At 39.1% G+C, this 128,830-nt stretch overlaps 2 protein-coding genes across 3 annotated transcripts; one reads left to right on the top strand and one right to left on the bottom strand.

Moving 5' to 3' along the window:
- Positions 1-7,280: 7,280 nt before the first annotated feature.
- Positions 7,281-17,070, bottom strand: LOC140728760 (galanin peptides-like). 2 transcript variants are annotated; one of them, XM_073047712.1, is made up of 6 exons: positions 16,924-17,070; positions 16,731-16,811; positions 14,968-15,022; positions 11,037-11,123; positions 10,019-10,096; positions 7,281-7,564 (listed from the first exon to the last, which is right to left on the bottom strand). In XM_073047712.1, exons 1-6 carry the CDS (start codon positions 16,927-16,929, stop codon positions 7,506-7,508), a joined length of 366 nt encoding a protein of 121 aa, XP_072903813.1. In that variant the 5' UTR covers positions 16,930-17,070; the 3' UTR covers positions 7,281-7,505. The 2 variants fall into 2 exon arrangements, with proteins under 2 accessions (XP_072903813.1, XP_072903812.1); XM_073047711.1 differs by having other exon boundaries at positions 14,968-15,025; positions 16,924-17,069.
- Positions 17,071-28,705: 11,635 nt separating this feature from the next.
- On the top strand, positions 28,706-68,823 carry LOC140729847 (sperm-specific sodium:proton exchanger-like). Its single transcript, XM_073050057.1, has 7 exons — positions 28,706-28,728; positions 52,944-53,060; positions 55,628-55,789; positions 58,350-58,449; positions 60,824-60,967; positions 62,473-62,644; positions 68,722-68,823. Exons 2-7 carry the CDS (start codon positions 53,012-53,014, stop codon positions 68,821-68,823), a joined length of 729 nt encoding a protein of 242 aa, XP_072906158.1. The 5' UTR covers positions 28,706-28,728; positions 52,944-53,011.
- Positions 68,824-128,830: the final 60,007 nt, after the last annotated feature.

Genomic DNA, 128,830 nt, shown 5'->3' with positions numbered 1-128,830 from the left:
TTGTCATCAGATTTCAGAACGGGCACTACCTCATTATTTTTCTCTCTTGTTTTGCACTATTTATTTAATTTTTATATACATATTGTAATTTATAGTTATTTTTATGATGAATTAAAATGTACTAATGCCACAAAACAACAAATTCCAGGACATATGCCAGCGATGATGAACATGATAGTGATTAAAAATGACATTTGCTTCCTCTCTACAATTGCTCTGTATTGAGGGATGTTCAAAATATCTCCTGTCATAAATACATTAAAAATATTTAACTTTTTAACTGGATTATGGGTACTCAATCTGCTATTTTCTTGTTCCAAAAAACCCCACAGCAATACAACACTCATACAGATTTTGGATTTTTATAAGTTCTTATTCCAGAGGTTACACTGGACAACAAAGATTTTGCTTCTTGAATACCTTTAAGTGTATCCTATGAATTCTGGGCTACTGATCATGAAAATCGCCATGAAATTTCCCTAACATGCACCGTTTTAAATAAATTTATGTTTATTATTTCAATTCATAATTCCAGTCAATTAAAATCTTGCCTACAATGTAAGCTGGAAAGTTTCCTATCTTGTCCAGGCATGCCTGGGCATGCTTAGGCAGTGTGGCTGCTGCATGGCAGGGCAGGTTTTAGTAATAATTATTGGGTTCAGGACTGTAAGGATGGAATTTGCTATGACCAGGCACAAAAACTTCTATGAAGGATTTTGATATTTAAGACAGATGTTTCCCAGAATGACTGATGCCAAGATTAAGGAAAGCATTTTTGTTGGTCCACAAATCAAACAGGTCATCAATAACAGGCAATTTGAAGAATTTCTAGTGGGTCTGGAGAAAATCACATGGAAGACATTCAAGGAAGTTGTTGAAATTTTTCTCGGCATCTACAGCACACCAAACTACATGCAGCTGGTTGAAAGCATGCTTCAAGTATATAAAACCATGAAATGCAACATGTCACTGAAGATTCATTTTCTGCATTCCCATTTAGACTTCTTCCCTGCAAATCTTGGTGTTGTTAGTGACGAGCATGGTGAAAGGTTTCACCAGGACATTGCGGTCCTGGAGAAAAGATACCAGGGCAACTGGAATCCATCAACGCTGGCAAATTATTGTTGGACACTTAAGAGAGAAGCTTCAGACACTGAGTACAAATGAAAATATTTAACAAAATATTTTTAACCTAGTTGAACTATTTCAAAGCATCAGCACCATTATGCAATTAAACACATTATATTCAATAAAAGATAATTTGTTGTTTCTCCAAATTCCCGTGATACAAGTATTCTGAAATTATATTTGTGTTCATCTTCAAGCAGTCTATCATAAACAAAAAAATTCTGTGGAAGCAACACTTTTGAAAAAAATTTGTTGTCCAGTGTTATTAGTGATCAGTCGCTGAAGACAGTTCTGGATATTGTTGGGGACAAAGGGATTTCAGGAAAAATGGAATGAAGCTGAATAGTGGAATTGCGGTAGATACTGAATTGTATAGAAAACTCCAGGTGCCATGAGAAAGGATCTAGTGCTTTCCTGGCATATATAACAAATAAACTCTTCTTGGGATTGCAGCCGGGTACAGGTATTGATTTAAACTACGTTTCGATGACAAACTCTGCCATCTTCATTAGAGATGATGCCTGGGCATGTGTAGTCCAGTGGTAGTTATACCCCTGTCATACGTCCCTCCTGATTGATTAGTCCTCATCCAATCAGGTTTCCGTTGTCCCAACTTGTTTATAATTGAATTCCAGTTCTTACTTAAAATAAGACCTTCGTCTTTGTTAAAATTCTTATCCTCTGGTTTTATTTCAATGGCTTCCTTCACCAGGTGGTCCCAAAGGCCATGGGCACGGCACTGTAGTTTTGTTCCGTCGAAGTCAATCCTATGGCCATTGTGGATGCAATGTTCTGCAACCGCAGATTTCTCAGGGTAACCCACAGTGGTAAACTTCCCCACAGTGCGTCCCATCTGTCCGATAAATGTTGCTCCGCATTCACAGGGAATCTTGTAAATGCCAGGTCATCTTTGACCCACATAGCTGGGCTTTGAGCTTCCTCATGAGTTTGTGGATGGTATTAATCCAGTGTTTGTTCCGGATCCTGGCGATCCTTTGGGAAATTGTGTAAGTACAGGGAATTCAGGGGGTAGCGATGGGTTCCTCCTCGTTGTCAGGTTTCCTGGTTTTTCCGTCGGCCCTTTAAGGGCCTGATTGATTTCCTTCACCTTGTAGTCATTCTGTAGGAACGTTGTGCATAATCGTCTTATTTCCTCGTGGAGACTCAGCCATTCCGTAGGCGTAATCGTCTTATTTCCTCGCAGGGACTCTCCAGGTCCAAAGTAGTTTTCGCACTGTTAATTAAAGTAGAAAGAACCGCTCTACATTAGGAGGCACGATGGTGGCTGTTATTGTTGAGGTACAAGTCCGTGTGAACGGGTTTCCGAACGACGCCATTACTGAGGCGACAGTCCGGTTTCCGCCGCGTTAGAAAGTCCAGGAACAGGAGGCAACTATTCTTTTCCATCTTCATCGTAAACTGACTGAATGGTTGCCTCCCATTCTTGGCGTTCTAATATGATGGAAACCGGATGGCAGCCTCTGCCATGGCATCTATCAGAAACCCACTCATATGGACAACAGTAACAGCCACCACCGCGCCTCCCAAAGTAGAGTAGATATTTCTACTTTGATTAACAGTGTGAAAACTACTTCAGACCTGGAGAGTCTCCACGAGGAAATAAGATGATAACGCATGGCGTTCATACAGAATGGTTACAAGGTGAAGGAAATCAGGAAACCTAACAAGGAGGAGGAACCCGTTGCTACCGCCTGTCTTCCCTATATTTCCATGGTTTCTGGAAGGATCGCCAGGATCCTGAAGAAATACTGAATTAAAAGCATCCGCAAACCTATAAGGAAGCTCAAATCAGAGTTTATGCGGGTCCTGGCACCCAGGACGGCTGGCGTTTGCAGGATTCCCTGTGGATGTGGAACAGCATATATCAGCTAGGCAGGACGCACGGTGGAAGTCGGTATCAAGGAGCACAGGGGCTGTATCTGTTTGGGTTACCCAGAGAAATTGGCAGTAGCAGAACAATGCATTAGCAATGGCTATAGGATTGACTTCGACGGAACAAAACTACCGCCTGGTGAAAGAAGCATTGAAATAAAACGAGAGAAGAAGAATTTTAACAAAGTCAAGGTCTTGCCCTAAGTAAGAACTGGAATTCAATTGTAAACAATTGTATTGAGGTGACTAGAACTGAGCACAGTACTCCAAGTGGGGTCAGACCAGGGTCCTATATAGCTGCAACATTACCTCTCTGCTCTTAAACTCAATCCCATGATTGATGAAGGCCAATGCACCGTATGCCCTATTAACCACAGAGTCAACCTACGCAGCAGCTTTGAGTGTCCTATGGACTCGGACCCTAAGATCCCTCTGATCCTCCACACTGCCAAGATCCTTACCATTAAATCTATATTCTGCCATTGAGATGAGGAATTTCTTTAGCCAGAGGGTGGTGAATCTGGAATTTAGATTCTTGATAACCCAGGGCATGAAAAGTTACAGGGAGAAGGCAGGAGATTGGGGTTGAGAGGGAAATGGATCAGCCATGATGAAATGGCAGATTAGACTCCTGGGCCAAATGACCTAATTCTGCTCCTATTTGTCTTATGGAAATTACGACAAAGTTGTAATGTACTCAATTTTGGCGTGGACATGAATCAAGAATTCATGATGAATATACATAATGCGATAAATTAATTTGTCTGAATTTATGCTCATTTTCTGCATTTCAGTATTGACCTTGTGTGTCTGATCATTCTGCCCGGTAATTCTGGGCTCAGACAAAAAGTTCAGTTATTTTCAATGACTAGATACACCCCACATTCTCATTCAAACGAAACTGGAGAAGAAATCAGTGTGTTCATAAGGACCTGCATTGGGTGCGATTTTAAAGCTTCCACTGTGTTCCCACTCTCCGGAAGCGACGGTTTAATTGACATCTTGGCCTGCCGCTGCAGCACGAACCACCAAAGATAAAAATGTTCAAAGCTCCTCGTCAACTGTTCCTAGTCGAAGTAATTGAAATAATTTCATTTTTACTAACATTGTTGTTCGCTGGATGCTGTTTGCATTCATTTTACCTGTTCCTTGGTTTTCCCGTGCCCGACTAGCTGCCACCACTGTCCTGCCAATCCTCCAGCCGCACGTTCCAAACGCTTGAGCCATCCTGAACCGAAATTATATCGAAGGCAACATTGGCTGGGTCTTATAAGGGAATTATTCTGTGAAGAGTCCTCGATCAGAAACCAACCAAACCTTCGACCACTGACTTCCTCCAGTCACACTACACAGTAGGGTCAACGTGCAGTGGCCATGCATGTCATTGAGTTGTGGGAGAAGAACGTCGCACCCGGAGCCACAGGGAGACACACATAAAATTCATACACGGCACCTGGGGTCAGGCTCGAACCCCAACAGGAGGTACTGTGATGCAACTAATCAATTGTGTCACTTGCCTGCATTTCAGATTTTATTTCATAAATGATAGATAGGTAGCTTATAAACAGGTAAAATAAAGAGAAAGCATAGGCAGGTAAAGAATGAATTAGAATTCATCAGAGTGAGGAGTATTGGGAGAAGAAATCATGGGACATATAAGAGCACAGTATCAAGGAAGAGGCGGTGAGTGGAAATATGCAGATTTGGTATAGATGAAACAGGAAGATGGAAAATGAGAGAATGGAAGAGGAATAAACTGAATGGAAGAGGGAATCAGTGATGGGAGAAAACTTTAAAAACTTGGTGGGGCTTCAAAGAACAGCAATTCAAAAAGTGTTATATAGAAGGGGGGAGAGTAATATCTGGAAGCAAAGTCAGAAAGATATAAACACAAATATTTTGTGAAGCTCCACTAAAGCTATGCCATAATATCCAAAATATACAATGTATCTGCATTAATAATATTTAGTATCAAATTGTATTGCTTTGTTTTTATTCCAACATATCTATCAAAATGATTTTTAAAATGAAGTGTTGTGCCACACAAAGCATTCCAAGAAGGCTTTCAAGTGCTTGACCATGGCTTCAGTGCTCCAGTTCCAATGCCCCAGAATTATAAACTGTTTTGTAACAAGTAATTAGCTAAACAATCAGCTGAAGTAACTATTGATTGTTCATTTGCCTCTCATTTATTGTACTGATTGACACAATGAAAATATCAATGGCAGAAAATAGATATGATTCATTGCCTCTTTTTGAGAGTCTGTGACTCTTTTATATTTCTTGAATTAGCACGTTGCATAACTTTCCACTTGTTTCCCATACTACTGAATAGAAGATATGTGTTTAGGTTGATTCACCAGCTTCTAACATACCAGTTACTGTTAAATCAACAAGGTTGTCTGGCTAACTGCAGAATCTGTCATATGATGGCTCTAAATAAACTGATTATATATGATTTAATAGCATTTATGACAGCAGCCTTACATACACGTTTATTTATCTTGATTTATTAAAACCATAATATATGGGAGCAGAATTAGGCCATTTGGCCCATCTAGTCTACTCCACCATTTCATCATGGCTGATTCAATTTTCCTCTCAGTGCCAATCTCCTGCCTTTACCCCATATCCCTTCATGCCCTGACCAATCAAGAATCTCTCAACCTCTACCTTAAATATACATAAAGACTTGGCCTCACACAGCTGCCGGTGGCAACGAATTTCTAGCTAAAGAAATTCCTCCTCTTCTCTGTTCTCTATTCTGAGGCTGTGTCCTCTGGTCTTAGACTCTCCCACCATAGGATACATCCTCTCCACACTCACTCTATCAAGGCCATTCACCATTTGATAGGTTTCAATTACAGTAGTTAAATTGAGTTAAGTTAAATTGGTTAAATTTCCTGGTGTACTTGTTCTTATTTTATTACAAATGTTAGCAATCTTAAAATGTTGACTCCTACTAAATTGCAGCCTAAAACTAGCTATTTCCAATCTACAAAACTTACTCACATTCCACTCAAAATAAGATAAGATTGCTTATGAAACTAAGGCTTTATACCCTGGATCAGTTCAAAAACATGGATTATTGATAGTCCAGCTTTGTCAATGAAGACATGTTGCCCCATTTTGTGATTTTTCTGTCTGAATTCTCTGAGCATAGTAATTTGGGATGGAATTTTCTTTATGGATATTAAGTTAGGACACCAAAATCTATCATTAATGACAACTTTAATTTCAGGAGGCATTATTAGAAGCCCATAAGCCTTCCTGGTATATCACATAGCCTATTAAGATCAAAGAGCTTGAAATATCTAGGCGTTTTAGTATAAGATTTGTGGCTGCCTGCAAGAAGATGAATCTCAAGGTTGTATATAGTAGACATACTTTAATAATAAATGTACTTTGAACTTAGACTAATATTTAACTTATTCTTAACATTCAGTGGCCACTTCGTTAGGTACAGGAGGTGAACCCAGTGTAGTCTTCTGCTGCTGTAGCCCATCAACTTCAATGTTCGACGTGTTGCATGTTCAGAGATGCTTTTTTGCATACCAGTGTTGTAATATGTGACCAGCCTTGTCATTCTCCTCAGGATCTCTCATTAACAAGGCATTTTAGCCCACAGGACAGCTGCCCACTTTATGTTTTTTGTGTTTTTAGCAGAGATATATTGCCATTCAGATTATGAAGCTTGCATTTTATATATATATATATATATATATATATATAGTGTATAATATATTATATATTCTATGTTATTCCTGAACAAACTGACAGAATCAATGTGATTTGATTGCTACAATTTTAATACTATTCTAATCACTTTGATGTTTATGGCTCTGTAACTTCTGTTAAAAATTATATACCTACTGTAATGTAAAATATGCATTAGTATTATTTAGTTTAGTAGGGTATTAGGAAGAGAAATATGAAAAAATGGCTAGTTGCTAATTCTTGCAACACACTCAAAAATGCTAGAGGAACTGAGCAGGCTAGGCAACATCTATGGCACGAAGTGCTGAGTGTACTTTTTTTCCCATAGATGCTGCCTGGCCTGCTGAGTTCCTCCAGCATTTTGTGTGTGTTGCTCTGGATTTCCAGCATCTGCAGATTTTCTCTTGTTTGTGAGTTGCTAATTTTTCTTAGGGCTGGAATGCATTCTTGAATCAATGTCATCGGTTACTGTTACTTCAGTACCATTGTAGCACAGTAATATTTGTGTCATGTGGAAAAAAAAATCCCAAGCTATTCAGAAGTTGCTGTTGCTAATTTTATTTGTCTACACATTTCCCCAGTGAGGAAACAAAGAATTGCACAAAAAAGTATTGGTATTGAGATCAAAGCAACAAAAGTAATACAAATTAATATTTCCAAACATCTAATTACAGTTTATCTTAAATTGTCATGAATAACATTCGATTTATTCAAGTTGCAGTTGATAATCCCACGTTGTCACTTTCCAGAAAATCGGCCCTAATAGATTATGACTGGCCGAGTTCAGATGAAAACAGTGATGGCAATTCGTCAAGTACACCCATTTCTGAAACAAATAATATGTTCATAGGTCAAGCTCACACAATGGACTAATGTTTGGAAGCTGTGTTTATTGCAGTTACTCCCAAGCAACATACATTGACTTCAGTTCTTTACACCAATTTTTCCTGCTTTTTTAAACTCATCTGAGTTGTTCATCATAGAACAATGGAACATTTTAAAATTCTAGTGCCCAGTGTAATTACAAGTTCAATTACGGGATTTGTGGTAATTTAATTTTTCAGAGTAATGTTCCCTTTACATGTTGCAATATTAAAAATCATCCAAATCAGATATTACTTTCTTCTGACTGAAATAAACAAATTATTCTCTCCTCTCTTGAACTGAGATTTTTATTAAACTGACACAAAATGCTGGTGGAACACAGCAGGCCAGGCAGCATCTATAAGGAGAAGCACTGTTGACGTTTCCGAAAAGTCAACAGTGCTTCTCCTTATAGATGCTGCCTGGCCTGCTGTGTTCCACCAGCATTTTGTGTGTGTTGTTGTTTGAATTTCCAGAATCTGCTGATTTCCTCGTGTTTGCTCTTTATTAAACTGTTCATCTTTAACTAAAGCAGCTGGTTTGAATGTAACTAATCAACTGTGCAGAAGAATCCAATAACAACAGACCAGGCCAATATTTTTCTCTTGCCACCGAATCAAATTCAGCCTCTTGTTTTAACTCAGTTGATATCCTAAATCAGTCCTCTAGGTTTTTAAAAAAAACAAACACAAACAAGTACTTTTATCAGTTTTTTTTTCAATTTTGGAGCCGATTGGTCTCAGCAAAACAAATTGTCATCCGTTGGCAGACAGGTAATAATGCTTGATAGTACATTTTCCATTTTTCAGTGGGATTGAGAGGTGATTGGGTAATTAATTGGTTTCAGTTTTTCCTTTTGGAATAGAACATACTTGGACAATTTCCCACATTTTTCATTAGATGATAGTATAACAGTAGTGGAATAGCTTCATTATCCATGTGGCTAGTTCTGGAAAATGTCTTCAGTACTAGCGCTCAGAATCCGTATGATATCGTGACCTTCTATATATCTAGTGTTGCTTTTTGGTAATTTCTTGACATTACAGACATGAACTGAATTGGCTGAATAGTGCTTCTCAGATGGAAATATCAGGAGGGAAGCAAGATGGATCATCCATTCAGCACCTCTGGCTCAACATACAATCAGTGGCCACTTTATTAGGTACACTGGTTCACCTGCTTGATATGGAATCATATGCTAGCTAATCAGCCAATCACATGGCAGCAACTAAATATGTATAAGCATGCAGACATCATCAAGAGGTTCAGTTGTTGCTCAGACGAAACATCAGGATGATGAAGAAATGTGATCTAAATGACTTTTACCACTTTTACCGTGGTATGATGTTGTTGTCAGACAGGGTAGTTTGAGTATTTTAGGAACTGCTAATCTGCTGGGATTTTCATGCATAACAATCTCTAGTAAAGAAAACATCCAGAGAGCAGCAGTTCCATGGACAAAACCCATTAATGAGAGATCACAGGAGAATGGCCAGACTGGTTTAAGTTGATAGGAAGGTGACAGTAACTCAAATAACTATGCATTCCAACAGTGGTGTGCAGAAGAGCATTTCTGAATGCACAGCATGTTGAACTTTAAAGTGAATAGCTACAGCAGCAGACACCACACTGGGTTCCACTATCATAATTAATAAAGTGGCTACTGAGTATAGTTAAAAATGCTTTAGCAATCGTACATTGGGCCCTTCCATTTTTTGAGACGAGAATGCTTTTAAATAATATGTGCTATTCAGTTTCTAGCAGTTTGCATTAATTCATGAAATAAGAAAGAAATATGAACCTCTGTCTTTTGACATAAATAATTATGATAAGCTTCTGATCTGAGACCTGGCTCACTTGCTTATACATCTATAATCAATGAGATTCGCAGTTATCAATTACAGTTAGTTCTACTTAAGATCCACGTGTTTATCTGCAATTTCTCCCCAGAACTTATCCATTCAAACTCTGTATTCACCAACGGTGAAGTAAATCTTCATTTTAACTGATCTCTAATTCATTACCTAATAACTTAACTTGCTTGAACAGTTCATGGAATTGTAAATCATGTTCACCATCATTTGATTCAGATATTTTCTGCAACATGTTTATGTTCACTTTTGCTGAATTGCTCTTTTATGTGATTAAATATAATTACGTAAATAATTTGCCAGGTGAAAATAACAAATCTAGTAAGTATCTAAGAGTTAACTAGGAATTTCTTTTTATTCTATACAGTAATTATATATCACCCAAAGGGTCAACTGGTTTGATCTTTTGTGGCACTATCTCTGAATAAGGTGGTGACAATTCACCAAACAGTTTCTTCAGTCAATGAAATTATGACATATTGTTTCCCCTACCTTTGTTCTATATATTTCTAAATTAACTATACTTCCAATATAAAATATCTTACCTTTTAGGTGCAAGTACATAAGAAATTCAATGGCTAGATGAACAGCAGTTTCATCAGTGACAGTTTGTAGTAAGTTACCTGGAAAACGTTTGTGAAGATTTGTTTAGTCTATAAATATTCTTTCATAATTTTTCAGCAAAATGAGAAATAGAACATAAAATAATTAAAAACATGAGTGCCCTGAGTAAGGGCACGTCCCTGATACTCATCCACTTTTGTCTACAATCCCCATAATCTCTTGATATTTCTTATCTTCTGAAAGGCTACCAATCTCACCTTGAATACATTCAACCACAGAGTATTCAAAACTCTTGTTAGAAAATTCAAAAGATTGACTACCTTTGTGGAGAATCAAGGAAATGTTTTACCCCTGTTCCAACAACTAATAAAGAAACAACTGCTCAGAATTTACTCTGTTAATCTCTCCCAGAATTTATGTCACAGAAAGTACCTCATGCTTCTCAGTGAGTGAGCACAGGTCAATTTTATTCATTCCCCCATAAAAGGACAATTCCCTTTTCTCAGGATCCAATCTTTTAAACATAAGGTGTACTGATTCCAAGGTTAACATTAAATATGGAGCTGAAATTGCAAACTGTATTCCAGATATGAAGCATATTTTATCAGAACAAATGGTCCTAGATTAGAATAATTAATCAGCTGCAATGTAGATAACCCCAATATATCCAGCTTTAAAACAACAACATTGGCATATCATTGTTGATTATCAATTTAATACGCAATCATCAATTATGCGTTTGGCACTTTAACACTTTAAATGCAGTCCTTTCCACTGATGCAAAAAATATTTGTTTGCTAGGGGTCATATTCAAAAACTAATATTGTAATAGATTAACTTCAGTTTAATAAAAATGTTAGAAATTGCTGAAATATTGAAAACATTGCTTGTATTTCAGACAATTTACCTGCTACCATTTATTCCATTACCTCCACCAGGTATAATGGAATATGAACATGTTAAGATCAGTAAGATCAATTAAGAAATCTAATTTTGTACCAGGTTTAATGCTGTCTTCGAATTGCAGGTCACGTTTGCCAAAAGGGTCGAGCTTTTTATTTAAGTGTTGATAAGCATCCATGGCCTCTGTGAGCAAAAAAATTTACCATGTGAAACAGAAAAAAATATTCTTCAAATTGTCCCTGTACAACAACAAAATATCAATAAAGTCTAAATTTTCATAGCTATTGAATTTTCTAAAATTATGGTGCTTATTTTCTAAAATGTAAGCAAGCCACATTAAACCAGATAATTACTCATGAAGACATTTTACCATACAGCTTCCTACTCTCTTTCATTGAAGGTGTTACCTAAAAATACTTGTGTATTTTTAAGTAATGCTCAGGATTTTATGTATGTGGAAGTGAATTTTATCCAAAATGTGATTGAATATTTGGTATGTGCAAAGTGTACTTCCAGATATTCAGTCCAGAAGAAGGGAAATGTATGGAGGCCATCAAACATATCTGTGAAATCACTCAATATATAGCACAGCCTTTCATTTGTTGAAACAGACTTAATCTGTAGCTGAGCTCTCTTCAAATGTTGGTTCAAGGTCCCAGACCTGCCTGCTAACTGCAGTTAATAGCAAGTCTAACTAAATCACCAATCTTCCTCAAAGTAAACAGTTATTTTCCTTCTTATATTAGTAATCACCCAGCCCCTTCATACCAAAATCCCCATAATCTCATAGATCTCTCCCTGACTCTTCTCAGCCCCACCCAGTCCTCTCTTGAAACTGTAACACCTATTTCTATAAAACTTGACTCCAATCCCCTGGCCACACACAACCCCTTAATCCTCTGCCAGCACCCTGCTCTTCCCCAAACTCTAGTTTCAATAGTTTGTGAAAGCTTCCAGGTTTCTAAAACTTTGTGTAGTGCTTTTGGACTGATGTGAGCATTATTTCTTTTTTGATGTTCACATCAGACCAAAAAATAATTGTTCGCAACACAGATCTATTTTAAATAGATTAAACAGCTTCTCTTTCCATAGATTTTGCTTGACCAACTAAGTGTGTCTAGCATTTCCTGTTTTTATATCTAACCTGGAGCCAGATTTGCAGATTAAGTAGGATGTTAAAAAAGTCATTCACAAATATGATTAGGATAAGGAAAAATTGGTTTCATAAAAGAGAAAGTAATGTTTGACAAATCTGGTTAAGATTTTGAGATGTAATTAGCATGTTTAAGGTGAACTTGTGGATAGAATAGCTCCAGATTAACTGACAAGGTACAACAAAATGGAAAACAAATAAAATTGCAGATGCTGGAACCTGAAGCAAAAGCCAAAATGCTGGAAGAATTCAGCCAGATATGCAGCATCTGTGGAAGGGGAAAATCAGTCAATGCATAGCATCAGCAACCCATCCATAGGTGAAAGCGAAAGGTTTACAGTTTCCAAAACAGAGTTGAGGGTGAAGGTGAGGGTGGCAAGAGCGAGGTACAAGATAAAAACCTAGGGAAGGTTAAGGCAGATCAAATTATGAGGAATATGACGACTAACCATTAGCAAGATAGAAAGAAATAAGGCAAGAATGTGGTAGAAAGATGATAATGGGAATAGATGAGGAAGCAGTCTCATCGAACTCTTAGAAGTTGGAACAATCAGTGTTCATTCCAGAGGGTTGCAAAGTGCCTTGACACAAGAAGTTGATGTTGAGTTGGAATAGGACTGGGATTGAGAATTAAAGTGGCATGTAACAGCAAGCTCACGATGCTGCTTGTCTGGCTGAGCTCTTCCAGGTTTCCTATTTCTGCAAGAGGTAGCACAATAGGTTGCTACATTAGGGTTCACAGGGTCAGGGATGAAGGACAGAAAACAATGCATGAACAAATAAGTAGGTTTCAGTTTGGCAGATCATAAATACGAGATTTTGTAGATGCCAGAGCAGCACAAACAAAATGTTGAAGGAACTCAGCGAGGTCAGACAGCATTTATGGAAATTAATAAATAGTTGACATTTTGAGCCGAGACCTTTCATCAGGAAGTGTAAAGAAGTTAGAATAAGGTGGGGGGAGGAGTGAAATGTGAAGCCAGTTATGTGTGTGGGGGGGGGGGGGGGGGAGAGGACTGAAGTAAGAAGCTAGAAGATGATTGGTGGAAAAGGTAAAGAGTTTGAGTGGAAGGAATCTGACAGGAGAGGAGAGTGGACTGGGGGGGTGTGAGGGGAGGAAATAGGTAAGGAGAAGAGAAAAGGAGCACAGAGTGGGAAATTGAAGAAAAAGGGAAGGGGGAGAGGGTAAATACCAGAAATTGGAGACAACAATGTTCATGCCAGGAGGTTGGAGGCTACCCAGATGGAATATGAGATGTTACTCCAACCTGCAAGTGGCTTCATCACAGCAGCAGAGGAGCCCATGGGCCAATATGTTGAATAAGAATAGAGTTTGGAATTAAAATGGTTGGCCACCGAGAAATCCTGCCTTTTGCGAATGGAGTGAAGGTGCTGAGCAAAGCGGTCCCACAATCTGCATTAGGTCTCATCAATATAGAGGAGGGGGCATCAGGAGCACTAACACAGCAGACGACCACAACAGATTTACAGGTGAAATGTTGCCTCACCTGGAAGGGTCCCAAATAGAGGTGAGGGAGGATATGAATGGGCAGTTGTAGCACTTTTTATGCTTGCAGAGGTCAGTGCCAGGAGGGAAATTGCTGGAGAGGGACAAATATACAAGGGAATCACAGAGGGAGCAACCTTTGTGGAAAACAGAGTGGGTGGAGAGGTAAAGATGTGTTTGGTGGTAGGTTTCAGTTGAAGACAGTTTCAGGCTGGCCGAATGTTTCAAAGTGAATTGATCCGAGATTCTTATTGATTTAGTTGAGGGGTTTCAAGGTAGGTGTGAATGTAAGGTGCAAGGAGAAAACAAGAAAAACACGAGAAATGTGAGATTTTGGTTTTGTAGGAAGAATAGATAGAGTATTTCTTAAATAACGGGAAATAGTAGATATTGGTGTGCTGGTTTAGAAAGTAAGTATGGAGGGACACCAAGCTATCAAGAAGCCAAGTGGAGTCTTTATTTTCACTATAAGGCGATTGGCACAAAAATAAGGAAACAAACTTCATTTGAAGTTTTGGTCTCTGTGCCCAAGGACAGACATTCTTGTTCTGGAAAGAGGTTCACAGTAAATATGGTGCAGAAGGAAACTACATCCACCCAAGTGATTAAGGTATTAGAACTCTTTGCCTGAAAGAGTGGAAGAATTACTAAACTTCAACACATATGAATGTACTTGGATACGTACTTGAAAAAGGTTGATCCCCATATAATATAGCATAAGTTATAAACAGCTGAAGACTGAGGTTTATGAAACCTGATTGGCAGCAGCTTTCCAGGCACAAAACACTCATCAGTGTCCGTTACCATTTGCTTCAACCCACTAAGCTACTTCCTTGACTCCCTTTCTGACCAGCTTGTTAATGTGTGACCATGTCAGAAGACTTGCTAATATCCATGCAGATTACTTGAAGTAAACTGCTGTCATCGACCTGCCTTAGTTGGCTTCTCCAGAAATTCATATAGGTAGAACTGTAGTTTGCAAGAATTAGCTGAAGGCAAAATTACCAAGATATTTCATTGACAGAGTACATTACTACCCGGGAGAGAGTACAACAACTGACATTTTTTTAATATATTAAGTGCAATCGTGAACAATAGCCAGATCAGAAATGCTGATCAAGTCAACTGGTTCCCAAAGAGAACTTTGATAGGCCAATCAGATGATTCACTGCCGCTCAGCGATAGAACATTAAAAAAATCATACGTACAATTAAGAAACATTAAAAAATAGTAGAAATACTGGAGTCGTGATGATCATGATGAAGTCTGCAGGAGAGAGACATTTATACACATGCTGTCCTCAGGGAGATATTTCTCAATTAAGTAGTAATTGATGAGTGTTTGTACTATTTGCATAGCATACTCACGTGGTCCTAGTAGGTATCCTGCACTGTTTAATGTCCAACCCCTTCTTTCTTTTGCCTGCTGAAGAAATATTTAGATATTATCTTCACAGTGGTTTTCAGTGCACCTAAATAATAAATACCAAATATACTGCTATTTACAAAATTAAGCATCAGCCGTGGAAAACAAGAAAGCTAATCATGCTTTAAAAACTGAAGGCAAAGTCCAGTACAGAATCAAACTTGCTGCAAAGGAAGAATACAAGGCTGAATTCTTGGGATCAGCCAGCATTCTCAGCTCAACATCTAACCTTGCCTGCAGATAATTAGGCCAATTGCTGAGAACCAACAGAGCTAACTCACTGCCTCCAGAAAAGACAGCAAGGAGAACCCATTAGTGCAAAGTTCTTGGCCCCAGAAATCACTAACAAGCTTTGTAATGTTTCTGATATTTGCAGGATAAATATCCCATCTAAAGCAAATGATATAATTGTTTTTCTCAAAAATGTTAGCTCTTTTCTCTTTCCACAGAATCTGCTTGACCTACTGAGTGTCTTCAGAATTTCATGCTGATTTATGCAGTTACTTCAGACAAATCCCGATTTGCGTCCATTCTTTTGATCAGACGATTAGAAATAAATAGACATAATGGTTTGATGATGTTGCTGTCATTTTAATGAAAATAAAGAAGATTCTTGACTTTTCTTGCCAAATGAATACAGTAAGAGAAGGATTTGAAAACAGAAGCAAATATTTTATGATTAACTTTTACTACTACATTATGGTAGAAGGAGCAAGAATGCTTCCCCAGATGCTGAAATGTGCTTTGAGCATCCTTGTTCATGCCTGTTCCAGTATTTTACCAGAAACAACCACATTGCCAGCGAGCCATCTTTTAATGTTTGAATGTGGTTCACACCTACCTGGACCTCTGTTCCAGGTTACTGGCCTGCTGGCAATTTCAAATTTCACCTTTTTGGGTGGCTATTGCATAGGTTTTACCTTTATTCCACCAACAGTTAAAATTGGTGGTGAGAGAGGTTGGGGCGGGGGGGGGGGGGGGGGGGGGGGGTAGTCCTTAAGAAGGGTCTTGGTTGAAACACCAACTATTTATTCCTCTCCATACCTGCCTGACCCACTGAAGTCCTCCAGCATTTTATATGTGTTACTCTGGATTTCCGGCATCCACAGAATCTCTTGTGTTAACAATTAAAATTGTCAGGTTTTCGTGATGGGTGCATTGGAATGCTTGCCAATCCCCCTCCCTCAATCCCAGTTTCAATGAAGATACTCACATCACCTATGTAAAGCGATGTACCAAAAAATGTTGGTGTAAGAAGCATATTGTTTTGTACACCATATTTATAGTGATAATAGTGAAATTCAGGAATAATTGTGGAGTCAAATTAGGAAAAAGATCATTGATATTTTAATTCTGAATTTCAATTCACCCTTAACAAACCAACCAATTTTCCAATAAATGTTTAGTTCCGTTTCTCACAGAAAGGTGAAATTTGAGTTAGCCTTTCTTCCCCGAGATCTTGAACAGTCTGTTTCATTTCATCACAGCAGATCCAAAGCTTCTACTCCAACATTATAATTTTTCAAACAATTGCTCCTTGGAGTTCATTAGTCATAGGTTTCTTGTTTTCCTTCTCCCATAACCTTACATATTATGGGGAGACTCTTTTAAATAGTTAGCTTTGCGTTGATTCACATAAACCCTGGCGAAATGCACTGAAATTGGCGAGCACTGAAAATAGGAACTAGAAATGTAAAGAACTCACAGAGAGATCAAGCCCAAATGAATAAGAGACGGCGACGCACAGAACGAGGGATGCGCACAGAAAGCTGGCGGAGCTCGGCATCTGAAAGCGGAGAGTGGATTAAAACATCAAGATTCCTCAGTAAAGATTCGAGAGAGATAACAGAAACCGAACTAAACTGAAAATGATTATTTTTTGACTGTTGTGATCTTACCTTCATTTGGTCGTCGTATGTTTCCTTCCGAACTCAGTGATTTGAATCCTTTCAGTGATTGAACCCCGAGAGTTACCAAACTTGGTTGGCTTTCGATTGGAATAGTAACTCCCTAAACACTGAAGTTCTCAGAAAGATTGGAGTTAGCGGCGTACTTTATACGGGAAGCAAAAAGCATCATCAAGCCCTCGTCCGCGTCACGAGTTGTATTTACTCTGTATGTCACCCCATTAGAACCAAAATTACACCTATTAAATTAAGTATACTTTTAGGTAATTTTCTGTAGATAGGCACGAATCACATAATTACATTTGATGAGCACACTGTCTCGAAGGCTGATTGCACAAAGCACAAATTGCCGACCCTGCATTGACAACGAACTACGGGTCAAATCAAACAGAAGAACATGTATTTAGATATTTTTTGATTTCCCGAAGTTTTTATGTTTTTCGTGCCTGACAGGATTACTTTCTAAATTATAAGTTAATAAATTGCGAACACATACCTATGTCAGGATTAGGTATCAAAATATATCTTTACTTCCCACCCCCGGACTAATAAATCAGTAAACCCCTGTCGACTTCATGCAAAAAGAACAATTTAAAACCAGATGGATTTTTGTTGCAAATCATTTTCAAAGAGAAAACGCTAGCCGCTAGATTAAATGGGTTACAGTGTGCTGATCCACATACGGTTTTTTGAATTCAGAATATTTTCACTTGATGGCAGGCACTTTAAAAACAACGTATCGAGTCCAAAATTACACATTATGAACTTAATAATATCTGTTTGACAGAAAGACGTCAGGTGAACAAAAATTCCTTCAGCTAAATTCTCGGAAGACCCAGGTTATTGTTACCAGTCCTTTCCTTTTTCATATTCTGCTTAGGTAGTCCACAACCCAAAGGCATAACAATTGAATTTTCCAATTTTAGGTAACCATCCCCTCTGGTGGATTGTTTGCCCCTTTTATATTACCCTTCCTTTTACTAAAATGCAAGGGATGCAAAAAATTTGGAGGGATCCCAGTTACACTTACATCCACAGAGATGAAGTGTTTGAGAGGCTGGTGTTGGAACATATCAGCTCCTGCCTGACAGGCAACTTGGGTTTGCTCCAGTTTGCCTACTGGACGAACAGATCCATAGCAGATGCCAGCTCGTTGGCTCTTCACTCAATCCTGAAACATCTGGACAGCAAAGATGCATACATCAGGATGCTCTTCATGGACTATAGCTCAGCATTTAACATCATCAGCCCCTCAAAACTAATCAATACTTTCCAAACCCCTGGCCTCAATGTCTCCTTGTGTAATTGGAGCCTGGATTTTTCCTCAGTCAGACCCCAGTCAGTTTGGATAGGCAACAACATCTCCACAATCTCCATCAGTGCAGGTGCACCACAAAGCTGTATGCTTAGCCTCCTGCTCTACTTGTTTTTCACTTATGACTGTGTGGCTAAGCACAGCTCCAGTACCATATTCAAGTTTGCTGATGACACTACTATTGTGGGCTGAATCAAACGTGGCAATGAATCAACATATAGGAGGGAGAATGAAAATTTGTCTGAGTGGTGTCATAACAGTAATCTCTCAGTCATTTCCAGCAAGCCCAAGGAACTGATTGCAGATTTCAGGAGAGAGAAACTAGACCTCGTTGAACTAGGTCTCATTGGAGGATCACAGGTGGAGAAGGTTAGCAACTTTAAATTCCTGAATGTTACTATGTATTTCAGAGGACCTGCCTGGACCCAGCACATACTATAAGTGCATTTGTGAAGAAAGCATGGAGGCGCCTCTACTTCCTTAGGAGTCTGTGGAGAGTAGCCATGACAGCTCAGACATTGACAAACTTGTACAGATGTGTAGTGGAGAGTGTATTGAAGGCTGCATCATGGCCTGGTATGGAAACACTGATGCTGGTGAATGGAAAATCCTACAAAGGGTAATAGATTCAGCCCAGTACATCACGGGTAAAGCCCTCCCAACCATTGAGTACATCTACATGAAATGCTGCTGTAGGAAAGCAGCATCCATCATCAGAGATCGCCACCACCCAGGTCCTGCTCTTTTCTTACTGCTGCCACCAGGCAAAGGCACAAGAGCCTCAGGTTTCTCACCACCAGGTTCAATAATAGTTACTACCACTCAGCCCTCAGGCTCTTGAACCAAAGAGGATAACTACACTCACTTACCCATCCATTGAGATGTTCTACAACCAATAATCTTACTTTAAGGACTTTTTATCTTGTTATCTCATGTTCTTGTTATTTATTGCTATTTATTTATACTTGCATTTCCACAGCTTGTTGTCTTCTGCACCCTGGTTGATTTGCCATTGATCCTGTTATAGTCATTATTCTGTAGATTTGTTGAGTATGCCCACAGGAAAATGAATCTTAGGGTTGTATATAGTGACATATTTGTACTTTGATAATAAAAATTTACTTTGAACTTTGAATCCTCCTACTTTGCCCCCTTTCCCTCATACCTCTTCCCCAGCTTTCAATTACCCATCTTCATTCCGCACTCCTACTTGGTTCTACCACACACGATTCATCCACAGGTTTCTCACCTCCATCCCCTCAACCTTTCCAGTTCTGGTTCCAACTGCCTTTCACCTCTACTCTAATGGTTCCCATCGTCACTAGCTTACTTATCCGAGTCCAACATGGTAGCCCTTTGTGTTTCTGGTTAGCTCCCTTGAGCAACTGGTTCTAAATTTAACACTCCTGTCCATTCATCTTGCTCCATCTGCCTCTCAAATTTTTCCCTCTGTTTGTCTGTCTCTATGATTCATTTGTTACTATAATGCCAACTCCTTCCTCTACCTGGCACAACCTGCCTCAGTCTATCAACCACTTTGGACTCACTTTTTTTACCACTCCTTTTCCTCTCTTTATATTGGCCATTATACCTCGGTTCTGGCATAGGGTTTTCATCTGAAATGTCAATAATTCCTTTTTTCTCACTGATGCTGCTCGACCCACTGAGTTCCTCCAGCAGATCGTTTGTTGATAATGAATTCAGCTTCATACAGAAATTTAAGCAAGTATGTCCATTTTTGTCCATACAAAACTCACAAGATTTCATCATGTATTCTGAGAAAGACTTACTTGCCTTTGTTCTGCCACTTGTCTATCATCTGTCTTCCCAATTGCTTGTTTACTTCGCATTTAATGAACCATCACACACAAAATTCTTCAGAAATAGTTTCACACCATTAAATAAACACTGACATATTCTTTTTACCAAATAACCCTGTATTTTTCCCATCTTTTTTCATCTGTCACCTTTTTGCTTACTAACTTGTTGGCATCCTTTACTTTCCCATCTAAATTTGTTACCTTGATACATGTTTTATGGCATGTATTTCATGTCATAATTTAAACTGAATGGTTGAGAATCTGGTGCCAATCTCTGACGCGTCTCTAGAAATCTGTAATTGTTATAACCTACTCTGCTAACTGCTTTTAGAACAGTCTACTTCCCACTTCTCCCTATCATCTTGCTAATTTTTATATATAACTATTCTCGTTTTCTTTATAAAATCACATTAGAATTTGCATAAACACAAGGAAGTCTGTAGATGTTGGAAATCTAAAGCAACACACCCAAACTGCTGGAGGAACGCAGCAGGTCGGGCAGCATCTGTGGAAAAGAGTAAACAGTTGATGTTTTGGGCCGAGACCCTTTCCATTTTTGCTGCCTGACCTGCTGAGTTCCTCCAGCAATTTGTGGGTGTTACTTAGAATTTGCATATATCATGTTTTCAGTAGTGTTCTTAAGATCATATGCATTCTCTCTGCATGAACCAATTGGTTCCTTGCATCGTCCTTGGATAATGACAATTACATGAAACCTGTGAGATGTGGTCCTTGAAGCCATGCCAATGACAACAGTTTGCCTCTATTTACCTTATCTGAACCAAGGAAATTTTTATAATTAAAAAAAAAATCCTTTAACCCTACTCCACCCCAATTTTCTAGGCTATTCTGGCAAATTAAATTCTGAAATCATTCTCATAATTCTTTTTGCACCTTTTCTATAGTTTTCAGATTCATGAGTACAGTAACCAGAATTAGAGGCCTTGCTTTTGTATTCAATGCCTCCATTTACAAACCCTAGGATGATATACAAGGGGTGATTGATAAGTTTGTGGCCTAAGGTAGAAAGAGTCAATTTTAGAAAACCTAGCACATTTATTTTTCAACATAGTCCCCTCGTACATGTCCATACTTAGTCCAGCAGTTGTGGAGCATATGGATCCCTTCTTTGTGGAAGTGGTCCACAGCAGGGGTGATTGATAAGTTCATGGCCTAAGGTAGCAGGAGATGAGATATACAGTTCTCGTTACGTGCACATGCAGTTCAACTCTTTGAGTGATTATGCAGAAAGTTTGAAGTTAATAACTCATCTCCTTCTACCTTAGGCCATGAACTTATCAATCACCCCATGCTGTGGACCACTTCTGGAGATCCAAGACACTGATTTCTACAAAGAAGGGATCCGTATGCTCCATGAGCCCTGGACTAAGTGTGTAAATGCAGGTAAAATAAATGTGCTGGGTTTTCTAAAATTGACTCCTTCTACCTTAAGTCACAAACTTATCAATCACCCCTCGTAAGACTATAAGAGATATGAGAAGAATTAGGCCATTTGGCCCATCGAGTCTGCTCCAACATTTCATCAAGACTGATTCATTTTCCCTTTGAACCCATTCTTTTGCTTTCTCCCCATAACCATTCATGCCCTGATTAATCAAGAACCTATGATCCTCTGCCTTAAATATACCCACTGACCCAGCCTCCACAGCTGCTTGTGGTAATGAATTCTACAGATTCATCACCAACTCAACCTGCAAGATAACCTTTACGGAATCCTGTACGAGGCCACCAAAGTCCTTTTACACCTTGGATTTTCAAAAAATAGTCTACACTTTTGTTCCTTCTACCAAAGTGTATGAGGTATCAACACTGTATTACATCAGCCATGCCTTTTGTCCATTCACTTAACCTAAGTCCTTCTTCAGCCTCCCTGCTTTCTCAACACCACCTGCCCTGCCACCTATCATCGTATTGTCTGCAAAGTTGGCCACAAAGCCATTAATTCTGTCATCAAAATCATTGACTTATAACATAAAAAGAATTGGTCTTAACATCGACCCCTGCGGAACACCACTAGTCACCGGCAGCCAACCAGAAAAGGCTTTTATTCCCACTGTTTGCCTCCTGCCAATTAGCCTATTATCTATCCATGCAAGTATCTTTCCTGTAATACCACGGGCTCTTATCTTGTTAAGTAGCCTCATGTGTGGCACCTTGTCAAAGGCCTTCTGAAAATCCAAGTACACAACATCCACTGATTCTCCTTTGTTTATTCTGCTTGTTATTTTTTCAAAGAATCCAACAGATTTGTCAGGCAAGATTTTCTCTTAAGGAAACAATGCTGACTTTGGCCTATTTTATAATGTGCCTCCAAGTAGCCTGAGACCTCATCCTTAATAATCGACTCCAACATCTTCCCAGCCACTGAGATCAGGCTAACTGGCCTATAATTTCCATTCTTCTGCAATCCTCCCTTCTTGAAGAGTGCAGTTTCAACCACTTTGACAACATATCTCGTCATCTTTAAAGAATTATCTAGATATGCATCTTGAATTCTTTGTTGCTGCATCCCCTTTAGAACTTTATCTACAGTCTTTTTGCTGCCAAATATATCAATTCATATTGGTCTGCATTAAAATTCTCTATCACTTGACTTCCTATTCCACTTACTGTATGTATAAAAGTTCTCTTGAAATCCATTTTATCCTCTTTACTACTTAATGCACCAAAGTATTAAATCTATTGACCTGAATTGATTTCTACTCTGTGTTGTCCTTCAGCAATTCTTCAATTATGCTAATATGTAAAACCAACCACGTGACTAAGTCCTAATTTAATGTAACAGGTTTCCATATATTACTTTATCATGTCCTTTGAAATTCACAAATAGTATATTCACTGGTCCTCCTGTCTTTACTTTGCAAATTGCATCATGATAAAGCTATTAGACATGTCAAATGAGATTTTTACTTCATAAAGCCATGTTGACTCTACCTAATCCAATTGAAGCAGATCTTCAGTTGTCCCAGAATCAATGCTTGCCTGTCCCTGTTCCAGTGTGGCGTCTGGAGCAGTCTTCTATTAGGAGCCAGGCTCCTAGTACTTTGGCATGGCAAAGTACAGCATGAGGGCTGTCTGAAAGCAGCTCACAGCTACGTTCACAGAAATCCAAGTAAATATCTCACATCTTTGGCATTGACATTGCATCATTATCAATATCAATTTTTTCTTTACATTTATAAAGCCCAAAAGCAAACCTACAAGTTCATTAAAATAACTAAAGCTAGCTTTAATAAATAATAAAATCATAACCACTTGACTCGACCTTGCAAACTAATGTGTTCCACTGATAACCACTTAACTCACTCCTGTGAACAACTGTGTCCCATTGATTTCAATTGGGAGTAGTGAAATCTGTGGAAGAGTCCACTGGAGCACTGTGGAGACTAGCAACAGTTCAGGGGTAGAACAAAAACTACCATCGTCGATTTAAATGGATATCAGTGCTGGAAACGGGAACTTCCTTAGGAATATATGGCATATATCTAAAATTGGTAAGTTGGTTTATTATATACTGAGTCCAGTAAAAATAACTTGTCTTGCATACCATCCTTACAGATCAATTTGTCTTGATGCTGGCATTGAGGTAGTACAACATAAAACAATAACAGCTTGAGAATGAATTGTTACACTGCAAAGAAAGCTCAGTGGTAGACGGTAAGGTGTAAAGCCACAACTAGACAGATTGAGGTCAAATGTCCATCTTAGCATAAAATAGAAACATTCAATAGTCTGGACAACAGAGGGACAGAAGTTGCCCTTGACCCTGGTGATACGTGCTTACATTCTTTTGTATCTTCTGTCCAAAGGTAGGGAGGAGAAGAGAGAATTTCCAGAGTGGGTGGGATATTTTTCTGTTTTACTGTGGCAGTGAGAAATGTCGACAGAGTTCATGAGGGGAGAGTGGTTTCCATGATGTGTTGAGTTCTGTCCACAACTTTCTGCAGTTTCTTGTGGTGTTGGGCAGAGCAGTAGCAGTAGCAGAGCAGTAGCCATACCAAGCCATACCAAGGATGCTCCCTCTGGTGTATCGATAAAAAGTGGTGAGGGTCAAAGGGAATATGCCAAATGTTTTTTAGCCTCCTAAGGAAGTAGAAATACTGCTAAGATTTCCTGGCCATGACATCAATATGGTTGGACTAGGACAGGCTATTGGCAATGTCCACTTAGAGAAACTTGAAACTTACAACCTTCTCAGCTTCAGCACTTGTGCACCACCCCTCTTCTTGAAGTCAATGACCAGCTTTTTATTTATTTTGCTGACACTGAGGGGAAAGCTGTTGTCACTATACCATGTTACAGGCTCTCTGTCTCCTTCCTGTACTCCAGCTCATCAATATTAAGATTTGGATGGAGTCAGAGTAGAGTTGAGTCATGGAGAGTTGTGGGCTGAGGACTCAGTCTTGTGGGGTACCAGGGTTGAGAATAATTGTGGCAGAGGTCTTGCTGCCTATTCTTACTGATTGCAATATTTTGGTCAGGAAGTCAAGGATCCAGTTTCAAGTGGAAGTGTTAAATTTCAGGTTCAGAAGTTTGGAGATGAATTTGCTTGGAACTATAGTATTGAAGGCAGAGCTGTGGTCAACAGACAATAGTGTAACATAGATGCCCTTATTGTCCACATGCTCCAGAGATGAGTGTAGGGTGAGGAAAATGGTGGTAGACAGACTGCAGTGGGTCAAAATTGCCAGTAGGCCAGAGTAAGTGCATGCCATGACTTAAAGCTTTTCATGATGGTGAATGTCACAGCTATGAGGCTAAATCATTAAGACCTGGTTTATCTTAGGTACTGGGATGATCGTGGTCTTTTTAAAACAGGTGGAAACATCAGACTGAAGCAGGTAGAGGTTAAAAAAGTCTGCAGTTACCATGTCTAACATTAGCTCAGGTGTAGGGGCATATGATCTAGCTTATTATAACAGGCTGATTCAGACCCCTTCACAAACTTCATTCAAACAAAGGCAAAATAAATGAATTCCAAAAGTGATTTGAGAATGGGCTTTCTTGACATCAAGGCATCTTTTAACCAATTATGACATTAAGGAGCACTAGTAAACTAAGGTCAATGGGTATCAAGTGAAAACACCCTAGTATTTGGAGTTGTTCTTTAAACAAAGGAAGATAGTTGCGGTCACTGGAGATCAATCAACTCATCCCTATTTCTGGTCAATGAAATCTCAAAGGATGTTGATGGGAGAGCTGGCAATGGAAATAGCATTGAGCACAACAGGTAGTTGTTCAGAGTTTATTATTGGACATTTTCTGACATTTCTGTGACATGATTGTTAATGGCCATTTAACATCCTAAGTTCATTCATCTTCACGAATCATATTCCTTCATTCTGATTGAAGTAGAGATAATTGCTGGTAAATGCATAGATTTCAATTTTCAACTCTTTGCAATAAGAAGCAATCCATGCCTGTTTGCAGAAATAAAATTAAGCGTTGACTGACAACTGACAAGTAACATTAATGCCACAAATGCCAGTTATTGTCCAACAAGAAACAATAACCAAGCGCCCATGGCATTTAATGCTAATACCAGAGAACATAGGACATAGAATAATACAGCACAGTACAGGTCCTTTGGCCCACAATGTTGTGCCGACCCTTAAACCCTGCCTCCCATATAACCCTCCACCTTAAATTCCTCCATATACCTGTCTGTTAAATTTCATTAGTGTATCTATCTCCACCGTTGACTCAGGCAGTGCATTCCACACACCAACCACTCTCTGAATATAAAACCTTCCTCTAATATCCCCCTTGAACTTCGCTCCCCTTACCTTAAAGTCATGTCCTCTTGTATTGAGCAGTGGTGCCCTGGGGAAGAGGCGCTGGCTGTCCACTCTATCTATTCCTCTTAATATCTTGTACATGTCTATCATGTCTCCTCTCATCCTCCTTCACTCCAGAGAGTAAAGGCCTAGCTCTCTTAATCTCTGATCATAATCCATACTCTCTAAACCAAGCAGCATCCTGGTAAATCTCCTCTGTACCCTTTCCAATGCTTCCACATCCTTCCTATAGTGAGGTGACCAGAACTGGACACAGTATTCCAAGTGTGGCCTAACCAGAGTTTTATAGAGCTGCATCATTACCCTGCGACTCTTAAACTCTATCCCTTGACTTATGAAAGCTGACACTCCATAAGCCTTCTTAACTACCCTATCTACCTGTGAGGCAACTTTCAGGGATCTGTGAACATGTACCCGCAGATCCCTCTGCTCCTCCACAGTTCCAAGTATTCTGTCATTTACTTTGTACTCTGCCTTGGAGTTTGTCCTTCTAAAGTGTACCACCTCGCACTTCTCCAGGTTGAACTCCATCTGCCACTTCTCAGCCCACTTCTGCATCCTATCAATGTCTCTCTGCAATCTTTGACAATCCTCAACACTATCCACAACACCACCAACATTTGCGTCATCTGCAAACTTGCCAACCCACCCTTCTACCCCCACATCCAGGTCGTTAATAAAAATCACGAAAAGTACCATTGCTAGGGCCGGCTGGTGGCACAGTGACATCAGTGCCGGACTCCGGAGCAAAGGTTCCCAAGTTCGAACCCAGTCAGGCTGCTCCCGGACACACTTTCCATCTGTGCTGGGTTGAGTGTCGAGCGCGCAACTCGGCCTCGTAAAAAAAAAACACTGCGCTGTGAGAAGGACGTGGGGAACCACTCACAGAATCTTTCCTCCAAGACAACCACTTGAAGAAATAAGTGGTCGTCGAGGCTCTGGCAGAGTATGGCACACACAAAAAAAAAAACATTGCTAGGTCTTTTATCAAACTCCTAGAAGTTTGCATTGAGCAGCTCAAATAAACCAGCCAATAAATCCTTTCCTACAAGAGCAGAGCATGACCATCCTCAGCTTCTGATATCTAGGGCTTTCTCCAATCTAGCTAGCACAAGTTAGGATCATGATGGGTACATTCCAATAACAACAAAAGATTTAAGCCTATTTAGGACAAAGAAGCCACTTGAATTATATCCCAGACATTCCTCTCCCACCATCAGCACACCATGGCTGCAGCGTACAATCTACAAAATGCAGAGTTGTTACTTCCTTCAGGTACTTTGACATTACTTTCCAAAAATTATCCCTATAACCTATAACAGAGACAACTTGAAACAACACCACTTGCAGGTTTATCTCTGAGCCATCCATGCAACATATTTTGGCCTCTAAACCTTTGAACTTTTGTCCAATAGAATTAATGAGGATACAAGGGATGGGTAAAAAATGCTGGCATTGCCAGTGATGTCCATATGCTGGGAAAATATCCAGTATTTTGTTAGCTATTTAACTGGTCTACAGCACTTCTTTACTCCATCTGCTCTTACTTATGATGGGACTTTCCCAGATTTAGTGAATTTTGAAAGAACCTTTGCTCTTGTATCCACAGTCTCTGCTACCATTTATTTGTTTCCGAAATACTCCTACTTTTGTTTCCTTTAGATTTGACCGCATCAATGCATTCACAGGTTGTCTTCCTTAATCAGCTCTACATCATTTGAGATCTTGCATAAATGCTGCTTGTGTCAAATTCTCCAAAAAAAAAATCCCACTGATGGTGTAGCAATTAAGCTTAGGAATGGCCAAAATGCCAGAATTTTAGGAATGCACATTTCTGGGCAGTTATAGAGCTCCTGGTTAATTAACATAACAATTTAAATATACCATCTGACTTCAAATCCTACAATGCTTTCTCACATTCCTATCCCTGTAATTTCCTCCAGTTCTATAACCTTCTCTAAAGTCTGCACTTCTTAAACTTCAGCCTCTTGAGCTTAGTTGCTACTTCATCATTGGGCCTTGATTTTAGTGTCAAGAGTGTATTAACTGGAATCTCCTGCATAAATCTAATCAGGGCTCTACCCTCTTCCTTCTTTAAACACATTCCCTAAAAGTTACTTTGACCAGGATTTCAGTCATCTTGTCCTTGTCTTCTTATGCAATTTCTTTGTCAATTTTTCTCGCAAGCAACTTGGGATATAGTTGCAATGTTAAAAGTAAAGAAACGAAATCGGTAGTATTTCAATGAGGTGCAGAATAACAAAACTCCAAAAGAGAGTACCCACACAGAAACAAGACAGGTTCCTGGAAAATTGATGGTGTAAAGCAGAACGATGGATTCGTTTCAACATAGTAGTGGTATGACCTTATTCATGATGCAATATTTTTGAAGGAGCTGCTTTTCCCCTTCAGGGTTGAAAAGGGTGCAGAAGGAAGAACGAACAGATAAAATAACATAGCGGGCTTTTCAAGGAAGAAACTGACCCGGCAAAGCTGCATGAAGATACGACTACAGTACCAAGGGCTTTGGGAATCACGTGCCCCCATTCGCGGACCAAGCGAGCGCGTTCTCTACTGAGATTTAAACGTACTGCGTGGCTGTTTGTTGATCAACTGCCGGTTAGGCCACCGTTTCAAGAGCGGGAGTCGTGAACACGTTGCTCAGTTTAACGCTCGTCGTGGCGTACTCTGACTGTAGATATTGATCAAGTGAATATAGCCGACTTGGTCGTTGAGGCATCTGAAAGGAATAAAAGGATGACGCATGTGGGGAAATTCAGAATCATCTCTCAAGATCTGCCGCACGTCATTCTCTTCATCTTTGGAACTTTTCTATTGGGAGGTAAAATCGCTTTGATAATGTAAGGACTGTAAATAGGGTGGACAAAGTGGATAAGAGATAAACTCGTGTGTACAGTTCGAGCTGCCTTGGTAAACAAGGCATGCCCTTGCTACGGTTTCATTCAGAGGTATACTGCAATATACCGGGGTGATTGATAAGTTCATGGCCTAAGGTAGAAGGAGATGAGTTATTAACTTCAAACTTTCTGCATAATCACTCAAAGTGTTGACCTGCATGTGCATGTAACGAGAGCTGTATAACCCATCTCCTTCTACCTTAGGCCACGAACTTATCAATCACCCCCCCCCCCCCTTTTCCATTGGAAGCCTAGTTAGGCTCAGACGGGAGGCGGTGGTCAGGAGTGGAACAATTGAATATGTACAACCTGTGCGAGAGGTTGTACATAGAGGTTACCTCTAAGTAAATTGGCAGTGATAAGGCATTAGACGGGTAGAACTGGATGTTAATTTACGCTTGATACCCGATACAGTGTCAAATTATGCTGCTGAAAGATAGCATATTGATAAAGACAAAGGATAATGAAAAAACTCTAGTATAAAAATAGCAGAAGTAGAAAGCCTATGTTGGAGATATTTCAATAGTTCCGAATGAACCAGATAAGTACTAGTCATCATGACAGTTGAAGAAGTGCCTGACTGTTAAAGGCTGTTTGAGAGCAAGAAGATTGAAGCAGGGTAGTGTAAAATGGCTATAATCAAAGTTATTGCAAATTATGTTTTTGGTTAGTTTGCTATTTAGAGCTGAAACTTCAAAGGTGTCATGGAAAATTTGTGAAGTGTTTAAAATTGCTTTTTGCTTGCTTTATAATTCAAAGGAATGGAATTTGTCAGTGGAGATTGTTGCAGAATTTTTTGTATCACTGATTAAGCCTCATTTAGAGTGTTGTTCATAATTGGCACCAACTTTTAGCAAATTTTTGAAAAGGTAAAGGAGCTTGTCATGAATATTAAATGGGAACAAAAGACTTCAGCTGTGAGAAGTAGTTGTAAGAGTTAAAATTACACAGCTTGGAACTCTAGAAGATTAAGTTATCTAATGGAAGTTTTAAAGATGGCTGGTTTTGACTGAGGGAAAAACTCTTTCTTTTGGCAAGTGGGCTAATAACAAAGGCCATAAATTCTCAGCTCATTGGAACTGGAACCAGATGAGTACAAGTAGTTCTTGGGCTTTGTTCTTGAGAACTGTCTGTAAAATTGTTCTTTTTCCTCAAAAGTCAGACATGAACATTTGTCTTCCATGTTTAGTTATAATGGAACAGAATGAGAATGTCCTACATCCAGTGGCTGGTTTCAATGACCTCAAACAGTGGATTTTATACTGTTTGATAAAGCATTCTACAAGTGTCAAGATTGGCCATCATTTTCCAAAGCAAATTTATCAAGTGTCATCCCACTATGAACTGGCAACCTTGTTTTCTTAAAAGAGGAGGTTACATGTAAACATTTAAAGAATGGTTGTAAAAACACAAAATGCTGGCAGAACTCAGCAGGCCAGACAGCATCTATGGGAGGAGGTAGTGACGACGTTTGGGGCCGAAACCCTTCATCAGGAGTGAAGTAACATGGGATGGTCAAGGGGGGATAAGAAGTGGGGGGAGGCCCCCTTGACCATCCCATGTTACTTCACTCCTGATGAAGGGTTTCGGCCCCAAACGTCGTCACTACCTCCTCCCATAGATGCTGTCTGGCCTGCTGAGTTCTGCCAGCATTTTGTATTTTTATTTATTTCCAGCATCTGCAGATTCACTCGTGTTGCCTAAAGATGGTTGTCTTTTTAATTAATTAGCTCATATCTCTATTGCACAACTCCTTAAAAAAAATGTATTTTTGTGAATTACTTTCCTGTCTTGAAGAAGTGTTTAGAAGAAAAATTATGGGAGAATTTAGTTAGGCCTTCTGTAATCCAGACAGTCCCTGTACTATGAAGAAATACTTTAATTAATATTTGCTGGAAATCTGTAAAGATGATGGCAGCTGATTGAAAATAATTTCATAGAGTGCTGTGTCTGTGTAAGAATATGAAGTTTATAGGGTAATTGGCAGAAGCTTAAAGGTTTAAGCAAAGACTGTTTTTAAAAAAAAGTCACCAAACTTCCATTTGTGGGATAATGCACAACCTATGTCAGAAATAATAATTAGAAAAATTGACTTGAGGCAAGCATCTTGGAGAAAAGAAGAATTTGGAATTTGTCATCATAGGAAAACTAGAACAGTACAAAGGAAGAGGAATGAGATGTTGATAGGGTTCCAAGTTGGAAGAAACTTGTATAAAGATGGTGATGGTACTGGTTATGCTGAATGGTTTATTCCAATATTCTACGTTTATAATTTACAATATTTGTATGAGGGCCAAAAAGGATAATTATTTCTTTTTTGTGGGGGGGGGGCAGAATCTAGTGGGAAAGGAGCAGGTTGAAGATGCGATGGATGTCCCTGACATTTTTTGACAAGATGTAATGGGAGGATTAAAGAAGTACAGACAAAGGGATGGGATTTTTGGCGATGGTCTTGGAAGAAATGAAGGGCATTGAGAAATGAGGTAGACAACTGGAATGTGGCAAAGGATATTGATAGTCTTAATTATATTTGCTACCATACTGTTAAGTGCATGTTTTCAGAATTAGAGGGCAAGGAAGTAGTTAATAAATAAGTAGGCCATTGCCTTTCTATTTCTTGATGCTATAGCTGTCTGCATTTTTGATGGTACAATAAGTGGAATGCAGGTGGCTTCAATATTTATCTTCCTTTATAAAATTAAGTATTTCTTTCTTGAAACTTGGAAAATCTCAATGAGCTTAATATCTTTTCTGAAGTTTTTCTAAAGCATTAGTGTATAATCAAACAATGTAATTTCTCTTAAGGATACCTCTTTATTCTTTTAAAATTTGTTATTTTGCTTTTTCAGAAGTTGGCCTTTTCAGTGGTTTTTCTCAAACAAATGGTGGAAAAGTACTTGCTTAGGATTAGATGCACCTAAACTGTTCAGTACAAAATTAGCCCACTATAATAGCTCTGGCTAAAAAAAAAATCCATGTCAAGGATTTCAGATGAGGCACATTGAACAAATTTAAAGGCACAAAAGGCAATTCAATGTGCTGAAATAATTCTAGTATTAGGATTTCATTTCAGTCACTTAATTCTGGATTTTCCTCCACTAATCCTTGGCTATTGCCCTCTCCCAACACCACTCAACTGCTTTGGCCTCTTGCTGCAGAATTTTCTTTCTAAATTGGAATTGGTTTATTGTTGTCACATGTACTGAGATGTAGTGAAAAGCTAGTCTATATAGATCAAATGATTACAGCACCAGTAGAAACTTACTACCTTACAGAGTGAGATAGAACAAGGTAAAATATCAATGCAGAATAAAGTGTAACATCTACAGAGAAGGTTCAGTGCAAATTCATAACAAGGTAGAAGATAAGGCCAAGTCTCCATCTTATAGTACTAAGGAACCATTAATATTCTTATATCAGTGAGGTAGAAGCTGTCCTTGAGCCTGGTGATGGGTGTCTTTAAGCTTTTATATCTTCTCCTCAATAGAAGAGGGGAAAGAGAGAATGTCTGGGGGTGGGGATGGGATTTTTTATTCTCCTGGCTGCTTTACTGAGGCAGCAAGAAGTATATATTGTCAGTAGAGGTTGGTTTCCATGATGTGTTGAGCTGCCTCCCAATTAACTCCATGCAGTTTCTTGCAATCATGTGCAGAGCAGTTGCCATGCCGAGCTGTTATGCACCCAGAGAGAATGTTTTCTATGTGCATAGATAACAATTGGTGAGGGTTGATGGGAAAATGCCAAATTTGTTTAGTGTTCTGAAGTGGTAGAGGCATTGATGAGCTTTCCTGATCATAATATCTATGTGGTTGACCAGAACAGATTATTAGTGATGTTTACTCCTAGGAAAATGAAGCTCTCATCACACCTACCCTCACACACTTTTGATGTAGAGAGCAGCATGTACACAGCCCCTCTTCCTGAAGTCAATGACCAGCCCTTTTATTTTGTTGGCACTGAGGGAAAGATTGTTGTCGTGACACCATGTTACTAAGCTCTGTATCTCGTTTTCTGTATTTCCATTTCCCAATTTCAGACTGCAATTGTGAAAGCTTTTGTTACGTAGGAGTTGTTGCATGAGTGCCTGAATCCAACATTTAATATAAATTTTATAATTTCAAACATTATATTGAATATTATGCATTAAGTTGTTTTTGTGGCCTTTACATTTTTTCATTTTCTAAAATTTTGGTAATCATATGCAGTATGTTTGCTTTTTGTCTCATGTTTTTGTGAGAAACAATGATATATTTGTTTTATTTTTATTATGGATTAATACATTGGTATACTTTATTTTAGCATTGTCTCTTGAATGGAGCTAATCAAAATATTCTTAGGCAAAATGAAATGATTGCAATATTTATAATATATGAATTGTTTTATAGTTGTACTGTTTACTTTTTAACTTGTATAGTATATGCATCTTATTATTAATTTATTTGTTGTGTGTGTGTGATACTGTGTTGTGCAACTTGGCCTGGAGGAATGTTGTTTCTTTTGGCCATGTCCATGTGTACGGTTGGAAGACAATAAACTGAACTTAAACTTGAAATCCTTTGAAGTTGTGTTGATTTTTGTATCAATGTAAAGTATTTCCATGTAGCTTATAAATATTTGATATGGTCTGTTTTTCAGCTGTGATCAGAATTCTACTAAAGGGAGTAAAAATTCCGTACACTGTAATTGTCTGCATAATCGGTATTGGTTTGGGAACATTAAGTACCAAGTATACATTGGTATGAATCTTATTCTTATTTAAATGTATTATCTATTTTTTAATCTTAAAAATTATTAAAGGTAATGTGGTTGTTTGAGTATCACTCAGTTGTATTTTGACATTTTGCTAATCTAAGATTCTGGAACTTTGGCATCTTGTATATCCCATCACTGAATGAAATCTGAGAATCAGAAACCAATCTCCTTACAGAATCAGCGACATGGTAGTATACTTCAACATGGCCTTTTGTCTGAACAAAATGTGTAAAGATTCTTGACAAGGACACTGATAACATCTGCAGGTTATCAAACATGAATAAGAATTACAATACAGTTAACATTAGATGTTTTGACAATTGCTGTTTTTTTTAAGTAGCATTAATTTAAACACCAAGCTGCTTTTTAAACGGTGGAGTAATGTAGTAGTCTGGGGAATTTTTGGATTACAATTTATGCATTTATTAGTTGAGTACTCCTGTAAGCATTGGGATTATGATACAGCAAGTTGTATGTCTGAGAACAGATTGAGATACAAGAGACTGTAGATAGAACCTGAAGCAAAAAAATGGATAAGTCCTGTTGAAGGGTCTCAATCCAAAACATTGACAGCCTATTTTCCTCCGGCAGTTTTTTTGTTTGAGAACAAAATCTTTTTGACAATACATCTGCTTAAACTATCTCAGTGCAGCAGAGTATGACATTCATCTTAAACAGAAGCTATAAACCATAGTAGCCTTGTATCTGACAATTGGAACAACAGGAACATTACAACAGCAATTGAATTGAATGGATGCTTCCTACAAAATGCAAACTGATACTAATATAGCGAAATGCAATTTGAGAAGAACATTTTTCTTATTAAAATTGATCATTGTCACTTAATAGCAGTCTCCAGATGTGATTGGAGAGTTCAATTATTTTAATGATGCATTGAAAGCAAGGTATTCATGTTATCTGTACCAGAAGGTTGTGTTAGGATGGGAGAACTAGGAGCTGATGTGCAACATATATTAGAGGAAGAAGTTGTTGTGGGTTTGCAGAGGGAAGGGTATTGTGAAACCAGAGAAAAAGTTGATATGCAAGCATAATACTTTTTGAACTTAACACTTACAGATGAGGAGAGGTAGTAAATATTACCAGCAATGGATAAAAATTATTAGAGGATTTGGGTATTGGTTAAGATAGAACTGTGTTTTGAAGGTGTGCTGTATAGTCATAATGCAGTTCAAAAAGTTGTTCAAATACTGTAAATAATGTGAATGATTTGTGTTTAGGTAGAAAGGAGAGGGATAAGATTTGAGAATTGAGTGATGTAATTACGTTAATAGAGATAAAGGAAAATAGTAAATTTAAACTACTTTGTTTCATCATATACTATAAAATTATTCAGTTGATTATTAACAGTGTAGTAAATCAGAAAATCGTGGTAGATTTCCATAAGGTCTGAATGAATTTCCAATTTAAGAAGGGGGTAAGGATTATCAGGGAATTGTTGTATAGAAAAAAAATATTGGTGATTTTAAAGGATAAATTAGATAAGTAGACAGTCTTCAAAACATGACCTAAAATATTATAATTTTGGCATAGAATGAGTATATGAGTTTGTGTATGTCATGCAATTCCATTTAATATATATTGTTATAGAAATATAATTCTTCAATCTGTATTTTAATAGGTCCAAATGTACAGTGAAACCATTGCAAAAATTGATCCATTGCTGCTTATTCATACATTTATGCCAGTTTTGATATTCAGCACTGCATTTGAAATTGAATCTCACGTATTTTTGAAGTCACTTTGCCAGGTCTGTTTTTAAACTTTCTTTTATTTTCTCACACCCTAGGTATAAATGTTGTCGTTCCTCTTTAATTTGTTGAAATTAAAACTGCATAGAAATTACGAGTATATATGTATTTATAGATATTGCAGATTTGAAATTGAGTATTGATCTATATTTGAATAGATTTTTTTTTAACTTTCTATTAATTTGTTTGGAATATTAAAATACTATTGGCTTTAAACAACTGGATAACCTTACTTTGGGATACTTAACATGTGATCATCAGCTCTACTCTAATATCCATTTCACAGTGCTGGGAATAAATTGGAAGGATCCAAGTGACGCTGTTGTGAAGGAGAACTCAAACTGTTTTTTAAAAAAAAAGGATTAGAATTCGATAACATTGGTGGCAGTTGTGGGATTCAAATTCAAGCAATTAAACTTAAACTTAAATAAAAACTAATATAGGAAATAATGACCATGGCAGGAGTTAATTATAACCATGACCAAGCTCTCAAAGTACTTCAATGATCTCTCTGGGATTTATATTATCATATCATATTGGCCTCAGGATTTGGCCTTGGAAACCCCATATGTTCTAATTCAGTGTTAAGGATATAGTCACTGAACCAAGGATGGCCCCAGTGAAGCGAAACAGCCGTACTATACAGAGCCCACCATCTTGGCTCCAAAGGAATATAAATAACAAAAAACGTTCTTGTGTTTTAAGTGTTCAGGGAATGATCATGGAATTTGTGCCTGGAGTTTAATTGTGCTTTCACTGTTTTACAATGTAAATTGGTGGCCTATAGATCAATATTTTATTTTTGTTCAGAGATGAAGCATGGTAACTGGTCTTTCTGGCCCAATGAGCCTGTGCTGCCCAGTTACCTCCATGTGATCAATTAACCTACTAACCTGCATACCCTTGGAATGTGGGATGAAACCAGAGCACCTGGAGGAAACCCATACAATCATGGGGAGAAAGTACAAACTCCTTACAGACAGCAGCAAAGCTGAACCTGGGTTGCTGGTGCTGTAAGAGTGTTACATTAACCTCTATGCTACCATGCTAATATGCAGGGCACCATGTAACACATTCTTTGCTAAAACTGCCTGGATTGCTATGCCTGACCTGCAGGGATGCTGGCACAAAATATTTAAAGAATGTTCAATAAATCTTAGCTACTCTTCCTTTTAAGAGTATGACAAGTATCCTTGAATTGCATATCAAGGAGGCTGTCATAGAGCTATATCACTTGCCATAACCACAACTAGGATCTTAAATTAAGATGTCAATTATACTTTCTGGAGTTGTCAAGGTCACCATGGCAATTAAATGTTTTGCAGTGTTCTTCATTCTGACTACAGCAGATATTAGCAGAACCTCCCAATTGTTGTAGACTGTGGTAGTCTTGATATTGCAGATTTTTTAATGTAAATGATTTAGATGTGAAGTACAAGGCATGATTAACAAGTTTGCTGCTGATACTAAATTGGGGGATCCTATCGATAGTGAAGCAGGCTACAAAGAATTGCAAAGAGATCTTGTTCAGTTAGGGACACGGGCTGAGTAATGGCAAATGGATTTCAACTTGGATAAGTGTAAGGTAGTGCATGTGGGCAATCAACCCAAAGTAGTAAATATCAAGTGTTGTAAGTGTTGTAGAATAGAGGAACCCGGGAGTACAAGTTCAGATTATTGCAAGTAGACAGAGTGGTAAAGAAAGTATTTGGCTTTCATCAGTCAAGATATCAGGTTAGGAATAGGGGCACAAAGTTGTCTCCTGTACCGAATAAAGTGGCCCTGAGTGCATACCCATGGTTTTCTGCTGCTGTAGCCCATTCACTTAAAGGTTTGATGTATTGTGTGTTCTGAGATGCTCTTCTGCACACCACTGTTGCAACACATGGTTATTTAAGTTAATGTCACCTTCCCGTTAGCTTGAACCAGCCTGGCCTTTCTCTTCTGACCTCTTTCACTAACAAGGTGTTTTCGCCCACAAATCTACCATACATTGGATGTAGTTTTGTTTTTTGCACCATTCTCTGTAAACCCTAAGGACTGTTGTGTGTGTTGCTGCCATATGATTGACTGACTAGAGCAGGTGTAACTGGGATTAATGAGTAGGTGTACTGGTGTACCTAATAAAGTGGCCACTGAGTGTAAGTTGTTGATAAGGCTGCATTTGGAATATTGTGTACAGCTTTGATCATCCTGCCATAGGAAAAAAAGCTAAGCTGGAGAGGGTGCAGAAAAGATTTATAAATATACTGCCTGGACCAGAGAGCCTGTAGTTTAGGGAGAGATTGGCCACACTAGATCTTTATTCCCTAGAGTGTAGGAGAATGAGGGGTGATCCTACAAAAGTTTATAAAATCATTAAGGTTATGGATAAGGTGATAGTCATAGTCTAAAACTAGATGGCACAGATACAAGATGAGAAGCGGAGAGATTTAGGAAATGTGAGAGCTCACCTCTTTACACATTAGGTAGTGAGTACCCGAAATGAGCTGTTAGAGAGGTGGGGTGGGTACAATTGCAACATGTAATGGGTATTTGGATAGTTAAATGGAGGGGAAGGGCTTGGAGGGTAATGGGTAACTAGAACTAGCAGGAAGGATGCTGTGGTCAGCATTAACTGGTTGGGCAGAAGGCCTGTTCAATGATGAATAATTATAAAGCAAGGAATCTTGCATCACTTTCTAATCGAGTGAACAAGGGTGAGAAAGCACAGGGTTAAGCTGGGTTCATGGTTACATGATAGATTTATGCTACCTTCTGTGCTCTCAGTTGGTTTTGTCACTACTTGTTTTCCAGAGATTCATTCCTGAGCAGTTCCTTTACATGTCATCACATTAGATATATGGTTGATTTCTTGACACTACTTGTAGTTCACTCATTCTGTGCAAGTCCTCTTCTGGCTACCATTCATAAGTACAGTCATGGTTCTATTCATCTGAGTCATTCCTTAGACCTTGCCTTACAATTATCATTAAAATATTTAGTAAGCTTTTTTTTAGACTTTTGACTGTTAGATTGTTAAAGCACTAAAGGTCCTTTTTGCCAAATGTATAATTGAAATGTCCACTTTACTTTCACAGTCTGAATGATCAGGCTCTCAGATTATGCTTCATAGCTTAGCACTTGCCAGAGTTTGGTTGTCTACATCATAACCTGCTTAACAATTATTACTTAATATTGATATCACAATGCATAATCAATAAATTTTGTTTGCAGATCCTTCTGCCAGTCATCTTTTTGTCAGTGCTAAATACCTGCTTCATGTCGGGATAGTGCGTATTGATATTTTGGTCAACAGGCAAATGGCAGACTGGATCTTGTGGTGAATGTGATTCTGGTCTGCTGTATTAAGGATCAGTTAATGCTTGTGAAAAGTAACGGTTGTTATTTGAAATATATTTTAGATTGAATTTTTTTGGAGAGCTCTGCAAAACTGTTATTTCCAGTCACATAGTCTTGATAACTTTTGTTATAAAATATCTAATTTCTAAATCATTTGGAATGAAGAGCCAATTTTTATCTTGTATACCTCTACAAATACTTTTACAGATGGGATATTGACTCAAGACTGCATATTGCTTAGATTCCCACGTGACCTAATTTAATGAAGTGCAACATTAATTGATGCCTTTTAAGTCCTAGGATAATTCCATTGAATAGGATCCGAACTCCTTGCATGGCCAATAAACTTGGTGCTCCCAACATCCCATTTGTTTATTCATTTTGAATAACTTTTATTTCTTTGCAAAAGCTCTTAAATTCTCATTATTTAAGGAAATAATAAAGTTTATTTGTCCCCAGTGCAGAAGTTGATAACTTTGCATATCATATTCAGCTCTGCTATATGTTTTATAATTGTAGTATTCTGTTTCTGCAACATTAGTTATTGTGTCTATTATGTGCCTATTATTTTTGCCCCTGGGTATATGACAATTAAAATTGATGAAAATGTTCATTGAGTGCCATTGATTCCTAGATCAATGCAATTTGATTGGCATTCCACTCACTGAAGTATTCACTTCTTGCAATACTGGTGTCCTCTAACTCAAGCTTGTATTATCTACATACAGCTGAAGAAGCTGTTCGATTACATAGACAAGAAATTTGCTAATTAAGAATTATAGAGTAGTGTTAATGAAGTATTATATTTAGACTGTGATTGTAATAGTGTAAATAAATTAAGAAGTTAAGAATTTGAAATGTATTTATATCAGTTATCTTGCTAAGTTCCTGGTTTATCAGGGAAGGAGATGTTCTCCATTATCTGATTCAGTAAAGAGGATGGTTAATTGGAGTAAGAATCAATGGAGGAATTTTAGGGCTTGGTGATCTTCATTATCTAAACTGTCAATCGAGAAATTAACCAGGATTCCCTTCATTTATTTGGGACACTATGCAGCTTAATTGTGACAGGAGACTGTTGCCAAACAGTTTCTACCTACTGTCAGTCGCGTGCACTTATGTGTGGATTTTAGATACTACACCATGCTTAGATTGAACAGATTTTAAATAGCATCAGATGTGTGTGTTTGTGTTTAAAATAAATAAACAAATAAATAAATAAATAAATCAGTGGTTTTTGCCACTGATAACTGGTGAGAAATAAGCAGCAAGACAATTCAGAACTGTTTTGCTGACTGTTTTTCAAGCATTCAAGCTTGGAGATGCCAGGAATAACCATGAATGATTTCACTACTTCAAGTTATAAAAACCACATGGAATTTGAAGATAATGGCAATCATCCTGAATGTTTAAATAAAATAAAGATTTGGAGAATGCAATTGTCAACAGCATTGTATGGAGACAATCCATTATCTACACTAGGTGGCTGCACAGATTTTGTTCATTTACAATCAATCAAAAGAGCATGTCAGTGTACACTGGATGAATTCCTCCATCGACAACAATTAGGAACTAATACACAGATTTATAGGACTGTCATAGTATTGATAATGTTCCAATTTGTTCTGTATTTCATTTAAATACGTAATTTGTTACTAAGTTAAATGGTAATTTGTCTTTTTTAATACCTTTTTAAATTTCCATGAAACTTTAGTTAATTGAGACAGGTGCTTAAATGGGCCAAAATGTACTGGTACCGGAATAAATTGGATTTCACTGTATTTAATTTAAAATAAAGAGTTGCAATATTTTGAGATCGAAAATGTGTTTAAAAATAGTCTCTAATGTTTAATCTCCTACTGGCTGAATTTCTGACAGGTGGTGCTTTTGGCTGGTCCTGGTTTGGTCCTGGGCGCTGCAATGATTGCTGTTTTGGCTGTCAAGGTTTACTCATTCAACTGGGATTGGTATGTTGGCTTGATGTTTGGGTCAATTCTTGCCTGCACTGACCCAGTTACAGCTGTCGCTCTGCTTAGAAACCTAGGTATGGTTAAGAATTTCATTAGTTTTGAATCTGTTTGAGATAAGAACTACTTACTACTTCTTTATTTTTAGTTTCTGGTAAAATTGCTGGAATACAGTCTGCTGCTGAATTTTATTATCCCATTGCAACAATGATTAGCTGCAAAATGCAGGGTATTTAAAAATGAAGATTACACTTGCATGAGAGGGCTTTTCCAAAGGGGAGTAGTGATTACAGACTCGTACAGTATGAAAGAAAGTGATTGCTTTGTAGCTATGGGAACCCTTTAAATGGGATATCAAGGTTATACCAGTTTCCTGTTTTTCCATTGTCCTTTACTCATCTATAAAATTACATTGTTATGGCAGGAGATTTGGTTTTGCAGTTTAAATCAGGGGAGTGGCAAGTGATGTTTTGAACAACAATGCCAACATCTTCTCAGATGTGTTGAATGTTCAGAATGGACTGACAAGCCACTGGAAGCAATGCAAAAGAACTTTCTATTCACAGGATGGTATGAAACTGGCAATGCAATTAAGCTTTGTGGGTAGAGATGATAGAAATAGATGATAGTTGGAGTGAATCTGCAGAGGTGTGCACATAATAAAAGGTCATTAAATTACCGTCTGCCATTTGGCCCTCCGTGTCCACTCTGGTTAATGGCGTCCATCCATATTAATCCCATCGTCCAGTACTTGTATGCCTAGGTGATTCAAGTGCTCATTAGACACTTTTAAAATGCTGTTATTGCCTCTGCTTTCATTATTCTCTGGCAGTGCTGTGTAGATTCTAACCTCTTGGGGTGAAAAAGGTCCCCTCTGTTCCCCAGAGATCTTTTATCCCTTGCCCTAAATCTAGTTCATCTATCTTTATTCACCTCTGTTAAAGCAAAAAGATTCCTGCACTTTTCCCTGTCTAATTTTGCATTCTTCAATCATATCTCCTCTTAACTTCTGCTCCAGGAATAACAGATTTAGCCCCTTCAGTCTCTCCTCATTAGTGAACTGTCCCATCAAGGCAACATCCTGATGAATGTCCTCAGCACCCTCTCCATCATCAACACATTTTTCCTATAGTGTGATGACCAGAATGCACGCAGAATGCTAGCTGAAGTCTGACCAATGTTGTCTAAAGTTGGAACAAACCTCCATGCTCTATTCAATGTCCTACTAATGAAGGCCAGTATCTCGTATGCCGATCACATTATCTACCTATGTTGTCACCATCCAGGATCTTTGAACTTGCACAGTAAGTTCCTTAGTGTTCCTAGAATGTAACCATTCATATTTATGATCTAGTCTCACTGGTACTCCCAAAAATCATCATTTCATATTTATCAGAATAAAATTTGTCTGCAATTTCTCAATAAATTTCACTAACACACAAATGTCACCCTATATCCCAAGATGCACTGTTAATGATTCCACCAATTTAGTAGTTATCCATGGCCTTACTGATTGTTTCCTACATCCACATCTAAATCAGCAAGGGTCCCAGCACCAATTCTTGAGGAACGCAAGTAGTCACAGGCCATCTGCAATCAATAAGGATCAGCAGCAACACCTTCTCCACTGTCATTCTCAATACTGATGTGCCACAAGGTTGCGTCCTCACCCTACTTTACTCCCTGTATACTTTTATTATCCACACCCTGGATATTCTTCTTCTGTCTTCAAATGGGCAGAAGATACAAAAACTTGATACTATGTACACCAGGCTCAAGAATAGCTTCTACCCCAATGTTAATGAATGGTTCTTAGCATGATAAGATAAACTATTGCCTTCACAATCTACCTTGTATTGACCTTGTGCTTTATTGTCTACATGCACTGCACTTTTTCTGTACCTGTTGCACTTTATCCTGTATTCTATTATTGTTTAAAGTTAATTTATTATCCAAGTACATGTATGTCATCATATACTGCCCTGAGATTCAGTTTCTTGCGAGCAATCAGAGTAATTACAAGAAACACAATAGAATAAATGAAACACCATGCTCAACGGGGTGGACAACAACCAATGTGCAAGCCAAAAACGGCAAAATGTTAAAATGCAAGGAGGAAAAATATCGAGAACATGAGATGAAGAGTCATCGAAAGTGAGTCCAGTTCAGTGGGAACAGTTGATTGATGGGGTGTGTGAAGTTATCCTCCCCTCTGGTTCAAGAACCTGATGGGTAGGGATAATAACTGCTCCTGAAACTGGTGGTGTGGGTCCTGAGGCTTCTACAGTAAGAAAAGAGTATGGCCTGGATGATGGGGGTACTCGATAATGCATGCTGCTTTCCTGCAACAGCACTCTGTGTAGATGTGCTTAATGATGAGGAATTAAGGTGGTTCAAAAGTATGAAACTTAAAGGGAATTATAGTCTGCAGATTGCAGTGAGAGTAATGCAGAAGTATATTTAGAATGTTTGTAAGTAGCCTGCAACATGTCGCCATGATTCACCAGCGCCATCTTGGATGACTCAATATTGTTTTATTACCTCAAATGCATGGTGTAATGATTTGATCTGTATGAACAGTATGCAAGACACTGTTTTCACTGTGCCTCTGTACAGGTGACAGTCGTAAACCAATTCCACTTGCCAGGACAGCTCTTTACCATCCTCCTTTGTCCCCTATTGTGAAATCACCTTTGAATCCAATTTTCCCTGGATCCCATGTACCCTAATATTTTGCTGGAAGTCTTAGTAAACTAGAGTACTCTCATCAATTTCCATTAAAAATTTAATTGCAGGGGGATAGTTGATGTTTTGATTTGAGACCCTGCATCAAGACTGAGAGTGTAGAAGTGAGATTTCTAACATAAAGAGGTGAGGGGGGAGGGGCGAAGCAGGAGCTGAAAGGCAATGGGTGGATGGTTGCTATCAATGTTGATAGCATCAGAAAGGATATGGCAAGTGTGGATTGGGACAGGTTGTATTCTAACAAAAAGAGTGCTTGGATAGTGGGAGGCCTTTAAAAATGACATTTTGAGAGTACAGAGTTTGAATGTTTGAATGTGTCAGAATAGGACTGAGGTCCTTTAACATTTGCCGGATGATGCTGAGGATGTTCTACGAATCGGTGGTGGCCAGTGCTATCATGTTTGCTGTTGTGTGCTGGGGCAGCAGGCTGAGGGTAACAGACACTAACAGAATCAATAAACTCATTTGTAAGGCCACTGATGTTGTGGGGGTGGAACTGGACTCTCTGATGGTGGTGTCTGAAAAAAGGATGCTGTCCAAGTTGCATGCCATCTTGGAGAATGTCTCCCATCCACTCCATAATGTACTGGTTAGGCACAGGAGTACATTTAGCCAGAGACTCATTCCACCGAGATGCAACACTGAGCGTCATAGGAAGTCATTCCTGCCTGTGGCCATCAAACTTTACAACTCCTCCCTCAGAGTGTCAGACACCCTGAGCCAATAGGCTGGTCCTGGACTAATTTCCACTTGGCATAATTTACTTATTATTTAATTATTTATGGTTTTATATTGCTATATTTCTTCACTATTCTTGGTTGGTGCGACTGTAACGAAACTCAGTTTCACTCGGGATCAATAAAGTATGTCTGTCTGTCTGTAGAACGCAAGGCCAACAGGTAGAGGGAACCATGGTTTTTGAAAGATTTTAAGAAAAAGTAGGTGGATAACAGGTATAGACGCCAAGGAACAAATGAGTAGACCATAGAACACAGAATGTAAAAAAAAATAAATAGAACAGTACAGAAACACGTCTTTCAAACCACAGTGGTGTGCTGGACCAGATAAATTAGTAATCAAATGGGCACCTAATCTAATCCCTTATGCCTACACAATGTCCATATCCCTCTGTTTTCCTCATTCATGCACCAATCTAAGAGTCCCTAATGTACCGTAGATTCCGGACTACAGAGCGCACCTGATTAAAAGCCGCTGGCTCTAATTTTAGAAATAAAATCAATTTTTTAATTGTAAAGGCCGCACCGGATTTTCGGCCGCAGGTGTCCCACGTTGTAATATGAGATATTTACACAGAAAGATATTACACGTGAGGATTTTTTTAACTTTTAATTAAATCCTTATGGTAACAAAAACAAATACATATTGCAAATGCTTTTTTTCGAACCGTGCCCGTACGCGGCTACTTTTAAATATACGTTGCGTATACTTCTTTACTGAACAACATTCCAATATCTCCTAACGACTGGTAAAAAAAATATATATTGCAGCCTACCAGGAAAAGTTATTGATCACCTTTAACTTAAAAGCAGCGTTCGCTCAGATCCAAAGCCGCTCGCGTAATGCGCTCCCTCCCTCCGTCCCGTTTCATCGCAAACCGGCATTTTCCCACAAGACACCGCGAAACCGGGTGTGACGTCATAGCATCCCGCGATGTAGTACAGAAAACAAATATAGTTAAAACTCTTCTAACTTTAACTAGAAAATGAATTACTAAGCGAAAATATTATAAACTAAGTAACTGCCATAAGGCAGCACAATGCTTCGAGTGTTTTCCATGTTGATGAGGGTGAGTACAAATGACTGATTTACAATAATCTAATTGTGAAAGTGCGCTTGATTTATCGTACAATTTCATTGGACCTCTGTGAACTACTCATCAATTTTATTGGTCTACTGTTATGAGGCAAAATGTTTACGAGGCGGCATGAAAAAAAATAATGCATTAGCCGCTCTGGATTATAGGCCGCAAAGTTCAAAGCTGTTCAAAATGTGGGAAAAAAGTAGCGGCTTAAAATCCGGAATCTACGGTATCTCCCTCTACTACCAGGCCCAGGAAGCACATTCCAGGCATCCACGACTCTCTTTACTTTAAAAAAATAACTTGCCTCTAACATCTCCTTTAACATCACCTACCCCCTCTCATCTTAAATGTATGTTCTCTGGTTAGACACTTGAACAGTGGAGAAAAAAATACTGTCTATCTTCTCTATTTATAAATCTCATAATCTTATAAACCTCTGTAAGATTTACCCTCAGCCTCTGCCACTCCAGAGAAAACAACCTAAATTTGTCTAACCTCTCGTTATAGGATATGACTCTAACCCAGGCAGCATCCTGGTAAACCTCTTCTACACCCTGTCCAAAGCCTTGACATCCTTCTAATATTGAGGTGACCAGAACTGTGTGTAATATTCCACTTGTGGCCTAACTAGAGCTGTAACATAACTTTCAGACTTTTGAACTCAATGCCTCAGCTAATAAAGGCAAGTGTGACTTATGCCAACTTAACCACCCTTCCAAACTGCGTAACCACTTTCAGGGGGCTATGAATTTGGACCTCAAGATCCCTCTGCTCATTAATACTGTTAAGGGTTTTATCTTAAAGTGTATTGTCTCTTTGCATTTGACCTCCCAGGGTGCAACACTCCACTCTAATTATTACCAAAATACTCACAATGGGGTGGAGGAGCTCAGCAGATCAGCCAGCATCCCTCCCATATCACTTGTGGAACCAGAGGAGCCAATGTACTGGATCATTCTTATTCTTCCATCAAGAGCGCTTACTGTGCCATCCCGCTGCCACACTTTGGAAAGTCTGATCACCTGGCTGTACTTCTACTCTGAGTGCAGGCAGAGACTGAAAACTGCAGCACAGGTGGTGAGGACCAAGAAGGTATGGACAAGGGAGGCACAGGAGCGCTTACAGGATTGCTTTGAGTCAATGGACTGGACTGTATTCAGGGATTCATCTTCAAATCTGAATCAGTAACCCATAGTATCCCATTGTCACTTCATTAAAATCTGAGTGAATGAGTATGTGCTTATGGGTACACACTGTACATATCCAAATCAAAAACTGTGAATGATCCTGAAGGTTCATAGTCTGCTGAGTGTTAGATCTGTGGCTTTCAGTCTGGTGACCTAGGACTACACAAGAAGGCCAGGTACAACATACAAAGGGCTAATCTTGAGCAAAGGAACTATTCCGAATGAGGTTAGTGGTCAAATTGGATGCACATCAACTCAGGCAGGGTTTTCAGGCCATTGTATCCTACAAATTGAAACCTAACATCATGAATGGCTGTGAGGCTTCACTCCCAGATGAGCTTAATGCTTTTTATGCACATTTTGAAAGGGAGAATAAAGCTACAGCTGTAAGGATCCCTGCAGAATCAGATGGCCTTGTGATCTCTATCTCAGAGGCCAATGTCAGATCCTCTTTCAAGATGGTGAACCCTCGCAAGGCAACAGGCCTCAATGGAATATCTGGTAGGGTGCCAACCAACTGATGGGTGTGTTCAAAGATATTTTCAATCTCTACAGTCAGAAGTTCCCACCTTCTTCAAAAAGGCAACAATCATACCAGTACCCAAGAAGAGTAGGATGAGCTGCCTTAACAACTGTCATCTAGTAGCACTCACACCTACGATGATAGTGCTTTGAGAGATTGGTTATGGCTAGAATCAACACCTCTCTCAGTAAAGATCTGGACCTACTGAAACTTGCCTATCACCATAATAGGTCTACAGTGGAGCGATCTCATTGGCTCTTAATGTGGATTTGTATCACCTGGACAATACCAATGTTTATATCAAGATGTTGTCTATTGACTACAGCTCATCGTTGAACACAATCATTCTGACGGTTCTGATTGAAAAGCTCCAAAACCTGGGCCTTTGTATCTCCTTCTGCAACTGGATCCTTGACTTCCTCACCGGAAGACGTACGGATCAGGAAAAGCATCTCCACTTCACTGACAATCAACACAGGCATATCTCAATGATGTGTGCTTAGCTCACTGCTCTACTTTCTCTACACTTATGACTGTGTGGCTAGGCACAGTTCAAATGTCATCTATAAATTTTCTGACAACACAACTATTGTTGGCAGAATTTCAGATGGTGACAAGAAGGCATACAGGAGAGAGATGTATCAGTTAGTTGAGTGGTGTTGCAGCAACAACCTTGCAGTCAGTATCAGTAAGACCAAAAAACTGATTGTGGACTTCAGAAAGGGTAAGACAAGGGAACACAAACCAGTCCTCTTAGAGAGATCAGAAGTGGAAAGAGTGATCAATTTCAAGTTTTTGAGTGTCAACATTTGAGGATCTATCCTGGACCCAACATATTGGTGCAATTACAAAGAAGGCACGATACTTCATTAAGAATTTGAGGAGATTTCAGGATCTCACTACCTGAAGGTGATGTGTGGGGTGCCTTCAGGAAGGTGAATCCTAGGAAAGCATCTGGTCTGGATAGAGTACATGGCTGAGTATCAAAGACCTGTGCCAGTAGCTGGTGTACTCACGAATATCTTCAAACTCTCACTTCAGCAATGTGTGGTACCTACCTGCTTCAAGCAGGCTTCAATCATACTGGTGCCCAAGAAGAACATAGTAACCTGCCTCAATTACTATCATCCAGTGGCTCTTATGTCCACAGTGATGAAGTGTTTTGGGAGGCTCCTGTTTGAGTTATGACTTGTATCTGCTGCAGCTTGCCTATCAGTGCAACAAATCCACAGCAGATGCCATCTCATTGACTCTTCACACAACCCTGGAATATCTGGACAGCAAAGATGCATACATCAGGATACTCTTTGTCAATTACAGCTCAGCATTTAATACCATCATCCTATCAAATCTAATCAGTAAACTCCAAGACTTGGGTCTCAGTACCCCCTGTGCAGTGGGATCCTGGATTTCCTCACTTGCACACCCCAGTCAGTTCAGATTGGCAAAGATATCTCCACAATCTCCTTCACTACAGGGCTGTGTGCTTAGCCTCCTGTTCTACTTGTTTTAAACCTATGGCTAAGGACAACTCCAAAACCATATTCAAGTTTGCTGATGGCACCACTGTTGTGGGCCATATCAACTGTGGCGATAAATCAGATTGAGGGAGATTGAAAATTTGGTGGAGTGGTGTCTGAACAACAACCTCTCACTCAATGTCAACAAGGAACTGATTTTAGACTTCAGGAGAGGGAAACCAGAGATCCATGAGCCAGTATTCATTGGAGGATCAGAGATAGAGAGGGTCGGCAACTTTAAATTCTTCATTGTCAATATCTCAGAGGATCTTTGGGGAGTCCTGCTCAAGGACTCCAAGTCCCTTTGTGCCTCAGATTTTTGTATTTTCTCTCCATTTAGAAAATAGTCAACCCCTTCATTTCTTCTACCAAACTGCATGGCCATGCAACTTTCTGACACTTTGCCCATTCTCCCAATCCAAGTCTTTCTGTAGCCTCTCTGCTTCCTCAAAACTACCTCCCTCCACCTATCTTCATATCGTTTTCAAACTTTGCAATAAAGCTAGCAATTTCATCATCCAAATCATATAATGTAAAAGAATCGGTCCCAGCACAGACCCCTGTGGCCTATTTTGTCATGTGCCTCTAAGTACCTTGAGGTCTTATCCTTAATGATTGATTCCAACATCTTCCCAACCACTGAGGTCAGACTAACTGGCATATAGTTTACTTTCTGCTCTCCCCCTTTTTGAAGAATGGAGTGACATTTACAGTTTTCCAGTTTTCTGGAGCCATTTCAGAATCTAGTAATTCTAGAAAGATTATTACTAATGCCACCATAATCTCTTCAGCCAACTCTTTCAGAACCTTAGGGTGTACACTATCTGGTCCATGTGACTTATCTACCTTCAGATTTTTCAGTTTCCCAAGTACCTTCTCTCTAGTTATGGTAACTTCACACATTTCCTGACACCTGGAACTTCCACCATACTGCTACTGTCTTCCACAGTGAAGACTGATTCGAAATACTTATTCAGTTTACCACCATTTTGTAGTCCCTTATTACTACCTCTCCAGCAGTCCAATATCCACATTAATCTCTCTTTTACACTTTATGTATCTGAAGAAACTTTTGGTGTCCTCTTTAATAGTATTGGCTAGCTTACTTTTGTATTCCAACTTTACCTTAATGACTTTTTAGTTGCATTCTGTTGCTTTTTTTTTTAAAGCTTCCCAATCCTCCAAATTCCCACTAAGCTTTGCTCTATTATATGCCCCATCTTTAGCTTTTATGTTGGTTTTGACTTCCCTTGTTAGACAAGGTTGTGTCATACTTCCTTTAGAATACTTCTTTCTCTTTGGGATGTAACTATACTGTCTTCTGAATTGCTTCCTGAAATTCCAGCCATTGCTGCTCTGCTATCATTCCTGCCAGTGTTCTTTTCGAATCAATTCTGGCCAAGTCCTCTCTCATGCCTCTGTAATTCCCTTTACTGCACTGTACTACTGATACTTCTGATTTTTTTGCTTCTCCTTCTCAAGCTGCAGGGTGAATTATGTCATATTATGACACTGCCTCCTAGGGGTTCTTTTACTTTGAGCTCCCTAATCAAATCTGGGCCTTTATATAACACTCAATCCAGAGTAGCCATTCCCCTAGTGGGCTCAACCACAAGCTGCTCTAGAAAACCATCTTTTAGGCATTCTACAAATTCCCTCTCTTGGGATCCAGCATCAACCTGATTTTCCCAATCTAGATGCACATTGAAATCCCCCCTGATTATCGCAACATTGCTCTTTTTGCATGCCTTTTCTATTCCAGTTGTAATTTGTAGTCCCTACGCTGTCTACTGATTTGGGGCCTGTATTTAATTCCATCAGGGTCTTTTTACCTTTGTAGTATCTTAACTCTACTCCCAAGGATTGTACATCTTCCGATCCTATGTCACCTCTTTCTAATGTTATTTTTTTTTTACTAATAGAGCCATCCCCCCCACTCTACCTACCTGCTTGTCCTTTCAATACAATGTGTATCCTTGGATATTAAGGTCTGAACTATAATCCTTCAGCGATGATCCATTGACACCTACAACATCATACTTGCCAATCTGTAACTGTGCTACAAGTTCATCAACCTTATTTGGTACACTTCATGCATTCAAATATAATGCCTTCAGTCCTGTATTCTACAGTCCTGTTGACTACAATTTTCCCCTATCAACAACCTCTCTTCACTACACATTGCCTTTGTTTGTAAACCAGCTACCTCATCTTCAGCAATATCATTCTGGTTCCCATCCCATGCCAAAATAGTTTAAACCTCCCAAACAACTCTAGCTAACCTGCCTGTAAGGATATTGGAACCCTCTTGATCAGGTGTAACCTGTTCCTTCTGTACAGGTTGCACCTTCCCTAGAAGAGATCCCAATGATCCATAAATCTAAACCCCTGCCTCCTGTTCCTCAGCTATGCATTCACCTGCCAAATCATCCTATTCTTACCCTCACTGGCATCTGGCACAGGCAGCAATCCAGAGATTTCAATCCTGGAAGTCTGTTACTGAGCTTTCTAACTAGCTTCCTAACATCTTTCTTCAGGACCTCCTCACCTTGTTTACCTATGTCATTGGTGCCAATATGCTCCAAGACTTCTGGCTGCTCATCCTCACCCTTGAGAATGCTATGGATCAGATCCAAGACCATATAACCATATAACAATTACAGCATGGAAACAGGCCATCTCGGCCCTTCTAGTCTGTGCCGAACAAAGACCTCCCTGATTCTGGCACCTGGGAGGCAACATACCATCCAGGAACCTCATCTCTATTCCTCTGTCGCCCCCCAGCCCACCAATATTATCTAAGGTTTTGGGCCGAGATCCTCCTTCAGGACTGGAAAGGAAGGGGCAAGACATCAGAATAAAAAGGTGGGCAGAAGAGAGGGAAGATAGTTAAAAGATGATAGGTGACACCGGTGTGTAGGAGAGGTAAAGAGCTGGAGAGGAAGGAATCTGATGGGCGAGGAGAGTGGACCATAGGAGAAAGGGAAGGAGGAGGGCACCCATGGGGAAGTGATAGGTCAATAAGAAGAGGTAAGAGGCCAGAATGGGGAATAGGAGAAGAAGGGAGGGGGGAGGGAGGCATTTTTTTCACCAGAAGGAAAAATTGATATCCATACCATCAGCTTGGAGGCTACACAGATGGAATTTCGAATGTTGAAAGGCCTAGACAGATTAGACGTGGAAAAATTATTTCCCATGGTGGGAGAGTCTAGGACAAGAGGGCATAGCCTCAGGATAGATGGGCTTCCATTCAAAACAAAGATGTGGACAAATCTCTTTTGCCAGAGGGTGGTGAATTTGTGGCCACATGCAGCTGTGGAGGCCAGGTCATTGGGTGTATTTAAGGCAGAGATTGACAGATTCTTGATTGGATATGGCATCAAAGGTTATGGGGAGAAGGCTGGGAAATGGGGTTGAGGAGGAGGAACAAAAAAGGATCAGCCATGATTGAATGGCGAAGCAGACTTGATGGGCCAAATGGCTTAATTCTGCTCCTATGCCTTATGGTCTAATATATGTAAACTGTTGCTCCTCCACCTCATCATTGCACAAGAGGAGGCCATGGACTGACATGTCAGAATGGGAATTGGAATTAAAATATTTAGCCACCCCGAAGTTCCACTTTTGGCAGATGGAGCAGAGATGCTCTCAAAGCGGTCATCCAATTTATGACGGTCTCACTAATGTAGAAAAGGCCACATCGGGAGCACTGGACACAGTAAACAAACCTGGCAGATTTGTAGATGAAGTGCTGCCTCACCTGGAAGCAGTGTTTGGGGCCTTGAATGGGGGTGAGGGAAGAGGTGAATGGTCAGTTTGGCTGCTTGCAGGGGTAACTGCTGGGAGGGAGATGAATGGGGAGAGATGAATGGACAAGGAAATCACAGATAGAGTGATTCAGTAGTTCCATTTAATATCAGAAGAATATATGAAATATACATCCTGAAATTGTTTTTCACAGTTCTTTACGAAATCAGAAGAGTGCCCCAAGGAGTGAATGACGGTAAAAATGTCCACTCACCACCCACTAAGGAAACAATAGCAAAACCCCAAGAAAGACCATGATCTGCAGTATAACAAAAACTGATCCTTTGCTTGACAATTTGACATACCACTGGCTCTTTCTCTCCCTATTAAAGGGCAAGAGAAATGCCCCCCTTTCCCTGTGGAAAGCAGGTTGGGTGAAGGTTAAGATGTATTTGGTATTAGGATCTCTTTGCAGAGGCAGAAGTTGCAGAGAATGATGCGGAGGTTCATTGGGTGGTGGGTAAAGACAAGTGGAACTCTCACCGTGAATTTGACAGGAAGATGGGATGAGTGCAGATGTTTAGAAAATGGAGGAGATACGGGGGGAGGGCAGCATCAATGGTGGAGGAAGGGAAACCCCGTTCTTTGAAGGAGGAGCACACCTCCGATGTTTTGGAAAAGAAAGCCACATCCTATATTAAAGTGGATTTTAAAATGTACTATTACATTCTATACTGAAAATATGGTAATTTACATTCAATATAGGTGTATCCAAAGCGCTTACTCTATTGATTGAAGGGGAATCATTGCTGAATGATGGGACTGCTATTGTCATGTTTGAAGTCTTTCGAGAATTTGCTCTTAAACCACATGATGTTGAAGGTAAGAATTATTTTTAAAACGAATGTCTTGTGTGTTAATTTTGCCAGAGTAGTCAGCTTATGTCTGTAATTCGGCTTTAATTTTACTCTTTTGTATGTTGTAGTTGGATGTGTATCAGTTGAGGACTTGTCTGCAACATTTTGTAAAGGAGCAGTCTTAGGAAGTGGTGAATGAGCTTGTTAAGCAATTACAGAATATGGAAATATAGACCTCTTTGAAATTAATATTCAATTTTTGCCACCTGCTACTCTGTGTTTAACATGCTTACCTATTGGAGCAGATCAGCATGGTATGCCGACATTGATTTAAAAATATAGTTTCTCAATATTCTAACCCCTTCATATTGTGCCAAATTTGGGTAATTTCCAAGTCACCCTTCCTTGATAACAACATATTTACATTTTAAAGGCAAAAATCTTGCATAAAATTCAGTATGGAATGTGAAATCTTGTGGACCAAGAACTTCGGTGATTCTTTTGAAAAACAGTCTAATTTCCATTTCCCTGCAGTACAGTTTCTGTACTTTCTCCCATAGTGCCTGTTGCAAGTAATAAACTAGTATTTAGAGTGGGGTTGGTGGGGAATGGAAGAATAATGGTCCTGGTGGTGAATTGAGAGCTTCATTAGTGATTCAGTTTCCAGAATTGTCAAGCAGTATTGTATTCAAAGAATAATGCTAGATATTTTGAATGCTGAATTTGTTTCAAATGCTCAAAGATTCATTTATTATCAAAGCATGTTTCCCTATATGACTCTGAAACTTGGTTTCTCCAGGTAGTCATGAAACAAAAAATGAACATAACTCCCCTGAACAGGAACACTGACCCCCTTAGTTTTTTTCTTTCATCAAATGTTGTAGATTTCATTTCATACACGTTATTGATTTTTAGTTGTTGCTTAGCAAGTTTCAATCCCTATTTTTCAATGTCAGAAAACAGGAAGTTTAATTAGTGTTTTCCAGGTTCAGGAACAGTTATTACCTTTCAACCATCATGCTCTTAAACCAAAGTGGATAACTTCACTCAACTTCACTTGCCCCATCATCGAAATGTTTCCACAACCTATGGACTCACTTTCAAGGACTCTTCATCTCACGTTCTCTATTTATTGCTTGTTTGTTTGTTAATTTGTCTGTTTGGTTGTTTATTTATTATTATTTTCCTTTTTTATATCTGTATAGTTTTTTGATTTTTGCATACTGGTTGAATGTGGTCTTTTATTGATTCTATTATGGTTATTATTCTATTATGGATTTATTGAGAATGCCTGCAAGAAAATGAATTGCGGTTGTATATGGTGACATATGTACTTAGGTAATAAAGTTACTTTGAATTTTATGTGCTACAATGTATTTGCATAAGAAAAGAGGACATAAAGTTGGGGGAAATAGATTGGTATGGATAGAATATCTCAGATAAGAAAATTTGATTACGTGGATCATTTTAGGCCATCAGCAACTTGCGGTGTACCACAGTGGTCGGTGCTGGGACCTTAATCAACTTGTTATAAGTTTGATGAATGAACTGATAATAAAAATTGCTGGATTAGAAATAAATAATAGGCATTCGTTAGTCTTGAGAGACCATGGATTTGCGCCTTGGAAAGTTTCCAGGGTGCAGGCCTGGGCAGGGTTGTATGAGAGACTGGCAGTTGCCCATGCTGCAAGTCTCTCCTCTCCACGCCACTGACGTTGTCCAAGGGAAGGGCAAGGGCCGATACAGCTTGGCACCAGTGTCGTCGCAGAGCAATGTGCGGTTAAGTGCCTTGCTCAAGGACACAACACGCTGCCTTAGCTTAGGCTCGAATTAGCGACCTTCAGATCACTAGACCAACGCCTTAACTTGGATTAGCAAGGAGGGCACAAAGAGCCGGTTAAGAGATGTAGATAGTTTAAACAATTGTGCAGGATGTTGGCAGCTGCTGTTTAATGTTGAAAAATATGAGATTATCCACTGTGGTAAGTAGGATGAAAAACCAAATTATGAATTTAAGTAATGAAACTATAAATTGTTGTATAAATGAATGTGGAATCTTAGTACATGCAATACGAAAGGTTTGTATGCTAGTACAGCAAGTAACTTGGAAGACTGAGGGAATGTTGACCCTTTTATTGCAAGAGGTTTGGAGTATACAACCTGGCAAGTTTTTTTTTGTTGCAGTTTTTCAGTGTGCTGGTGAGTTTGTCTCTGGAAAAATTCTGGATTTTTGCATTCCATATTTAAAGGAAGATACATTTGCACTGAAAGCACAAGGAAGGTTCAGCCAGGCTCCATCCTGAGATTGAACAGATGGTGTTCAAAAGAGTAAGAAATTACTATATTGAAACATATACATTTGAGAGGAATTGTCAGAGTGAACACAGAGAGAAATCTAGAGCTCCAGTGTATAGTTGAGAATAAGATTTAGATAAGGAGAAATTAATTTTGAGATCATAAATCTTTTGGAATTTGCTTTCCTAATGCTGTGGGGGTAGATTTGTTGAATATATTCAGATTATGGGGAAAATGGAGGGAAAATGATGTTCAGACCAAGAATTGTTTAAACAAATGTTTTCTGTTTTTGTACAGCTATTGATCTTGCTGTAAGACTGATGCTAAAGGTGTTTGTAAGCCCAGTATTTGGATATATAATGGCCAAAATCACCATGTTTTGCCTAACATATGTCTTTAATGATGGGGTAACGGAGATAACGATCAGTTTGGCAAATACTTACATAGCATTCTATGTCGGTAAGGATGTTTTGACTTATTTAAATAAAGTTTCTTGATCTTTTTTGTATCATTTATTAAAATACTTGTTATCAAATTTGCATTTTTTATTACAAATGAGAAAATCTGCAGATGCTGGAAATCAAAGTAATGTACATAAAATGCTGGAGGAACTCAGCGAGCCAGGCAGCAACTATGGAAAAGAGTAAACTGTCGATGTTTCAGGCTGAGACCCTTCATTAGGACTGGAAAAAAGAGATGAGAAAACGGAGTAAGAAGGTGGGGCGGGGAGGGGGGAGGAAAGAGGGGAGGAAGAAGTTCAAGGTAGCAGGTGATAGGTTAAACCGGGAGAAGGGGAAGTAAAGAGTTGGGAAATCGATTGGTGAAAGAGATAAAGGGGTGAAGAATAAGTAATCTGATAGGAGAGGACAGAAGACAGTGGAAGAAGGGGAAGGGGAGGAGCACCAAGGACGTGATGGGAATAGTGAAGGGCAGTGGTGGGGGGGGGAAGAATTACTGGGAGTTTGAGAAATCAATGTTCGTAGGTTAGGCAAAACATTGATTTCTCAAACTTCCGGTAATTGCTCCCCACTTCAACATTCCCCATTCCCATTTCCCCCTCTTACCTTATATCTTTACCTGCCCATCACCTCCCTCTGGTGCTCCTCCTCCTTCCCTTTTCTCCCCCATGGTGTTTTGTCCAGTCCTATCAGATTTCACCACCTTCAGTCCTTTGTATCTTTCACCAATTGACTTCCCAGCTCTTTACTTCACCCCTCCCCCTCTACCGGTTTCATCTATCACTTATACCTTGCCTATACTTTGTAATTCTTTCTCCTCTCTTTCTGCCCCCACCCCACACCTTTTATTCTGATTTCTCATCTCTATTTCTCCAGTTCTGTTTAAGGGTCTCGGCCCAAAATGTAGACAGGTTATTCTTTTCCATAGATGCTGCCTGGGCTGCTGAGTTCCTCCAGCATTTTCTGTGTCTTGCAATTTTTACTATGTTATTTGTTAAATTATTTTTACTCCGAGAGAACTTTGGCTACACACACAGTATATGTTGGATTACTGATATCCACAAAATCTTTTAAATTTATATTATGTTCTGAGAATCTTCTTTATCATTTTGTGTTTTGTAAATGCCATTGAAAAGGCTAGCAATCGTTCATATGAAACACACAAAATGCTGGAGGAATTCAGTGGGTCAGGGATAAGCTAGAATGTGATAGGTGAAGTCAAGTGGGTGGGAAAGGTAAAGGGCTGGAGAAGAAGGAATCTGATAGGAGAGGACAGTGGACCATTAGTGAAAGGAAAGAAGAGTGGTTCTAGGGGGAGGTGATGGGCAGCAGAGGAGAAATAGGCAAGAGGCCAAGTGGGGAATGAAAGACAAGGGAAGAAAAAAAGAATTAAAACAAAAATAGCTGGAAGAAGTTCTTCTCCTCTCCTCACCTTTTGTTCATATGCCTCACTTTTCAATTCCATGTTATTCTTGACCTCCTTTATTAACGGTAGATTTTACCTTATTCTAATTGGGATAAATTCCTACTGAGAGTAATGGTTCAGTTTTTTGATTATCTGCCGCACTTCACCTACTGATCAATCTCTTAGCTTATTTTGCCAGTCAAACTTGGATAACTTTGGGTGGACTGAGAAAATCGTTGATTGTGTCATGTTTCCTTTTGTGCTCAAATGAAAGAGGTCATGCTAGTTCCACTATCTCTGATGTTAATCTGAACGAGTTGAAGAATAAAACTCCATCAATTTAGAAGATGTCAGATAGTGGGTGAACAGATTTTCTGGATTCTTGGGTATTACATCTATTAAAAGTGTTTTGAGTATTAATGTCCTTTTTTGTTTTGTGTGTTATAAAGTAGAATAATAACGTTTACAAGTAACTTGATATATCTTAAGGGGAGCACATGAAACAAGGCGTTAGGGAGCTAAAAGGGAGCGTGGGAACCAGAGCGCAGGTGCAGTCGAGGAATCACATAAATCGCCACCCATTGAACCAGATACTAAACCACTGGGATTTCTGAATAGTCAGCAGAGTACTGTATTGAACTTTTGCTCTGTGGTATATGCAGTCTTTTAACTCCTCCAGATATGTCCTGTATTTGATGGCCTACAGTGAATTAAGTTGATTTTCTAAGATTGTGATGCAAAGGTTTCCATATTGCTTTCTTCTGGACAACCATGTGATTTGAACCTGATTATAAATTCTATCTTGGTGCACACATAATACAAATAGAAGGAGACAGCATGTATCTCCAAATTGTCTGTCCCATTCATTTTTAATGATGTTATCTTATATTCTTCCCATATTTCCATATCCTCTGAATCACCATATCTAGTCTGGAAAATTTATAGATGAGTTGCATTCTTACAAAGGATATCCAGTCTTGGGAAGTTTTTGTTAGTTTCTGATATCATATAGGTGAGATTCAGCTATTTCCTTACCTTGTGTTTACTTTGTAAGTGATAAAATTTTGCATGCAAAGTCACCATGAACTTTGTAAGGTGCTGACTGCTTCTAAAAATGTCATTTTTTTTACTGTATGTTTTTAAATTACATTTTCAGGTGAATGGGTTGGTATATCGGGTGTAATATCTGTTACATTTATGGGGCTCTTTATGGATACAGTGAGCTTCAGTCCAGAGATTGAGGTGTTCTTATTGCGGTGAGTATTGGCACTAATTTGGTTTACTTTGCACATTGATTCCTTTTATTAAATTAGTCACATTTTATAATTTTGTGAAGTATCTATCTTTTTTGGGGGAGTGGTAAAGTTTGTACAGCTATTCCACCTTAATGATTCAGAAGTTACTGAACGCATTTGTAAATTATAATAGAAATGGGCAACTAAGGAAGTGGGTATGAGTCTTGGAGAGCTTAAAGTACTTCTTATTTATTCATGTTTGGGATAATAAAACATTTTTCGATTGTTAAATAGCAACAGTGTAGTATATATAGCAGGGTATAGTATATTGGTTCTATTGGAGAATTAATTTTAGAGATTTAAAATTAAAATCTGCTGGCAGTTTACATTTGGTTGTGTGGAGATTTAGATTTTTAGAAGTCACTTAAAATTGATGAGTGGAACTCTAGCCTTACCATGATTTGTGTTCCATGAACTAAATTAGGCTAATTTCTATGTCCACATTCTTGAGCTTTTTGTTGTTTGTGTATTCCAAAATGAAGATATCTTGTACTAGAAATGCAACTTTGATTATCTTAATTTTCCACTGATCACTTTATTTCAGATATTAGAGAGACACAAGAGACTGCCATTGATGCATTCTTAAGAAAACAGTTTTTCTACGTAGTGCTTTACTGAGGAAAAGATATTGAATCATTTTTCTTAAAACAACAAGTTGTATTGAAAGAGGGAAGTTGAGGACATCGTTTATCTGATCTAGGAATAGAATGCTGACACAGTGCAAAAGACAAGTGATTAATTTCAGTATATTTTGAATAAATACATTTTGGAAATTATTCTGCACTCCAAAAATCAGCTATTTGTAAATCCTTTCTTGGATTAAAAATGACCATGAACCTCTATTATAACAGAGATTCTGTAATGATGCTGCAAGACAGGATTTTAAAATTTGATTCAGCAATAGGCTCCTGTGAGGGTACTGTGTGGCTTGAAAGTAAAGCTGTGTTCCCGTACTTGTAAGTCAACGTCTGGAGTCAGGCCGAGGTCTGGAGTTCGGCGAGCACGTCCTTTGATTGTGCTGCCCTCAGCACATCCATAGGTTGTGCTGGTTGTTAAAGAAAATGATACACTTCACTCTGTTTCAGTGTATATGCGATAGATAAATAAACCTGAACCTAGAAGTTTGGGATACAAGTCAAAGAAGCTAATAGATTGTTGAAGTGTATCCTTATTAGACAAAGCATTCAAGTATGATGGTAGTGGAGAGAATATGTATTTAATGTAGGGGGTTCTGCTGGAGAACTGCCAGTCTCTTGACAGCTTGTTGCAACTGTATTCCATCAAGCAGTGGAAGAACATTATCTTGTACTTTTCACTTTTGAGAGTGAGGTGATGAGATACTGCAGTTTATGATCTGATGTGGTAGGCACTCTAATGGAAATCCTAATTAATGGTGATTTCCTAGAATATTAATGTACTTGGTGATAGCACTTTGGTATGCCAAAACTATGCTTCTCTGAACAACTTTACCTAGAATTTGTTCCTCCAACAGATGGCATGAACATTGATTTCTAGGTTTCTGGTGATTGCCTCTTACCCCCCACCCCCTCACCATTCTCCATTCCTGTTACCCTGTCTCTCCTTTTTCTCCTCACCTGACCACCACCTCCTCTTTCTTCCATGATCTTTTTACCCTATGTTATCAGATCCCCCCTCCTCCAGCCTTTTCTCTTTCACCAGTGAACTTCCCAGCTCTTTACTTCACCGCTCCCCCTCTCCTGGTTTCATCATCTTTCTTCCCTTTCCCCCATCTTCTTCCTCTGATGACTCCCCCCCCCCCCCAGTCCTGATGAAGGGTCTCAACTTGAAACATTGACTGTATACTCTCTTCCATAGATACTGCCTGACCTGTTGAGTTCCTCAGCATTTTGTGTGTGTTGCTTTGGATTTTCAGCATCTGCAGATTTTCTCGTGTTTGTGATTCTACTAGAATTTATTTGGTTATGTAGGTTTAGTTGTTACTTAATTATTTATTTACAAAGTTTCATTCATTTCTATTAAATATGTGAATATTTTGATAGTATAAGAGACAATAGTATTCATCATTGTGCATTTCTTGGAAGCCAAGTTTGCTTTGCACTATTCTGTCACAAGCACTTGAACTATTGTTTCCTCTAAGAATACAAAGCTAATTCAGAAGTTGAAGTTAGTATATTAAATACATTTGCTCAGCTTGGTATGTCAGTGGTTTTTAATCAATATGATTCACACCTACCATTAAATTAAATATTTCTAAAACAGCAGAAACTTGTTTAGACTTCTAGATCCTGCCATTAAGTAATTTTCTTTAGCTTTGTGATTATAATGTAAACACTGATTTTAAAATCTTTTACAGCTTTTGGGAAATGCTAACATATCTAGGAAATTCTCTCATCTTCATGATTGTTGGAGTTGTCATATCACGAAAAGCATTGAAACATATGTCCATCACTGATGGCTTTTTCATCATTGTACTTTACTTTGGAATAAATACTGTACGGTGAGCTTGTATTCCTGCCTTTTAAATAAATAAGAGATATGACTTTGAATCAAGGGATTGTCACTATAAAGTTTCATATCATTCATCACAAACTGTCCAATTACAACTCTTTCATGAAGTTTTATTTTCTTCATGTCCTTATTCATGCAGTAAAATCAATGAAATTGCTGCCATTGGAGCACATTCATCTGAGCTTTTATTTTCATCATTATTTTCTTTTTCATGATCATCTGATGTAGTTCAGCATTGGGAAACATAAAAAATGCTTTCAGCTTTAAAATGTTTTGATATCCAAGGTCTAACCAATATAAAAATGGATAAACTGCAGATGTTTCAAATCAGTGTACTTGGCAGCATCAATATTAGGGAAAAAAATTGAAGGATCATCAGCCTGAAGTTAATTGTTTTGCATTGATGACCCTTCAGAACTCTATTCTGGTGCCAGTTGATATTGATATTTTCAGCATTTTTTATTATGTGTTCATTCAATTTGTTCACATATTGTGCAAAAAGATAGCCTTAATTACAGTTCTGTCATCATTCAATGCTGCTGTGAGCATTTCTGTCAGTTTTATAATGGTTATTACCCCAGTACTACTTAGTGTGTTCTACAACTTGACTCTGTCAATGCTAGGCCTAAATAGTGACAGTCCTGAAGATGGGTCAGATCGCAGTATTCATTTTCTGTTGTTGCCTAGAACTAACTTAAGATGTAATTTGGTATTTCACCAGCAGAGTTGGATTTGGTGAAATCTTTTTTGGTGAAAATTTGCACCTCCACCTCTTAATTTTTTTGAGTAAAAGCTGATGTCAATTTTTCAATGGAGGGGGATAAGTCAAAGATTCCTTACTAATTCAGCCAATATTATAGTGACAAGCTAATATCTGCACAAATATATTTCTTTTTCACAGGAACTTTGAATACTGAATTGTAATATTTAATTTTATATCCAAACTGAATAAAGGACATTGACCTTTAATGTGGGGTTACAATTACTAATAAACAATTTAAGGTTTTTTTACACTTCTATTAGTCAAGTATTTGGAAGAAAGCTTGCTGATTTTGATTAGATGAGGTTTATTGTTAGTATAATAAAACTCTGATAATCAACTTTTATATTGTTCAAAAATCCTGATGTTTCGGCACCTGGCTCATGGTTCTGTTTTCTGTGTTCCCTTAAGCCTTTTTGGGAGGAATTTTATTACTGGATAACATGTTAAAATTGAGTTAAATGTGTTATTAATATAAACAGTATTTTATTTATTAATGCAAAAAAATGCCAGTTTGATAATGTGCCAGTTTGAGACTGCTTGATCATCAGTTTTACTGTACAGAATAAAATGTGTAAATAGATGTCTTTCTATTGAGTGTTTATAGAGTTCCATTGAGAAATAATCTTGTTCAATATGGGTTATTTAAGTGTTTGGTTTGATACTAAACACTGATTTTTTTTATAGTTAATCAGAAATGTAGAGTGATTAATATTTTGACTTTGTTTTTGTAGCTTGATGATTATCATGGGTTTGGCACCATTGTTAAAACGTTTGGGCTATGGTTTCAATTGGCGTTGGGGAGCTGTTTGCATCTGGAGTGGTACAAAAGGTGCTTTCACTCTAAGTTTAGCTCTTACGGCATATCATTTGGAAGGACTTGATGAAGTGAATGTCAGAAACAAGGTAAGGGGATAGTTATGAAACGGTGAATATTTTTTGTTAATGATTAAATGTTTTAGTTTTTATGCACCTGCTGGGTGGTAATAAATTTAATTGATGTGGTGATACAATATGGAACAGCAGAACACTGGTATAGTTGCTAGAAATGTTTCCTTAGACTTCTAGTGGACATGAGCAAAAAAAAATGCAAGTTGTTGAAAACTATAAGAAATTGTTTACTTTATCAAAGCTTGATAATGTGTAAATTTGCTTACGTTTTGAACTTGCTCTCTATTTCGGACCCAGATACTAAATAAGCAAAGTGCACCAGGATTGTTGTGCTTGTCCTGGAAGTTCTACAGAGTCTAGTTCCATAGAAAGCATAGAATTATATAAATTAGGATGGGTTACTCAAGCAGACAAGTGTGCTTCACTATTAGTGAGGTTGAGCCTGATTTCACTGTAACCACAGTTCTGCAGTTCTGCCTATCCAGTAAATTTTCATACCCTTATCAAGAATCCATCTCTCTATGCCTTAAAGGTATTCAATGTCTCTGCTTATTTTATTCTTTATGAAAGGGAATTCCAAAGTGAATCCATCATTGAAGACAATATTTCACCTCCATCTTTTTAATTTTGTTACCCCTTATTTTAAGCAGTGTCCTCTCCTTGTTTCAATTTCAAGTTTTCCCTCAAGAGGAAATGTGCTGCTATATCAAAACTGTTAGTCTCCATAATCTTGTATACTTCAATCAAATCCCCTCTTACTCTTCTAAACTTCACTGGATGTAAACCTGGGCAATAAAACAGGCACATATTCTAGATATTAGACTGGTTAGTCCTTCCAATTCATTAACACACTTAAGAAAGTGACCAATAATGTATATTGTAATGCAGGTAAGGTCTCAGCAGTGTTCCATATAATCAAAATATTATCTCCAACTTTTGCATTCACTTCTAACTAAAACATATTGTTGTTCATTTTCCAAATTACTTTCCTAATCCTGGACATTAGTCTTGTTTCAAAATATGTACTAGGACACCCAGATTCCTGTATCTCAGAACTTTGCAGTCTCTCTGCAATTAGATTATATTCTTGTCTATTTTTTCTGTCGAAATATCAATTTCACATTTTTCAACTTTAGTCTCCATTTGTCAGATGTTTGCAGTTCTCTTACCCAACCTGTATATCTTTGCAGCTTCTTTTTGTCCTACCTTAGTTTGTGTCATCAGATTTAGGAGCCATACCAATAAGTGTCTTAATCTAAGTACGTCTGATTCCAAATCCGTGACTCTTATAAAAAATGATCAACCAATTTTAAAAAACAAACAAAAATGTATTTTTGCCTTCTATAGAAACTGTTTCCTCAATATTAAAAGGTTGGTACAACATCATGGGCTGAAGGGCCTGTACTGTGCAGTAATATTGTATGGACATGCAGATTTCTCTAAACATTATTCATTAACCTCTGCATATGAGTATGTAAATTAGGAGCTGGAGTAGGTCATTTGCATCTGGATATGATGTTTTCAATAGTATCTTGATAAAAAACTACTGAGGGTCAATGCAGACATATCAAATTTCTTTAGCCTAGGGAGGAAGTAGAAGCACTGGTGTACTTTCTTGACTATAGTGTCTTCCTGGTCGAACCAGGACAGTCTAACTGATGTTCACTCCTGGGAACTTAAAGCTCCTTTGACCAAAATGGTACACACTATTCCAAATGTGGTCTCACTGACATCTTGTACAACTGCAGTGCAACATCCTAACTCCTCTTCTCAGTGTCCTGACTAATAAAGGCTAGCGTATCAAATACATTCTTCACCCACACTACCTACCTGTAATGCCACTTTCAGCCAGCTCTGTACCTGTACTCTTATGTCTGTTACGTACCCCGTAACTGGGTGTCTTACCAGCAAAGATAGAAGAGTCTAGTGGTACTATTTTCAAACAGTGTTTATTAGTAAAATATACAAATCAATATCAACAATGCAAATATATAGATAATACACGTTAACAATACTAAACCTAAAAGTGTGGGTATAATAATAATCAATAATAAACAAGCTCTATCGATGTCTAGGGGTTAATGAATTGTCATATGTGAATATAAAGTTCAGTTCATACATGCTGAGGTAGTTGTTGGTTCTTGTGTTTTAATCGGTGGGGAGAGAGAGAGAGAGAGCAAACAGTGACAGCTACAGTCAGGCAAACCTTCCTTTACATTCTTGATCCGTCGATGTGTTGTTGTGGCCATTCAGGTATGACCCCTCTGTCCTTCAGCTAGACCGTTCTTCTGTGGTGGACTTGTCACCCAGGCAAGGGCGGACACACACACAAGCCCCCACCGGCCCTGCTAATAACACTGTGAGTTAAACTGACCGATCCTTTGTTCGGTCTCCGATGCCCCACACCTTCTCGTGGGTTCCAACACTCAAGCAGTGCTCACTAGTGTGTCTCCTGGTGTGTCTGAGGGGTGTCTCCCCAGACCTCACTTTTATCCCCACTCACAGGGTCTCAGGTGTCAATCAGTTTTGAATGGCTTAGTCCATCAAACCAGCCCACTCCGGCTGTCCACTGAGGAATTTTAATGAACAGAATGGTACCAAGTAAACAGCCCTCTCCGGAGCCATAAGTCTTTCAGGAGTCATAATATGGTGGGCCAACAAGTCTCTCTCTCTCTCTCTCTCTCGGTGTTATCTCTCCCTTATCTGAAGCAGATGTTCCAGTCCCAGTATGTTTTCCCTTTGTCTCTGTTTCTCTCTCATTAGCAGCGTGGTAACAGTAACAGTTTGTGATTCTCCTGGGGGGGGGGGGGGGGGGGGCGGAAAATAGGCAACTCTGTACCCTTCTGCCCATCAGAGTTGTTCATCCTTCATAACATGTCTCTGTGTTCCACATTTCACAAGGCCCTACCATTAACTATACAAGACCTACACTGGCTTAACTTGCCAAAATGCAGTATTTCAGACTAAGCTGAATTGAAATCCATTTGCCAGTTCTAGGCTCACTTTTGGAGCTGGTCAAGATCCCTGTAAATTTTTTATAACTTTCCCCACTGTCCATGAGATCAACTATTTTAGTATCACCTGCAGCTATGGTTTGTACACTTTCATATCATTTTTATAAATAAAAAATAAAATTACCAGCACAGATCCTGATGGTACACCACCATCACCCTCTGCTTTCTACCATCAAGCCAATCATGGATCCAGTTAGCTTGCTCTCCCTGGATACCATGCAATTGAACCTTTGTCAAAGGTTTTGCTAAATTTCCTGTAGACAATGTGCATCACTCTGGTGCCATCTATCCTGTTATGTTACCTCTCTGAAATACACCAATAGATTAGTCAGATGTGATTTCTCATGCAAAAAGCTGAGCTGACTATCCCTAATTGGACATTGTCTATCCAAAAGTTGATCTTGGCTCTCAGAATCCACCCAAGTAACCTCCCTACTACTGATGTAAGGCTCACCAAACTGTAGTTTGCTGGTTTGTCTTTATTGCCCTTCTTAAATAATAATACATTTGCCACCACCTTGTCATCCAGAACTTCATCTGTGATTAAAGTCAAAACAAATATTTCTGCTAGGGCCTCTGTAGTTGCCTTCCCAGCTTCCTATATGGTCTGAAGTTGCACTTGCTCAAGCCTCAGGATTTATCCACTTTAATGTGCTTTAAGGCTGCCAATAACTCTGCTAAGTCATGTAGATTTGTGTGTATGTGGGTGTCTGTACCACTTGTGCTGGCCTAAACAAATTAAGGAAATATTCATGCCACACAAGGAACAGTTGGTTGGTTATTGTGGATTGTCCCGTGATTGGGCTGGGGATTGCTGGGCGGCTCAGCTCGAGGGGTCGGAGGGGCTTATTCCACGCTGTATCTAATAAGCAATAAACAATTATAAAGTATGTGATGTAAACTGGTTGTTGATGTGGTGAAAGATTAGGGCATGAAGGGATACAAGGAGAAAGTAAGAGGTTGGGGCTGAGAGCAAAATGGATCAGCCATGATGAAATAGTGAAGCAGACTTGATGGGCCAAATGGCCTAATTGTGCTCCTATATTTTATCGTCTTAAAACGATGGAGAGACCTGACTCTTTCCTGTTCAAGTTTATTATCATTCAACCATATACATGTTTATAGCTGAATAGGGCCAAGGTGCAAAACACAGTAATATAGTCACACATAGCATCAATAATTATGGTCCAGCATATACAGTCACAAAATAATATTAGCACAAGTCCTTGAGTAGCACAGCCTGAAGATTGACAGGTTGACATAAAGTATGAGGAGAATATTTACGTAGGGCAGTATAATGCTATTGGCACTATTATAATAAAACAAGCAGTGGTATAAATGTGTGAAACAGCAGCAGTAAAAGATGAAAAGTGACTAGTGCAGGATGAGACGGTGTCTGTGACTTGGGGAGGGGATTGTGCAGCGAGGAATTCAGGCAGGGGGCACGTGTGTGCTATGTGGTGGCAGGGTGCTAAGAAGTCTAATAGCCTTGGGGAAGAAGCTGTTCGTTCTGGTTTTTGTGCAGCAATACCTTCTGCCCCATGGCAGGAGATCAGAGAGATTATGGGAAGGATCTTTGACAATGCTGGAAGCACTGAGTATGCAGCACTTCTAATGTGTGTCCTGAATGGGGATGAGAGAGGCCCTGATGATATTTTCAGCAGTCCTCGCTATCCGTTGCAGAGTCTTGTGGTCTGATGCATTGTAGTTCCCATACTAGAGGGTGATGCAACTGATCAGGACACTCTTGATTGTGCTCTCATAGAATGTGTGAGAATGATGGGGAGGGGGAGCCTCGCTTTCTTTAGTCTTCTCAGGAAGTGACAGCGCTGCTGAGCTCTCTTGGTTAAAGAGTTGGCGATGAGGGACCAGAAGAGATTTCAGTAATGTGCATGTCAAGAATCTTAGTGCTGCTGACTCTGTCCATGGAGAAGCAGTTGATGTGCAGAAGGGAGTGGTTAGCCTGCATCTTTCTTAAGTCCACAATCATCTGTATAGTCTTGTCCATGTTGAGACCCAAGTTATTCTGCTTACAACAGACCTCAAGTTGCACTACCTCCTCCATGTATGCTGTTTCATTATGATATGTATGATGCTTGTTCCATACTTGCGTGTGATATTGCTTGATCCTTTGGACCTAGCACACTTAACACTAATTAACAGATGGGGATACTTCTTGTCATAGTGTTTACAAAAAGGTATTAAACATAAATTCCTTGTTGCACTGTATAGAAGATGGATTCCCCCAGTGAGATAAGTAATCATAATTTCTCTTCTCGTAATGGAAGTAGTTGCACTAACCTTAAGTTTTAAAGGCAACTTAAAATATACTTTCTTTATAGATAAACATTTAAGTTCTCAATCTAATATTTTAAGATGGTTAAAATGTCAAAATCTCTATCAGAGCTACTTGTACAATACAAATCTTCACCCCAATTCTTATTCTCAAGACCCTTCCTATTAAAAAGGTGAAAGAACTGGAGTAACACTAATTTTTTCAACTAAAGTAGTGTCACCTAAGGAAATTTGAATGCCTAAAGTAATAGCCAGCATAGTTGGACATAAGCGGGGTTTACTACAAAAGGTGCACATTGCATAAGGACCCTGTGGAGACTTCAACAGGGATATTTTTTTCAGGTTGTACCCCATTCCAAATATGAGTGCCATGAGCAAGACCAATCACCAACATGTTTAGACTTTTCAATGAATTGTACCTAGATACTTCTAGCAGGTCTATTTAGTTGTGGCTCGGAGCTAGAATCTAATAGTTATTTAATTTAGTTCAATCTAGCTCACCCGTGAAGAGACAAGGTAGGCAGTGGGACTACATGACCTGAAATAATAATAAATGTGGGATTTTGCATTAGGGGTATGAGTGATAGTTTAGGTGAAGAGCTGAAAATGAGCTATAATTTAAGCTCTTGTTGTTGGGAACATTTGATGGCTGTAATCTTTCATGTTCCTTGATCCTGCGGCCTCATTCTGCTCTTACTGGAAAAGTAATGGTCCCTTATATTGGAAAAGTTATAAAGTGTTTTTAATTTTATTGCACTTGGTAAATGTCATTTCTGTTTTCAGATATTGCTGCATGTATCGGGGACTGTATTATTGACACTGCTAATCAATGGTACCACAATGGAATGGATCATCGATACCTTGGGTAAACAAACTGTGTATTAAGTTTTGGCATGGTAATCTAGAGCACAGATAAAAATTGAACCTATTCCAGCCACTTTTAGGGAGCAATGGACTTGGACCACAGGATCCTTCTGCACGTCAACACTAACAGTATTGTTGTTAATAGTTTACTGTCCCTCTACATTTGATTATTCAAATTGCAACACTTCAATTTGACTGGGTTAAACACCATTTACCATTTCTCTGTCCATATTTGCATCTGCTCTCTATCCTTTGCCAGTTTTCAATGCTATTCACAACACTACCAATGTATAATAAAAATCTATCAGTATGTATCAATACAAATCCCTGCAGAACACCGCTGGTCACAAATAAGTCCCATCAACCACTACCTTCTGTCTTCTTTGGACAACCAATTCTGAATCCAAATGTCCAAATCACCTTGGATACCATGCATAACCCCCTGTATGAACCTCCCATGAGTGACCTTGTTAAATGCTTTATTAAAATCCAGTACACAGCACCCACCACTCTACCTCAATAAATCACCTTTGTCATCTGTTCAAAAAATCTCATTGAAGTTCATGAGAGGAAACATAATTTTTCTAGACTTTAGCGAGTACAGGCTCAGAACCATCAAAAGCTCCTCATACATTAATCTTTTCATAAGACCATAAAATATAGGAGCAGTATTAGGCCATTTGGCCCAGTCAGACTGCTCCATTATTTCATCATGGATGATTGATTTTCTTTTTTGCTTGTAACCCCAATCTCCTACCTTCATGCCCTGAGTAATCAAGAATCTGTAAACCTCTGTCGTAAATATACCCAATGACTTTGCTTCCACAGCCGCCTGAGGCATCGAATTCCACAGATTCACCATTGGCTAAAGAAATATCTCCGTTCTAAAAGGACACCCCTCTATTCTGAGGCTGTGTCCTCTGGTCTTAGGTTCTCCCATCATAGGAAGCATCCTCTCTACATCCACTCTATTGAGGTCTTTAAACATTCGATAGGTTTCATTGAGGTCTCCCCTCATACTTCTGAATTCCAGTGAGTACAGGCCCAGAGCCATCAAACACTCTTCATATGATAAACCTTTCAAACCTGGAATCATTTTTGTGACCCACCCCCCTTTGAACCCTCTCCAATGTCAACACATCCTTTCTTAGAAAAGGGGTCCAAAACTGCTCTCAATACTTCAAGTGAGGCATCACCAATGCTTTATAAAGTCTCAACATTATATCCTTGCTTTGTATTTGACTTCCTCACTACAGACTCAACCTGCAAGCTGACCTTTAGGGGATCCTGCTTGAGAACTCCCAAGTCTCTTTGCAACTTTGATTTTTGAATTTTCTCCATGTTTAGAAAATAGTTTATGCCTTTACTCCTTCTACCAATGTGCTTGACCATACACCTCCCTACATCATATTCCATCTGCCACTTCTTTGCTCATTCTTCCCATCTATCAATGTTCTTCTGCAGACTCCCTTCTTCTTCTTCAGTACTACCTGGCCCTCCATCTATCTTCGTATCGTCTGAGAACTTGAACACAAAACCATCAATGCCATCATCAAATCATTGACCTATAATGTGAAAAGAAGCAGTCCCAAAACCATCTGCTGCTGAACATCACCAGTCACCGGCAGCTAACGCCTTTATTCCCACTCTTTGGCTCCTGCCAATCAGCCAATCTTCTATCCATGTTAGTATTTTCCAAGTAATACCATAGACTCTTACCTTGCTGAGCAGCCTCCTGTGTGGTACCTTGTCAAAAACCTTCTGAAAATCCAAATAAACAACATCTACTGACTCTACTTTGTCTGTCCTACCTGTAACTCCCTCAAAGAATTCCAAACAATTAAGGAAGCCATGCTGACTTTGGCTTATTTTATCATGTGCCTCCGAGAACCCTAAAACCTCATCCTTAATAATGGACTCCAACATCTTCCCAACCACTGTATTTAGACCTACTGGTCTATAATTTCCTTTTTTCTGTCCCCTCCACGCACTTAAAGGGTGGAGTGACATTTGCTGTAGGACCCATATATCTATTTTCTATCTGTATTGTATTTTGTGTGGTGTGTTGATTATGGCTAGTTAGTCATGTGGGTTGGGGTGTGGTAGATGCAAAGAGTGTTGTTACATATTCATATTTTGCCTTTAGTCAGTTTGGGTTGAGCTAGAGAGAGGCAACCAGGAATTGTATCATTTTGGTAAACATTTAAGACAGCTTAAATATGCTTAAAATTGCTTAAATGCACTTGACTTTTCTTGACTACATTTAAGAATCCTTGGCTTAAGTATGCTAAGACTGTTTATTTAGTTGTATCGCTAATTTTAGTTTCATTAGTTTCATTGTTTCAAGATTGTTTGTTGGTCTCTTAACGAAAGATTGAATGTATACTTCGACTTTGAAACTTCGTTATTGAATGAAAACATATCATACAGTATCACCCGCTCTCCCCCCCATGCTTAGTCTCTAACCAGTTTTGGTTTGTTTGAAAAACCGCTACATTTGCAATTTTCCAGTCCTCTGGAACCATTCCAGAATCCATAGACTCCTGAAAGATCATTATTAATGCTTCTACAATCTGTTCAGCTACCCCTTTCCAACCCTGGGGTGTAGTCCATCTGGTCCAGGTGACTTGTCTACCTTCAGACCTCTGTTTCTCAAACACCTTCTCCTTAGTAATAGCGACTACACTCACTTCTGCCCCAACACCTGAATTTCTTGCATACTGTTAGCCACTTTCATAGTGGCGACTGAGGCAAAATACATTAAGTTCGTCCTCCATTTCTTTATTCCCCAATTACAGTACTACCTCTCCTGTGTCATTTTCCAGCAATATGATATCCACTCTCACCTCTCTTTTGTTCTTTATATATCTGAAAAAACTTTTGGTATCCTCTTTTATATTATTAGCTAGCCTACCTTCATATTATTTACTCTCACCAGCTTCTGCCTCATACTGTTGTAATTAGTATTTTCCCATTTTAGCATTATGCCCTGAATTCAAGTCTTATCCTCGTCTGTAACTATCTGAAAACTTGCAGTTATGATCACTGTTCCCAAAATGCACTTCTACTAAAACCATGGTCACCCTGCCAGGCTAATTTCCCAATTCAAGGTCAAGTATTGCCCTTTTCCTGTTTGAATTATATACATACTGTGTCAAGAAATGCTTCTGGATTGACTTAACAACTTCTGCCCCATCTAAGTTCTGACACAAAGGAAGTTCTAGTCGATGAGCAATTTTAAGATTATATTTTTAGCTTAATTATTTATATTAAATTTTCTTTTTTTAAATATAAATTTGAATATAGAGTAACTAATGGGAAGGGACACAAAAACTGACACTTTGTAAACTGAATCAGTACATAGAACCTTAATGTTTGAAAATTCTGGAGAAGTGCTATCTGGAAACATTCTCATTCAACAATTTGATGGTGTCCCCGAGCATGTGTGCTTGATGAGCAGAGTGTGATAGAAAAGGCTAGAGCATGAATGTATATGCAGTGTGCTGGTAGATGAAGTGTTTGATTTGGGTATGATAGTTGGGTGGGTCTATAGATAGGAAAGATTCAGAAGGACAGTTAAATATAGGCAAATAGGATTAGCACGGATGATTGTCTTGGTCAGGATGCAGCAGTTGAGTTGAGGGTTCTGTTTCTGTGCTATATGACTCTATGACTCCAATATTCTGTTGGACCAACCAAGAATGGGTTTTAAAAGCGGAAGTCTTCAGCTGGAAAAAATATTTGATGCTATCATTAAGGAAAACATAGTGAGAAATCTGGATAGATGTGCATCCATCAGGCAGACATGGCTTAGATTCATGAAAGGCAGGTTCTGTTTAACAAACTTGCTGGAGCTCTTTGAGGGTGTAATGAGCCCAGTGTATAGAGGGGAACAGGTAAACTTTGGTTTTCAGAGGATGTTCAATAAGTTGCTGCATAAAAGGCTTATTCATAAGATAAGGATGCATTGGGGGTAATGAATTAGTATAATAGAGGATTGGTTAACCAACAGAAAGCTGAGAGTTGGGATAAGTTTATGTTTTTCTAGTTGGTGGTTAGCAGTGAGCAGAATGCTGAAGGGGTTGATGCTGGGCCCACAACTAATGCAGTAGCATATAAGTTTGCTGATGACAATAAATTGAGTCAAGAAGCCAGTTGCGCAGAGAATCCGGAGAGGTGTTAAGTGAGATATAGATAGGTTAAGTGAGAGAACAAGTGTCTGGCAGATGGCATACAATATTGGCAAATGCAAGGTTATCCACTTTGGAAGGAAAAATAGAAGATAAAATAGAATAATAGATATTTAAATGATGAAAGATTGCAGCAAACTGAAATGCAGTGGGACTTGGGAATACTTGTGCATAATTTACGACAGCTTGATTTGCGTGTACAACAGGTAATCAAGAGGACAAATGGAATGTTAGCCTTCATTGCTAAAGGGATTGAATTTAAGAACAGGGTGTTTATACTGTAATTGTACAGGGTGCTGGGGAGGCCACTGTGCACATTCTCGCCTCCTTACCTGAGGAAAGTTAGACCGGCTTTGGAAACAGTGCAATGGAAGTTTGCCAGGTTGATTCTGGAGTTGAGAAGGTTAAATATTAGAAGAGAGATTGAATTGCCTGGAAATGTACTTGATGAAATTGATAAAAATAAGAGGGGATCTTGTAGAAACATAAAATTATGAAAGAGACAGTACTAGAGAGGAAGGTAAGTTGTTTCTATTGGTGAGTGAAACTAGAACTAGGATACAAAGCCCCCCATGGTTTGGGGGAATAGATTTAGGATGAAGATCAGGAGTTCAGCATAGGAATTAAGGGTTACAGGCAAAAGGCAAGTAGATGGAGTTGAGTCCACAGTCAGATCAGCCATGATCTATTTGAATCCAGAAAGGGCTGGATGGGCCTGATGATCAACTTTTGCTGTTATTTCTTGTGTAAAGCAGATTTGCATTCATTTTGAGAGTGACAAATTTGTTCAAACTGAAAGTAGAAAACACTGAAAACAATTAGGTCAGGTACTGTCTGTGAAAAGAGAGACAGACAATATTTCAAATTAAAATACCTACTGTTTCTGCACAGATGCTGTCTGATCTGTAGAGTGTTTTCACTGTTGTTTGTTCTTCATTTAAATTTCCAGCATCTGCAATTTTTTTTTAATGAAGTGAATCTTAATTTTTATTAACGACTATGGCAAATGAATGATCAGAAAGCATAGTATTGTAGATTGGAAAACGAGATCAAAAAGGTATGAGAGTTAATTGTAGCTGCTGTCAAATTTCAAGAAATTTCTAATAGTCTCAGCAAAAATGTATTCCGTTAAGTAATTGTGGAAATTATTTATTTGTGGCCAACAAATAAAGTTAAGAAGGGTACAAAATTGAAAGTAAAGGCTTATCAACTTTGAAGATTAGCTGTAATCCTGAGTGTTGAGAGAATTTTACAAAGCAGCAAAACCTGATTTTTTTTTTAGTCAGTTGGCAGAGTGGAAAGGTTTTACGTGTTTCTCCTTGTACATTTGAAGGTAGTACAAGTGTAAATATTCTTTGGAAGATGAGATAGGAAAATAATGGCTATTACTTCCAGTAATGCTTGCACATCCCCTTTTCCCTCTCTAACCTTTTCTCCTTGCCTGCCCATTGTTGCTTTTTGTGTTCCTACTCCTTTTCTTTCTTCTATGGTCTTTTCTCTCCTTTTGGATTCCCCCTTCTCCAGCCCTGTATATCTTTCATCAATCAACTTCCCAGCTCTTTACTTCATCCCTCCCCTTCCTGGTTTCACCTCTTGTGTTGTGTTTCTCTCTCCCCTCCCCCATCTTTTAAACCTAATCAACTTTTTTTTCTTCAGTCCTGCCGAAGGGCCTCGGCCCAAAACATCGACTGTACTTTTTCCCATAGATGCTGCCAGCCCTGCTGAGTTCCTCCAGGATTTTGTGTGTGTTGCTAGGAAAATAAGTAACTGGTGGAGATACAAAACAGATGTTTTATACCAGATTCACAAAAGGCGTCTCTAAAATTATACCAAAATGGGATCATAGTTAAATAGTTTGTTGTTCAGTCATTAAGTCGAGTCTGACTCTTTGTGACCTCATGTACTCCTGCACACTAAGCCTTCTTGTTGGAAGCTGTCTCTCTAAGATCCCCCAAGGTTATATGCATTGTCTGAGTAATATTATCTTTTCCATCATAGCCTTTGTCATCCTCTCCTTCCTTTACCTTCTGTTTTACCTAACATGAGAGTCTTCTCCAAGGAATCCTGTCTTCTCATGATGTGGTCAAAATATTTGAGCTTTTCTCTCATAATCAATCCTCCTAGTGAACAGCCTGGCTTTCTTCAAGTATTGACTTGTTGGATCTTCTTGCTGTCCAACGAACTTTTAGCACTTTCCTCCAGCATCCAAGTTCAAGGGCGTTAATTCTTTTGTATTCAGCCTTAAGGCTGATTTATACTGGTGCATTGCATCTATGCCATAGGGTGATGTGCACGTCCCCAGAAAAGTTACTCACGTGTTGCAGCGACGCAGACTGCAACTACTGTGATTGGTCTGCTTGGTAGCATCGCATTTCTGGTTGCTGTTTCTCTGCCATGTCTGTATGCCAATGCAAAGTAGATGAACCAAATCGTCAAATCTGCCTGCCGACATGTGAAAATGTTTGAAATGCATTTCCTCATCCATGAAGAAACGCAACGCAGTGGCATAGAAACCCCACAGCCAACTAGTGTTTTGGCGCACACCAACGCATGCTCGCTATGGTGTAGAGCAATGCAGAAGTGAAATTCAGGGCTATGGCATAGCCTGTATGCACAAGTATAAATCAGCCTTTACTAATAGTCCAGCTCTCACAGCCATACATCACAACTAGAAATACCATGGACTATTCGTAGACAATGTTATGTCTCTGCTCTTCAGTATTTTATCTAAATTTGCCATTGCTACCCTCCCCAGAAAAAAGTGCTATTAAATTTTGTGGCTGCAGTTATCATCTATAGAAACCTTTGAGCCCAGGAAGACAAAATCCGTCATTGCTAGATGACATTATCTTGGTTTTCCTAATATTGAGCAAGAAGTCAACTTTTGCATTTTGATTGGAAGCTTCCTCAGATCCTCCTCACTTTGAGTCATTAGAGTAGTATCATCTGCATATCTAAGGTTGTTAATATTTCATCCAGCAATTTTGATTCTAACATTTGAGTCCTCTAAACCAGCATTCCTCATGATGTATTCAGCATGTAGATTAAATAAGTAGGGTGACCCAATGCAGCCTGTTGTACTCCTTTCTTAATCTTGAAACAGTTTGTTAAATGGCCTTAATGTGACCTCCAGAAAACTTATGTCCCCTAGAAAACCATTACTCCCCCAAAGGAAGTAGGTGCTCTTTTCATTTATTTACAACACTCACAATTTTGCACAATGTATTTAAATTTCCCCACAATCTCATTTGATTCAAAGAATTTGTTCTTCCCCAGAAAACCTATCCTTACAATTATTATTCTCTATCTCTGGAAATGTAGAAACATAAACCTACAGCACAATACAGGCCCTTTGGCCCACAGTGCTGTGCCAAACATTTTCTCTGGAAATGTACTTAAATTTTTTTTCCATTTTCTCTGGTGCTACTGCATTCTTCCAGTTAGGTGGTAACCAAAACTATATACATTTTTCTAACTGTACAGCAACATGAACTTTGCTACAGATTAGGAAGTAAAGAGCTCATCTACCAACTTAACCACCGTTCTTCATAAGCTGCTGCCTTTGGGGATATGTGGATATTCTAAGATTTCTGTGTCTATCTACACTTCTTGATAACAATCTTTCCATTTTTTGCTCGACATACATAAAATAATATGTCCCTGGATTGAAGTCATCTGATACTTTGCTCTCCCAATAGGTCCATTGATATTTTCCTGCAACATAGACTTTTCTTCCTCACTATAAATTACATTGTCAGTTTTGGTTTTATTTGAAAACCTCTTAGTTATGATCTCTACAGTTTTATCACTAATGTATATACTGAAAAGTAAGTGACCTACCAATTGTGCAGAAGGAATACACAGAACTCTTCAGTCTCTTAAAACCTATGTTGACATTTGCTCTCTACTTTCTTCCACTCGGCCAATCATTGATTTATCTCGTCACTTTGTCTTGGATTGCAAAGAATTTTTCTTTATTGATTAGTCTGGAGTATGGAATTTTGAGAAGTAGTAGTTTGAATTCATGTGGATAGGTGAGGAACTTTAAACAATTAATATAACTTAAAATATTACAAGACAAACTGTTGTAACAGATGGCTAAAGTTGAATTGTCCTCTGAACTTGTTGGTATTCATTTTAGCGTTCAGAGATAGCTTCAGAGATTTTGGGTTATGAATAGTGTGGAGGGCTGTCAGAGGTTACAGCAGGATATCGATAGGATGCAAAACTGGGCTGAGAAGTGGCAGATGGAGTTTAACTCATAAGTGTGAGGTGCTTCATTTTGGTAGATCAAGTATGATGGCAGAATATAGTATTAATGGTAAGACTCTTGGCAGTGTGGAGGATCAGAGGGATCTTGGGGTCCGAGTCCATAGGACGCTCAAAGCTGCTGTGCAGGTTGACTCTGTGGTTAAGAAAGCAAATGGTGCTTTGGCCTTCATCAACTGTGGGATTGAATTTAAGACTCTAGAAGTAATATTACAGCTTTATAGGACTCAGGTCAGGCCCCACTTGGAGTACTGTGGTCAGTTCTGGTCACCTCACTACAGGAATGATATGGAAACTGTAGAAAGGGTGCAGAGGAGATTTACAAGGATGTTGCCTGGATTGGGGAGCATTCCTTATGAGAATAGGTTGAGTGAACTTGGCCTTTTCTCCTTGGAGAGAGGGAGGATGAGAGGTGACCTGATAGAGGTGTATAACATGATGAGAGGAATTGATCATGTGGATAGTCAGAGGCTTTTTTCCTAGGGCTGAAATGGCTAGCATGAGAAGGCACAATTTTAAGATGCTTGGAAGTAGGTACAGAGGAAATGTCAGGGGTAAGCATTTTACACAGAGTGGTGAGTGTGTGGAATGGGCTGCCAGTGACAGTGTTGGAGGTGGAAAGAGACTCTTGGATAGGTACATGGAGTTTAGAAAAAGTAAAGGCCGATGGGTAACCCTAGGTAATTTCTAAAGTAAGTACATATTTGGCACAGCATTGTGGGCTGAAGGGCCTGTATTGTGCTGTAGGTTTTCTATGTTTCTATATGGGTATTCCTGAGGAGCTCCTTATTGACCAAAGAACAAATGTCTCCTTATGACTGATGGCTTGTCTGCATAAGAAGCTGGGGGACCATAACCTTGAAAACCATCCAAACCAACTGGAGATGAACGGTCTGGTTGAGAGAATCAATCAAATGTTGGAGTGCTTATTAATAAAATTTGTGTCTGACGTGGGGAAAGATTAGGACAAGTGGCTACCATTACTTTTTTTTTCCATATGGGGAAGTATCTCAAGCATCCTTGGGTTCTCACCCTTTGTACTTTTGTATGGCTGACCGCAATTGCTTGATACTTTTGCTACTTGCCTCTTAGCAGCTCATGACTTACTCTTCTCTTGGGCTTGCTGCATGCTTCATTCACTGAGCTGTAAATAGAATTCAATATTGCGTAATGTTCAATGATCATACCCAATTCAAATCTTAAGATGGAAGGAAAGTCATGGATGAGGATGATTGTACCAAAGAGATGTATGATGTATTCCTGCATTAATATCCAGGGGTAGAATGATTAACTTGCAACTACAACCATCTTCCATTGTCTGAGGTATGACTCCCACATGGTGTGGTTGTTGCTTGTTATGCTTTTTGCAGATTGCAGAGGTGAAAACAGGTTTATCCAGACCAACAATAATATGCAAACATTAGGAAATCTGCAAATGTTGGAAATTCAAACAAAACACACAAAATGCTGGTGGAACACAGCAGGCCAGGCAGCATCTATAAGGAGAAGCACTGTCGACGTTTGGGGCCGAGACCCTTCGTCAGGACTAACCGAAAGGAGAGATACTAAGAGATTTGAAAGTAGTGGGGGGAGGGGGAAATGTGAAATGATAGGAGAAGACCGGAGGGGGTGGGATGAAGCTAAGAGCTGGAAAGGTGATTGGCAAAAGTGATACAGAGCTGGAGAAGGGAAAGGATCATGGGATGGGAGGCCTCAGGAGAAAGAAAGGGGGAGGGGGGAGCACCAGAGGGAGATGGAGAACAGGCAGGGTGATGGGCAGAGAGAGAGATAAAAAACAAACAACTAAATATGTCAGGGATGGGATAAGAAGAGGAGGAGGGGCATTGACAGAAGTTAGAGAAGTCAATGTTCATGCCATCAGGTTGGAGGCTACCCAGCCGGTATATAAGGTGTTGTTCCTCCAACGTGAGTTTGGATTCATCTTGACAGTAGAGGAGGCCATGGATAGACATATCAGAATGGGAATGGGACGTGGAATTAAAATGTGTGGCCACTGGGAGATCCTGCTTTCTCTGGTGGACCGAGCGTAGGTGTTCAGCGAAATGGTCTCCCAGTCTGCGTCGGGTCTCACCAATATATAAAAGGCCACACCGGGAGCACCGGACGCAGTATACCACACCAGCTGTCTCACAGGTGAAGTGTCGCCTCACCTGGAAGGACTGTCTGGGGCCCTGAATGGTGGTGAGGGAGGAAGTGTAAGGGCAGGTGTAGCACTTGTTCCGCTTACAAGGATAAGTGCCAGGAGGGAGATCGGTGGGAAGGGTTGGGGGGGATGAGTGGACAAGGGAGTTGCGTAGGGAGCGATCCCTGTGGAAAGCAGAAAGTGGTGGGGAGGGAAAGATGTGCTTGGTAGTGGGATCCTGTTGGAGGTGGCGGAAGTTACGGAGAATTAATTCTTCACCTGTGCGGCGACGCTTCACCTGTGAGTCGGCTGGTGAGGTATACTGCGTCCGGTGCTCCCGGTGTGGCCTTTTATATATTGGTGAGACCCGACGCAGACTGGGAGACCATTTCGCTGAACACCTACGTTCGGTCCGCCAGAGAAAGCAGGATCTCCCAGTGGCCACACATTTTAATTCCACATCCCATTCCCATTCTGAGATGTCTATCCATGGCCTCTTCTACTGTCAAGATGAATCCACACTCAGGTTGGAGGAACAACACCTTGTATACCGGCTGGGTAGCCTCCAACCTGATGGCATGAACATTGACTTCTCTAACTTATGTTAATGCCCCTTCTCCCCTTGCCCCATCCCTGACATATTTAGTTGTTTTTTTTCTCTCTATCTGCCCATCTCCCTGCCTGTTCTCCATCTCCCTCTGGTGCTCCCCTCCCCCTTTCTTTCTCCTGAGGCCTCCTGTCCCATGATCCTTTCCCTTCTCCAGCTCTGTATCACTTTCGCCAATCACCTTTCCAGCTCTTAGCTTCATCCCACCCCCTCCGGTCTTCTCCTATCATTTCGCATTTCCCCCTCCCCCCACTACTTCAAAATCTCTTAGTATCTCTTCTTTCAGTTAGTCCTGACGAAGGGTCTCTGCCCGAAACGTCGACAGTGCTTCTCCTTATAGATGCTGCCTGGCCTGCTGTGTTCCACCAGCATTTTGTGTGTGTTGTTTGCAACAATAATATGCTGCTGGAGGTTGTTTGCTTTTAATGTACTTATGTAATTAGAGATGGTGATTCTTCTGTTTCCAAAGGAATATGCTTCCAAGGTGAGTAAAAGCAGTTGAAATACAGAACATCCAGCATTTATTCAGATTGGATCATCTAAGCAATTACCCTGTTCCTATGGAGAGCAAATCCCCCTTACAAAAACTTCAAGGTAGCTGTCTCTAACTTCAGCAACTTCTGATTGTAAATAGCAAACTCCACCAATAGCAATGTTCACTGGTTGTTAAAACTATCTAAGATTCAAGACCTCTTAAAATGATCAAATGCATAAAATACAAAATCAGTAGGAAATAGTTAATTTTACTTAATGCACTCTTTAAAAATAAATTACAATCCCCATTCTCCTTTCAAATTTGTGGCCATTGGGAATTTGGTGTAGGTACAAGGCCAATTCTAAGTATAAGCTTGTGTAGGATCCATGTATCTGTTTTCTATTTGTACTGTGTTGCGCATTTATTGTGGTAACCATTTGCATTAGTGGAGGTTTATGGCAGTTTGTAGCTTATGACCGCAGGGGTCGTATCTTTGCTGACCACTTAATATCATTTAATATTGCTTTAAGATTGTATGTGTGCTAATTGCTGATAAAGGATTGGAATAAGAAATTCTTTTCTGTAACAATCAATTCATTGAAGTTGAGGGTGAGTCACTCAAGTATAACAATGCCTTCTGAAGTTGCAGGCTGGTGGTAATTGTTTTGATATTGGATCAATTTTTTGCCACTACATTTTGACACCAATTTCTCAGACATATCACCACTAGGATGTGTCTGAGAAATTGAAAGCATCAGCCTGGAGCAGCTTGTGGCAAGTATGACCATGCCGTGCTTGGATTTAAAACAATTCTGAAGTGGTCAACCATTACTGTGTCCAACTGAGTTGAACTGAAAAGTTGTATAGTGGCGTTTACCTAAAGTTGGTTCTGTTGAAATGCTGAAGACTTGAAATAGTTGCTTCTATCGGTTGAAAAGCTGAGCTAAAACTTCCATTGTTTTGTCTCGTTTCCACACTTGGAAGACAAAATCAGTTCAGCTAGAAACAGTGACCTTGAAGCTGAGAGAATGATTAAATGAACATGCTGCTTGGCCTGCTGTGTTCCACCAGCATTTTGTGTGTGTGTGTCAATCCATGGCCTCCTCTACTGTCGAGGTGAAGTCACACTCAGGTTGGAGGAACAACACCTTGTATTCCGTCTGGGTAGCCTCCAACCTGATGGCATGAACATTGATTTCTCTAATTTGTGTTAATGCCCCTCCTCCCCTTCTTACCCCATCCCTAATTTTTAATTTTTTTTCTCTCTTACCCTCTCACAATAACTCCTTGCCTGTTCTCCTTCTTCCTCTGGTGCTCCCTTCCCCCTTTCTTTCTTCCAAGGCCTTCCGTCCTATGATACTCCCCCTACTCCAGCCTTGTATCCCTTTTGCCAATCAACTTTCCAGCTCTTAGCTTCACCCCTCCGCCTCCTGTCTTTTCCTATTATTTCGGGCCTCCCCCTCCCCCTCCCACTTTCAAATCTCTTACTACCTCTTTTTTCCGTTAGTCCTGACAAAGAGTCTCGACCCGAAACGTCGTCTGTACTTCTTCCTGTAGATGCTGCCTAGCCTGCTGCATTCCACCAGCATTTTATGTGTGTTGCTTGCAATATTGAAGGTCAGTTTCCTGGGGCAAATGAAAATATTTACAAAGTCTAACAAGCTGTGACTACTAATAAAGGTGATGAATTACAGGATGGTGTACACATTGAAGAGAGTGTATCTAATATGCATGAAGCAAGTTCTCTTGTTAGCAAAATGCCCTGTTTGTCTAATACCACATTGGTATGCAGTAGAATGGAGGCTGATTTAGCTGAGTTATATGCAAGACAACAAATATTGTGGGATAAACCTGTCTTGGAGGAAAAGGTTGAACAGCTTTGAAGGAAAATGGAGGAGTTTAAGTTACAGGAAAAAATGGCAGCTAAGATGGCCAGAGTCAAAGTGCAAAGGGCTGCAAATGCTATGGGTATGAAATGTGCTCCAGCAGAGCAGTTCTCTGGTGAGAGTTCCTGTGTTGGCATGGACATAGGAAACCCAGCATACTTGATGTCTAGGTGGATACATTTGGCAATCAAAGGTCTATGAGCCACGAGTTTGAACCCTAAGGTGTAGTTCATTCTCAGCCTGCACCAGGGAGGTATTCTGAACCTAGAGCATATCCACTGGCACAAGATACTTCTGAAATCATTGATTTATAGTATGATGGCACTCGTGTTTCAGATGATAGAGTTCTAAATGCTGCACCGGAGACCATAAGGACATGAAAGGAAATAACAAGCATAGTGTTGCAACAACAATGCATTACATTTCTGCCCTAAGAGATTCAAATCTTTGATGGTGATCCATTGCTGTATCATTCATTTATGAGGACTTTCAAGAATAGCATTGAAGGCAAGACTGAAGATTATGGTGACCATCTCTATTTTCTCAGAGTACACTGGAAGTTACCTTTGAGCTTGTCAAAAATTGTATTCAAGCTGTCCTGGAGGAAGACAGCTGAGGGCCAAAGCTTTACTATAGAAATGCTTTGGTGACAAATATGTAATTGCTGCGGCCTACATTGGAAAGGCTCTTTCTTGACAATATATCAAATTATGAGACGTAAAAGATCTTCAAGATCACAATCTTTTTCTTAGAAGTTGTTGTAGTGCTATAGAATTTGCCGATCTGCATTCTTTCCAATTTTCATCGGGTAATTTATTTACGGCGGTCTTCATATTAGAAGGACATGCATGAGTTGAAGATGCCTGCTAATGTGTTGTAAATAAATCGCTCGATGAAAATTTGAAAGAATGCAGATCAGTGGTGTATGAACTGTAAGAAAGGCATGATCTTAAGGTTATTTTTTTTTAACTGATATTGACTTTATTGAAATGCAAGAGGAGACTGCTGCACATCTAGTGTTTAGAAAGAAATACAATGGTACATTACCAACAGTAAAAAAAAAGTGTGAACAGAACTGCATCACAATTTTGTTCTCAAGCTAAAGGAAGCAGCTTTGCTACTACTGTGGCTACTATGGACAGTGAAGCTGAAACTGAGCCTGGAGCTGATGAAAAGGGTGCAGATTCAAAATAAACCATGAATGAAACAAACACAGTTGCAAGTACTGCCCTAGTATCTATTGGTCTTGCTGGGGTTGGTGATCATTATTGTAAACTTCCTGTAATTCCAATTCATGTGAAGTCTGAGAAGGATAACAAAATAGTGGTTACTTGTGCTTTTCTAGATCAAAAAAGTACAGCAGCGTTTTGCACAGCGCCTCATGAACAAGCTCAAGCTGATAGGAAAGGAACGCATTGCACACCATGTTGTGTACTTAAGACATGATCAACTTTTTTTTAAAAGACAGTAAACAGAAGAATTCAGGGTTCATAAAGTGTGAGTACTGGGTGATACTAATCATTAAAAAAGATCTGAAATAGCTGGATACCTTGGAAAGATTGAGTTTGTTTGCACAATGGATAATTGGCTCGTGTATACTGAACTATTAGAGCAGTATTTTGATGCAAATGAACTAGCCAATGAGAAGTGAGTGCCAATTTTGCTGAGTTCATTAGGTTTAAAGGCATACAATTTGCTTCTGAGTTTGACTGCTCCAACCAAACCATCAGAAATTAGCTTTGTTGCTATTGCACAGGTAATGCAGGAACACTTAGAACCAAAGCCATTGTTGATTTCAGAACATTTTGGGTTTCATAAGCAGAATCAAAAAGAAGGGGAGTCCCTTTCAGTGTACGTGGCTGAATTGAAGAGATTGTCTGAGTGTTGTCAGTTTGGTAATGGGCTTGTTGATAAACTTAAGAGATTGTTTAGCTTGTGGAATCTTAAAAGAAAGCATTCAAAAATAGCTTCTAACTGAAACACGGTTTGCATTCAAACAAGCCATGGAAATCGCTGTTTCAATGGAAACAGCAGACAGATGCCATAGAGTTGTAGTTAACAATAAAAGCATAAACAAAATTGCAGCGTCCAAACAGAAACCAGCCTGGCTGAACAAATTGTGTTACTGCTGTGGCAGAGCTTACATACACAAGATCAATGCATGTTTAAAACTGACAATTGAAGAAAATGCAACAATGTAGGTACTGTTATGATCCCAGCCCCCTCCTTTGTGAGAATCGCAAGAGCCCTAGTGAAGGGGGGGTCAATGATCCAAGAGAAGAGAGAGATGCGTGCGGTGTCCCTCGTTTCACGGTGAGACAAAAGCTGGCGATGTGGTCATTGTCTCGTGGAGACACCTTTGTGAATTGGGAACTGTACTACGTGTATACCCTCAGGGCAATGTGGGTGGAGAGACGGAGAGAGATTGCATCATCCCAACCTGATTGACATCTGAGCCCCCATGAGTTCAGATAAAAGAAGGGTTGTAAAGACGGCCCCCCAGACGCACCAGAAGACATGCTAGAAATCCTGTGACAGCGTTTAATAGCGACAGCCGGTGGGTGGGGGGGTTCGTGTGCGTCTTTTCCTTGCCTGGGATTGGCGACCTCACCACGAAAGAATGGCTTTAGCTACCGGAGAGGCCACAAGTGAACGGTCACCCCCCAACGAGACTCCGACGGATTGAACTCCTAAAGGTTGGAAAAAACCCGCCGGGTAACTGTTTCATTCAATCTCTATCTCTCTCTCTCTAACAAAAGTGCACCACCGCGACACCCCAGAAGACGGCACCTGGTGGAACTGCAGTGAACGCAAGAGACTTTTAGATATACAGCGGACAATATATACCTTACCCCTAGACAACGATAGAGCTTATTTCTTATTGATTATTACTATACCTGCACTTTAGATTGAGTATTGACGACATATGTTATCTGAATGTTTGTATTAACCTTACTTTTGTGCCCCTTTATAAATAAAAACGTTTAAAAATGGTACCATCAGACTTCAGCGGACCTCTCTATCTTTGCTGGTAAGTGATCCAGTTACGGGATACGTAACAGTACAAAGAGCATATCAAATAGACAAACATAAAAATATACGAAAATGTCAAGTTGCAGTTTCAAAAAGTGCACTAATCTGCACGCTGTTGATGAAAAATCCACTGGGGCCTGTTTGCACAACAGGCTACCCACGGCACAGAGGTGAATTTGGAGGAGTACACATCCACCGTGCTTTTTTACACAAACAGTTGTGTAGACAGTGTAACAGTAGACAAGAAAATAAAGATATTTCCAAACCAGAAACTGTGGATGAATAAAGAGGTACAAAATCTTTTAAAAGCACACAATAATGCTTTTAAATCTGGTGATGCCTCGGCATATAGTGTTGCCAGGTCAAACCTGAAAAAAGGCATAAAAAAGGTCAAAGACATCCACAGGCAACAGGTAGAGGACCACTTAAACAGTGCTAACAATCGGAGGATGTGGCAAGGCATCAGGGCTGTTACTGACCACAAGAGTAACCCTGTCTGCCCCCACAGTGATGTCACACTAGCCAATGAACTCAACACCTTCTTTGGCCGGTTTGAAATTAACAACAATGTGTGGGGTGCAAGAATCCAGACTATAGAGGATGAACAGGATCTTACACTGAGCACACATGATGTACAGCGCGCGCTGCAGAGGGTCAATCCACGAAAAACTGCAGGCCCAGATGGAGTTCCAGGATGGGTACTTAAAGACTGTGCTGAACAACTGGCTGATGTATTTCCGATAATTTTCAATCCGTCTCTATCTCGGGCAACTGTCCCCAAGTGCCTGAAGTCAGTCATCATTGTACCTGTCCTGAAGAAAACAAACATCAACAATTTGAATGACTACCGTCTGGTTGCCCTCACACTAACAATAATGAAGTGCTTTGAGAGATTGGTCCTCTCCCACATTAAAGTCACTATCCACACTATAAGGCTTCGGTCCTCTCTTTCCCCCCCCCCATTCCTGATGAAGTGTCTCGGTCTGAAACGTTGGCTACACTTTTCTCACGGATGCTGCCTGACCTGCTGAGTTCTTCCAGCGTTGTGTACGTTTTCTTTGATCCACAGCATCTGCAGTTGTATTTTTGTATTTTAACATATTGTATCTCAGTTGTACAGCAGCTGATAGGAAAGCACTTCAGCGGGTCATCTCTAGCACACAGAAGATCATTAGGACACAGCTCCCAGCCCTGGAGAACACCTACAGCTCATGCTGCCTGAGGAAAACTACAAGCATCTGTAAGGACGATACACACCCATGCAATCATCTGTTTGAACTTCTTCCATCTGGCAGACATTATAAGATTTTCTATGCTTGCACTTCCAGACTGAAAAATAGCTTTTTCCCCAGAGCTATAATTGCTCTGAACCAATCGATCAAGCATCATCCATAAATTTGTTATATTGCTACTTTAAATAATACTTTAATTGTACTATGCAATGACAATAAAGATATTTCATTTCAAGAGTGACACAGGATTGCGTTGCCTTGAGATTTACAGTATAAAAACATGCATTGATACCAATCTCTGTGGCTCTGGTTGGAAAGCATATTGGACCAAGGAAGGACCATGCTGCTCAGAGGAAGCATGAAAGTGAGGAAAGCAGTGGTCCAACAGCAATGATTTTTGTAGGCAACATATCTGAGAAAGCTTCAGGTATATTAATCAGGCAGTTACTTGTGAAATGTAGCTTGGTTTTTAAGCTGCAAGCATTCAAGGAACTTGGGGAAAGTTTCAAGCATTCAGCTTTTTTTGAGTACAAAGGCCCAGAATCTGCATGCATTAAGGTTATTGCATGAACTTCAAGTGGCGGACAAATGGCTGCTTGTAAAAGTAGATGCAAAGACGAAAGCCCAGCTGGATGAATGGAAAACCAAAGCAAAAGGAGTCAATGGAGATGTGAAAACAGAGGATTTGTCACATGATGTTGTGGATGAGGCAACCAAGAGGAGAGATTAAATTGTAAAGGGAGCAATAGAAGGACTAAGAAGAGGATACTCCAGTGAACTAAATGGATATTCCCAAGATCAAGGTGCACAAACTAGAAGAAGAAACAGGAGGGACAAGATGGAGAGAAAAAACTGTGTGTGAGTGAGAGAAGGAACATGAGAAAGAAAAAGAAAGGGATCCACTTCCTGCAGTCTCAATGAACTCCTGCAACAACCATGGAGGAGGTTCCAGAAACTGAGATTGTCTCACAGCCACAAGTTTCACCTGCCAAGCACAGTGCTCTCCCTTGTCAGGAAAGATGTTATCCGACCAGAGTAAAGAATCCTCTACAGTGATTAAATCTTTGACTGAATGGGACAATTAAAAAAAATACTATGCTGTGGATGTCTGCAAATAGTAGTTCTGTTATATAGTATATGGTGTATATAGTTGAGATGCATTCTCTATTGAGTTGGTGTTTATTACTGAGCAGGGAGCAGTGCTGTGTATTTAATAATTCTGTAATATTTGAGTAATCTCGTATACATATTGTTTGATTAAGCGTTTTTGTTTAGTTGGGTTATAGGTTAAAATATGTTAATTGAATACATCATTATGGTACCAATGAGAGATGTGCACCTCTATTAGAAAGTCAAGCCAAAACTGGGCCTGCATTCCCAAGTTCTTGTGTCTTTCTTTGAATTAATTTAATGTTTTGAAAATACCAACCTAACACATGGATCAAGAGAACATTGTGAGTAGCTATCTTGCTTCAGGATTGAATGTGGCTGGCTTGGATAGTGAAAATTATTGTGAACTGTCTGACATCTGTACACAGGAATGTATGCCTATCTACAAAGGGATAATTCAAGAATAGTCTTATTTGAAGCATGTTTGTTTGCTGGAAAGTAATTCAGAAATTGAGCTGTTGATAGGGATGAATGTACCCAAGACATCTGAACTGTGCAAGTGATTCACTGTTAATGATGGACCTTGTGCAACCAGAAGAATGCTGGGTTGGACTGATAATGGACCATTAAAAGGAGACTGTGATGGTAGAAGAGACACACTCAGCCAGAGCTGACAGTTAATGGGACTGCAGTTTTGCACTTGGATGAGCTTTGGTAGCAGCCTTTCAAGACATATTTTCCTGAATGCAGTCAAGAGAGGCAACCTGGTTTAGCAGGAGAAGGTCATAATCCAGGATAGACTGCTTACCAAAACAGTACATTTGAGTAACGTTGAGATTTCATGTCTCCTGTGTCTTAGTAGCATGTAGGTGTAATATTATAATAATCAAGGGACTTTAGGAGCCATGTATCTGTTCTCTATTTGCTTTATATTCTGTGTTGCATGTTTATTCTGGTAACTAGCCATGTCAATGGGGAATAGAGGGAAAAAGTTTCATGTTATTTCATGGCAATTTGTAGCTTGTGACCACAGAGGTCATGTCTTTGCTGTCCACTTAATATCATTTACTATTACTTCAAGCTTGTATGTTTGCTAATTCCTTATAAAGGATTGGAATTAAAAATTCGACTCTTTGGAACAACCATTTTATTAGAGCTGAGGGTGAGTCATGCAAGTATAATAACTCCATCTGAGGTTTCAGGCTGGTGGCAATTGTTTTGTTTTGGTTTTTGGATCAATTTTTTGTCGCTACAGTTTGAACACCATTAGTCTGCTTTGGAGTCCCTTTGGTGATCAGCTGATTCTGTTTGCAGGATTTTGTTGTTTGGAGTTTCTCACAAGCTTGTGGAGGATCCGCAAACTCTGAGTCCTGATGGAGGGTCTCAGCCCGAAATGTCGACTGTTTACTCTTTTCCATGGATGTTGCCTAGCCTGCTGAGTTCCTCCAGCATTTTGTGTGTGTTGCTTGGATTTCCAGCATCTGCAGATTTTCTTGTGTTTGTAATAAGAAAAAGTGATTCATTGGTCACACCTTAAGGAGATTCAGGAAATCTAAAATAAAAACAGAAAATGCTGGAGATGTTTTGCAAGTTAAGCAATATATATGGAAAGAGAAACGTGGTGATGTTTCTAATTGATGATTTTTCATCAGAACTGGGAAAATGAGGGGGAAAGTGTTTTTCAAGTTATAAAAATGGTAGAGGAGAGATTGAAAGGATGAAGGATAGTCCCCTAATAGGGTTGCTCAGGTAAACCCCATGTTTTTATTTTGGAAGTAACTAGTTAATAAATTAATGAGTGCAATTTAGAGAATGCAGGGGAGGGGGGAAGGCAGGCAAAGTACATATTATCATCCACCTAGGTATGTTGAAACCATTGAGACTATTGAATTAAGTAGCTTCATATCATGTGCATTTCATGTTTAAATCAGAACTGACTGGTTCTGCTCTTATCCTTCTGTAAGATTAATTCAGCTTCTCCGCAGACACTTCCTGATCTGCTAGGCATTTCCAGTTTTGTTGTTCTGGTTTCATTTCTTGGCTTTAATTGATTTATTGGCAGGAGAGCTATAAGACTTGTTCCTGCTTCTATTTCTATTCTTTATTTCAAAGATGCTAAATCCCTTCCTCTTTTGCGCTATTTACGATATTCAAAAAATTCTATCTTCCTCAAGTATTTCTGCAATATGCCCCATTTTAAAATATTCATCTAAGAAATATAGTTAATAGCCTCCACATAAACTTTGTTTTTTTAGGTTTCTGACAAGCCCCAGAACCTTAGCTATAATTTTCTGATCATATTTGCTTCCCTTATTTCCTGTTTATTTTCACCCAGGCACCTTTTGTACTCTGGGATATGTTTTCATGAACTCGGTATTTAACATACAATTTGTTTTTGTCTTATCCTACTACCTTAATATCCATGAACTCTAGATTTAGTTAGTAGTTTTTCCATTTTTAATCATATTAACATATTGCCACAAATCTTCATGAATTCCTTCTTCAGTATCTTCCACAAGTTTTGCCCCAAAAAATTCTTTCCCAGCAAAAGCTTCCTGCATTTGACTTAATAAAGTTGTCTTTTCTCAAATAAGAGTTTTTATTCAGTCATCTTTATGCTTTAGGCAATACTAAACTGAACTGAGTTGTGATGCTGTTCAGTTGTTTCTTTTTCCATTTGTCTAACATTATTCCTCAAGACAAATCAGATATTCCCCCCTTTTTTTGTAGAGTTTGTTATGTACATATTAAAATAAAGTTATCTTAAATGTGTCATCAGATTGATTATAAAGCATCTTCTTAGTATTTTAAAAACAGTGGTTTAGGTGTGTGTTGCGGTGCAGCCTTCCAAAGACTTGGAATCAGTTTTGGTGGTTGAATAAAGTGAGAATCATACTATACTAGTCAAAACTCACAGAGCAACTTGGTTACTTTGTTTTCTGTGCTGATTTATTCCATTTGTACTCAACTAAATGAAATATTTGATTAGGATTTATTCATGGTTAATTGTGGAGTTATTTGATTAGTTAAGAGCAGCAGGAATTTTATTACAGCTAGTTAGTAATTCAAAGACCTAACACTAGCATGGCAAGCCCATGGTATTAGGGTGTGCTGCAAGTTTCTGTGATTTGAAATGATTTGTATTGTGTTTGTGTATTTTTAAGGCCTTCGAGATATTCCAGCCCCTAAACGCATGGCTATGTACGGTGCAATTCAGCGTATCAGAGAAAGTCAGGCCAACACGTTTTCTTTATTGAAAATGGATAGATTCCTGGCAGATGCAAACTGGGTAATGGCAGAAAAATTAGTGCAAATTGATGACCCATACAAAAGTCACAACAAAAATGTGAGTATGTTTTAAATGAATAAAAATCCTTTAAGGTTTTTGTTATAACATCAGCACGGCTAACTGCATAATGTGATTGAAATCTTGTAAACATCACTACATTTTGACGAGTCTGTTTGCTAACTGGCTTAGAAATTCCTTTGAACTCCAAAAAACAGTGCTGTACAAATGAAAGTTGGTATGAATCTAGAGTGGAGCAATGTTGTGCCCAATTCTGAATGCCTTGGCTAAGTCAGCTAAGAAATTTGTCCAAAATTCCCCTCTTTGCACAAATCTTTTTATGACATGAAATTCCCCCAAGTGATGTTAGTTGTTTAACATTGAAAATTCATCTCTGGAATGGTTTTAAAATTCAGTTTACATTTGTTTGCAGAACAGCTAGATTTGACGAACAATTTTGCAAACATGCGAACCCTTAGATTGTATTCTTTATGCTTATTTGATCTGTGACCTACTTTTATCTCCATGACAGTGCTTTCCATGGCAATTCTAGTGGTTAAGGTCAAAGTTGCAGTCATTTGCTAGTCTCAGAATCATTCCAATCTGCTGCTGTCACTTTTTATCTCTGTTTGCAGTTCAATGCTACACTAGGGAAGGTACCAAAATTTTAAATTCCAGACAGATGACCTCATTTTACATTTTGTTCATACCATTAGCAACCAGCCCAAAAAGTATTTGTGTGCATTGTCTGAAAGCTTACTCAGCTACCCAAACTCAGTTTGTGAGGCCCACTTGGAATACACAAATATCCCAATTATTTGTATCAGAATAAATGTGCTTAAGATCATGTTTGGTGTAACAAACACAAAATTGTGGAGGTGCTCAGGAAGTCAGGTAGTATCTATGCTTTGTGCGCTGTGATGGTTTGACGTAGGCCAATTAACATAGCCCCATTGTCTTGTGTTTAGTTGACCATACAAACCATATCTTTTGGGCAGCCTCCTGTTGTGTGGGCCAATGGTCTGCAGATAGCACCATTTATTAATAAAGTTGTCATTTTAATTTCAAACTGATTACTACTTGAAATGTTATAACCATATAACAGCTACAGCACGGAAACAGGCCATCTCAGCCCTCCTAGTCCATGCCGAACGCTTACTCTCACCTAGTCCCACGATCTGCACTCAGCTCATAACCCTCCATTCCTTTCCTGTCTATATATCTATCCAATTTTACTTTAAATGACAATATCAAACCTGCCTCTACCACTTCTACTGGAAGCTCATTCCACACAGCTACCACTCTCTGAGTAAAGAAGTTGCCCCTTGTGTTACCCCTAAACTTTTGTCCCCTTACTCTCAACTCATGTTCTCTTGTCTGAATCTCCCCTACTCTCAATGGGAAAAGCCTATCCATGTCAACTCTAACTATCCCCCTCATAATTTTAAATACCTCTATCAAGTCCCCCCTCAACCTTCTATGCTCCAAAGAATAAAGGCCTAACTTGTTCAACCTTTCTCTGTAACTTAGGTGCTGAAACCCAGGTAACATTCTAGTAAATCTTCTCTGTACTCTCTCTATTTTGTTGATATCTTTCCTGTAATTTGGTGACCAGAACTGTACACAATACTCCAAATTTGGCCTCACCAATGCCTTGTACAATTTCAACATTACATCCCAACTCCTATACTCAATGCTCTGATTTATAAAGGCCAGCATACCAAAATCTTTCTTCACCACCCTATCTCATGAGATTCCACCTTCAGGGAACTATGCACCATTATTCCTAGATCACTTTGTTCTACTGCATTCTTCAATGCCCTACCATTTAGCATGTATGTCCTATTTTGATTAGTCCTACCAAAATGTAGCACCTCACACTTATCAGCATTAAGCTTCATCTGCCATCTTTCAGCCCACTCTTCTAACTGGCCTAGATCTCTCTGCAAGCTTTGAAAACCTACTTCATTATCCACAGCGCCACCTATCTTAGTATCACCCCATCATCCAGATCATTAATGCATATGACAAACAACATTGGACCCAGTACAGATCCCTGAGGCACATCACTAGTCACCGGCCTCCAACTTGATAAACGGTTATCCACCACTACTCTCTGGCATCTCCCATCCAACCACTGTTGAATCCATTTTACTACTTCGATATTAATACCTAACGATTGAACCTTCCTAACTAACCTTCCATATGGAACTTTGTCAAAAGCCTTACTGGTCCATATAGACAGCATCCACTGCTTTACCCTCGTCAACTTTCCTAGTAATCTCTTCAAAAAATTCAATAAGATTTGAAAAACATGACCTTCCACGCACAAATCCATGTTGACTGTTCCTAATCAGACCCTGTCTATCCAGATAATTATATATACCATCTCTAAGAATACTTTCTATTAATTTACCCACCACTGACGTCAAACTTACAGGCCAATAATTGCTAGGTTTACTCTTAGAACCCTTTTTAAACAATGGAACCATATGAGCAATACGCCAATCCTCCGGCACCATCCCGGTTTCTAATGACATTTGAAATATTTCTGTCAGAGCCCCTGCTATTTCTACACTAACTTCCCTCAAGGTCCTAAGGAATATCCTGTCAGGACCTGGAGACTAATCCACTTTTGTATTCCTTAAAAGTGCCAGGACTTACTCTTCTTTAATCATCATAGTTTCCATAACTTCCCTACTTGTTTCCCTTACCTTACACAATTCAATATCCTTCTCCTTAGCGAATACCGAAGAAAATCTCCCCCATCTTTTTTGGCTCCACACATAGCTGTCCACTCTGATTCTCTAAGGGACCAATTTTATCCCTCACTATCTTTTTGCTATTAATATAACTGTAGAAACCCTTCGGATTTATTTTCACCTTATTTCCCAAAGCAACCTCGTATCTTCTTTTAGCTTTTCTAATTTCTTTCTTAAGATTCTTTTTACATTCTTTATATTTCTCTAGCACCTCATTTACTCCATGCTGCCTATATTTATTGTAGATATCTCTCTTTTTCCTAACCAAGTTTCCAATATCCCTTGAAAACCATGGCTCTCTCAAACTTTTAACCTTTCCTTTCAAGCTAACAGGAACATAAAAATTCTGTCCCCTCAAAATTTCACCTTTAAATCAGCTCCATTTCTCTATTACATCCTTCCCATAAAACAAGTTGTCCCAATCCAGTCCTTCTAAATCCTTTCACATCTCCTCAAAGTTAGCCTTTCTCCAATCAAAAATCTCAACCCTGGGTCCAGTCCTATCCTTCTCCATAATTATATTGAAACTAATGGCATTGTGATCACTGGACCCAAAGTGCTCCCCAACACATACCTCCATCATCTAACCTATCTCATTCCTTAACAGGAGATCCAACACTGCCCCTTCTCTAGTTGGTACCTCTATGTATTGCTGCAAAAAAACTATCCTACACACGTTACAAACTCCAAACCATCCGACCCTTTTACAGTATGGGCTTCCCAGTCTATGTGTGGGAAAATTAAAATCTCCCACAATCACAACCCTGTGCTTACCACAAATATCTGCTATCTTCTTACAAATTTGCTCCTCCAATTCTCACTCACCATTAGGTGGTCTATAAGTGTTACTACACCTTTCCCATTCCTCAATTCCATCCAAATAGCCTCCCTAGACGAACCCTCTAATCTATCCTGCCAGAGCACCACTGTAATATTTTCTCTGACAAGCAATGCAACACCTCCCCTCTTGTCCCTCCGATTCTATCACACCTGAAGCAACGAAATCCAGGAATATTTAGTTGCCAATCATACCCCTCCTGCAACCATGTTTCACTAATAGCTACAACATCATATTTCCAGGTATCAATCCATGCCCTAAGCTCATCCACCTTTCTTATAATGCTCCTAGTATTAAAATAAATGCATTAAGTAATTCTCCACCTCTTACTCTCTGTTTATCACTGATGGTGCCAACAACTTTACTATCTTTTTCTTCCTTCTTCCATACATCTGTTCCTACACACTGGTTCCCCTCCCCCCTTGTATCTAGTTTAAATCCACTGGAGCCTCTCTAGCAAACCTACCTGGTATTTGTCCCCCTCCAGTTCAGATGTAAACCGTCCCACTGGAACAGGTCCTACCTTCCCTGGAAAACTGCCCAATTATCTATAAATCTGAAGCCCTCTCTCCTGCACCATGTCTTCAGCCACATGTTGATCTGTGCTATCTTACTATTTCTAAACCTGCCTGCACATGGCACTGGTAGCAATCCTGAGATTGCTATCCTGGAGGTTCTGACCTTTAACTTGGCACCTAACTCCCTAAATTCACCTTTCAGGACCTCCTCACTCTTCCTACCCATGTCATTGGTCCCTACATGGACCACGACATCCAGCTGCTCACCCTCCCTCTTGAGAATACTGAGAACTCGATCCGAGATATCTCGGACCCTGGCACCAGGGAGTCAACAGTCCATCCAGGATTCTCGATCTCTTCCACAGAACCTCTTATCTGTCCCCCTAACTATCGAATCCCCTATCACTACTGCTCTCCTCTTTTCCCTCCTTCCCTTCTGAGCTGAGGGTCCAGTCTCAGTGCCAGAGATGCAACCACTGCAACTTGTCCCTGGTAGGTCATCCCCATCAACAGTATCCAAAACGGTATACTTATTATTGGTGGGAACGACCACAGGGGTGCTCTGCTCATTCTGTCCATTCCCCTTCTCTCTCCTGACAGTCACCCAGCTACCTGACTCCTAGGGGTGACTATCTCCCTGTAACTCCTGTTTATTTCTGCCTCTGCCTCCCGAATGATCCGAAGTTCATCCAACTCCAGCTCCAGTTCCCTAACACAGTTTGTCAGGAGCTGCAGCTGGATGCACCTTTTGCAGGTGTAGTCATCAGGGACAATTGTGCTCACCCTGACTTCCCACATACTGTAAATGGACCACTCGACTGCCCTAACTGCTGCCTCCATTACCTACTCCTAAGCTAATTAGATCAATTAAGGAGCTTACCCGACCTTACCTCACTGGGAGCAAGCTCATCCTCAGCGTCTGCTCACTGAAGCCTCTCGAGCCAAAGCCTTCCTACTCTGTCTCCCTCTACTACATCGCCCACTCCGTTAATCTGCTCGCTTTAAAAAATTCTCCCGCTGCCTCACGGGCCGACTTTCACACGCTTACGCAGTCGTGCCCCGTTCAAACTGCTGAAGAAATGACTTTTCCTTAGTACCTTAGAATATCTTTTCCTCAAGACTGCTACTTATTTGTATTAATGTGTTGGAATCTGGAGTTTTACTCCAAGGTTCTTTCAGAAGTCAGGAAAAATGCACAAAACGTGTTGCTTCATGATCCTTTTATTAAAAGTTGATAAAACAAAGGAAAATTGAAAGCAAATGACTATAGAGGCCTCCTAAGTGAAGGGAGAGACAAAGATCCAAAAAGCTAAGATAGCAGTCAATTGTAGTGCAGATTTTTTATTCCTACAGATAAGGGAAATTCCATTCAAGTTTTTAGATAAGAGTCAACCAATGAGAAAACTCTTAATCAAATAATGTAGCACCATGAGAAACTTCCAGAATCATACCTGTGTTATACCAATATAGCCACTAGGGGACACATTGAACAATTGCATATACATATTGTGACTACTAGGAAGCATATCAAAGTGTTACTTACATATAAGAATTACTTAAAATACAAGCAGAGCATTAATTGTTAAACTGCAAAGAAAATAAATAGTTCAATCTAAAAATTAAAGTCATTTCCAACAGTTTCCCCCGTTGATTCTAAATCACATTTAGAGGCATGACATCTGAAAATTTGGAGGCAGAAAATCTTGTGACATCTATGTTAAATATAAAATAATCAAAACACTAAAGTTATGAAATATGAAAGGGCATATATTCTTCAAAATATTCATAGAATCATGTCATGTTTAGGCAGATTAGTAGGTATGCTTATGCAGGTTTGAAATTCTATTAATGATTGACTTTAAGCAAGTAAGTTATGACAAGGCATATTAGTATGAATAATATGATTTGTAATATTAAATAACACAGCTTCTGAGACTGAAATGAATCCAGTCAAAGCAATTCCATCTGTCAGATTGATGTATTTTAGCTGCTTCTTTATAAATATGATCAGCAGAACTAACTGTGCCTTCAGACCCGGGTACGTGAATATAAAACTCCTTACCTATAACTGTGCGTTACTGCTCCCCTCCACCCCCTAGCTGCAAGGAGAAGATCTAACGCCATGCAACTTTGTAGAACTATTTTACTCATGTCATTTCTTTTGTTACTTTTCCCAAGGTAGTAGCTGTGTCATTGCTTACCCTTTCTAAAGCTGCAGTAACTTTTTTAATCTCTGCATACTCTTGCAACACTGTAAAAATGGGGATAAAATTGATGTAAAACTATCTTCTGAAATGTCTCATTTACTTTGAGAGTAGGGAAGTAAAGGTAAGGTCCTCCAAGTGTGCGGACTGGCCAGTGGTGCAGTGGCATCCGCACTAGACTTTGGGTCAAGTGGTCCCGGATTTGAATCTGTTGGCTCCTTGCACGCTTTCCATCTGTGCTGGGTTGAGCATTGAGCTATCGACTTGGCCTTGTTTAAAAAAAAACCCACCAATAACAGGCGAATACTGAAGAAACGGACATGTTGCCACCTGATGTGGCACAAGGCATGGAGAGGAACAATGCCAATTACGTGGAAGAAAGGGTAAGATTCGGCATGTCGTCTAAAACTTACAGAACTTATATAAATTTGTAGTGGAGAGTATATTGACTGGCTGCATCACAGCCTGGTATGGAAACACCAAAACTCTTTAATGGAAAATCCTACAAAAAGGAATGGCTGTGGCCCAGTCCGTCATGGGGAAAGCTGTCCCCACCATTGAGCACATCTACATGAAACGTTACAGCAGGAAAACAACATCAATCGTCATGACCCCCACCATCCAGCACATGGTCTCTTCTTACTGCTGCCATCAGGAAGAAGATATAAGAGCCTCATAACTCTCGCCATCAGGTTCAGGAACAGTTATTACCCCTCAACCATCAGGCACTTGAACCAGAGGGGATAACTTCACTCAATTTCTCTTACCCCATCATTGAAATGTTCCTCAACCTATAGACTCACTTTCAAGGATGCTTCATCTCATGTTCTCAGTATTTGTTGCTTATTAATTAATCATTATCATTTTTTATATTTGTACAGTTTGTTGTTCTCTGCACACTGGTTGAACACCCAAGTTAGACGGTCTTTCATTTATTCTATTATGGTTATTATTCTATAATGGGTTTATTGAGTATGCCTGCAAGTAAATGAATCTCAAGGTTGTATATGGTGATATATGTGCTTTGATAATAAATTTACTTTGAAGTGAGTCAAGTTAGTAACAGGCAACTTTACTGTGTGGATCCGACAAAACAGGCCTGCCAAGATGAAAATGTGCACTTGAAAGCCTGCGTAAAAAGAGGGAACTCTTTGTGCATAGGAAGCCCAATAGCTTCACTTAGCTATCAGACTGCTGCATGGGCACCTGCCACATATCTGCAATCAGTCCTGATATGTAAAAATAATGCCTTATAAAGTTTCAGCATGAATTCTTGTTTTGCATTTCCAATTTTTGAATTCACTCCCTGGTTTAAAAAATAGTCTACGCCTTTATGCCTTCTTCCAAAGTGCATGACTGTGCACTTCTTCTTTTGCCATTCTCCAGGTCCTTCTGCAGACTCCCTGCTTTATAGATATTACCCGCCCCTCCTCTAATTTTTGTATCTATATTTGAAATATGAAGTAAAGTTAGGCAAAATAAGATGCTAAAAGTTTTTTCCAATATATAAAGAGTAAAAGACTGGATATCAGACTGCTGGAGAGGTTGTAATGAGAACAAGGAAATGGCAAACGAACTTAAGTATTTTGTGTCAGTCTTCACTGTGGAAGACACTAGCAGTATGCTGGAAGTTCAATAGTATCAGGGGAGGAGTGAATGCAGTGGCTATCAGTAAAGAGAAGGTGCTTGGGAAACTGGAAGGTCTGAAGGTGAGTAAGTCACCTGGACCAAATGGACTACACCCCGGGGTCCTGAAAGACACAGCTGAAGAGATTGTGGAAGCATTGGTAGTGATTTTTCAAGGATCACTAGATTCTAGAATGGTTCTGGAGGACTGGGAAATTGCAAGTGTCACTCCACTCTTCAAGAAAGGAGAAAGGCAGGATAAAATAAATTATAGGCCTTAATGGTTGGGAAGACGTTTTCAGTTGTCAAGGATGAGGTTTCAAGGTACTTAGTTAGATACAGTACGCAACAAAATATGCCAAAGTCAGCATAGTTTTCTTAAGGGGACACCTTGTCTGACAAATCTGTTAGAATTCTTTTAGGAAATAACAGGCAGGATAAACAAAGCAGTGCCAGAAGATGTTTATTTGGATTTTCAGAAGGCCTCTGACAAGGTGCCATGCACAAGGCTACTAAACAAGATAAATGCCCATGGTATTATAAGAAAGATACAGCATAGACAAGCAGATTTGGCCGACTGACAGGAGGCAAAGATAGGAGTAATGGGGACTGTCTTTAGTTGGCTGCTGGAGTCTAGTGGTGCTCTTGCAGGGGTTGATGTTGGTACTGCTTTTTATGTTATATATGAATGATTTGGATGATGGAATTAATACCTTTATGGTCAAGTTTGTGGATGATACCAAGATAGGTGGAGGGGCAGGTAATACTGAGGAAGAAGGGAGTCTGTAGAAGGACTTGGATAGATTGGGAGAATGGGTGAAGAAGTGGTAGATGGAATATAGTGCAGGGAAGTATATGGTCATGCATTTTGCCAGAAGGAATAAAGGCATAGACTATTTTCTAAAGGGAAGAGAATTCAAAAATCAGATGTGCAAAGGCACTTGGGAGTTCTTGTGCCGAACTTGTAGGTTGAGTTGGTCGTAAGGAAGGCAAATGAAATGTTTGCATTCATTTCTAGAGCCTTAGAATATAAGAGCAAAGAAGCAATACTGAAGGTTTGTAAGGTATTGATCAGACTGTTCGTGAAGTACTGTGAGCAGTTTTGGCGCCCTTATCTGAGAAGAGATGTCCTGGCATTGGAGAGATTCCAGAGGGAGTTTATGAGAATTATTCCAGGAATGAAAGGCTTATCATATGAGGAGTGTTTGATGACTCTGGGCCAGTACTCACTGGACATTTGCAGCTTTTTATTCCTCTAAAGCCATCCCAGAATCAACTGATTCTTGCCTCTACAATCATTTCAGCTACATTTTTCAGAATGCTGGAATGTAGTCCATCTGGTCCAGGTGATTTATCTACCTCTAAATTTTCAGCTTCCTAGGCACCTTCTCCTTAAAAATAACACCATACTTCTGCCCTGGCACAGTCAAATTTCTGTAATGCTACTGGTGTCTTCCACAGTATAGAGAGAGACACAAAATATTTACTGAGTTAACCCACCATTCTCTGTTCCCTATTGCTTCCTTTCCAGTGTCATTTTCCAGTGGTCCAGTATCCACACTTTCCTCTATTTTACTCTTTATATAGCTGAAAAAGCCTCTGGTACCCACTTATATACAAATGGCTAGGTATGTTTTAGATTATTGAAATATGAAATTTTATATTTCATCTTTTCTCTCATAGCTTTTATTTCCCCTCTCTTTGGCTTTTATGCTGTTTTCAGCTTCACTTGTCATCCACAGTTGCTTCTTCCTCCCTTTAGAATGCCGCTTCTCCTTTAGGATGGAGCAATCATGTGTCTTTCGAATTAATCTTGGAAATTCCAGCCATTGTTGATCTGCTGTCAGCCCTGCCAGTCTCCCCTGTAGTCCGTTTTGGCCAGTTTCTCTCTAGTGCCTCTAATTACCTTTACTCATCTGAAATACTGATGCATATGATTTTAGCTTCTCCCTCTCAAACTGCATGGTTAATGCTATCATATTATGATCACCATCTCCTAAGGGTTCCTTTACATTAATCTCCCTAATCTTATCTGTTTCATTATACAACATCCAGTCCAGAATTGCCTTTTCCCTAGTGGGTCAACCACAAGCTGATCCAAAAAGTTATCTCATAAGCATTCTACTAATTCCAGCACCAACTTGATTTTCCCAATCCACCTGCATATTGTAATCCTTGTGACCATTGTAACATCATTCCTTTTACATGCCTTTCCTATCTTCCAATGTTACTGGTATCCCACATCCTGACCACTGTTTGGTAGCGTATCTATAACTTCTGTAAGGGTCTTTTTACCTCAGCCACAAGGTTTCTTTTGATCTTGAGTAACTTCTTTCTAAGGATTTGGTTTGTTATGTACCCCTTGGGGTCATATTCTCTGTGGACAATCACTTTACAATGTTGGGAGAATGAGACTGGCTTTTGACACTGTTTGAGCTGTTAGAGAGGGAGAGAGAGGGAGATATCTTATGGTTTCTCAGCAGTTTGTTTACCTTTCCACAAGGACACTTGCCTGCTTGTAAAAAAAAAGTCTTACAGAGAGAGGAGAGTGGAGCAGTTTGATGGACAGCCGGTGTTCAGCATGCTGAAATAAATACCAGGTCAGCTGCTGGACCCGGAGACACACCACGAGAAACACAGTTCGGACACCTGAACGAGCTTTGTTGCACCCACAAGAAGGTGGGGTTTTGGAGGATCGATTTGGGAAAATCGATCTGTGGTTCACAGTGTGAAAAGGTGCGACCGGTGGGGAACTACTTGTGTGTCCATCCTTGCCTGGGTGATAATTCCACCACTGAAGAATGGTCGTAGGTATCATGGTCATAGTCGGTGACCACAACAGGACTTCGGAAGACAGCAGGAAGATCGACGTCTCCCCCTCCCCCCCCCCTCCTCCTCAACTAACCATCTCGAACTGAACTGAACTCTCTTCATCATCGTAAGACTGTACCCATTTACCCCTAGGTTTGAAACAGCCTAGTTTTGTTCCTATTTCCACACTTATGTGTGTATATATCATTGCTAACCTGATTGATATATTTGCATTTATAGTACTGTATTGCATATTTTACTAATAAACACTATTAGTTATTAGCAATACCAGACTCCAAAGTGTTTTCCATTTTTTGCTGGTTCTTTACCCGGTCATAGGGTCCGTGACAGTTTTCATATCTTTTTTTAATCAACATAACCGCCCACCTGCCTTTTCTTTTGATACGATGTGCATCTTTGGATGTAAAGCTCCTAGCTGTCATTTTCTTTAAATCAGCCTGTGATGCCCTGAATTTCATTCCTGCCAGTTTCTAACTGTGCCACAATATCATCTCCCTTATTTTATAAACTGCATGCATTCAAATATAAGATGTTTAGTCCTGTATTGACCACCCAATTATTCAATTTTGTTTCCAGGCTGCCTGAAGTTAAATTCTTATCCCATTCTGAACTTTTTTATCTTATTCTTTATTCTGGAGATTTCTGTAACTTTTGCACTCTCCTTCCCTTTTACTTTATCCATACTTTTACAGGCTTTGAACCCCTCTGCTCTCCCTACTTTTTAGTTTAAAGACCTATCCACAGCCCTAGTATACCACGACCTTGGTTGCAGCGTAATTCAAGTGGACTCTTTCTCATTGGAACAGCTAAATCTGGTGCCAATTTTCCACAATTTCAAACCCTCTTCTCCCACAACAATCTTTGAGTCGTGTATTTACTTACATATCTGATCTTATTAACCTCAGCTATCATTCCAAAGATTATTACTGTTTTGGTTCTGCACTTCAATTTATTCCCTAGCTCCCAAATTCCGTCAGCAGAACCTCTTTCCTCATTCTTCCTATGTTCTTGATACCCAAGTGAATCATGACAGCTGAATCCTCCTCCTCCCACTTAAAAATCCATTGTGCTTCTCTGGTGATAGTTCTTTTCGTTTTTTACTTCTTGTACTCCACTCCGAGTCACCCTTCATTGGTGGAACTGGACATTCATATCTGATTAATAATTACAGTAGTTTTCATGGTCATTTTCAATTATGGAATAGGATTCCTCTTATTTAAAAGCTGCAGGCACAAAAAATGTTATCTGTAAGGTAACAATACAGGCCCAGCCCCTTATGTGTGCACCAATTGCCTTCAGTGCGAACAAATTTGATGCATTGTAGAAAAGATGAGCTCAATCATACATAGTGTATTAGAACAACATTTCAAAACTTTCTCTATTGGATGATATTGCCGAAGTGTTTGAAAGTGGAGATGAAGGGATTCCTCTTTCCATTGCATATTGATTCAAACACTTCCATAATTATCACTCAAAATGTAGTATTTAATCCACAGTTAGATATTATCAAAATTAATGTGCTCTTTTTGTCTTTCAGGTTCATGTTGATGAAATTTTGCCAAGTGCTAAAGCATTTCGTTGCCCTGACTGTGAAAAAAATATTCCATGGGAACCTTCCCTTCGTGAGATAGATGACATGATGGAAGAAGCCAGAATACGCCTTTTAAAGGCTCAAAAGGTTAAATTATACAGATCATCACATTACTTAGATCTTTCTTGTGATTGTCTACCTGGAAATACACTCACTGGCCACTTTATTAGGTATACCTGTACACCTGTTCATTAATGCAAATGACTAATCAGCCAATCATATAGCAGCAACACAATACATAAAAGCATGCAGACATGGTTGCGAGGTTCTTTTGTTCAGACCAAATTTCAAATGGGGAAGAAATGTGATCCAAGTGACTGACCACGGAATGATTGTCGTTGATGCAGATGGGGTAGTTTGAGTATCTCAGAAACTGCTCACCTCCTGGGATTTGCACAACAGTTTTTAAAGTTTACAGAAAATGGTGTGGAAAAACAAAAAAAAAAATCCATTGAGCGGCAGTTCTGTGGGCAAAAATGCCTTGTTAATGAAAAAGTTCAGAGGGGAATGGCCAGACTGGTTGAACCTGACAGGTAGGTGACAGTAACTCAAATATCCATGTGTTACAACAGTGGTGTGCTGAAGAGATTCTCTGAATGCGCAAAATGTCAAACCTTGAAGTAGATCAGCTGCAGCAGCAGAAGACCACATACATTCAGTTGCCACTTTATTAGGTGGCCACAGGTGGTACCTAATAAAGTGGCCATTGAATATCTGATTTTCTGTTACCAATATTATTTTAAATATTTTAACACTATTTTCTATTCTTTTGCAATTGCATTTAGACAAGTTACTGGCGGCAATATAGTGCTGGTATGCTAAACCGTCAAGCAGCACGTACACTGATTAGCATCACTGAGAACATGATCGATTCCGGAAGGTAGGAGCATAGTACTCAAAATTCTAGGTACTAGTTTATACCTTTTTGACTTTGCACCATGAATTAATACACAAGTTTGATTGCATATATACAAAATGACCAGGGAAAAACTATTTTACTGTTTTCAGTTTTTCTGTCAAAGATTTGCAATACCAATAATTCAGATGCAATCCATCGATATTGGGATCTTATAATTTTAGAGACATAAGATGCTACAATTAAGAAATATGACTGGCCAGAATCAAGTAAAACGGGTAGAAGCATGGAATATTTGAGACTAGAGACTCTAGAAACATCTTTGTTATTCATGCAGGTGGGAAACATTATGGGAATCCTTCTGGTATTTGTTATATTTCTTTCATTTCACACTATTTTTCCTTTTCATAATGAGAGGTGCTGATATTCAGAACTGTGATTTCCAGTACATGGACTACAGTCATCTTTTATCCCACTGGGTCATTTAGGTATCCATGGCCTTTAGATCCTTTAGATGTTAAAAATTAAATATATACTGAAAATACTTGGCAAGTTGGGTAGTATCTGTGAAGAAACTTGAAATTTTCAGATTAATGAAATCTGAGATATGTTAATAAATAATACAAAAACAAAATGCTGCAAATGCTGGAGATTGGAAGCAGGAAAATTCTGGAAATACTTGCATGCTCTTCTTGTGACAGTACGGGTTTACCCTGAGTACTCTAGTTACTTTCCGCATCCCTAGGATGTGTGAATTGCTAGGTTATTTGCTGAGTGGTAGAATGTGGGAGGGGGCATAGGTTGATGGGAATATGGGGGCAGTAGGTTACAGAGGAAATTTGTGGACGATGGGTTGTTCTGTGAATGGCTATGGAGACCATAAGTCAAAATAATATATGGAAATATTTAAGGTTCTTGTGTATATGGAGGTTTTAAGTTTGGATGATTTGATTTTGTACTTGTTTGAAGGGTGCACAGTGTTACAGAATAACTTTGAATTTGTACAACTAGATGTCAGATTTCTTAATGATTAGTTCAGTGATAAGTATTGCTGGTATCAAAATCTCATGAATTCCTAGTTACTGCCTTTTCCAAATATTATTAAAAAGTTTCTTGAAAAAGGTCTTGCAAATAAGGCCCTCCACAACTTTGTAAAAAGTGTACTTGTTAAAGCTTTCCATGTCTTTATTGGATTCAATAAAATCCAAAAAGTTTTGATTAGAGGGAGAAAATGATAAATTAAGAATCATCTCAAACTGTTTGTTCTCCTGTTCCATTGAGCTTTAAGTGAAATTTACCACTGATTGGCATGTCTCATTTTAATGAACTCTGTAATTCTTGACTAGTTTTACTTCCGTGAGTTCTACCAGTTTCTTGCTAATTCTCTGACAAGAGACCTATCGAACACTCAAGTGAACAGTGGCTATCAAGTTAAAATGCACTATGAGTGGAAATTCTCTAATATGAGAGTTTCCACTGATGCCCTGGCACAACTGATTGGAATTTGCAGTGGAAATCATGAATATTGACCTTGTCAGATTATATATTGGCTACAAAGATGAGTTCAGTAAACTTGTTTGTTTTTTTTCAAGATGAAACTATTTGACCCATTGGTCATGTTGACAAAATTGAGATAGATTTCTGTCTATGCATCTAACACCTACATTTGCACTTACTCAAGCTTGCTTGGTTTCTGTGATAAAATATTAGGAAAGCAAGATAGTCTGCCCTCTCCTTGAATCCTATTACAGTGGTGCAAATAACTTGGCCCATAGCTGCATGATTTGATCAGGTCAATTAACATGATGGCATTGTTTTATGTTTGCTGAAGCATACAAGAGCATCTCATAGTTACTTCACTTTCCAAAGCATTTCTCCTAGCAGCTATTCCTGTGCTGTGAGCCAGCCATGCTCAGTAGACAGTGCTGATTGTTTGAAAAGCTGTTCTTTTAATTTCAGATTGATTACTGTTTGCAATTTCCATTAAGAACTGAAGACTGGTTCTTGTTTGATTTTGATAGTTCTATCTTTGTTTTAGATTTATGACAGTAATAGATGTGAAGAAACATTGGGAACTCAAAGGAATTTATGTTACCATCAGGAAAAAGCTGGAAGACTGGATATATAATGTCAAAGTGGACAAATATAAGCCATACAAGCAAGTAGAATATTTTAAAATAATGTGCTTTCTTTAACGAGTAGTCAATATTTAACCTTGTTATATATCATGGGCATGGTCTTTTTATTAATGATAATAGTTGCCTACTTAGGCTATTGACCAACTATAAGTAGTAAATATTGACACACTTATGTTCAAAATCAGCAAAGATGAAACGTAACTGAATCCTTTTTTAAAAATTAATATTCAGGGATTACCATTAACCAGAAATTAAACTGAAGTATCCCAGTAACTGACTATTAAGTTCACAAGCCTGAAGTCAGGAATGCATTTGAGTCCTCTTTACTTGCTTGGATGAGTGCAGCTTCAACAGCATTCCAGAAAGTCAAAACCATCTAGTAGCCCACTTTATAGGCACCCTATTCATAACCATTTAGTTGCTCCATCACCAATTCACAGTAGCAGGGGTTTGTATCATAGAGAGGTTGCACTACAACAACTCAGCATCTCCAGAATAGCACCATCCAATCCACAGTATTTACTATCTGGAAGAATAAGGACAGCAAAAGCATGGGATTACACCATTCTGACTTGGAAGTACTGTATATTGCTGATTTTAACTGTGCCTGGATTTGGATCCTCATCTTCCTTACCAGGAAACCACAATAAGTGTGGATTGAAAATAACATCTCCTCCTCACTGACAATTAACACAGGTGCTCTCAAGGATACATCTTAGCCTGCTGCTCTACTCTCTACACTCATGACTGTGGGCTAGTCATAGCGCAAACATCATTTAAACATTTGCCAGTGACACAGCTATTGTCGTAAGAACAGGAGTGAGATATGTAGATCGGCTGGTTGAGTGGTATCACAACAGCAACCTTGCACTCAGCATCATTTAGACCAAGGAATTCATTGTGGACATCAGGAAGGGAAAGTTGAGGGAACACACACCAGTCCTTGTTGAAGGTTCCTCAGTGGAAAGGGTTCCTGGGTATCAGGACTCTGAAGATCGATGCTCAGGCCAACATATTGATGCAATTGCAAAGAAGACACACCAGTGGCTATATTTCATTAGGAGTTTTTTTTTATTAGTTTTTTTATACATTTTCTACATCGCTACAGATAAAAAAAAACCCAGATTGAAATGAAGAACATTAATACAGTGCAAAAATAAACATACAATAATAACATAATACAAAAGAAGATAATTGAGAAAGCACCCAAATTGAAGATATGTAAAATTAGTATCCTCCCCAAGCCCCGCAACAAAAAAGAACTCCAGACCAACCACAACACAATCTAGAGAGTATACATCAGGACATTCAAACCCCCAAAACTGTAAATACACTTAGCAACAGAAGATATTAATACCTACTACCAACAGAAAAGGAGCTGAAAGCAAGGGACAGAAACAAAAACCTTAGTTAAGAGGAAGGTTATGAAAGTACTCAATAAAAGGTCCCCAGACCTTATGGAACTTTGTATCCGAATTAAGAACTGAATAATGAATTTTTTCAAGGTCTAAGCAGGACATAATATCATTAAGTCATTGAGCATGCATGGGCGGGGCAACATCCCTCCATCTAAGGAGGATTAAACGTCTAGCCAGGAGATTTCATTAGGGGTTTGAGGAAATTTGGTATGTCATCAAAGACTCTTGCAAATTTCTATAGATGTGCCGTAGAGATCATTTTAACTGGTCGCATCATCATCTGATATGGAGGGGACAGGATCTGAGAAAGCTACAGAGGGCTGTAAACTCAGTCATTTGCCTCCCCACTATTGAGGATATCTTCAGAAGAGAATGCTTCAAAAAATGTGGCATCTATCATGAAGGACCTTCACCACACAGGATATGCCCCCTCTTCTCATAACTAACACCAGGGAGGGGGTACAGGAGCCTGAAAACACACTCAACGTTTTAGGAACAACTTCTTCCTCTGCATCATCAGATTTATGTTTGGACCATGAACCTATGAGTAGTACCTCACTTTTTGTATTTCTTGTTATAATATTTTCTTTGCTTTGCACTCGCTGTACTGCTGCCACAAAACTACAAATTTCACAACATATGTCAGTGATAATAAATCTGTAATTCCTTACAGAATTATAGGTATACCTCTTCTTAAAGACTGCAACAGTTGAACAAGGCGACTCACCGTCAACTTTTCAAGGGCAGTTAGCGTTGGGCAATTAAATACTGGCTAAACCTGCAGAGCATATATCCTTTGAATAAATTAAAAGTAAAATTGGCCTCAGTGATGCTGCCAATGCAATTGTTCAACTTAAATCAAGGTAATTGTGAAATTGAACCAGACAATTCTGGGTATAATTTCACATTTTCCTGGCATCAGGCAAGTACTCATTGACATTAAACCTTTCACAATATACATTTCTACCTGCATAAGACTTGCAGCTCAAAGGTCCACAGCAGTCATTATGGAAGCATTTCAGAGAAATATAGTGGAACACTCTTATTTAAACCAAGAGAATTGAGTGCTGTGTTCTTCTCTTGCTATTTAGTGACCTCAAGAGATCTGGACAACTTCAGAAATGAATGAACACTGTTCAGAGTCTACAGGGTGTGCTGTGGCTTGAAGGATTTTTTTTTTCTCTCCCCAGCCTTTAGCTGCTGTGCTGCTCATTCATGGGTACCGCAGTGGTGGCACCACTGAGTGCATTCCCTGACCTGGGTGCTTTGGGATGGGTGTGATAGGCCACTTGGGTAAATTCTAGACCTCAGGGCATGCCTGTTTACAAAGAAACTGCTCCTACACCTTCTTCCATTCTTGATCTGTCTGATGAGTAGGCAGGTCAAGCTTAAACTTAGGCTTAGGTTTTCAACATCGCTAACCAGAGATATGTGAAATTCTTTGGGGACCTATGATCTTATTCTCATTCCTTGATATTATCTCCCTAAAATCCAAGTTATGGCGACTGTCAGTTATCAAGTCTCCTTGGAATATCCTGAAAAATGGCAGAGATGACTCACTGCAGATCTGTGCTATTTTTCTCAATTTGTTCACTGCAGCATCAGGAACTGCTCATGAAGCATTTTCCTTAATACTTAAAGTTTATTCAACATAGTAAGTATACATTGTACAAAAGAAAGAAGTTTATGGTTCTTTACACTTGTGATGTCATTCAGTCTGTATATTCAGTATTGTTGATTCTCTGCATTGGTAGTATGAGCAATATTTGTGAGGGTCCATCCTACAGTGCCAATTTTTGCTTATTCTTGCCTTTCCATTCAGGTAAATCTTGTTGCATGCCTTGGTCCCTCCGAACCAGCTCTCAAGCATCTTCAGGTGGTCAGACATGATGATGAAGTGCATGTAGAAATGTCTGGGCCAGTTGCTGAAGAGCAAAGCTTCACTTCTCTTACAGTTGACCTTGGCCTCCCACTAATGCCAATTCAGACTGATCGGAGATCTGCTTTTTTGTGATATTTTGGGTATGGATAGATAACAATTTACTCTGCTTCTGTTCCAGCGTTTGTGAACAGAGGCAGTACACTCCTTAAGTGCAGATTATGAGAAGAATTTCTTGAGAGATAATATCATGCTTTCTAGCAGCTCCTGAAATGTCTTCATCTTGAGGAAAACCTCCTGGGGGGAATATGGGATACTTATTATTCCAGTCGCTGATCACATTAGATTACATATCAGCCATATTAGTTAATCAAGCAAATGTAGTAAGAACCAGCAAGATAAGAGGATTGGAGTGGAAAGTGCCAGTGGATGAGTTGAGACTTTATTGTAAGCAACAATTAATTGGATGGACCCTTGTAGTCTATGCCAATAAGGTGCAATGACTTCATTGTAATTGCTGCCTGCTACACAAACTTGGAAAATTTAGGTAGTAGACTGTGTCAGAGGAAAAGAAGCAAGGAGACATGAAAACTATTTATTAGAATCAGGTTTAATATCACTGGTTTTTGTTGTGAAATTTGTTGTCTTTGCAGCAGCAGTACAATGGAATATATAATAATAGGGGAAAACATGAATTACAGTAATACATATTGGACTGGCCAGTGGTGCATTGGCATTAGCTCTGGACTTTGAGGCAGATGGCCCTGAGTTTGAATCTGGGCTGGTCCCAACCTGGGCAGCAGCAGTATCTATCTGGAAGAAAGACCTGGCAATCTACTTCCATATCTTGCCACGAAAGCTACATTATCCATAGGATCGCCATGAGCTGGAGATGACTTGACAGCACTTAACAACAATGTACAATTAAATAAATAATGCAAAAATAAAAATTTAAAAAGTAGTGAGGTAGTATTCATGGGTTCAATGTCCATCCAGAGATTGGATGGCAGAGGGGAGAAGCTGTTCCTGAGTCATTGAGGAAGGCAGTAAAGCCAGCAAGAACAAAATGAGTAGGAAGATGAAATTCCTGCCTAACATTGACATCTTTATTTTCTATTAGGGACTATCTTTAAAAGATAGACATGTCTCCCATGCCTTGCTTTGAAGGTCTATCTGCACTGTATAACACATCAATGAATGAAACCCCGACCCCCAATTTTTAACCTCTCCCTGCTTCAGTCTAAGATTCTCTTTTGCTTTAAGATGATTATTATCATCCTAGTAGTGAAGAAAAACAAGGTAATGTACTTTCATATCTCCTGTCCAGTGGCTCTGACATCCAGTATCATGAAGTTCTCCAAGGCAATCTCAACCCACTGCAATATGCCTACCCCCAAAACTGGTCTATGTTAGATGCTATCTCTATGGCTCTACACTAATTTCTGTAGCATCTGGACAGTAATGACACCTATGTTAGACAATGGTTTATTGACTAGAGCTCCACCTTTAATCCTAGAATTCCATGCAAACTTATTTCCAAACTCCTAAACCTGGAACTCAACACTTAGATCTGTAACTGAATCCTTGATTTCCTGAACAACAGACCACTATCAGTAAAGATAGGCAGCATCATATGCGCCAGGGTTATTCTCAAAACTAATGCTCCACAAGGCTGCATCCTCTGACCTCTACTGCCTATGGACTAATGACTGCATGGCCAGATTCTGCCTTGACACCATCTACACAGGTTTACAGATGATATCACCAGAGTGTGCTGTATCTTAAAGATGATTACTTGGAGTACAGGAAGGAGCTAGAGAGCCTAGTGGCATGGTGTCATGACAACAGCCTTTCCCTTGATGTCAGCTAAATAAAAGAGCTTGGTCATTGACTTTGGGAAGTGGGACAGTGCTCCTTTTCACATCAATAGTGCTGAGGTCATGAGGGTTGAGAATTTCAAATTCCTAGGAGAGAACAGCCCAAATAGCCTTTTCTAGTACAAGCATTCTTGACTTGCTGGTAAAGACACAAGTGAGCCCAGAGAGTTCACTTGCATCTCTACTTCCTTGGAAGGCTAAAGACATTTGTCATGCCCCCTTTGGCTCCCTCCATTTAAAAAAAAATTGATGCACCATAGAAAGCATCCTCTCTGGATGCATCACAACTTGGTAAGGCAACTGCTCTGCCCGTGACCAGAAGACACTATAGATTTGTGGGCATAGCAGCCTTCCCTCCATGGACTTTACATGTCCATGACTTTATATGGACTTTATATATAAGGCAGCCAGCACAGTTGAAGATCCCATCCACATTAGACATCCTCTCTTCTCCCTCCTTCCATGGGGCAGAAGATACAAAAACCTGAAAGTGTGTGTCACCAGGTTCAAGGACAGGTTCTATCCCACTGTCGTAAGACTGTTGAATGTTTTCCTAATATGATCAGGTTGAATATCGACCTCACAATCTACCCTTGACCTTGTACCTTACAGCCTGTCTGCACTTTATACTGTAATACTTTATTCTGCGCTTTTATTGTTCTATCTCAAAGCAATTTTGTGACAAACTGATCTATATGGATGGTACGCGAGACAAGTTTTTCCACTTTACCTCAGTATATATGACAATAATAAACCAATTTATCAATTTGCCAGTTATTTAAGTGGATTGCTGCAACATCAGATTCATTGGAGAGCCAGTGAAATTGCATCCACGATAGATCTGTTGTGGTGGTATTACAGTGGATCCATTTCCTTGCTCAGATAGGAGATAATTCTGAACATCACCAATCTCTCAAAACACTTTATCACATTAAATGTGACTGCTACAGGGTGATGGTCATTGAGGAAGCTCACCCTGCTCTTGGACACAGATTGACCTTCCATCAAAACTGGAAAGTAGGTTATCTGAAAATGTTGCATTTTTCCACCCTGTTCTCACTTTCCTATTGTCTGTCTCTCTCATCCTTTGCTCAACTCAATTTTAGAGGATGTGCTCCAAATCAGTACTGTATCCACTGCAGACTTGCATAGCTATTTTGATTACAACTCCTCCCACTCTGGTTCCTGTGACAATTGCATTCTGCTCTTCTAATTTCTCTGGCTCCATATTTGTTCTGATGATGACAACTTCCACAGTAGTGCTTTCAAGATGTCTTTCATTTTCCCTCCATCATCTTTGATGGATCTATTATATCTCCTCATTTCTCATTTCTTCTATCTCACATCTCCTCCCACAAAGAGTTATGATAGTATTTCCTTGTCCTTACCTTCTACTCCATTAACCTTTAGATAATCTTCCATAATTTGCATCGCTTTCATTGTGATGCTCCCAACAGATGGAGACGCTTCCCTTTCAGCCCTGTTGATTGCGCTATTTTTCCCTGACTTACTCTATCATCTCCATCATTATCCACTTCTTGTAGTACTCTCCCATGTAATTACTGGCATTGCATCACCTGCTATTTTACTACTTCTTAACAGATAGTCTTTCAGCTGAATGCCATATATTAAATTACAAGTATTATAAAAGATTCATTTGTGCCACTTGTAATATATGGTGTTTGGTTCTCACAAATAGAGAAATCAAACACGGGTTAAGTCACTTGGTTAAGTGTGCAGTTCAAATCAATGCACCATATTAAAAATTGTGCTTCCAGTTGCCAGTTACTTTAAATCTCCATCCAACTTTCACTCTGATATGTTTTTGCCCTGTTACACTGTTCCAAAGGAAGCCCAAGATCACTCATTGTCTGATTAAATGCATTATAGCTGTCAGGATATGACTTTGGTTATCTGAAATATTTGAATTTAGCTTTTCCATTTTGTGTTGGAACTGGCCAGTTCTGATTTTTAAAAATAGTTAATCAATCTGTAATGTTAATTCGGTTTTTCTCCCCCCTCAGAGGCTGGCTGATTGCTGAGCATTTCTATTAATATCTGCATCAGATTTCAAAGGGCTGCAGTGTCAGTTCTCTCTTCTAATTAGTTGTGAGTAATGAACTTTTGCCACCACCTTTTAGCAGGCACCATTGCCTCACTCATATACTGCTAGTTTCCCTTTGACTCCACCGATGAGACATTTGCTTTATTCTTTCCACCTTGTCCCTTTTTCACAACTGATAATATGCTTGTTTTCTAACTTTTTGTAGTTCCAATGGAAGATCAATAACCTTTCTACATGTCAATTTTAATATTTCTATAACATGGTATAATTTCACCATGTGACTTTGTTTATATCTCTCAGCCTATTTATCTATACTGTCACATGTACTGAAAATTGGAATTGGTTTATTGTCACATACAGTACAATGAAAAGTTTGTTGAGCATACTGTTCATACAGATCACATAGAAACATAGAAAATAGGTGCAGGAGTAGGCCATTCGGCCCTTCGAGCCTGCACCGCCATTCAGTATGATCATGGCTGATATCCAACTCAGAACCCTCTACCTGCTTTCTCTCCATACCCCCCTGATCCCTTTAGCCACAAGGGCCATATCTAACTTCCTCTTAAATATAGCCAATGAACCGGCCTCAACTGTTTCCTGTGGCAGAGAATTCCACAGATTCATCACTCTCTGTGTGAAGACGTTTTTCCTCATCTCGGTCCTAAAAGGCTTCCCCTTTATCCTTAAACTGTGACCCCTTGTTCTGGACTTCCCCAACATCGGAAACAATCTTCCTGCATCTAGCCTGTCCAATCCCCTTAGAATTTTATACGTTTCAATAAGATCCCCCCTCAATCTTCTAAATTCCAGTGAGTATAAGCCTAGTCGATCCAGTCTTTCTTCATATGAAAGTCCTGCCATCCCAGGAATCAATCTGGTGAACCTTCTCTGTACTCCCTCTATGGCAAGAATGTCTTTCCTCAGATTAGGGGACCAAAACTGCACACAATATTCTAGGTGCAGTCTCACCAAGGCCTTGTACAACATTATACAATGCATTGAGGTAGAACAAGGTAGAATAATAACAGAATGCAGAATGGCTTATAACAATTACAGGGAAAGTGCAACACAGGTAAACTATAAGGAAGCAGATTATGATGGTAGATTATGAAGTCAATAGATCATCTTAACATACAAGTGAACTATCAGTAGCTTTTTAAAGCTGTTCTTGACCCTAGTTGTAAATGCTTTCAGCTGTGTGTATCTTCTTGCCCGATCAAAGAGAGAATAGAATGTTTGAGGTGGGGGGTGTCTTTGATTATGTTGGCTGCTTTATAGAGGCAGCGATAAGTACTGACAGAGTCAGTACAGGGGAGGCTGGTTTCCATGATGTGCTGATCTCTGTAGTTCTTTTGCAGTCATGTACAGAGCAGTTGCTGTGCCAAGCTATTATGCACCCAGATAGGACACTTTTCATGGTGTGTCAATAAAAATTGATAAGGGTCAACTGTGATGTGCCAAACAAAAAATGTGCTTTCTATACAAACAAAGCTCTGGCAGAGTAAAATGACGTGTGATTAGCTATCTTTCTAGGTGTGGAATTGTAGGGTACGCACTAGGATTAAAAGCTGATATACAAATGTGATTTGCTATTGCAGGATGGTATATGAGAATGGATTTAAATATTGCCATTGTCTTATGGCTTCTGCTCCCTTTCCATATTTGATGAAGAGTCTAGGTCTGAAGCATTGACTGTTATTCCTCTTCGTATATGATGCCTGATTTGCTGAGTTCCTCCAGTAGTTTGCGTTTATTGCCTGCCAATCTCTTGATTGCATTTGCATCTTAATTGTCCCTTTATCACAAGGAAGAGGAGAACCCGGTGAGGCATTCTGAGACAGCCTTCCTCTTGTGCAAGTGATCTCTCTTATTTTTATTATTATGGACAAGATGAGGTGTAGGATGAATAATATTTCCATTATCAAAGGCTTATCAACATGCAAAGTGTTGTGGGAGGTAAATGTTTATTGGATTGATTGGTATTGCTAGATATTGGAGAAGATGTTGGTGTAGGGGAATGGGTAGAAGAGCATGATAACCTTGTGTATATGATCTCAGCCCATTGCTGTCAATTTTTTCTTAGTTGTCTCTGGACCCCTGGCATGTATTTCAGTAAACTCCAACAGTATATGGTTCTCAGTAAAGTAATCTCTCTTGCTTTTATCCTTGCTGGCTATCATAATGTGTATTGAAGCTAGCTGACTGTTTGAGGATCATTGCCTTTTTTTGAATGCTGAGCAGCAAAGTGGCAATAGCTAAATTTAAATATGACTGCATTTATTTGAAACGGTGCCAGCTGCAATTTGGTTCATCTTTTGAACTGGGAAACTATGCTACAGTGCTGTTGTTCGGAACCAGCTCTGTAATCTTTAGAGAAGTTTAGAACTTTTAATATATTAAGAAAAATAATGCATTCATTTCATTTTGAAGCATCTCTGGACCTTTTTGCTTTTAGAATTGCTATGACCTTCAGTGTAAACCATATTTCCACACAACATGAATATTTGAGTATAGCTGGTACTTAGGATGTTTTCCAAATACTGTAATAAATTAATTGCATAGAAGCAAGCAACTGAGCCCATCTATTCCATTCTTATATTTATATTACATTGCTCATACCTATTTATCTAATCCGATAGCTTTTTTCATCTACTTACTACTTCACAGTTCCTTAAATCTAACTTTATGGTTAATTTCAACCACTCCTTGTGATAGCAAATTCCACTTTCTAACCATAATACAATAGCTAAATAACATGTTAGAAATCTGAAATAATAACAGAAGATTGCTAGAACTACTCAGCCGGTCAGGCAGTGGGTTTGAAGGGGGGTGGGGGAAGATTTTTCTGTTCAACAACTTTTAATCAATTTACTATCAAAGATCATTGACCTGAAATGTTAGCTTTTGTTACTGTCTTCACAGATACTGCCCGACATGCTGAGTGTTTACGTGACTTTCTGATTCTATTCAATATAGTGGATTCTGATTAATTAAGACATATCGGGACCAGTACATTTTTGGCTCAATGAAGCAGCTGCCCTATTATCCATAGTTTCATGGAAATAGTTTTTTTAAAGTACTTAAAAAAAGACAAACTACTGTTTGAGTAACACATTTTGTATTAAAATGAATGTTGAAATATTTTTATTGGGGGAAGCCTTGAAAGAGGTTACAAGGTAAGAGGCTATTCATTTGAAGCAGATGCAGAGAGTGGTGAATCTCTGAAATTCAATACTCCAGGGGATTGTGGAGGCTAGATCATTTTAGAAGTATTTAGATAGGGTGTAGATACATTCTTGAAAAATCAGGAAATTGTGCACTGTTGGAATTTGCTCAAAGAGGAATTGAGAAGAGTGTAGATTGTCTATCATTCAATATAATCATGGACAATCTGGGAAGGGGGCAGATGGTCTACTGTTGCTCTTATTTCTTTGTATTTTTTATTAATAAACCAATTTACAGTAGTTTCTCCTTGATCCATACTCCTGAGATTAGCAAGTGGATTTGGTGATTTTGTTCAGTTTCAATAAAGTGGTTAATATTTGTAACTTCTGTGAGTACTTAACTAATGGTCAGGTCCAGACTTCACTCCATACTATTTCTGTAGCCTTTATTTTGTAGCTTTGTGATTTAAATATCAACCATAAATCATTTAGTAGTAAGGAGGGGGTCAGGTGAAGAAATACAAAATTATAAGAGGTTGAGAATTAAATCATTAGCACAGATGTCTGTAACCAGAGGGTATAGTTTTAAAGTAGGGAGGAAGGGTTTTAGTGGGCTGTAAGGATGTTTTATTTCATCCACAGGGCAATTGAAGTATAGAATGGATTGTTTGAAAAGGTGTTGGAAGCAGGGACTCTTAAAACATTTAGGTATCTAGATCAGGGGTTCCCACTCTTTTTATGCCATCGAACCCTTCCATGAACAGAGGGGTCTGTGAACCTCAGGTTGGGAAACCCTGATCTAGATGAACACTTGAATGCCAAGGCCTTGAAGACATAATTGTTGATAAAGGGGAGTAGCATAGATAGGTATTTGACAGTAAGAGTGGACAAGTTGCACTGAAGGCCCTGTTTCTGTGCTCAATGCTTCGCTGATTTTGTTATTTTATTTTTGTCTGGATATCAGTCAGATCATAGAAACTTGAACAAAAAAATCAAGTTAACATTCTTCTGGTGGAACTTCCGGTAAGATGGCGATTGTTTAGCTGCTCCGAACTTTTGTTCCGTTACTGTCGCTATCTTTGCACTAAATGTCTCCATTTTTTAAACCTTAGTTAGGAACTTTTTCGGTATCTCTTACTTGCCTGTGAACGCATCTAACTTACAATGTCTAGCAAGAGTTCTAAATCCGGGAGAAAGGAAGTTCTGGCTCTCTCAGACAAGACCCTGGTTGTGCTCGGACAGCTCCAAGATGAAATTTTAAAGGAATTCAAAACCGCTTTCAAACAGCTGGAAAACAAACTGGATCGGATCAACGATAAAGTGGACAAACATGCTGAACACTTATCTCGCATCGATTCGACTTCTGAAGATTTAGAAAGTCATGTTCGATACTTGGAGACTCTCTGTTCCAGCTTAGAGGAAAAATGGAACAAACTCCTTTCCAAAATGGTGGATCTCGAAAATCGCAGCAGACGCTGCAATCTCAGAATTCTTGGATTGCCAGAAGCAACCGAACATGGATCAACCGTGAAATTTTTCGCCGAGTTTCTCTGTGAGATATTCGGGAAAGATTTGCTTCCAAACACGCCCGAGCTCGAACGGGCACACAGGGTCTACGTTCCCCCCGGAATTCTGGGCTCCCGCCCGCGACCAGTAATCTTGTGCTTCCATCAATACCAGGTAAAACACAGTCTGATTGTGGAGGCACGTCGCAGAGGTTCTTTTATTTTCCAGGATACAACCATTGGCTTTGTGGAAGATTTTGCACCCCAGACCTTAAAGATGCGCGCTGAGTTTAAAGGCGCAATGGAAGTGCTTTTTGATCGTGGTTTTAAACCCTCTCTTCGCAATCCTGCCGATCTACGAATCAAGCTTAATACTGGAAAATACAAATGGTTTAGATCAGTGAAGGAAGCTGAAGCATTTGTGGCAAGTCTTCCGGCTATCCAGTCATCTTCGGAACACGATCGGACCTCCTAAAATGGTGGATAAGTACTTCTCGTAGTAAAATTTCTTTTTCTGGACTCAGACTTTACTTGAAGCACTCAGACATTATTTATTGAAACTCTAAGGGCTGTTGACAATCTCTCCCTGGATTTGGTGTGTCTTTTTTAAATAGACATTCTGTGCTTAATGTTTCCCTATTGGACGTTTAAATAGTACTTGTGTAATCTATTTTATTCTTGTATAACTTTATCTACAGAGTTCTACAACTGACTCTAACTTGTTTTGGAGGTCTGAAGTCTTTAGTGAAGGCCTCCCTGTTTGTTGGTTCACAGTTTCACTGCTGATTTATTTTTCCTTTTTTAAATATTTATCTATTTATCTATCTATTTATCTATTTATTTATTTACCTCACCCTTATTTCTAATCTCTGAATTTTTTTCTCTCCTCTCTGTAAATGGTTGATAAATACTCTTCTTGAATTCATAATTTTCCCCTTCCTCTCTTTTTTTTTTTTACCTTTTTTTCCCCTTTCTCTTACGTTATTCTTCTATAATTTTTTGCGGGTAGGTTAGTTTTGGTTTTCTTCCGATTTTCTCTGTATTAAGTTTTATATTTCTGCAGAAGGTGTTCTAATCTGTAGTTATGTTTTCTAGTGCATAAACTAGTTACTATTTGCTATAGTAGTTATACAGAACTGCTGTTAATGACACAGATCTGGAAGTTGTATTTGGGTTAATTTTTTTGGTAGAGCTGGCTACTTGTTTTGGTAGCCGTCTAGTTTTGGGTTGTGTGGGTGGGGTGGATTTTCCAGTTCCAACATCACTCACTGTATTTATTGTTTTTCTTTATTGCTCAGGACATGTATATGTTTCGATATTACGAATCTATGTTTACATCTCTGCTCCCAGACTGCTATTGTACTGCTTGACCTCTTATTAGCCTGCTGCCTGGTATGCATCCGTAATTGATAATGGCTAGTGCACTTAAATTCGTGAGCTGGAATGTAAAGGGATTGAATCACCCTGTTAAAAGGAGGAAGGTATTCTCACATATCAAACAACTCAAAGCTGACATTGCTTTCCTTCAAGAAACTCATATTCGTTGTTTTGATAACTCCCGGCTTCTGTCAAAGTGGGCGGGTCAGCATTTTCATTCATCCTTTGCCGCTAAAGCTAGGGGAGTCTCCATTCTTATTAACTCAAATATTCCTTTTGAACTCCATAATAAAATATCTGATACAAATGGCCGTTTTATTATTGTTTCTGGTAAACTATATAACACTAAAGTTGCACTAGCAAACCTGTATGCCCCCAACTTTGATGACGTTAACTTTTTTGAACGGTTTTTTTCCTCACTACCAGACTTAAACTCATACTCTCTTATACTGGGTGGTGACTTCAACTGTTGGTTGGATCCTAATCTGGATCGATCGTCCTCTGTTACCAGATCACCTACTAAATCTGCCTTAGCTATCCAATCGTTTCTCTCTAATTTTGGTATCTCTGATATATGGCGTTTCCTTCATCCTACTGAGAGAGATTATTCTTTTTTCTCACATGTTCAACATACCTTCACTAGAATTGACTATTTCTTACTCGATAACCAACTTATTCCATTTGCCCACTCTTGTGACTATCAGAGTATACTGATTTCTGACCATGCCCCAATTACTCTCTCTGAACTTTCCTGGTCTCCCTCAGAGGAATAAACACTGGCGGTTTGATTCTACTTTATTATCAGATGATGATTTTTTAAAATTTATTAAGGATCAGATAACCTTCTATTTTAACACTAATACATCACCTGAAGTGCCATCCCAGACTGTCTGGGATGCCATGAAAGCATATCTGAGGGGTCAAATAATCTCTTACACAGCAAATCTCAACAGAAGATCCTGTGCAGATCGATTAGACCTTATTAACCAGATTAAAGAATTGGATCAAATATATGCTCAAACTAAGAACCCTGAATTATACAAGAAGCGCGTTGAACTCCAAACTAAATTTAACCTTCTGTCCATTCAACCTGTTGAACGCCAACTTCTCGAAAGCAAGAGTCGCTTTTACATTCATGGGGATAAGTCTGGTAAATTCCTAGCCAATCAGCTGAGGCGTTCCAAAGCCAAACAACATATTACAAAGATCCGGAAGGAGAACGGAGACTTTACATCGGATCATTTAGAAATTAATGATGCATTTAAAAATTTTTATTCTCGGCTTTATTCCTCTGAATCTCTGAATGACAATATCTCTGTTGATCAATTTTTACAGAATCTGAATATCCCCTCACTTTCATCTGATTTTAAAGCCAAACTCAATGCGCCTATATCATCAGAAGAAATTTCTTTTGCAATTTCTGCACTGTCCTCAGGGAAATCTCCTGGACCTGATGGGTTCCCTGTAGAATTTTATAAATCATTCTCTTCACTTCTCTCTCCTCAGTTACTTTCAGTATTATCTGACTCGTTTAATTACGGCAAATTGCCACCCTCTTTCAATGAGGCATCTATTATTCTTCTTTTAAAAAAGGGCAAAGACCCAACAGAGTGTTTCTCGTACAGGCCGATCTCTCTGCTCAATGTTGATGTAAAGATATTAGCTGAAGTTTTGGCTCATAGATTAGAAACCGTTATTCCCTCCATTATCTCTGATGACCAAACAGGCTTTATTAAAAACTGTCTCCCTTTTTTTAACATTCGGCGTTTATTTAATATCTTATACTCACCTCCAACTGGAATTCCTGAATGTGTTATTTCCCTCGATGCGGAGAAAGCATTTGATCGTATAGAGTGGAACTACCTTTTTGCAGTCTTAGGAAAATTTGACCTCGGCCAAAGTTTCATCTCTTGGATCCAATTGCTGTACCTGTGTCCTACTGCTTCTGTTTTAACTAATTTTCAGAAATCCCAAGTATTTAATCTCAAAATGTGGCACCCGTCAGGGATGCCCCTTAAGTCCCTTTCTCTTTGATTTGGCTATAGAACCTCTGGCGATAGCATTTCGAAACTGTCCTGAATTGACTGGGATTTGGAGAGGGGGTGTTGAGCATAAAGTTACTCTCTATGCTGATGACTTATTAGTCTTTCTCTCAAATCCGTCTACATCCTTACCTCTAATGTTTTCACTTCTTGACCAGTTTAGCCAGATCTCTGGCTATAAACTTAATTTACATAAGAGTGAACTTTTCCCAATTAATAAAGAAGCACAAGAACTAACATTTCGTGATCTCCCTTTTAAAGTAGTTCATAACCAATTTACTTATCTTGGAATTACAGTCACAAGGAAGTTTAAAGACCTCTTTCGTGAAAACGTTGCCAATCTTTCATATGCTATAAAACAGAGTCTGGTACAATGGTCACCTCTTCCTATGTCTTTGGTAGGCCGTATTAACGTTGTTAAAATGTATGTTCTCCCCAAATTCTTATACTTATTTCAATCTATCCCAATTTTTATTCCTAAATCTTTCTTTGATTCCTTAGACTCTATTATTTTGTCATATCTGTGGCAGAATAAGCGCGCTAGAATTAATAAAATCCATCTCCAAAAATCTAAAAAAGAGGGTGGCATGGCTTTACCTAACTTTCGTTTATATTATTGGGCAGCCAATATACGTTGTGCTACCTTTTGGTCTTTCTTCCACTGCCAACCCGAGTGCCCTAACTGGGTGGCAATGGAGTTGAGCTCCACTAAAGAATTATCTATCTCTGCACTTCTTGGCTCTGCACTCCCTAGTAGTCTGCCCAGATCAATAGCCAATCCTCTTGTTAGACACGCTTTGCATATATGGGCCCAGTTCAGGAAATGCTACGGTTTCCAGGGGTTCTCCGTTTCCAGCCCTGTCGCACATAATCACCTTTTTTTTACCTACTACGTACGATTCAGCATTCCATGTTTGGTATAGGAAGGGTATTAGACATTTTGAAGATCTTTTCATTGATAATCGCTTCGCTTCTTTTCAGCAGCTCTCTGTTAAGTTCAATCTGCCTAACGCTCATTTTTTCAAATATCTCCAAGTCCGACACTTTATTGCTCCCTTAATTCCTAACTTTCCTGAAATGCCTGCAAAAAATGTTATGGACCTATTTCTTTCCATTAATCCACTAGGTAAAGGTTTAATATCAATTATCAGAGATAAACTAGCAGCCTTACGACGGGCCCCTGTGGATAAAGTTAAAATGGCCTGGGAGCAGGATTTAAATATCTCCTTATCCGAGGAGAGCTGGGACTCAGTTCTCAAATCGGTTAACTCAACCTCTCTTTGTGCTCGCCATTGCCTTTTACAGTTTAAGATTGTTCACAGAGCCCATATGTCTAAATCTAAACTATCTCGATTCTACCCTGGCATTAGTCCGCTCTGTGATAAATGCAAGAGGGGCGTGGCCTCTCTCATCCATATGTACTGGTTCTGTCCTAGCTTGGAGAAATTCTGGAAAGATGTCTTCACTACGTTATCGTGTATTCTGAATCAGCACCTAGACCAAACCCCTTAATTGCTCTGTTCGGTTTTTGGGGCGAGACAGATCTATGTCTGGATCCGACCAAATGCCGAATATTATCCTTTGCCTCTCTCCTGGCTAGACGCTTGATCCTCCTTAGATGGAGAGATGTTGCCCCGCCCACTCATGCGCAATGGCTTAATGACATTATGGCCTGCTTGGACCTCGAAAAAAATTCATTATTCAGTTCTTAATTCGGATCTAAAGTTCCATAAGGTCTGGGGACCTTTTATCGAGTACTTTCATAACCTTCCTCTTGACTAGGGTTTTTTTTTCTTCTTTTTGGTCCCGTGCTTTCAGCTCCCTTTTTTTTTCTGGTAGTAGGCATTATTATCCTCTGTTGCTAAGTGTATTCACAGTCTGGGAGTTTGACTGTCTTGACTTATATTCTCTGTATTGTGGTGTGGTTGGTCTGGAGTTGTTGTTTTTTCTTGTGTTGTGGGGCTTGGGGAGGATACTAAACTTACCTGGCTTTAATTTAGGTGCTTTTTTTTGTTAAATTCTCTTCCTTTGTAGCATATTGTTATTGTACGCTTAATTTTGCACTGTATTAATGTTCCTCATTGGGATTTGGGGTTTTTAATTTGTAAAATGTTTTGAAAAACTAATAAATGTTTTTTTAAAAAAACAAAAAAAAACATTCTTCTGGTGTTCTTTGGGAGTGCTGCACCCTCCCTGGTTATATGGTTAACTGAAGTCCTAATTCTCATCTCAGCTGGATGCAAAAAATCTCATGGCACTATTTCAAAGAAGAGCAGGGGAGGTATACCAAAAACCCACTACAATACTTAATGGTCAAACAGTATCTCTTAAATTAAAGTGGTCAGGCCTTATCTCAGCTATATTTTGGGATCTTACTTTGCAGAGATTTGCTGCCGTTTTTCTTTATTTCAACACGTGGTGTTGAATATGCTACTGTTTATAAATGTAGGCTCATCTGACAATTCTTCAAAATTTCAATCATACTCGCATCAGTTTTCTATTCATAACCACTGACTCCTCAAGTTTCTTTGTAACAATGTAATTTTACAATGTGTAAAGCTACCACCATACATTATGTGAATCTCCTCTACATACTAAAATTTAGATTCTTTATAGTTGCTGTATTGTGAATATTATTACAATATCTAATGCTAACATGATAGAAATTATAGCCACTTTCGAACTGAAGACTTAATTTAGAAAGGATAGTAAAAGCATTACTCATGAGTTTTTTTCACACAAAATTGTTCCCTTAGAGCATTGTGATTTGATCTGAAAAATTTCAGTCACTTATTTTCATGAATACCAATAATAATAGGGTTTTTAAATATTTCATCAATCACCCATATATATTACGTAAATATTTTGATTGCTGCCAATACAAATTCATGTATGGAAATTGTACAGCCAAACTATGATTTTCATCTATTGAAATTGTTGGGAATGTTACAGACTTGGTTTGTGCAATTGCTCAGAAAGAATCTCATTACAAAAATGTGCTTAATTGTAGTTTTAACCTGAACATTTCCCAATTCTGAAAGTGTATATGTATTGTTTTTTACAGAGGCAGAATTTCAAAATATTGTCATCGTATGGTATACAACAGTGCATTTGAATGTTTCATGTACCTCGTAATCCTAGTTAATATCTTCCCAATAATCCTGGAATGCATTCCCTTAACGAATATACAATACGATCTGGAACTGCAAATAATCAATTATGTTTTCTTCATAATATTTGTAATAGAAGCACTTATGAAGGTTAGTTAAACTATGCTTTACCTACAGTGATTAATTAGAATCAGAATCTGGTTTTGATATCATTGGGACATCATGAAATTTGTTGTTTTGCAGCAGCACAATGCAATACATAATGAAAACTATAACTTACAATATGTATATATAAAAATTACATTAAATAAGTAGTGCAGAAAGAGAATATATATAAAAATACACACACACACACACACACACACACACACACACACACACACACACACACACACACTTTATGGGTTCATTATCCATTCAGAAATCTGAAGGTGTAGGGAAAGAAGCTATTCTTGAAACATTGATAGCGAATACACATATGCACAAGTTCTGTGCATATATGGAGATAAGCGAAGTTAAACTGATAGACTTTGTGTCAGGTTTTGAGTCATGTTTAAGGTAGTGAAGTTACTGAACTACTGTACTTTCTAAATCTGTGATTTTTGGCTTCAGGACAGTCGATGGTCTCTATTAATCCAGTTTTTAAAGGAACGTTGCCCTTTTTGTCTTAACTCATTAGGTCCAGAAGGTCCCTGTTTGCTTTGCTTGAATTGGCACCAGTTCTGCATTTGAAAAGAACAAATTAATATCAAAATACTATGATGTCATAATTCACTGTTAAGACTGTGCATGTGATGTGTACTTTGAGCTGTGTAAGTTGTTGAATATGGCTAAGGCATTGAGGAGGATACGCAAACAGCCAGCAAACTTGTTTCCATGGTGAAATATTTGTGGATACAGATCTAAGTGAAAATGCAGGTGCAACGATTTTGAAGCTACCTGCATTGTTCCCAGATCTGAGGTAAATCACACCTGGCAGTGATTTCAGCAGTTATTTCCTCCCATTTCCTCTTTACATCTGTTCTGAGGCCTTACTGAAACCAGAGTTGCTGAGGTCAAGCCTCTGTTTTTACAACCTCATCTGCAAGTACATGAGGTCCATATATGAAAAGTCAGGACAGGCAAGCACTTTCTACTTCCAGACAGGAAATAAAATCCATTTCCTGCAGGGTTGTCCCTTTAGGTTTGGAATTCTGAAAGCTAATGCATAGTTGGGTCAGCAAATACATAGGTAGGGTTCTAAGCATCATAGATTGAACATTAACAAGGGAAAGAAATTGTAGCATATAAACATCCTTAAAGTATTTACAAATAAATAAGTTCTGATTAAAATATTAATGACTTGAAACAATTACTCTTTTTCTTCCTCTTCAGCATTTTCTACTTTTACTTTAACTAAACATTGTCTGTAAATTTTTACTAAATTGCCAATCTGCACCAACACGAGACAGCATGGGTGGGAGGACGTTCAGAGTTTTTAAAACTCATATTTAGGAGTGACGCAATTTCCAGTTAACAGTTCTTTCAGTTTTTGTTCCTCAAATAATTACTTTGAGATCAAGGAATCTTGTTCATTACCCCCCCCCCCCCAGTGTGCGTAAATGAGTTCTGTAATTTTATCAATGACTGTATGGATGCATGATGAATTCTGTGAATTTCAAACATTGGCTTTTGTGAACGTAATCCTTGAGAATGTTTGAGTCATTCAGGTTCTAATCCAAAGCTAGTACAAAGCATAAACACAAAAAAGATGAGAGATGCTGGAATCTGGAGCATAAAATATGATATAAATCATAGTGCATACTCTTCCCTGGAACTGTCTATTGGCAAATAGTGGAGAACAACTTAAGTTCAAGGCATATTAATTATCAAAGTATGTGTAAATTATACAACCTTGAGATTTGTCTCCTTACAGGCAGCCACAAAACAAGAAACCTGAAAGAACCTATTTAAAAAAAACAATCACCCAATGCACAGAGATTAAAAAAACACAAATTATGCAAACAATAAAAGTGAGTTTCAACATTCAGAACAAAAGTGAGTTCATGGACATGAAGCCTGGAGCAGCTGAAGCATGGCCACAGTTTCAGCCTCAGTTCATCACACAGTGTAGAAAATCATCATGGAGGTTTGGCTCTGCTGGAAATCCACTTCCAGCATCGCAGTTGTTTCATGAAGAGGTGCCCTTTCTGGTTCAAATCTTGTTGTCAATTAATGCATGAAATGGTCAGCTCAAGTGCAGATTAGCAGTTAATTGTCATGACCTGACCATAAATAAGAGATTCCTGCAGTGATTCTGACCAGTTTCAGTGCGAATCATATCATAAGTCTGGGAAAAATAGTACCAATGTTAAGTGTGAAAACTCCTCTAAATTCATTTCAAAGATAAATGAAGCCAGACTAACATCACCAGTACTGAGGACCTTATTGCACTCAGATGGTTATGATGGGCTGGCCATAGTTCACACATGACTGAGACCAGATTCCTGAAACAGGCATTTTATTTTTATTATTTTGAGATATAGTATGATTAACATTAAAGAGATATAGCTCTTTTGACCCAATGAGCCTGCGCTGCCCAGTTACACCCATTTGACCAATTAATATCTTAACCTGTAATATTTTGGAACGTGGGAGGAAACCAGAGCACCCAGAGGAAACCCACACAGCCACAGGGAGAATGTACAAACTCCTTAGAGACAGCGGCAGGAAATCTATTTTTATCTCTGTCACAAGAGATGATCAGGCAGAGCATAAGATGAAAGAACATGCTCAACGCTTCATGGAAAATAACACAACATTGTACTAGTTGGAATTTTGGGTTCATGGCTGTTCAATACATTGGAATGGACAATGTCAGAGTGGTTATTTGAGGCTTCACCGGGGAGACACGTGTGAGAGAAAGTAAAAAAAAAGCTGTAGGTTTATTGTTTGCTTTTATATCTTTGCACAGTTATTACAGTAGGGATACCAGGCAGGATAATTCAATGCTCCTTGTGCAGGATGTGGGAAGGCAAGGAGACCTTCAGTATCTCTGACAACTTCACCTACAAGACGTGCATCTAGCTGCAGCTTCTAATTCTCTGAGTTTAGAGGTTGGAGCTGGAACTGGATGAAAAAGAACTTTAGGATGTATATTGTATACATTTCTCTGACATTAAATGTACCTATTGAACTCCCAATCATTTGTGGGGCTGAAAGGTTCCCGAATAGGACCTATAAAGAGATAATTACACCAAGGTTCAGGACACAGGAGTCTGGGTAACAAGAAGGAGATGGGGGTTAAAAAGCCAGTGCAGAGTACCTCTGTGGTCCTTCCCCTCAGCTACAGATATACCACTTTGCATACTGTTAGGAGGGGGGGTGACCTAGCAGAGGAAAGTCACAGTGGCAGGTCTCTGGCACTGAGTGTACCTCTGACTCAGAAGAGGTGATCTGTGGTGATAGGGGATTCATTAAGTTGGGGATAGAGCGGAGATTCTGTAGATGTGAATGAGATTCAAGAGTGGTATGTTGCATCCTGGGTGGTGGGATCCAGGACATTTCGGATTGAGCCCTGAATATTCTGAAGTGGGAGGGTGAGCAGCTAGAGGTCATGGTCCATGTAGGTACCACAGGTAGGAAGAATGATGAGGTTCTGCAAAGTGAGTTCAGGGAGTTAGGTGCTAAGTTAAAGGTCAAGACCACCAGGGTTGTGATCTCTGGATTGCTGCCTATGCCTACTGCTAGTGCTTTTAACATGTGGCGAAGGAGTTGGTGTAAGAGGGAGGGTGTCAGATTTTTTTGGATCATTGGGCTCTCTTCCAGGGAAGGTGGGACCTATACAGAAGAGACTGTTTGCACCTGAACTGGAGGATGACTAATATCCTAGTGGGAAGTTTGCTGATGCTGCCAGGGTGGGGGATGTTGGGGGTGGGGGGAGGAATGGTTTAATCTAGAATTGCAGAGTGATAGGAACCAGAGTGCCTGAACAGATAGCAGATAGTGAAGAG

The sequence above is a fragment of the Hemitrygon akajei genome, chromosome 6, assembly GCF_048418815.1.
Source record: "Hemitrygon akajei chromosome 6, sHemAka1.3, whole genome shotgun sequence".
NCBI lineage: Eukaryota > Metazoa > Chordata > Chondrichthyes > Myliobatiformes > Dasyatidae > Hemitrygon > Hemitrygon akajei.
Note: the sequence above shows the minus strand (reverse complement) of the source record. Positions and strands in the feature narration are given on the sequence as shown.

What these genes read in the sequence shown, in the direction of transcription:
- LOC140728760 (XM_073047711.1), bottom strand. An exon ending in CATTTGGGCTTGATCTCTCT is followed by an intron (nt 15,026 to 16,730) that starts GTGAGTTCTTTA and finishes ATATTTCTTCAG; the next exon opens with CAGGCAAAAGAAAGAAGGGG. An exon ending in CGAAGACAGCATTAAACCTG is followed by an intron (nt 10,097 to 11,036) that starts GTACAAAATTAG and finishes AACGTTTTCCAG; the next exon opens with GTAACTTACTACAAACTGTC.
- LOC140729847 (XM_073050057.1), top strand. Translation starts at nt 53,012, where the DNA reads ATGTTTGAAGTCTTTCGAGAATTTGCTCTTAAACCACATGATGTTGAA. An exon ending in TTACATAGCATTCTATGTCG is followed by an intron (nt 55,790 to 58,349) that starts GTAAGGATGTTT and finishes TTACATTTTCAG; the next exon opens with GTGAATGGGTTGGTATATCG. An exon ending in AAGTGAATGTCAGAAACAAG is followed by an intron (nt 62,645 to 68,721) that starts GTAAGGGGATAG and finishes TTCTGTTTTCAG; the next exon opens with ATATTGCTGCATGTATCGGG.